Source organism: Cotesia glomerata, linkage group LG3, assembly GCF_020080835.1.
Source record: "Cotesia glomerata isolate CgM1 linkage group LG3, MPM_Cglom_v2.3, whole genome shotgun sequence".
NCBI classification, from domain to species: Eukaryota; Metazoa; Arthropoda; class Insecta; order Hymenoptera; family Braconidae; genus Cotesia; species Cotesia glomerata.
Genome location: NC_058160.1, coordinates 19,716,664 through 19,860,842, shown reverse-complemented (window position 1 = coordinate 19,860,842; position 144,179 = coordinate 19,716,664). Strand labels below are relative to the sequence as shown.

The 144,179-nt window shown below is 29.4% G+C and overlaps 14 protein-coding genes and 3 long non-coding RNA genes across 34 annotated transcripts in view; 12 read left to right on the top strand and 5 right to left on the bottom strand.

Moving 5' to 3' along the window:
* LOC123260703 (transmembrane protein 185A) overlaps nt 1-765 on the bottom strand; it is a 5,303-nt gene extending 4,538 nt beyond the window's left edge. Inside the window, exons 1-3 of one of the 2 annotated variants that reach the window (XM_044721970.1) lie at nt 669-765; nt 430-601; nt 1-53 (exon numbers count right to left, since the gene is read on the bottom strand). The exon at nt 1-53 is cut by the window's left edge and continues 293 nt beyond it. In XM_044721970.1, the coding sequence (XP_044577905.1) occupies nt 1-53; nt 430-467 (91 nt within the window). In that variant the 5' untranslated portion in view covers nt 468-601; nt 669-765. Of the gene's footprint in view, nt 54-429 lie in introns of both variants that reach the window. The other variant, XM_044721971.1, reaches the window with a different exon arrangement.
* A 2,311-nt stretch (nt 766-3,076) lies between these two features.
* LOC123261114 (40S ribosomal protein S3a) lies at nt 3,077-4,961 on the top strand. Its single transcript, XM_044722608.1, has 4 exons — nt 3,077-3,238; nt 3,497-3,600; nt 3,970-4,292; nt 4,589-4,961. Exons 1-4 carry the CDS (start codon nt 3,177-3,179, stop codon nt 4,898-4,900), a joined length of 801 nt encoding a protein of 266 aa, XP_044578543.1. The 5' UTR covers nt 3,077-3,176; the 3' UTR covers nt 4,901-4,961.
* Nucleotides 4,962-5,616: 655 nt separating this feature from the next.
* On the top strand, nt 5,617-9,321 carry LOC123260950 (nuclear pore complex protein Nup58). Of its 2 annotated transcripts, XM_044722347.1 has the most exons (8): nt 5,617-5,808; nt 5,883-6,226; nt 6,301-6,517; nt 6,596-6,969; nt 7,100-7,324; nt 7,408-7,482; nt 7,863-7,894; nt 9,033-9,169. In XM_044722347.1, exons 1-7 carry the CDS (start codon nt 5,735-5,737, stop codon nt 7,868-7,870), a joined length of 1,317 nt encoding a protein of 438 aa, XP_044578282.1. In that variant the 5' UTR covers nt 5,617-5,734; the 3' UTR covers nt 7,871-7,894; nt 9,033-9,169. The 2 variants fall into 2 exon arrangements, with proteins under 2 accessions (XP_044578282.1, XP_044578281.1); XM_044722346.1 differs by lacking the exon at nt 7,863-7,894 and having other exon boundaries at nt 5,618-5,808; nt 9,033-9,321.
* A 258-nt stretch (nt 9,322-9,579) lies between these two features.
* Nucleotides 9,580-13,057, bottom strand: LOC123260948 (protein FAM114A2). The gene is made up of 4 exons (XM_044722345.1): nt 11,162-13,057; nt 10,286-10,875; nt 9,885-10,211; nt 9,580-9,804 (listed from the first exon to the last, which is right to left on the bottom strand). The coding sequence occupies exons 1-4, from the start codon at nt 12,366-12,368 to the stop codon at nt 9,730-9,732; spliced, it is 2,199 nt and encodes a 732-aa protein (XP_044578280.1). The 5' UTR covers nt 12,369-13,057; the 3' UTR covers nt 9,580-9,729.
* Nucleotides 13,058-25,147: 12,090 nt separating this feature from the next.
* LOC123260947 (protein kibra) lies at nt 25,148-59,480 on the top strand. Of its 4 annotated transcripts, none has more exons than XM_044722343.1 (13): nt 25,148-25,636; nt 25,936-26,168; nt 26,831-26,971; nt 30,835-30,944; nt 31,154-31,248; nt 54,319-54,427; nt 54,530-54,689; nt 54,790-56,265; nt 56,357-56,443; nt 56,931-57,120; nt 57,205-57,879; nt 57,959-58,434; nt 58,526-59,480. In XM_044722343.1, exons 3-13 carry the CDS (start codon nt 26,844-26,846, stop codon nt 58,962-58,964), a joined length of 3,945 nt encoding a protein of 1,314 aa, XP_044578278.1. In that variant the 5' UTR covers nt 25,148-25,636; nt 25,936-26,168; nt 26,831-26,843; the 3' UTR covers nt 58,965-59,480. The 4 variants fall into 4 exon arrangements, with proteins under 4 accessions (XP_044578278.1, XP_044578277.1, XP_044578279.1 ...); XM_044722342.1 differs by having other exon boundaries at nt 25,936-26,399; XM_044722344.1 differs by lacking the exons at nt 25,148-25,636; nt 25,936-26,168 and adding an exon at nt 26,425-26,588.
* Nucleotides 33,511-34,575, bottom strand: LOC123260949. The gene is made up of 3 exons (XR_006508578.1): nt 34,208-34,575; nt 33,820-34,139; nt 33,511-33,750 (listed from the first exon to the last, which is right to left on the bottom strand). It is a non-coding gene; the product is annotated as an uncharacterized LOC123260949 (long non-coding RNA).
* A 3,848-nt stretch (nt 59,481-63,328) lies between the features above and the next one.
* On the top strand, nt 63,329-88,884 carry LOC123260940 (probable phospholipid-transporting ATPase IA). 11 transcript variants are annotated; one of them, XM_044722325.1, is made up of 11 exons: nt 63,329-63,433; nt 71,053-71,401; nt 78,279-78,514; nt 78,599-78,697; nt 78,847-81,348; nt 82,113-82,253; nt 82,704-82,822; nt 82,894-83,028; nt 83,190-83,294; nt 85,720-85,817; nt 87,191-88,884. In XM_044722325.1, the coding sequence occupies exons 1-11, from the start codon at nt 63,329-63,331 to the stop codon at nt 87,286-87,288; spliced, it is 3,987 nt and encodes a 1,328-aa protein (XP_044578260.1). In that variant the 3' UTR covers nt 87,289-88,884. The 11 variants fall into 11 exon arrangements, with proteins under 11 accessions (XP_044578260.1, XP_044578262.1, XP_044578261.1 ...); XM_044722327.1 differs by lacking the exon at nt 85,720-85,817 and adding an exon at nt 85,317-85,348; XM_044722326.1 differs by lacking the exon at nt 85,720-85,817 and adding an exon at nt 85,302-85,348.
* Nucleotides 68,845-70,155, top strand: LOC123260944. Its single transcript, XM_044722337.1, has 2 exons — nt 68,845-69,652; nt 70,022-70,155. Exon 1 carries the CDS (start codon nt 68,849-68,851, stop codon nt 69,644-69,646), a length of 798 nt encoding a protein of 265 aa, XP_044578272.1. The 5' UTR covers nt 68,845-68,848; the 3' UTR covers nt 69,647-69,652; nt 70,022-70,155.
* On the bottom strand, nt 83,937-86,085 carry LOC123260946. The gene is made up of 2 exons (XR_006508577.1): nt 86,051-86,085; nt 83,937-86,010 (listed from the first exon to the last, which is right to left on the bottom strand). It is a non-coding gene; the product is annotated as an uncharacterized LOC123260946 (long non-coding RNA).
* A 4,360-nt stretch (nt 88,885-93,244) lies between the features above and the next one.
* LOC123260942 lies at nt 93,245-95,962 on the bottom strand. Of its 2 annotated transcripts, none has more exons than XM_044722334.1 (3): nt 95,663-95,962; nt 95,165-95,210; nt 93,245-94,790 (listed from the first exon to the last, which is right to left on the bottom strand). In XM_044722334.1, the coding sequence occupies exon 3, from the start codon at nt 94,757-94,759 to the stop codon at nt 93,308-93,310; it is 1,452 nt and encodes a 483-aa protein (XP_044578269.1). In that variant the 5' UTR covers nt 94,760-94,790; nt 95,165-95,210; nt 95,663-95,962; the 3' UTR covers nt 93,245-93,307. The 2 variants fall into 2 exon arrangements, with proteins under 2 accessions (XP_044578269.1, XP_044578270.1); XM_044722335.1 differs by lacking the exon at nt 95,663-95,962 and adding an exon at nt 95,304-95,341.
* Nucleotides 95,963-96,025: 63 nt separating this feature from the next.
* Nucleotides 96,026-97,785, top strand: LOC123260943 (dolichyl-phosphate beta-glucosyltransferase). Its single transcript, XM_044722336.1, has 5 exons — nt 96,026-96,475; nt 96,553-96,727; nt 96,801-96,997; nt 97,102-97,210; nt 97,292-97,785. Exons 1-5 carry the CDS (start codon nt 96,416-96,418, stop codon nt 97,732-97,734), a joined length of 984 nt encoding a protein of 327 aa, XP_044578271.1. The 5' UTR covers nt 96,026-96,415; the 3' UTR covers nt 97,735-97,785.
* Nucleotides 97,786-99,183: 1,398 nt separating this feature from the next.
* LOC123260945 (programmed cell death protein 6) lies at nt 99,184-101,480 on the top strand. Of its 2 annotated transcripts, none has more exons than XM_044722338.1 (4): nt 99,184-99,445; nt 99,668-99,774; nt 100,290-100,597; nt 101,284-101,480. In XM_044722338.1, the coding sequence occupies exons 1-4, from the start codon at nt 99,390-99,392 to the stop codon at nt 101,383-101,385; spliced, it is 573 nt and encodes a 190-aa protein (XP_044578273.1). In that variant the 5' UTR covers nt 99,184-99,389; the 3' UTR covers nt 101,386-101,480. The 2 variants fall into 2 exon arrangements, with proteins under 2 accessions (XP_044578273.1, XP_044578275.1); XM_044722340.1 differs by having other exon boundaries at nt 99,186-99,445; nt 100,329-100,597.
* Nucleotides 101,481-102,841: 1,361 nt separating this feature from the next.
* On the top strand, nt 102,842-107,229 carry LOC123261221 (T-box transcription factor TBX10-like). Its single transcript, XM_044722765.1, has 4 exons — nt 102,842-103,776; nt 104,274-104,584; nt 104,667-104,918; nt 106,463-107,229. Exons 1-4 carry the CDS (start codon nt 103,617-103,619, stop codon nt 106,946-106,948), a joined length of 1,209 nt encoding a protein of 402 aa, XP_044578700.1. The 5' UTR covers nt 102,842-103,616; the 3' UTR covers nt 106,949-107,229.
* A 12,923-nt stretch (nt 107,230-120,152) lies between these two features.
* Nucleotides 120,153-136,540, top strand: LOC123260511. Its single transcript, XR_006508469.1, has 3 exons — nt 120,153-120,368; nt 127,897-127,900; nt 136,530-136,540. It is a non-coding gene; the product is annotated as an uncharacterized LOC123260511 (long non-coding RNA).
* On the top strand, nt 121,870-124,136 carry LOC123260510 (splicing factor ESS-2 homolog). Its single transcript, XM_044721635.1, has 2 exons — nt 121,870-123,189; nt 123,279-124,136. The coding sequence occupies exons 1-2, from the start codon at nt 122,033-122,035 to the stop codon at nt 123,571-123,573; spliced, it is 1,452 nt and encodes a 483-aa protein (XP_044577570.1). The 5' UTR covers nt 121,870-122,032; the 3' UTR covers nt 123,574-124,136.
* LOC123260507 (putative uncharacterized protein DDB_G0286901) lies at nt 124,252-126,491 on the top strand. The gene is made up of 4 exons (XM_044721633.1): nt 124,252-124,685; nt 124,761-125,665; nt 125,738-126,044; nt 126,120-126,491. Exons 1-4 carry the CDS (start codon nt 124,306-124,308, stop codon nt 126,340-126,342), a joined length of 1,815 nt encoding a protein of 604 aa, XP_044577568.1. The 5' UTR covers nt 124,252-124,305; the 3' UTR covers nt 126,343-126,491.
* On the top strand, nt 129,374-131,056 carry LOC123260508. The gene is made up of 2 exons (XM_044721634.1): nt 129,374-129,563; nt 129,644-131,056. Exons 1-2 carry the CDS (start codon nt 129,411-129,413, stop codon nt 131,021-131,023), a joined length of 1,533 nt encoding a protein of 510 aa, XP_044577569.1. The 5' UTR covers nt 129,374-129,410; the 3' UTR covers nt 131,024-131,056.
* Nucleotides 136,541-144,179: the final 7,639 nt, after the last annotated feature.

Here is a 144,179-nt window from a genome sequence, read left to right as displayed (position 1 = left end):
TTAATGCAAATAATGCGGTGAATATCATCAAACATGAGTGGACTAAAAATTTACTGAAAAAATAAAACGGATTAAAATCATGTAAAAATAATATGTGTTTATTAAATAAAAATAAACTAATTAAAAAAAAATTATCTTGATTGAAGTTACATCACATTTAAAATTGATAGTTGTTTTCATTATCATTTATACATTGCAATAATAAAAGATGCAAGGTTTAAAAAAAAATTTTTGCATATTATAATTTGCTGATTTATATGATTCATATTAATAGTAACATCTTCATAAAATAATAACAATAATAATAATTTCTACAACTGTAATTAAAAATTAAGTAGCTGAGATTTAATCATATGTAAATTTTTTTATTTTAGAAACTAAATGTCCTTTTTTAATATTCAATTTTTATTATCAAAAAATTTTAATTACCTTGGATTAAAGTCTTGAAAAAGCGTTTGCAGATTCATGATTAATGGGGTCACTTATTATAGCCCAAATGACTTAAGTTTTGGAAGTTTAAAATTTTTTTATCATTAGTTTATTCATGCTATGTTGACACCAGAACAGTCTCGAGTTTATGATGAATTTTAAGCAACAGTCCCTGTGCATTTAAAGCACAAAAAATAATAAGTTATGGCTGTATGCATTACACTAAAAAAAAATTTTACCTTGAATGAATTCATATATACAAACTAATAAGAGAACTGCTTCATGCAGTAACATCGGCCTCGAGTGTTTTAATACTCTATACACAAAACAGAAATAAAAATAATATAAGAACCGAAAAAACCCGAGGCAAACTCTTTTGTTACTGAAACAATATAGATTACCAATACTTTGCGACACTATATACTAGATGGCATTAAGTTGTTGAATCAATTTAAAAATTGACGGTACTTGGGCCTCAGCAGTACTATCAAAAATAAACACATTCATTGAAAGTATATGGAGATCTTATATTTCTCATTCATTTTTCGAGATACATATTAGCAAAAAAATAATAAACTAATTAAATACTGGAATTCATAAATTTACACTTTTGAATACAAATTGATTTAAGTTGCTACCATGACTCGAGATGGCATTTGATGTAATCGAGAAAAAAGCGCCTCTAGTGCGAGAATTGGTTGAATGCACATACACACTACTTTAAAAATGAATATGTTGAATGTATATACAATCGCGTGCATTAATTCGGGTAGGTTTCTATGATTACAGTTTTTTTGCCACTTCGAAATTTGGCCGTTTCTAAATTCTAAAATTTGAAATCTGTAAATTTAGCCGTTTGTAAATTTAGCGAAACGTAAAAAACAATATCACTAAAATGAGAAAAATATAAATAATTTCAAAGATAATTTATGCATATAATAAAATTTGACAAAAGAAAAAACGTCCATATAAAAAAAATAAAATTCCTAAATAAAGCTGTTTGTAAAATCAGCGAGTTAAAAACTTGGAATTATTAAAATAGCGCTAGCTTTAAAATAGCCGAATTAAAAAAAAAAGAATTATTAAAATTCTTTCAAATTAAAATGTAAACAGTTGAAAAAAAGAAATATTTAAAACAATGAAATTAAAAAATTGGAAAATAATAAATTTAGCCGATTGAAAACCTCGCTACGTGAATTTAGCCGATTCTAAACTTGGAAATTAATAAAATTAGCTGATTCTAAACTTGGAAATTAATAAAATTAGCCGTTTGTAAACCTCAGGATTCTAAAAACTAGCCGTTTCTAAACCTTGCGATCATAAAAATTATATCATTTATAAACCTCATAATTTATTAAACAATCTTATTATTATTATTATTATTATTATTATTATTATTATTATTATTATTATTATTATTATTATTATTATTATTATTATTATTATTATTATTATTATTATTATTATGTTATTAAATGCTCAGGGGGGTTGTCCCCGGAGTCCGATTCTCCGAGGGCCCAGCCTGAGCTCCATCCATTACTGCTGGACCACTCCGCACAACAAGGCGGTTAGTGATCACAGCAGGCCAAAGTCATTTTCCTAAGTAGACGGAGGGAACCTAGTATGACAGCCTTCTGCATCCTGACCGCCAAGAATTCAGCTTTTGATGAGCAAGCTGGAACTCTGGCAAGTGAGGATACAAAAGACTGTTTCATCCCTCCGAGGACGCCAACAATCAGGACGACGAGCTTGACACAGTAACCTGGGTAAAGTTTGCCAATTTCAAACAGGAGATCCTGATATATCTGTCTTTTGTGCTCTTCTTTGGCTGAGATGTTGTATTCAGCCGGGGCCGAGAACTCAATGACATAAATGTCACGAGTAGCCTTGTCGAAGAGCACAATATCAGGTTTGTTGTGATCTATCCGCCGAGTTGTTGCAAACGGCATGTTCCAATAAATTTTGCAACTGTCATTCTCAACAACCTGGGGAATATCTCCTGGCAGATAAGGCAGCACCGGTGTCACGTCAATACCGTAGCGGTGACGAAGATAGTAGTACAGTACTCTCAGGGCAGCATTGTGACGCTGGATGTATGCACCTCTCGCCTATTATTATTATTATTATTATTATTATTATTATTATTATTATTATTATTATTATTATTATTATTATTATTATTATTATTGTTTACATTTTAACAACTGTTTACATTTTAATTTGAAAGAATTTTAATAATTCTTTTTTTTAATTCGGCTATTTTAAAGCTAGCGTTATTTTAATAATTCCAAGTTTTTAACTCGCTGATTTTACTAACGGCTTTATTTAGGAATTTTATTTTTTTTACATGGACGTTTTTTCTTTTGTCAAATTTTATCATAGGCATAAATTATCTTTGAAATTATTTATATTTTTCTTATTTTAGTAATATCGTTTTTTACGTTTCGCTAAATTTACAAACGGCTAAATTTACAGATTTCAAAGTTTAGAGTTTAGAAACGGCCAAATTTAGAAGTGGCAAAAAAACTGTAAACATAGAAACCTACCCGAATTAATGCACGCGATTGTATAAGCACCTGAAAAAGTTCCACCATGTTTTTAGATGGCGCTGTTAGTATGTGTGCGCACATTTCACTGTTAGTTAAGTAGTATTAGTTTGTTACGCACGCAGCTTGAGGTTCACGAATATCGAGTCTTCTGCGTTACGACGGTTTCCATATTTGATCTTTTATAACACTGCTCTTGAAATGGCAGTCGGGAAAAATAAGGGTCTGTCCAAAGGAGGCAAAAAAGGAGTTAAAAAGAAGATGTGAGTTATAAATATATTGTTTTAATGATTCGCTATTGTTAAATTTAAATTATCGAGATTTTATTTTACATAAATAATTTGTGATGCTGATATTACTGGTAGATATTTTTTTTGGTTAGTTTCTCTACTACTATACACGTGTTTAGCGGTATACTGCTTCTTTATCAAATTAATTAACAAAAAATATTGTATTTATCACTTTGGAAATTGGAATTGAATATCATTTATTTACAATGCATATTTTTTATTACATTATAGTGTTGACCCGTTCACCCGAAAAGATTGGTACGATGTCAAAGCACCGTCCATGTTCACGACACGCCAGGTTGGAAAAACCTTGGTCAACAGAACTCAGGGCACAAGTAAGTTTTATTTTTTTTTCTCCAAACCAAGTTGCTTGGTAAATTTAATATATATAAATAAGAATAATTTTTCGATCGTAGAACACTCTGATACTTCACATAATGAGTAGGGCAATAATAAATAAAAAAATCTTTAACTTAAACTTAAGATTTATAATATTATTCTAGTATCATTATTGAATATTTTTATTTTGTATATAGTCATTTTATAAAACTGAAACATGTTTGACTTTTGAAACATCATTATAATAAGCTGCCACCTAATTATTGTAATTTGTCATTTCACTTAAATTGATGAATTATTTCAATTCATTGGAATTAATAATGATTATTAATTTATTTATTTTTTTTTTTTTTTTTTTTTTTTAGAAATCGCTTCTGAAGGATTGAAGTCTCGTGTCTTCGAAGTTTCACTTGCAGATTTGCAAAATGATCAAGACGCGGAACGGTCTTTCCGTAAATTCAGATTAATTGCCGAAGATGTTCAAGGAAGAAGTGTTCTCACAAACTTCCACGGCATGGACTTGACAACTGACAAACTCCGATCCATGGTAAAGAAATGGCAAACATTGATTGAAGCCAACGTCGACGTAAAAACAACTGACGGTTACCTCTTAAGAGTATTCTGCATTGGTTTCACCAACAAAGATCAACTCAGCCAGAGAAAAACTTGCTACGCTCAACATGCTCAGGTAAAAAAACAATTAAAATTTTAATTAATTCGCAGTTGAGACTCCATTGACATGAATTTAATTTCAGTGGATAATTTTTAATTGCGTAGATAAATGAACACTCTTACCCCGCCTTTAATAGTTAATTGTATAAGGCGTTAATATTGTGTAGCGACATTCATTATTAAATTCTTATTATTATTATTATGAATTTTTTTTCCGTTTTTAGAATCAAAATTTATTTTTACTCTCTTTCATTGTCATCTTGAGGATTATTCATTATTCAATTTAACAATTAATGTTATAATTTCTTCTAGGTCAGGAACATCAGACGTAAAATGGTATCAACAATCACAGATGACATTACCAAAAGTGATCTGAAGGGTGTTGTTAGCAAATTGCTTCCCGATGCCATTGCTAAGGATATTGAAAAAGCATGCCAGGGAATCTACCCACTCCATGACGTTTATATCCGTAAAGTCAAGGTTTTGAAGAAGCCAAGATTTGAGCTCAGCAAATTACTTGAGTTACACGGTGATGGAGGCAGCAAGACCAGCGAACCTGGCGAAGTTGGATCAAAGGTCGACAGACCCGAAGGCTACGAACCACCAGTTCAAGAATCAGTTTAAAAGATTTTTGTAATATCAATAAACTGTTTCATTGATAAAAAAAAATTAATCAGATTTTAAATAATTTATGTTTCCTTGATCATTAATTTTCAAATATTCTTTTATGTAGGAAATCAATATGTATTTTTTTTTTTTTTTTTATTTTTATTCTATCGAGATAGACATTTTAAAATCAAAATTTTATCTAAAATTGACATTAGATAATTAGAAAACAATTATTTTAATTATTTATTTATTTTGACTAATTTAAAAATTTTCAATAGAGATTAACTTAGTAATTTTATAAAAATTTAAGATTTATAAAACATTTACATCTATAACTTTTTATGGCAATTTAATTTATCTATTCAATAAAATACAAAGAAAAAAAAATGTTGAATAATTTAGTATTATAAAGAATACAAATTCTAATCTAAATATACAAAACACATTAATAGGTTTATTCAAAAAAATTTTAATTAATTTGAGAGTGTTGAACGATTTCTATAAAATCATTAAATAAATTTCAAAGAAATTTTTGTTTGCCATCTAGTGTGACAAAGAACGCCTCACTTTTTGAAGTGTAAGAAAAAGATCGATGTTACTCTTGATAATTAGAACTAAAACCGAAATTAGCCGAAGTAGGTTCTTTTACAGTCTTTACAATACATATATTCCATCCAAAATAACTTGTTGATTGGCCCAAAGTATTTAGTTCCAATGAGGTCGCTACTAAACTATGTAAAGATGTTTTGATACTAACCTATTTGAACTTGATCTGTTCATTTAGAAAATAATACTGAAGTAGTTGATTAAGAGAAAATTATATAAAGATTATTGTAAAAACTTAAAAAAATGGCTAATTTTAGTTTTGGTGTACCAGTTACTACAACAGCTGCCACTGGGTTTGGATCGTTTAGCACTCCAAAGTATTTATATCATTTAAAATACCATGTTTTTTTATAATTATTAAATATTTAAATGTAAACATTTTATTTTATAGACCAGCAACAGGATTCGGATTGCCTGCTCCTTCGTTCGGAGCAACTCCAGTAAGTGGAAGTTTAACATTCGGAACTGCTGCTGCAACTCCAGCAGCAACAAGTGCTCCAACGTCAAACTTTAGTTTTGGAATAACACCTTCCACAGTTACCTCTACTGGAAATCCGCCAAATACTGGGACTACTCCAGCCCCTCCTAGTTTATTTGGTACTCCAGCAACTTCGACAACTTCTTTGACGGGCCTAAATTTTGGAACTCTTGCTACATCAACTACTGCAGGCTTTGGAGCTACTACAAGCGCTCCAGCAATTGGTTTAAGTTTTGGAACAGCTACTACCTCTTCATGTTAGTATATAATAAATTTTTTTTTTTTTTTTTAATTTATTTATGACATTTTTAGTAAAAATGAATTTTTTTAGCATTACTCGGTAGTGCTCCTAGTGGAAATTTATTTGGAACTAAACCATTGGGAACATCAGTTGCTCCAACATCATCAACAACTAGCATTAATAAAGGATTAGGTGGTTTAGATGTTTCCTTAAGCAATAAAGGTTTTTCACTGGGTGGTACTGGTCCAACATTAGCAAAAGAAAACCTTATTCCAAATGAACTTACGCAAACTATTGAGAGCTTCAAGTATGTTACTTTTTTTTCATCTACTTTAATGTCTTGATTTTTTTTTTAATGATTGTTTCTTTGGAATTTTTTTTTTAGAGAATATGTTAAAACTCAAAAAGGGTTCAGTTCTGATATAGCAAGAGGTTCAGCTCGTCCACTTAATCGTTGTGCTGAAGACACGGCATCATTAATGGAAATGCTAACGACTTTAGGTGGATCTGTACAACGAGATCGTGCATTAGCAGATAAACTTAAACAAGACACTGCTAAAGCATTGCAAAATGCTGAAATCGCCCAAAGAACGCATGATACACCAGCTGGGCTTCAATATGAAAATACTGCTCCGTTAATGTTCTTCCTAGAATTAGTCGAAAATTTTGAACAAGATTTGATGTTATTTAGATCACAAATTGAGACCACGGAGAAACATATTCACACAATGATGACTCCTAGAGCATTAACACCACAAGGTATATCAAATAATTTTTTCAGATTAAATTCATGTTTCATTGTTGATGCATTTTAACACCATTAATAATAACGGATTGTCAACTAACTGTAAATGATAAAATTATTCAAGTTTATTTATTTTTATTCTAGAATTAACCATGGCAATGAATAAAATTCACGAATCACTAATAGCAGTTGCTGGCAGACTTCAAAATGTTCATAGTAAAGTACAACAACAAAAAGAACAATATCTTAATTTAAGGAAATATATTCTGAAAGATAGTACAAATGTATTTGAGGAAATCAAAGTTAATGGTAAAAATAATCGCCACAGTGTAGGAAAAATTGCAACAGGTCCTACGCCTTTTGGTCCAGGTGAGAGCAATAAATAATGAAAGCTTTTTTTTCATTGATTTCATATGAACGTTATATAAATATCATTTTAAACAAAATTATAGGAAATAAAAGTTTTTTATCATCTACAACATTAAATGCAAATAGGCAACCAAGTTATGGATCTGCAAATTCTATGGGTAAGCTCATAAATTATAATCTCTAAGATCTTCATATATGATTTTCTTAAGTATTTTCAAGAACTTAAACATAAACGCTGATGTTAATTCAATTGAGTATATATTAATAGTGTAAATTAATATTAGCAGTAATTTATTACTGATGAAATTTGGAAATTTTTTCTTAACTTAATCTATTCTTACTTTCGAATATTAATCAAATTTTTCAGCAAGTAAAATAATATCTCTCAATTTTAAGAGAATATTTCAAGTATAAACTTTATAAAAAATGTATTAATAATCATATTTTTAACTTAAGTTGGCCGACTTTTTAAATTCTTTAATATTAATCTAATAGTTTAAATCATAAGTTGTTTCATACTATAATTTTGCCTTTGCAGGAAATTAAAAAAGGCGTATTGTAGTTATTGAGGTATTGAACTTTTTGCCACTATTTTATTCATTTAATTGTAGCTACACACACAAGCTTAAAATAATAAAAAAAACATATTGAATGTTAATTAGTAAATTATTTTATTTTTTATAATTAGGAGATAATCATTAATATATTAACGTTTTGATTTTTAATAATTTTTTAATTACTACAAAAAAAAAAAAAAAATAGATAATTAAGTTGTAACTTACACAATAATATAAGAATCAAAAAACTTGTTGCACACTTCGAATTTAGAGATTGAAAACTTATCGAACAGGCGAGAAATTGAATTTATAAAAAATAATTACATAGTATAAATATGAATAATTTTAACATTATCATTTGATTAAATTTAATTTCAATTTTAATGTAATATCGACTGATTTGAAGTGTGCAAAATTGGTTTTATCAAATTTTTTTTGGTTGTGGTGATAATTTTTTTTTATTACGGTCTGTATGCTTCCATTCGTCAATAACTTTTAAGCACCACATTTTATTGTTTCATTCACATCTTTAAAAATCATTTATTTTTTAAAAGTACGAATATGCAAAACACTGAGAAGTACATTACTAATTATGAAGTCTGTATTTTGTCTGATGTTAAAAGCTCAAACTGTGGATTTATATTTTATTTTTTAATTTATTTATATAATGTCGATAAGTAACAAGAAAAAAAACCATTGACAGTTGAAATTTAAATTCTAAGGCAATCACTTTTGTTTAATTCTAGATGTAACCAATTAAAGATAAATTCATCATAATATTGCCGAATTTTTACTGTACTAAATTTTAAAAATTCAACATAATCGAAACCTTGAATCTTATCAGTATATTTCGTTGATTTGTTTCACTGATATAATTGTATTTTATATTTTTAACAATGATAGTAATGATTTGCTTTGAGTGCTTTAATACGTCATTGTTATTGGTTTAATTTATAAATAGTAACGCAATATATTCCTTATTCTTATTTTTAAAAATTAAATTGAATGGTTAATCAATTGACTAACGATATATCAATGAATAAAATAAAGCTCAGTTTTTAAAATTCAACATTTTATTGATAAAAAACAATTTCATTTAATACTATTATAAATTGCGACTCATAATTATACTAACAATTTTTATTTTTTAGTTTGGGGATCGACACTACCATCTGCGACGAATATTTCAATAAATAATTCAATGAAACCGCCAACAGCAAGTTTAAATTTCAATCCGCCTTTGAATTTGACTGCACCGTTGTCTACAAATGAATCAACTTCATGCTTTCAATTACAAAAACCACCAATTGGTAATAAACGTGGAAAACACTGATATAAATGAAGGGCATATTGATTGGATGAATTTAAAAATTCTAATCAAAATATGCTTTATTGTGAATGATTATGATGAATTAAACACATGTTTTTAGATAAAAATTTGTTTGAAAATATTTGTTACGACTGCATTCTAATATTTTTAAAGAATAAAAGTAACTAAAAACTAAAATGTTAATGACAATTCATTAAAGTATTTTTTTAAAGTAAATATGACAATATTAATAAGAAAAATTAAAAAAAAAAAAAAAACTATTTCTTTTATAAATGGAAATTAATAATCTTAATTTAAAATCTTGTTTATTTTTTTTTATAATTATCATCATGATATATTTATGAATACTCAAAAATTTTTAAATATGTAGATATAAGTTAGATTGTTTTTTTCTATAATTTATATAAGAAAATTCTTTAGTCTAAAATTTTATAAGAAAAAAAAATTTTAGAACAAATATATTATTTACAAAAATAAAATTTTTTCCTTCTATACCAAGTGATAAAGTTTTCATTTCATCAAATAGCGCCAACTTGGAGAATGGGAATGAAAAGTTGAAATGCCTCTTTTATATATGAAGTAGCATTAGTAGCCTAAATTAAATATAAAATATTAATATTTTATTTATATAATTTAATTAATCTAATCATTTAATATTAACTTGTGAACTTACTTCTAGAAAAATGGTTGTAATGTCAACAGAATCATTTGATTTCTCCGATTTTTGAGCCCGTTCATTAAGACACTTGCAAAATAAATTTGAAATTACTCCGATTTGCTGAGATAAAAGTACTGTTAACTGTACAAGTGCATCAGCTTCATTAACTGTACTGCGCCGATCTTTTATAAGAATAAGTTCAGCAGTTTTATGAAATCTTTCCATGCAGTAGGCGGTAAATTGTGCCAAATTTGAAATGGCATTTTGAAAAATTTCTCGATCAGACACTGTCGATTCTGGCTGTGATATATTTGTTATGTAATTTTGTGTCTCTTTCAGAATCTATAATAATAGCAAATATGAAATTAATTTATGTTAAGTATTTTTATATCAAATGAAAATAAACAATTACATACCTTAAATAATTCATCGAATGAAAGAGTAATATTAAGGTCTGCACAGAGAGCTTTTAATTTTTCCTCCAAATTGTCGTTATCATTTTCTTCATGATCATTCTCGTCTCCCAAATCACAAAGCTCTTTAACTTCATCTAAGGTTTCTTGAATAGAAATAGCTTCTTCCGAATTTAGAGCAATTAATCGTTGTTGAATGTTCATATCACTTTGTTTAGACAGCATCTCCAGTGCTTCTAAATGAATAAGACCTTGGAAATCATCAAACAAGCTTTCAAAATGAACCTTTTTGGCTTGTTCTTTTTCTTCAAAAGTTTTCTGTTCGTTTAGAGCTTTTTCTTTTGCTTCTTTTAACATATGTGACAAGATAGGTTTATTACTTTCATTCATGAAAAATGCTCTTTTCTTTTTTAAACCAGGATCACCTTCTTGAAGCACTTCCATAGTTTTTTTTCCAATTGTTTCTAGAGTACCTAAACCAGTATTTATAACTTTAGTACCTGTATTCTCAACTAATTTTGTTATTGAAGAGACTCCAGATATTAAATTACTGAAGTTCAATGACATTTGCTCCGTTGAATCTTCTGTATTTTCTGTAACATAAAAAAATGCATATATACACATTTTTTTATAGCTAAATTAATAGTCATACATATACTACTGGAAACAATTGAAGGAACAGAAAAATTTCTTTAATTTTTACTGATTTTTTAAAAGCTGTATCTTAATAAAAAATTTAAAAGTATCTTTTGCTTTTCAACCATAAATTTTTAATTGTTAAAATGCATTCAAAAATCTCGTTCATTTTATTACAATGATTTTATATTATTTTTCCAATAGTAAAATTTATTTCTATGATAAAAGTAAAAAATAGTTTACCAACAGATTTTTCATTCAATGTTTGTTTTTGTTCATGGTCCGTTGTACTTGGAGCATTAATACTTTCTTCAAGAACAGAAAGACCGTATGACACCTGACTGGTTAGATTTGAAACTCCTACAGAAGCGGTATTCAGCAACGTCGTAACACCCCAACTACCCCAACTTCCCCAACCTCCACTAGCTACGTTGCTCTTCTCTTTGCTCGTTGTTGTTAATTTATCAAGAACAGGTTTTAAATTTTCAGTATCAAACTCATTTATTATTTTATCTGAATCGCTGAGATCCTCCCAATCACCAGCCCCAAACACTTCTTTAAATTTTTTATTAGATTTCAATTCTGGCGGTACTTCATCTAATTCATCTATCGAAGAAGATTTACCAGTTGATTTATTCCACGAATTTGCTGGAAAATGATTAGAACTTTCACGTTCCAAGATTTTTGTTGCTCCATCATCATCTAGTTCAAAACATTCTTGATTTGAAAAAATTTTTCCTTCCTTTTCAAATTTTTTACTTTCTACATTAGAAAAATCAACTTCTTTAGTTACTCGTTTAGTATTATAAGATCCTATTCTGGATCCTAATTTTTTAACTTCATAGCTTCTAGATTTGGAAGATTCTTTTGATTTTTTCTGGATCTGTGTATTTTCTCTTTTGTCAGAATTTTTATTAACTTTTTTATCTGTATTATCTAGTGTATAAACTTGAGACAAAACATTATTTACTTTGTCTAAAGATGCATCTTTGATGATGGTATCACATTTATTAATTTCAGTCTTGTTTAATTTTTCAACAATATTATCAATATTATCTGTTTCTATATCTTCAGTAACTATTGGCTCTTGATTAGAAATTGATCCCTTTTGTTGATTATCATCTGTCAAAGATTTGGGTAGTGATGGATTTGAAACAGATGATGATTCGATTGAAACAGTTCGTTGTTTTGATTCTTGGCCAGTTTTATTGTGCAGTGTATTGTAAACATTTGACGTGTCATCAGCATCTGTTAGATTGTCATAATTTTTATTATTTATTTTAGAGCTCCATGAATTTTGTTTAACTGACGTTACACAAACATCATCATCAGAGTCAGAACTAATTGTTGAATTAGCTACCCATTCTGGTGAAGATTTTGGAGGCAATACATCACGAAATTCTATTTCTTCATCAGCACTTTCAAAATTATCACTGTCGGAGGTTGCCATCGGAATTATATGTACTTCAAGTCAAAAATGGATATTGATGATAATAATTATATGTTATGCGTAACAATGAATTAATTTCAAATATAATGTTTGCACTACTGTTTTGTTATTAATCAGGATTATTGTTTTTTTTTATTTGGTACATTTTTATGAAATATTTGAACGTATTAAATAAATATGTTGGAGATAAATAGAAAATCACGTGATGAACATCAAGTATGTAAGTATAGAGGTATTTACATACACATATTTACGTATAAGTATGTAAATATATGTATGTATGTATGTACGTATACTAATACGAAAACATTGAGTAATAAACGCTGACGAGGAATAGTATGTTGAGTCAAGTTGACAACTTAATATTTAATCATTTTCAACAATAAAATTTTACCGTCAGTAATTAATCAACTGTAAAAAATAATGAAACAATTTTTAAGAACAAATGAGGCTTGTATCGATATTCAACTATTCTTACAGACAGTAGGAATGAACGGAAATAGGACATATTTTGAGCAAAATTGTCATCCTATCAGAGTCTAACGTCACAATTGTTTGAATTGATTGTCACTGGATGAAAAATTTCAAATTGTATAAGTATGTATGATATAAAATTTATAAGCATGATTGTATTTGCAACAATTTATGCTGAAGTACTCCTGGTCCGAACGAATGTATAGCAACAATGGTCTACAACATATATGTCACACATACCTATAAGTTATTGTAATGTGTATTACATATTGTTATGTCCAGCGAGGTCACTAGATTGCTCGTAACGCCTCTTCTGGACTGAAGTGTGAGTTGTAGTCACGCGGGATCAATTTAAATTTGTTGTTGTTTATTAATTCAGTTTTTGATAATGGGATTTGTTAGATTAAATTAAGAAAAGGGGGAAACTTTAGTTAGGGGGACTGTTTTAAATGATAAATAAATAATTATCAGAGAGCTTGATTTTATTCAGTGGTTTCATCTACAGCAAGTGCTCGGTTACGGCTCTCAGGGAGAAGTGTTATTACAAGAAGTCTCGGTTTTAGGTCCGAGTTTTCCAGTTTCACTTCCTCCCTCTCTGGTTCACACCAATACACTTAACATATACATGTCTTCATCTAACGTTTACAGAACGCATACAATAACATATATTCGAATACACACTAATACTTATAACTTTTATATGTAGGTTTACTGTATACTAACTAGGTACCCACACACAGACATATGTGAGGGGCTGTCATGCTATCCTATATTATTCTTATACTTTAGATTCTTATATTTGTTAGTTACAATAGTTATTACTTTTTGGTGTTTAACTAATTATTTCTACCCTTATTATTTATTATAATATTATTCTTAGTCAGTATTTTACTATTATTATTATAGTATTATAATTGCATGTATTATTGCTTATTAAATATTAACAAAGTTAGATTATAATATTTCTTTATATATTTTTAGTGTTGCGGCTGTGGTCCGACTTGTGCCTTTTGTATCGCATTTGCCCTGTTCCTCACCTTTCTTTAGGCTCTAAAGACAGTGACATGGGAAAACCACAGGAAAAACCCATGTCGATACAAATATATACATCATATTAATATTAATATGAATCTATCATTATTTGGTTATTAATCCATATAAAAACTATCCTTTAGTTAAACTAAAACATTAATATTATTTAATAATTATAAGATATTCTAAAAGTATTTGTTTATTTATCTAACAAATGGTCCTAGTGTTGGTTGTTTTAAGGCTTTATGCTTTCTATTTCGTATTTATTATATCTCATAATTTGTGACCTCTTGAGAATATTTAGCTAAAATGATTTTAGTTAGAAAAACCCTTAATAAAATGTTTAACACGTGTTTTCCTTTTTATGAGTTTTCACAAAGGTCTAGTTGTTAAGTAACACGTGTGCATTTTATTCAAGTACTTTTATAGTTCTGAGAAATGTTGACAAAGTTAGTTGGTTGATTGTTTATTTAAGGAGATTACTATACTTTAACTTATGTGCTACAACAATTTTGTATATAAACAAAATGCATTATTTGTAATATATAATTTATTATAAATTAAGTTAAATAATTCAAATTATAGTGAATTTGCCGCGTAATGCATCAATTCGACATCTACTATATCATCGGATATAACACCTTCCCCGTAAATTAAAATTCGACATACATGTTATGTCGAATTTTCTTCAACTATAACTGTAATTGAAAGCCAAATGAAACTGCTGGGTAATGAATTAGTAATTTAGTATGAAAAGAATAACGAGAGTTTCTCCAAAATTGTTTTCACACATTTAAATTGCTTATACGTTACATCCACTCGGTGCTTCGATTTTAATGTTAAATTTTTATTTGAATATTTTTTTTTTTTTTTTTTTTTTTTTATTATTATTATTATTATTATTATTTTTTTTTTTTTATTATTAGTCAATAGGTATTGTTACAGACAGGACAGAGTGTTTACTTATTTCTAGGTACATGATTGTATATAGACATACACATACAACAATTTTACACATACATCCATGTAAACATATAACTTAAAGATATAATATATTTTAATACATGAAACATTGTACTATTTTATATTTACTAATCATAGATATGCCAGCTTTAATTTGTTAGTGTGAACTACTTTGGTTCGGGAAGGAGTTAATTGGATTGTTACGTTCCCATTGTTGAAAACCTCTGTAATTTTATACGGGCCGGTATAATTGGGGTCTAGTTTATTTGTCTTCGAATCGTTTACTAAAAATGCCCAGTCTCCTTCGGTAAATTCTTTAGGGTTGACTCTACGATCATAATACTCTTTGGATTTTAATTTTGCTCTTTCTAAATTTGCAGCAGCTTTTGATTGTGTTTCTCTTAATTTTATTACTAGATCTCCTAAATAATCGATGTAAGTTTTATCGTTACTCTCGCGAATAAAGCTTGATGGAAATTTGGCAATCCCCCCAAATATTAATTCATGTGGGGTAAATCCTGTACCTTCATGGATGGAGGTATTATAAGAAAACATTGCATACTTTAACCAGGTATCCCAATCCCGATTTTGGTCAATAAAATGTCGAAGATATTCAACCAATACTAAATGACTTCGTTCTAAAGAACCATTTGTTTGTGGATGAAAAGCAGTGGTCTGGAATTTCCTGATTTTAAATAATTTTGCTAAATGTTTCATAACTAGTCCTGTAAAGTTTTTACCTTGATCCGTGAGAATAGATTCAGGGCAACCGAATATGCAAATGAAGTTTTCAGCAAAGACTTTAGCAATATTTTCAGCGGTAGCTTCTGCTAAAGGAATGGCTAATGAATATTTAGTTAAATTATCTTGAATGGTTAGTACATATTTATTACCAGAGTTGGTTATCGGTAGTGGCCCCACGATATCGAGAGCAATCTTTTCAAATGCAACTTGTGGTGTGTCAGTTATTATCATGGGTTGCCTTGTCTTAACACGTACTAATTTATTTCTTTGACACAAAATACATTGTCTAATAAAATTTTGAACCTCAGTCTTCATGTTTTCCCAATAATATTGTTGCCTTATACGACCGTAGGTTTTTATGACACCCTTATGACCCCCTACTGCTGATTCATGTGTTTCTCGTATAATTTCTGGTCTGCGCTCGACCGGAGGAACTTCGATTTGGTTTAAACAAAGTGTTATGTAGTACCCTTCTGGAAATGTTTTAGTTAAATGTGATTTTATGTTACCCCATGGTAATTTATCTAATCCATCCCCCGTTCTTGCTATTCTAACTGTTTTTACATCAAAATAGTCCATTGCTTCTTTTAATTTAGTTATACCCGTAAGAACGTCATTTAACTGGGTCCTATCTTCTATTTTTAATTTAACTATTACCGTAAAAATGTGAAGGTTTCTCTTTTTAGAAATTATTACTTGACCTATTTCTACCTGGTCAGGAAATTCCGCTACGTTAATAAAATTTTTATTTATAAGTTCTTGAGTTATTTGGGTTTTTGATTTAAAATCGGCTGACCAAAAATGAGCAATATTATCTTTTTTCATAAATATACCATCTCTAGTTTCGGAGAACACGTCGGGTAATGTTACCCTTTTAAACGCTTTGGAGGTTGGGTGGCGTTTTCGGGGATTTTATCAATTTCTTCGTCAGAGGAGTAAAGATCATCATCAGAAACGGGTTCGGGAAAAGAATCGTCACTGTCGGAATCATCTGTCTCACTAGCTGCAGCAGGATACAAAGAAACCTGACGCTCACAACTATCTACACTTGTTGTTTCTTTAACTTCAACTCCATTTGACTCTATCTCACTTCTTTTAGATGACTCAAATGTTAGTACTTCAGCATGCACATTCAATATTTCTCTTACATCAGACATATCGAGGGAGGACGTCCTCACTGGCATCTCTTGCATGGGGAGCTCACAACCCCATGCTAACTTTGAGCTTGGTATAACTATTGCGGGTGCGTTATGCATCCATGCCAGGGCTCTTTGCGACCTTTCTGAAGGGTATGCTCGTTTTGGATCCAACAACCGGTCTCCCTGAGCCCAGAGTACTGGCTCCGTTCGGGGCAACAACTTCGTCTTTGACGTCAGGTCGACAGGTCGTCGGGAAAGCATCACTCTCCTTCTGAATTTTTCTGGCTTTAACTTTAACTTTGATGCCTTAAACAATCTTTGGGGTAAATCATTCTTCTCAACAGTCTTTAAATCATTTGACTGCTTAAACTTGCTGAGCTCATCTTCAAGAAGTGGTTCATTAAATTTTGTACTTTTAGTCAATAAAATATTAACTAAATTTATATTAGCAGGATTTCTAGAGAGAGCATCAGCATTCGCATTTAATCGGCCTGGCTTATAAATGATATCGTACTGATACTCTCGTAATTTCAATAGCCAGTGTAGAAGTCGTGAGGTAGGGTCCTTAATTCTATGAGCCCAAACTAAAGGTCTATGATCAGTGACTAAATAGAACTTTTTACCATACAAGTAAGGTCGATAGTGTTTTACCGCAAAAACAATTGCAAATAACTCTTTTTCGATAACGGAATAGTTTAACTCTGCTCCTTTTAGGAGTTTTGAGGCATAGGCAACAGGAAGATTTTTGCCGATCTCACCTTGACTTAGAACAGCACCGAGAGCATAGAAAGATGCGTCGGTAGTTACAATAAAAGGTTTTGTGAAATCGGGAAACTTTAGAATGGGTTCTTGACATAACAAATCTCGGAGATTTTCAAAGGCCTTTTGTCTTTCGTCAGACCAACGAAAAGGTTGCCCTTTCTTCAATAGTTGAGTAAAGGGGCGAGATATTGATGCAAAATTAGGTATGAACCGGCGATAATAGCCTGTTAAGCCCAAAAACTCTCTTATTTTCTTTGCATTAGTAGGGACAGGGAAGTTTTTGACTGAACTTATTTTGCCAGGATCGGGACTCAACCCATCCTGACTAATTATGTGACCTAGGTAAGTGACGCTTGTTTGAAGAAACCGACATTTATCCGTTTGTAACAATAGCTTAGCCGTCTGTAGCCTTCCCAACAACTTAATTACTTTTCTTTCATGCTCTTCTAATGAACTAGCGTAAACAACGATATCATCAAGGTAAACAAATAGTTCAATACCTTGTAACCCTGACAATATATTGTCCATTAATCGTTGGAATGTACTAGGGGAGTTCTTCAGCCCAAAAGGCATTCTTTTGAAATGATAATGACCGTTGGGGGTAGAGAAAGCAGTTTTAATTTTGTCTGCTTCATCCATGAGGATCTGATGAATTCTGGAGGCTAAGTCAAATACTGAGAAATATTTAGCACCACCAAGTTGATCTAAAATCTCTACAATATTTGGCAGGGGATACGCATCTCCGACGGTTTTTCATTAAGGTGACGAAAATCAATGACAACTCGCCATCTTTTTTCGCCAGATGAACTTGGTTTTTTGCTGACTATCCATACTGGTGAATTATACGGAGAGTTACTTGTTTCTATTATCCCTCCTTCTAACATTTCTTTTACCTGCCTTTGAATTTCCTCTTTATGCACTTGTGGATACCTGTACTGTCTTGTATTAATTGGTATATCGTCAGTTGTTATAATTTTATGTTTCACGTCATTAGTTCCTATTAATTTATCCCCAGGCAAATAAAATTGATATGGAAATTTGACAACTATTCTTACTATGCTGTTTCTTTCTTCTGTATTTAGTTCGTCAAGATGTAGTGTTTGTATTAGTTTTTGGACTCTTTCCCGTGTCAAGTCATCTCGAGTTTTATCACTTATATTTTCTTCCCTTTTTCTATTCTTGTTTAGACCTTCAGTTTCAATTTCCTCCAGCGTCACAGATGGTAGTTCTATCTTCCTTTCCTCTTCATTACAATTTACTACAAAAATCCAGGCGATCCTGTTTCTATTTCTAACTAAGGCACTTCCAGCATATATATTTTGCTCCAAATTAAGTTTTTGTATTACTCCTTCTTGTACCTCTCGGTTTGTTATTCTAACTGCAACCTGCATCCTACATCTTGCTGGGATTTTGACATAATGTTTCTTCCAACGGTATACTGATATGTTTACGATTTATTTTCAAAGCATTGTCCTCGAAACAGATGGTGGCCTTGAAAGTTTGAAGAAAATCTAAGCCCAAAATTCCGTCTTGTTTTAGGGGTATATCCGGTCCAATAACTTGAAATTTACAACAAATAGAATTAAAATTAATAGAAACTTGCTCGAGGGTGATGGCTGATCCAGACGTTATTCCTGAAAGTTTATATTTAACACTTTTGTCGATTTTTAAGCTCGGTGATAAACAAGATATTTTTATCAAATTAACGTCTGCGCCTGAGTCTATTAGTAGTCAGTACTTTTGCATTTTTAATAGTTCATCACTGGTAATAGTGATGCAGGGGTGGCGTAACATGGTTTGATTCGGCAAGTTGTATAGACGCTTCAATTTGGGATGTTGACCGTTCCGTTTCGACTTTATTACTTTGATTTGTACCGTTATTTTGATCGCTGCCATCAGTAATAGCGGCTTGGTTTGGGTTAGAATTATTTGTTACACCCATAGTATGTTTTCGTCTACAAACAGAAGCTACGTGATTCCTTCTACCGCAAGCTGTACAAAACAAATTTGAAGCTCTACATTCCGACTTAATGTGTCCTTGACCTCCACATCGGTAGCAAATCTTAGATTTCCGGTTAAATTTATGAAAATTTTCGTCATTGTATGTCTGAGCCACGTGTACGGCAGCAACTGCAGGATGATTTTTAAAACTTGAGCCTTGACCTGGCTTGTGATGATTATTATTTCTCTTTCTCCTTGGTAACCGCCCGTGAAATTAATGTAACCTGATGTATCATTAGTTCCCATATTATGAGCCCGAGTATTGAAAAGTGAATCCCTCTGTTCCAGTTCCTTTTCTAATTCTAAAGCTAAATCGATCGCTTGTAATAAAGTTAAAGGTTTTTGACTCGCTACCCAAAGCCCTTAACTGTCCTCTTAAACCGCGTACAAAACTGTCCCGCGCTCCTTCTCGTGTGCTCGCTAATAACCCGGTTCTTATTTCTCCCGAATGTTTGTCAATAATTACTTCAGAAGTACCTTGGACGATTTCTTTGATTCTAGTTGCAAAATCTACAATAGATTCGCCTTCATTTTGATGGATATTAGAAAGAAGTGATTGCCACTGAGACAATGTGCGCCTTGGCGCTAAAAGCAATTTTGAGGGTTGTTCAGAACTTCTTCAAAAGTTAATTCTGGATTCACTCGAAACATATCTACTAGCTTTTGCCTTGAATGCGGGACTTTATTAATTGAGTCAAATACAATTTACCAGATGGATGTATCAAATTTACCGTTTGTTTGCAAAGTTCAATGAAACTATTTACCGGCATATTTTCTCCATTGAAAATAGGAATTAAACTCACTGCATCTTTGATATTCATATAAGCGAGGGTGAAAAAGATCGTTTGATCTTTGAAGATTATTTGTAGCATAACTGTGTTCATTATTTTTACTAGGTAAAACAGGTGTATTGAGCAGTGTAAGATTATTGAAAGTATTAGTAATTGGGATAGAATTATCAAAAGTTGCCGAGGAAAGGCCAGACGTACTTTCAGTATTATTGTTACTAATAGGAATACTTTCGACTACTTCTTCTGGTACTGTGAGAGGGGTTTCTTCTATAGCAATGATTTTTGTGGAAGGGGTTGAAGTTGACATTTGGTGCCGTTCATTGAGATGTAAAACCTAAATATTTCTTACTAAATTATTTAAGTTAACTAGAAATTTTATAAATTGAAATAAAATATGGATCCAATTATCCTCGGATAAAATGATAATAATTCAAATTTGTCGTTAAATGATATTGAGATTGACAGGTGTTTTGACAGCTTTTAGTATAATTTATCTTTTATAAAATTTTAATAAAATTTAAGAGCAATTTTACTTATGCAGTAACAAAACTATGATCGCAAATTTTTAAAATAATTTTCAGTATCAACAGTTAGTCAATTTTATCAAATAGTCCCGAAATTTATCAAGCTTCTGTCGATCTCGATGTCATAATAATTGCTACTTTACCAAAATCTTTAACTGACGTTATATAAGATTATTATTTTAAAATCAATAGATTTCATCGCTAGCATATCATATGACTTACAATTATAACTTACAGTTTGCAGATGTGATACAGGCAGAATACTTATAACTATTAAAATTCACTGTCACTCACAAATTGCCCTTTTTAAACACTAATTTTTGCACTACCGCTAAATTCACTACACAGATGGCTGTATCTCAGGTAGCAGTTCCTTAGTAGATGACCCTCGATGGTTGGATTGGCTCGTTCAATTTCCACTTGGTTTCCTGGATCGTTGACCTCGTAGATTATTTCAGTGGTCCTTGATTCTCGATTTCCTCGATGATTTCGATGACCCCTGATTTTTGGTTTCGTAGATGTGTCCAATGGAAATCGAATTTGTCACCGAAATTTTGCGTTTTAAATTTGAATGGGGTGAATTAATTAATTCACCTGAATCCCGACTACTGTGACTATCCCACCGCTGTCACCAGTTGTTATGTCCAGCGAGGTCACTAGATTGCTCGTAACGCCTCTTCTGGACTGAAGTGTGAGTTGTAGTCACGCGGGATCAATTTAAATTTGTTGTTGTTTATTAATTCAGTTTTTGATAATGGGATTTGTTAGATTAAATTAAGAAAAGGGGGAAACTTTAGTTAGGGGGACTGTTTTAAATGATAAATAAATAATTATCAGAGAGCTTGATTTTATTCAGTGGTTTCATCTACAGCAAGTGCTCGGTTACGGCTCTCAGGGAGAAGTGTTATTACAAGAAGTCTCGGTTTTAGGTCCGAGTTTTCCAGTTTCACTTCCTCCCTCTCTGGTTCACACCAATACACTTAACATATACATGTCTTCATCTAACGTTTACAGAACGCATACAATAACATATATTCGAATACACACTAATACTTATAACTTTTATATGTAGGTTTACTGTATACTAACTAGGTACCCACACACAGACATATGTGAGGGCTGTCATGCTATCCTATATTATTCTTATACTTTAGATTCTTATATTTGTTAGTTACAATAGTTATTACTTTTGGTGTTTAACTAATTATTTCTACCCTTATTATTTATTATAATATTATTCTTAGTCAGTATTTTACTATTATTATTATAGTATTATAATTGCATGTATTATTGCTTATTAAATATTAACAAAGTTAGATTATAATATTTCTTTATATATATTTTAGTGTTGCGGCTGTGGTCCGACTTGTGCCTTTTGTATCGCATTTGCCCTGTTCCTCACCTTTCTTTAGGCTCTAAAGACAGTGACATGGGGAAACCACAGGAAAACCCATGTCGATACAAATATATACATCATATTAATATTAATATGAATCTATCATTATTTGGTTATTAATCCATATAAAAACTATCCTTTAGTTAAACTAAAACATTAATATTATTTAATAATTATAAGATATTCTAAAAGTATTTGTTTATTTATCTAACAAATGGTCCTAGTGTTGGTTGTTTTAAGGCTTTATGCTTTCTATTTCGTATTTATTATATCTCATAATTTGTGACCTCTTGAGAATATTTAGCTAAAATGATTTTAGTTAGAAAAACCCTTAATAAAATGTTTAACACGTGTTTTCCTTTTTATGAGTTTTCACAAAGGTCTAGTTGTTAAGTAACACGTGTGCATTTTATTCAAGTACTTTTATAGTTCTGAGAAATGTTGACAAAGTTAGTTGGTTGATTGTTTATTTAAGGAGATTACTATACTTTAACTTATGTGCTACAACAATTTTGTATATAAACAAAATGCATTATTTGTAATATATAATTTATTATAAATTAAGTTAAATAATTCAAATTATAGTGAATTTGCCGCGTAATGCATCAATTCGACATCTACTATATCATCGGATATAACAATATATTACATAGAGAATTTTTTACTTATGTAACTATCGTCGGTCACTTCGAAATTCTTATAAAATTAAGTTACCATTTAATCAAAACGACGAATACATGTATTGGCTCAATGCGTATAATTCTACCTTGAAAGTAAGTGTGTTTGTGTGTATGTATAGTGTCCTTATAGCGTCCAAAAACGCCGATCACCCTTCTTGGCGGCGCTGTCAGTATGCATGAATACATTGCACGCTTAATGAAATTGTATTGGTATGTTTGTGCACGGAGCGAATAGAATACTTAAATGATGAAATTATTCCTAATAGAAATTTAGATTTCTTTGATTATAATTTAAGATAATTATCAATTAAATCATGAGCAGCGAATCATTTATATGGCTTCATTTAACAATAGCCTCTGGAATATTTAATTTTTGAACGAAAATTTTCCTTCATATTTATTAATAATAATAATAATAATTTAAAAAAAAAAAAAAACCATTATTTCTAGTGTAAGTTACACATAATTCTAACAATTTAATTTCATTTAAAAATCATATTCAACGTATTCAAAAATAAAGTGATAAATATAACGAATATATTTTAGTAGAACAAAATTACAAAAAATTTAGTTTTCACATTTTTTTTTAATAATTAAAATCATAAGTGGATGAAAGTATTACGTCACATTTCTTCGAGTTTTAATTTTTTTGCATATTTATGTATTAACTTTTATAATAAATAATTTTACACTGCAATACTTTTAATATTAATTAAATAATTAGGAAATACAAAATTTTTATACGTAACATCTTTAAGAAAAATAATTTCAGATTGTTCTCGATTATTTGCAACATATAGAAGGTGTTATATTTCATACTACATACTTGATTTATTTACTGTAATTCGTCTGTGTAGTGAATAAAGGTGTTAAGTCAAGTACACATTTTCAATTAAAAAAACATAGAAGAAAGTCTCTTGATGCGATTTTCTTAAACATGTATCATTATAGGACTGCAGTACCAAGACGATAGTTAAATAACTTTTTTTTTTAATTCATTATTCATTACATATCAGTTTGTGCAACTAATAATACTTTCTAGAAATTTTAATTTTGTTGCATGACATTTTTCTTGATTTTTTCAACTAATTAATTTTTTTTAATAATGGCGATAAAATAAGTAAAATAATCATTAGTAACAATAACATATAACGTTTATTGAAATCCCGTTTATTTTTCTATATTTTTATTGGATTTATTAAACAGTCGTCACATAAACCGAAAAAAAACGGGGTAATTGTACAAAACTGTAACTCTACCTATTTCTGAGTGTAAAAAAAATCGACAAATTACCAGTTTTAACGTTACTTAGCGATTTGTAAAATTGACATTTAAATCTTGATATTTTTTTCCGAACTTTAAATTAAAAAATGGAATAAATGTGCTTTTATGTTTTTTTGTCAAAATTGAATTCAACAAATCTGTCTGATATAAATTAATTTTTTTCTTAATTCTCTTTTTTTATTTTCTTTAAGATAAAAAAAATGACGTTAACAAAATTTTTCTGAAAAATTTCCCAAATCGTTAACTTTTAAACTTTTAAGTTAAAAAAATAAAAATTAGTATTTTTTAATTCGTATTATAAATCTGTCGTAGAGTAAAAGAATTAAAAAAAAAATATTGCATTCATGAAAAAATGTTTCGATTTTTATTTAGATTCAAAAATAGGTAAAGCTCCAATTCTAAATACTCACTAAAAAAATATATTCAGTACGTATAACATTCCTTTATTCCCACCATATAATTAAAGACGGCCTTCTGGTGATGATTTGTCATTTCCTTGGATTTTAACCATTTCAACAGAATGTGCGTGGCTCAAGGGCAGCTGGAGATTTAAGAAAAAAAAAATAAATAAATAAATTGACACGCGCCGCATGCCAGGTGAGATTCATAGAATAGTATGAAAGATGTCGTTATTATCGTTATTCGTTATCCCAATTTTGACAGTTAATTTCTTCTTTCTGTTTCTCTTTGGTACATACACTGCTAAAAGTTTCCTTTTGATGTTTGATGTATGTACATTGAAATACATTACTTGAGCTGGTTGAGGTGCATGTACTGGTGCGACTTGGATTCGACTGTAAATAAGCCTATAAAATATTAAATTGAATGGACGGTGGCGCTACTATTTTTAGGTTGTAGAAAATATGCGAAACTCTGGGCAAGTTAGAGAAAGGACATGAAGCTGATTGTTCGTATAATGTCGTGTATTCCCGCGGATGTTCGTGCACAGCGGTCAGAGACACAAGAGTACGAGAGACAAGAAAAACAGTGGGGTTGAGCGTAAATACCTAGAGTAAGTGAGATAATATGACACAAATGTTTCAGCTAAAGAGAGAAAAGTTAATAGGACTGGAATAAAGTAGAATAGAGTAAGTGAGAAGGGAGTAGAGAGAAAAGTGGTGGAAAAGAGAGAGATACTTAGTTGGTACGGCATTGAACGTTCAGGCATGTCTCGAACTCCTGCCATGTCCGTTGGTGCTGACTGATAGGAATATTGTGTAGTATGTTCTGTTCTCAGTTTTATCATCTTCTCAACTTGTCTGCAGGTGTCAATAAGTTTATTTATTTATAATCTAATATTATTGTTTGCAATGCTCCAAGAGTTTATTGTCAGTGTTATTTGTTCTTGTAAGTGCTTTTTATTTAGTATCTAAATGGTTCACATTTGACAGTGAAAGAGTCTCCTTGAGAGACACTTGTGGAAACAAGATTACTCGAACGAGTTTTTCAAGTGACAGTGCGTGGATTTTGTAAAAAGTGTACGTATGTATATACTACATGTATATTTATCTTGTTATTTATTTTTTTAATACTCTAAAATATGATAAATTTAAATGATCTAGAATAGAGGTTAGTGATGTGAAGCTTTGGATATTATATACCAAGTGCAACGCTTCCATTTGAAATTGTTAAATAATAAAAATAAAATTAATTTAATAATAATTAACTATCAATGACAAAGATGTGTGGTGGTGTCATAATTTATTTATTAGTTTTAAATAAAAAAAATTAATATGGTTTTTATTTGTCATTAACTAAAATTACTCGTATGTTGCAGGTTGATAAAAACAAATGGAGGAGATATTCAGAATGAGTATAAAAGAAGAATTAACAATAATATAATTGATGGGAAATAATATAATAGGAGAATGCAGTGCATAAGTGTGGTGAAGTGAGTGGAATCTTGAATAAATTCACCGGGAAGTGATAAAGTGCACGATATAAAAATAATAAAAATAAAAATAAATAAAAGTGCAACACGGGAACCGAAAGTGCAGGAAGACTGAGCAAGTAAGACAAGTGTCCTCCGGGGTTTTTGCATCGGTGTGTTGGATCGTTTTGTGAGAGATCCGCACACGCTCTTTTATCTTTCTCTCTCTTTAATTCTTTCCCTTTCTAACTCATTCGCATTCTTTATATATTATCTACTCTGTGTATATCCCGGCAATGTTAATGGTGGAATTCCGCTCTAGAAGAATCTGAAGGCGGGGACTCTGACGTCACTCCGCTCATGATAATGAGGTATTCATGATGGCGGAGTAGTAAGAGTGTGTAGAGAGTATCCCTCTCAGTGATGTGTTGCTTCCTCCTCCTCATCTGGTCCTTGTCCTTTTCTTTCTCGACATATCTCTTATTTATCTATCCGTCTTCCGTGCCTTTTGCCTTTGCCTTTGCCTTTATAAAACTTAGTACAACCCGTCGTAAGAAAGAGTATGTAATGTTATGTTATGTGATTGTGTATGTGAATGTTAATAAGACCGCGTGTACACGTGTTGTGTACACCAATGTATGGTTACAAATGTGCAAGTTAATCTCCCACCACCTTTACCTTTCTCTCTGTCTCACTCGTTAAATTCCGTATGTTTGTTGGAAAACCGGTTGATGATAGTGTTATTTTTTAGATTTATTTATTTATAAATATATATGTATATATATTTTTTTAATGGATTTAGAGTGCAGTAAAATATGCCAAGGAGACGAAATGGGGAAATACCGCTTCCGGAAGGGTGGGACGTTGCTCAAGATTTTGATGGAAAAGTATACTTCATTGATCATAATACCAGAAAAACTACTTGGATCGATCCCAGAGATAGGTAAATTTAATTATATTTATTTCATTATATTACATATGCCTATTTTTTCATTTCAGAATTATATTCACTAACATCACATAATAGTAATATCAATTAAATAATGCCAGTAGATATTTTTAATTTTCGGAACCGGCATTCGAAACTTGTGCAAGTAGATGTCAAATGAGTATCAAGATGATTCGACTGTATAATGTATATATCGTCTTCATTCCTTTGCTTACTATATTGTGTGTATGTAAGTGGCAATGTATCGTTGATTGCTATTGCACGCACACATGCTGCCAAGCGATTGTACGCCGCGCCCGCATTCCAAGCGCCAGGGCCGGTGTTTCGATTTCTCTGTGCCTATGGCATTAAAAATTGTTCATTTATATTATTTTTATCTATGTCTATCAACGTAAAAAATTTCATATGAGTAAGGATAAACTATTAAACTCACTAATTAAGAGTTTAATTGCTCACGAAACTTATATGTATTCTTGGACATATGTTTCTGAACTTGTCAAGCTCGAAAATACTGCTTGAAAATTGTTTCTATAAATCCACTAATCGTTCAAGTTTTACCAGATAAAATTATAATTATCTCATTTTTTTTTGCACAATATTTCTAACAAATAAGTTTTTCAACAGCTACAAAAAAAAATTGAATCAATTTTCTAAAAAATTGATTGAATAAATTTTCTTCACGCACATCAAAACTGTCAAAAAATCAGAATCGTGATTTTGTTTTTAAAAATACATAGTTGTATATCTTAAAACTATAGTATTCATTTTATTTCAAAATTTTGTTAAGTTAAAACCTTAGACTTTTCTGATTGCTGCAATGTATTTGGGTCATTCTGATGAATATTTTTTTAAACCGTGACTGGTATGGAATTAAAAAAAAAAAATGTATCCAAAATTTAAGCTCTTAATATTATCACTTCAAAATAATCATTTTTATTACTGACAGTATTACATTGTTAAAGAAATTCGACTCTACAAGAAAAAAAAAATTTTGTATTTTCGTTACCTAAGTAAATAAAAGTTATGTCTTCAGTACTTACACCCACAAGGGTTTTGTTTTTCGCACAATATTTTTCAAAATACGGCCGATATATGACATCCATTCATGCAAGTGAAAAAAATTGTGTACATTATTTGTTGAATAGGAACTAATGTGAATCTAGCTAAATGTAACTATTATATTGTTGTTTTTAATAAATTATGTATTGTAGATGATATTGACTTTCCGAAAAAGTAGTCATCATTTATAAATAAAGGGATATGAATTATTTTTTTTCACAGTCAGAGTGCGCACATCCGTGGAAATAATCTTTTTAATACTTTAAAGCTTATCAAAAATTAACCAATCGGTATATTTTCATATAACATGGATGAAATAGAATCAATTTTCCAATATTTTGTTAAAAAAGTATTATTTGATTGTAGAGAACTCTTTGATGCTTCGCATTATGAATCATAAAAAAAAAAATTCCGAAAACGGTTGACTCTAGAGGCCATCCCTAGAACTTCTCGCTATATTGGAGCTTAAAGTGTTCGAAAAATGTTGTATTGTTCTTCAAGCTCAATAATATAACTTTTATAAATTTAAGACTCTTCAAGCTCCAAAATTTACGAGTTATATACGAAAAAAACTTTTTTAAGAACAATCTGACGCAAAATTTCAGAATCATGTAAAGCACTTTTGAATTTTTTCGACAGTTAGGAAAAAAATAGGGAATGTTAAAAAAGTCTGAAAAATCCAAAATCGCATTTCTTTAGCGCCTATATGATAGTAAAAAAAATATTGGTAAATCCAATTGTGCATGCTTTAAGTGCCCATGTTTTACGTAAGTTGGTCAAAGTAAAGTTTAAATACATCCCAGTTTTCGCTAATAACCTCAATACTATTTTCAATTTTTTAAAATTTTATATCAAACATCGATAGAAAAAAAAATAATTATCTACTGTATACTACAAGAATAAATTGAAAAAATAATTTTAATAATAAGTCAATTTCAAATAAATAACAAAAAATTAATTTATTCAGAATTAAATTTTTAAGCTCGTTTAAATTTTCCCGCGGATAGTATTTTTTTCAACTATTTATGTGGCAAGAATTTTTTATTATTCATGCTAGACTCATGAATAATATCTAAATATCCTATCCAAAAAAGTACACCGAAAACAACTGATTGCGGTAGATTTTAAAGTTAAATTACTTTTCTTGTACGAAAAATACTGCAATTCCGTTCATCTTTTTTTTTTAAATCTTATTTAGCAATCCTGAGAGTAGATAAATACGCTTCATTACTCCTTTGAACCGATTTCATAAAAAAAAAAAAAAAACATTAATAACTATTTTCTAGAAAAGGATTTTGACAATATTCGTATATAAATGCTTTCATAAGTATATCACGCAAGAAAACTGGTGATTCTATTTGTCCTTTTTATTAGCTAAACCAATCATTAGTGCAGTTATTTACATTCCTTGAGGAACAGTAGAGCTTACTGTGATTAGTAAAAATACATGAATACAGACTTCTGTATATAGTAACATTTTTCTCATCAAAATTTTTACTTCTTGCCTCTACTATAAACCTAGAGTATAAGTAGGAAGATAATAACGACAAAAATAAGAGATTTTTCAATTTCAAAATAATTCAATAAATCTATTTCACTATGAAAAAATTCTGTTTTTAAATACAATTTTCTATGAAATAAGAAAGCATTGAAAAAACAGTTTTCTAGAATTTTGACATTTTACAAAGAGAGTGTTTATATGAGTTGAAATATTTTTTCCTCAAAAATATTCTTTAACTAAGATAATTTTCTTAAACCATAGAAGTTTTTCTTTAATATAATTTTCGAAATCACTTAGAAAACTTAAGTTTTCCGAAAAATTTTCTTGGTTTACGTAAACCTTTTATTCTGTCTATGATTAAAAAAAAAAAAAATTGCATTAAAATTTTTTATTGGCTCAAAGTTTTTACTGCAGACAATCAATTAATTCTAAAAGTATAAGGATTATTTTTATTGCAATTGACTGATTTTGTTTTTAATTTTACTCCAGAGCTTTTCTTATATAAGGTAAAAGCCCCAGCACCTGCTCATGTACCAGTACCTGCTCACTCCATGTATTTGTATACCTATATTCGTAAATATAGATATACAAATAGATGGAGTGAGCAGGTACTAGTACATGAGCGAGCAGCTACTGAGGCTCTTACTTTAAGCAGTATCAAGTTCTTGCATTTTAGTTTATATGTAGACATTATAAAAATGAAAGAAATATTAATTTTTAACTAAACTCTTCATTTCATAGATTTTTTTTTTCTGTAAAACTAAGAGTACTAGCCATTAGTTATTTGAAACTAAGATTTATCTGTTCTATATCTATAATACTTTTTCCCTATCGAATTTTTCGTATTTTGGAGTTGAAATTTTGCCATATTGCCAAGCCGTAATATAAAGTTAACTATAGGTAATCTTTTTCTTAAGTCTTAATACCTATCAATAATTTATTAACCTTTATGTTATGTTAATTAATGTGACAAAAATCTATGACTATTATTAAAAAGTTTCTACACATTGATTTAAATTTTAATTTTTGAATTACGATAAACCGCAAGAACTGTTCATCTGACGAATAAAATTTTTTATTGATTCGAACTGAAATTTTGAACTCGAAATGTTATTTTTGAATTATTTAGGAAAAAATTGGATTTTGTGCATTTTTTATAACGATATATATATAATGCTTACACTTAGATATAATTTAGTTTCTTAATTTAAAGTACAATGAATTCAAAAAATTATATTGAATATATTATTGGATTAAATAAGTGTTTAATTCAAAACCAATTCGGTTTCTATTGCAGATTTACGAAGCCTCAAACTTTTGCGGACTGCATAGGAAATGAATTACCCCTTGGATGGGAAGAAGCTTGCGACAAACATGTCGGTGCCTATTATATTAATCATGTCAATCGTAAGTATTCTTGTCTTATTATTACAACTATTTAAATTATTATCTTTACTTGCCTATTTTGTAGTTTACGTATACGATTTTTCTACGGTTATCAAAGTCCAATTCCATGCTAACTTATATTAAAAGTATCACAGATTAGCCAAGATGTTTATTTTTATACTTTCTTTTGTTTGAAACAATTTAGTTATTTTATTTTCTATACTTTGCAGAAACAACCCAGCTTGAAGATCCAAGACAAGAATGGAGAGCTATCCAAGAAGCTATGCTTCGAGAATATTTGCAAACTGCGCAAGATGTACTTGAGGTTAGTATTTCATTTTTTATTCCAGATTACTCCTTATCCGTAAATAAATCTAAACGTAAACTGTTCTGACAATATTAGGAACTCAGAAAAAAGTGATTAAAAATTAGCTACTTTCAAATATTATCTAACGTTTAGATATGACCATAATTCTAAAAAAAAAATGTAATTACTTAACACTGTAATATACCTTGCCAATTTTATGTTATGATGACGTTCTAAATCTTTGTAAAAAAACCGCACATGTTGAGTAATATCCAATCTAACATTTTTTTTTTATCACGCGCTCATCAAATATCAGCTTAGAAAATCTGAAAAATGGTTGACTCTACAGACCATCCCTGAAACTTTCCGCTAAATACAAGCTCAAAATGCTTATAAAATTTCTAACTACAAAGCTTTAAGCCCTTCGAGCTCAAAAATAGAGCAATAGCTCTATTACATATTCCGAGCTCATAAATCTAGTAGTTTTCCTGATAGAGCACAATTTTTGATACTTTCAACTGCGATAGCTCTACGACGAATCAAATAATTTCAATGTGGTTTGCGGCATTAAATGCTGTTTTTTTTACTTAATAAGATCTTGAAAAAAAGAGAATTATTGGAATTCTTAACAATTTAGTCCATACTATTCACAACTATCTATATACTAAGAGAAGGTTTACTTGAACCAAGAAAATTTTCAAAGGAGAAAGAAATAATTTTAGTCAAAATAAACATTTTCTAGAAAAAATTTTTAGAAAACTTATCCTCCAGGTAAGAAATTTTTTTTCTATATATGGGGTATTCCATGCCAAATCGACCACTTTTGAACTCGACCCCTTTAAATTTTGCTGAAACATTTCCATTCTTTTCTACCCTTTGAAAAACACTTTTGAGAATTTTTTCAAATTTTTAGCCAACCCAAAAAGTTATGAATTTTTCAAAAAAACGGCTTTTTTATTTTCAAATAGCCATAACTTTTTTAGGCATCGACTTTTGGGTACCTTTTTTTTTTTAAAAATTTTTGTTTTTAAATGAACTTTTTGAAAAAATATATCAGAAAATTAAATATCATCAATTCTTCAAAATAATCGGCTTTTTTTGACCAAAACCGTTATTTTTTGGAAGTTCGACAGTTTTTTTTTTTTTTTTCTCAAAAACTTCAATTAATATGACAACTTTTCCCGTCCATCTCGGAGTGGCTCGGATTTTTTAAATTTTTTATTCAATTGAAAAAAAATTGTCAAATTTTGAAAAATGGAAAAAAATTTTTTTTTTCTAAATTATTTCTATAATAAAATAAATGTAATTTAAATGTTTTGTGGTATAATATCCTTAATTTATAAGCTTATAAAACGATAGTAAATACTAAGCTTATTAATTAATATTGTTAATTTTTAATGATTTTACAAAAACAATATAATAATTTAATCATTAATGTTCTCTCTGGCGTTTCAATATTTTACAAATTCTATGTTCATTAGAGTTTGAGAATTTTTTTACATACAAACAACCATTTTTGTCGGGGATTACACAATGTAGTTGTTGAGTTCCTACAATTGGTTTCTGTTTTGTAAATCTGTCATTCAAGTCGTTCAATGCTGTATTATAGTCTTCTTCTGGAGAAAACTTGACTATGATATTTGGCAAGTTATCCGGATCAGAAGTCCATTCGTAAAGTCCTATAGGTGTTGTTATTTGTTTATCTACCGCAAGCTGGAGACTTGCTCTTGCTGCAAGTCGTTTGAGGATACCACCAATTCCATCACACGGACCTTTGCCATGGGCAGTTGCAACAAAATGCCATTCAGCAGAAATATCAAAAATCATCTTCATGGTAGTACAAATTAACAAAATTTTTAAAGTTTTTAAACTGTTGAGGAGCCCCATCAGAAAAGTAATAAATCTTGTTACAGCGTTCAGGAAGACTTTTCACATAATCAGTTATTATTTTGATGAAAACATGAACAGCAACAGCATCGTGATTATTACAGTCTGAAATAATCACTAAACTTCTGTGTTCAAGTTTGTCATTTACTTTATAATAAATAACTACCGGAAAAACTGTCGCCTGATCATTATTCCAGTGAAAACCAGATGCTGCATTTTGTACTACGAACGCATAATTCTCTGCAAAATCACAAATAATGACATATTCATTTGGTTTTAGTGTTTCCTTTAATGTTTTTAAAAACTTAGCTTGTTCTTTTGCAATGAATGAGTGAGCTAGAAGAACTTTCAATTCACTACAAAGGTTTTCAATAAATTCTTCTGGCAGGCTGTATAAAAGTTTCTAAACTGCACCTTGGTTTTGATACCCAACGCTTGTACGTGACATTCTCGATTTCCTGATTCTCAAAACATGTCAGTAAAATGTTACTCAACTCATCTACCCCTGGACACTTGTTACATCCACCCAAATAACATTTTCTGTTGGAGTCTCACATATTATCATGTCCAAGCAATCATTATAGTGTTTCAACGACTTTTCTGTATTCCTCGTTAAAGAATGAACATTTGCACCTGAAATAAAAGTGATTGAGTAAACTGAAAATCTAGGCACGTATGATTATTAATAAATTGGATAATTACCAAGCATCATCAACTTAAAGTTTTGATGGATAGTACATACACAGATAGTATGCGTTCCACTTGCTCCTGCTAACACACAATGTTTCGGCCGTAACGAAGCAAATTTCGAAAATCCAACTTTCTCTGCAGGGTTTATTTCACGGAAACATTGGTAAAGTTCTTTAAATTAGACAGAACAAGCCGTTTTTGGACGTGTACCCGATTACCATCATCATTTCGAACTGAAACAAAGTCTTTCATGCCGGGCATCAAAGCACTATACTCATCATCGTTGTAAAAATTCGCAATTTTCAATAATATTTGATCAGTAATTGTCGTCCCTATAAAAAAATGTTAAGTGAATCAATCTTCAGATGTATTAGAGCCATTGATTTTACGCTATACCTACCTAATTTTGTTTCAGGTGTTGAAAGTATACCTTTTTCTTCAACCAACTTTTTTGCTACTCTTGATAAATGTCTTGATGTATTCATAGTTTTACAAATACGTCTTTCACCCCATTTTTCAGGTAACAAGGTTAAGATTTGTATCTTTAAAGACTTTTCTGTTTCTTTATCATTGAATTTATCGTGCAGCTTTTCAATTAATGAACGAAAATTTTCACCATCCTCATCAATTGATCCTTCGTCAGCAGTTGAGAGCAAAATTTTTTTCAAGCTGTCAGACGTCTGATTTATTTTATTACTCAAAAATTGATAATCATTCAATTTTTTTGAAGGAATTGGCGATTGATTTAATAGTCGCAATGCATCGTTTATACTGGCAATTGAGTTGCAGCACCAACTTGGGATGCCGAGCTTGATTATGAATCTTTGGGTTCACTATTAAACGACAAGGAACCTTAAAAAACAATGAATCGTATAGCTGCTAAAAATGCATTCAAGTAATGTATAAATAATTTAAAAAACCTTACGGAATGATGAGGACAACGGGAGATCTGTGGCAGTTGTGTTACTATCACTGTCAGCAATTCATCACTGTTCTCATTGTTATCACTAGAATCATCTTCATGATCACTTGCATCAACGGTAGTATCATTACTAGTATTTGTTTGTTCCTTTACCAATTTTAAAGCTTTGTTTCGACACGAACTGCATAATAAATAATTATCACTTAATCCCAACGTGACTTTCATGATGTCAGTCGCTGGACGTAAACTTTTTTAAAATGTGATTCTAAATCAAATGGATTACAACAACGATCGAAAAATATTTTTGATGCCATTATGTCTCGATGAAATTATTCCAATCACTGTAGATGAGTAGAAGTAAGATAATTATCTTTTTCAAACAAGGTCAAATCAACTATAACAATAATTCTCTTATTTAAAAATGGAATGACAAATCTCTCACTACATCACACAAAAAGTTAACAGGTTATGTTTGGATATGAGCGTGACAGCCTTACTTATGAATCGAAACATACTAGCGTATAGTTTTTAGTATACTGACTATAGATAAGTCCATAATTGTCATACCCTAGATTATCGATATTACTGATATGTTCAAATTTGAATCTTAGTATTTACTATCGTTTTATAAGCTTATAAATTAAGGATATTATACCACAAAACATTTAAATTACATTTATTTTATTATAGAAATAACTTAGAAAAAAAAAATTTTTTTCCATTTTTCAAAATTTGACAATTTTTTTTCAATTGAATAAAAAAAATTAAAAAAAAATCCGAGCCACTCCGAGATGGACGGGAAAAGTTGTCATATTAATTGAAGTTTTTTTTGAGAAAAAAAAAAAAAAAAAAAAACCGTCGACCTTCCAAAAAAAAACGGTTTTGGTCAAAAAGCCGATTATTTTGAAGAATTGATGATATTTAATTTTCTGATATATTTTTTCAAAAAGTTCATTTAAAAACAAAAATTTTTTTAAAAAAAAAGGTCCCCAAAAGTAGATGCCTAAAAAAGTTATGGCTATTTGAAAATAAAAAAGCCGTTTTTTTGAAAAATTCATAACTTTTTTTGGGTTGGCCAAAAAAATTTGAAAAAATTCTGAAAAGTGTTTTTCAAAGGGTAGAAAAGAATGGAAATGTTTCAGCAAAATTTAAAGGGGTCGAGTTCAAAAGTGGTCGATTTGGCATGGAATACCCCATATGTATAACGAGAATATGTTCATTAGGGTACTTCATTTGAAACGACTATTTTTTCTACCCATACTGAGAAATATTGTTCTAACCATCGAAAAAATAGTACTTTCCAAATTTGAGTTCTTAATTTTTATGCCAAGTACTTCTTCTTTTAAATTTAATTTGTTCGATATAAAAAGCATGTATTTCAAGTCACATTGTTTTTTCGAATTTTTTCTTTTGAAAATATTAAGAGAACAGTTCATCTCATAAAAAAAATGAAAATAAACAATTAGTATATATTCAATTTTCAACGAAATTGGTTTCATATTCATATCGCTTAAATGATCAGTTTCAAAGATATAAGCTATTGAATAATCTCAAATAATAAAAAAAATCGTAACTTATCGAGCTAAATGTATTATAACTTCATCTAGACGCCTGTTAAACGATTTATTATATTATCATATTAAATTCACACATATTATTAGTATGCTATTCGATAAGAGACATTTTGAAAAGTATAAGGAAGAGAAAGAAAGGCAAAATGAAATACTTCAAAAATTCGTAAATCAAAATGAAAATTTTATTTCCCTGAAACCTTCTGGAATGTTGGAAAAAAGATTTTTACAACCGTATAACTTGAGATACATACTTTTTAAATGGAAAAAATAAAAATATGATAAAACAAATACTAAGCATTAAAATTGAGGGCTCATATTTTAGAGTAATTATTTTTTCGGTGTTCAAACGAAGCGGCCTAATCTACATATATACATATATAGTTCATTTTACAACACATTTAGTTAGTCTGTGTTTAAATAGTGAACAAGCATGATGATTGAGCAAAGGCGAACAAGCTTGCCCTAGAGATTGGAATTGAACTGAAATAAACGGAAATTGTACCTACTACAGTTTACATAGAAGTAGTAAGCATTTGTAAATTTTTTTCACTATAGATAGAACTAGGTTCCGTCCAACATGGAAACCAGTTAAATCTCGTTTTTTCCGTGTATGAAGGAATTTTACGATATCTCACCCCCACAGGGGGTTGCAGGGGTGGCTATTAACAATGAAAATTTTTCATTTTGAAGCCACACCTCCTACCGACTTCAAATTTGGTACGAATCTTCTGTAAGTGATGTCAAAATAATTTATGAACGAATTTTACGATATTTCACACCCACAGGGGGTTGCGGGGGTGGGTGTTAACAATAAAAATTTAAAATTTCTGAGCTGTAGCTCTTATAAGCTCCAAATTTGGTAAGAATCTTCTGTATGTGATGTGAAAATGATCCAAGAGCGGATTTTATGACAACCTACTCCCAATATGGATTGCGGAGGTGAGTGTTATTGATGAAAATTTTAAATTTCCAAGCTATAGCTTCTATAAGCTCCAAATTTGGTAAGAATCTTCTGTATGTGATGTGAAAATGATCTAAGAGCGGATTTTATGACGACCTACTCCCAATATGGATTGCGGAGGTGAGTGTTATCGATGAAAATTTTAAATTTCCAAGCTATAGCTCCTATAAGTTCCAAATTTAGTAAGAATCTGCAATATGTGAGGTAGAAATCATCTAAGAGCGGATTTTATGACAACCTAATCCCAATGTGGATTGTGGGGGTGGGTGTTAACAATGAAAGTTTTAAATTTCCAAGCTATAGGTCCTACATGCTCCAAATTTGGTAGCCGTCTTCTATATGTGATTTAGAAATAATCAAAAATGATCTTATGATATGTAAAAAGTATAAAATAAAGTTAGTAAATTTCTAATACAAGCAACGTCAATATTTACAAAGTAAAATGGTAAATTTTAAACGCAACGCTAAAAATCTAACTGTAATTATTGACTTGCTTGGACTGGTAAAATGTACACGGAAAGAACAATAACCTACTGTACATCCTCGTATAGTATACTCCGTGGTATTTGTAGTGAAAAAAAATTTCAAACTATAGTCAATATCCTTCAAAGTATACTAAATTATTTTTGGACTGTACTCAGTGGTCTCCGATTTAATCGATTAATTTTTCTGGTTATATCGCGTAAAACTTCACGGGATATAATCTGAAAAATTATTTCGTGTAAATTAAATTATACTTGGTTGAAATTTGGATTATGCCCACGGTGACTCCGCCATTGTTTTTTCTAGGGCCTGCGCGTAAAGTGCTGTTTATAATTTGTGAGTTATAGTCAATCAGCATATTGGTTATTAATTAAAATATAATTAGTGAATTATATGAGTGTGTGACTATTTATATATTTTGATATGTAAAAATATTTTTTTCTTAGCCTAACATTTTTAAGTTCGAAAAGTCTAAGAAATGAAAAAACAATTTTTTAACCCTAATTTATCGGAAGAATTGTGCTTTAATGCTCCTTAAATGTTTTTAATATATGTAATAATTATTTAAAACAATATTTGACTAACCTAATATTTAAAATACATAATAGATATGATAATGCTAAGTGCGCAGGCGCTAGAAAAAAAATTGGCGGAGTCACCGTGGGCATAATCCAAATTTCAATAGAGTATACTTTAATTTACACGAAATAATTTTTCAGATTATATCTCGTGAAGTTTTACGCGATATAAACAGAAAAATTAATCGATTAAATCGGACACCACTGAGTACAGTCCAAAAATAATTTAGTATACTTTGAAGGATATTGACTATAGTCTGAAATTTTTTTTTCACTACAAATACCACGGAGTATACTATACGAGGATGTACAGTGGGTTATTGTTCTTTCCGTGTATATTTTAAAAGTATAATTTTTACTGTTTCAAATGTTAAATTCTCCTAGAGTGAGACCCCCTTCTCTTTTATCTAAGTTCCCCTTCTCCTCATAATATGGACTCTATATTGAAATGACAATTTTTACTGTTTGAAACTGTAATTTTTTAAGGTGAAAGAGTCGTTATTTACTATAGTGACAGCTACCAATCACTTATTTTAGATATTAAATTATAAATTGTGGCTTTTATACTTTCTACATTAAGTTCTGTAATATTTATATTTTTGCCAACCCGATGTCTGCTTTACTGTTTGAAACTATAAAAATTAACCGGAATCCGAGTGAATATTACAGTTTACTTTTTACCGTGTAAAATTTTAATTTCCAAACTGTAACTTCTACAGACTCCAAATTTGGTAGAAATCTTCTATATGTGATGTAGAAATAATCTAAGCAGATTTTACGACGAACCACCCCTCAGAAAGATTGCGGGGGTGGGTTAACAATAAAAAAATTAGAAAAACGGTTGACCCTGAAGGCCATCCCTGCAACTTCCCGCTAATTCCATACTTAGGCGCTTAAAATTGCACCAATAACGTTTTTGAGCTCTTCGAGCTTAAAAAATCAATTTATGGGTTATTTTGAGCTCTCCGAGCTCAAAGAGATTGCTTTCCTATGCTTTTGAGCTCTTCGAGCTCAAAAGTCTGATAGAGATTTGATAAGACACTATTTTTTGAATTTTTAAACCGCAATAACTTTTGAATGAATAAACCGATTTTCACGCGGTTGGCAGCATTCGACGCAGTTTTTCAAGCCTCACAAAGAATCTTAAATTTTGAATTGATCGCGCTAGGAATTTCGGAGTTATTCCGAAAAAACACTTTTTTTCGGTTTTCTTTCGTTCACGATATCTCTCGAACGAATCAACCGATTTTGACCGGACTGGTGGCGATCGACGTGGTTTTTTGAGGTTAAGAGCTGATTAGTTTTTGGAATTGAACCTTTAAGCCGTTTAAAAGTTATTCCAAAAAAACCACATTTGAAAAAAATTTTTTTTTTAGTTTTTTGAAGATTTCTCAAAATCTATTGATCTGAATCGGTCCAAATTATACTCAAAATCTAAGTTTGGTCAAGCCCTTTCGAATGACACCAACCGCGATGAAATCGGTCAAGCCGTTCAAAAGTTATAAGCGGTTCACATACTTTCACACACACACACACACACACACACACACACACACACACACACACACACACACACACACACACACACATACATACATACACACACCGTGACAACCTCGCGGGAGTAGTCAGGGAAGCTTCCTATGACCTTCAAACGTCGAGATCTGATGAAAACTCGATTTTTGCAAAACGGGATGAAAACAATAACTTCCCGATTTTTGAAAATCTTCGATTTTCTTAGCGGGAAGTTGAAAATTAGTAAAACGGTTCACACTAAAGGCCATCCCTGCAACTTCCCGCTAATTCCATACCTGGGCGCTTAAAATTGTACTTATGATGTTTTTGAGATTTTTGAGCTCAAAATATAATTTATATGATATTTTGAGCTCGCTGAGCTCGAAGATATAGTATTTCTATGCATTTGAGCTCTTCGAGCTCAAAAGTCTGATAGAAGTTTCATAGAACACTGTTTTTGGAATTTTCAAACCGCAATAACTTTTGAATGGATCAACCGATTTCCACTCGGTTGGCAGCATTCGACGCAGTTTTATCAGCCTCATAAGAATTTTTAGGTTTTAATTGATCGAACCAAAAATTTCGGAGTAATCCCGGAAAAACACTTTTTTCGGTTATCTTTCGTTCACGATATCTCTCGAACGAATCAGCTGATTTCGATCAGCTAAGTGGCGATCGACGTGGTTTTTTATTGTCTAGAGCTGATTAGTTTTTGGAATCGATCGGTGGAGCCGTTTAAAAGTTATCCAAAAAAAACATTTAAAAAAAATTTTTTTTCTTAGTTGTAAGATTTCTCAAAATCTACTGATCCGAATCGGTCCAAATTATACTCTAAATCTTAGTTTGGCCAAGCCCTTTCAAAATTTAGTAGGAATCTTTGTGGATAATGCCAAGTTCAGCTGAGAATGGATTTTCTCGAATTCTTACCCTGAAAGGGATTGCGGGGGGGTTAACAATGAAAATCTCCCATTTTCAAACAATAGTTTCTATGGACTCGAAGTTTTGTTGGAACTTTTTATTTATAATATAGAAATCATCTCGAATAGGATCGTACGAAATTCTTTCTCAACATAGGAGCGCGGGAGTGATAATTGTCAAAAAATTCATATTCTTCAAATACAGTTCCTACATATATAAAATTTGATAGAATCTTGAGAAACAGGAAATTACAGGGATGGCCTTCAAGGTCAACCGATTTAAATATTTTTTTCTTTATGTCAATCATTATTGATTTTTGGAAGATAGCCACGGGAATGTTATAGTGATTGCACATTGAAAGTTACAATGAATATTAGCCAGAATAATCACATGGATAAAAGGTATAGGCCAATCCGATGGAATTTGGAATCTGTGCAAGTCAAAACAATACTCCAATTAAATTTCAAGTCTACACAGTAAAAAATTTTGCGTCAATGCATCAAAAAAATTTTATGTTTAATATTTAACACTTTTTTGTGCCAATTTAACACTTTTCTGTGTTAATTTAATACAATAAATGTTAAATTTACCCATAAAAGTGTTAAATATTTAACACAAAATTTTTTGACGCAATGACGCAAAATTTTTTTCTGTGTAGATCTAAAAATACAATTCTATTCAATTTTAAATATAATTTTAAGTGCCCAGCGGAGCGGGCGGGTAACAGCTATTCTTATAAAAAATGCTTACCGTAAGATGGACGGTGTGGCTTAATGTATATAGAATAAGCGAAACGAAATTTAGTATAGACCGGATAGCTCAAATGGTAGAGTAGCCGACATGCCTTCGGAAGGTTCTGGGTTCGAATCCCAGTTCGAGCTATCTAATAATTTTTTCTCGCATATTCTATAAACTCACATTAAGATGATCCTCTCCACATTCCTTTCTCAATCCTTTCCTACCAATATCCTGTTACGTGAACGTGGAACGCTTGAAGCATAAACACTAATAATAGCCGAAAACTGTAGAGGTAACATCCCTACTCCGTGCTGTTTACAGGTGAGAAGTGACACCGGTAGACACATGGAGGGGATAACTTACCAAGTGATAATAATTGATGTTATCGAGCGGGATAGAAAATGATAAAATTATGAAAATGACTATTAAAAAGCAAGGGTTGGTGATAAAAAAGTGAAAATTTAGAGTTGTATGTATTTTTTGATGCCACATAATAAAAAAATAAAAAAATAAAATTTTTATCAAAAAAATAAAAAAAAAATTTTTGGGGTGAACATTCCTTATCACTTAGAGGTTAGAAAAATAGATAGCCGATTCTCAGGCTTACTGAATATGCATAAAAAATTTCATGAGAATCGGTCAATCCGTTTCGGAGGAGTATGGGAACGAACATTGTGACACGAGAATTTTATATATATATATATTTACAATAACTAAATACATTTGTTGTCCGTGAATTCATTTAAAATAGACATAAAAACATACAGAGAAAAATAAACAGTATGTGAAGAAGATGTTTCAATGTTAAAGAATGATTAGGATGTATATACTTATTAACAGTATAATACAGTATATAGAAGATCCTGGAGGAAAAAATGTCAAGTGAATGGCTGTAGTACAATGACACCGTGACCTTGTTAGCCTGAGGGTCAATGCACGTGATTGGTTGGCTACGACCTAAACGCTTGCATCGGAAGCCCTTTTTCGTTCTAAATTCCTACAAATAGGTTATTTGTATTCCTTCTTTTATGTGATTCGGTTAAAAATCATTTATCTACAAATGATTATTTCTTCTTACTATTGTTGTATAAATTAAAACTATTTGTTCGAATTGATCTTATGTTAGCTTAAATAATTTTTTTTAATTGATATTACGAGGTTTGTTGTACTTATTATGGGTGAAACAAAACATTTTAACAGGTCTTTCGATTCTAAGACGCATTTTGTTAGATTTTCTGATTTACTAATTGAAATTTTCATTTTTAAATTCTATTCTCTGTTTCTACTGGCCAATAAATTTAAATTGAATATTTTCAAATGCCAATTCATCTGTTAATTAATTCGATTTGCCTTCGAAAATTCGAGTGTTTCTAATCTTTAATATTTACTATCTGAATATACTCTTTAATGATAAGGTAAAAGCTTCAATAGATGATCATGTACCAGTATATGATCATTCCATGTATTTGTATACCTATATTTGTGAATATAGATATACAAATACATGGAGTGATCATATACTGGTACGTGATCATCTACTGGGGCTTTTACCTTATAGAATTCTGCAGTTATGAACACATGGATTAACCGGTTTCAATAAATCACATATGCTATCAGGGTTGTCTTCAATGTCTCTTATAATATAAGCGTCGTTTTGGTTAGCATAGTATAAATATGCATCCATCTATTGTGCAAATTGTAAGTGATTAGGACAACATTAATTTTTTCTTATATTAGAATTTTGTCAAAATCAAGTAGTAGTTGACTAGAAATATAATTTTTGAGCTGTGTGTGTGCGCTTTCATCTAAACTAATAAAGAATCAGGGTCTATTTTTTCCATAATTCAATGAATTTTGATCATTTAAATCCTAAAATAACTTTAATTAAATCATGAGTTTTACGTTTTAGGATTATTTAACAATCTAACCAATCTTTTAAATTCCTCCGAAAAAGTCTTGACAATTATTTAGTATCGTGATTTCACAAATTTCTGACCGTAACACATCGATAAATTTACATATAAAGAAGTTTTTTTTTTAAATAATCTATTTGTCTACGTTTTAAGAAATATCAATTGATACATTCATAAAAATAAAGTCCTAGGGCCAGGACTTTCGCAGTTGTTTAAATGAGCATTCATATGTTTAACCTCAAATTTGAATAAAGAAAAAACGCCAACTTCCTGGCCCTATTAATTTATTAGAGTAAATTAAATTTTTAACTTGGAAATTATAAGAGAAAGATAAAATTTTTGACAACGTTAATTTTTCGATCATTGAAAAAAAAAAGTTTTTTAACGCAATTTTTATAACATAAAAATAACACGTTCTGAATTTAAATCTACATACTCTCTTTAAATTAATCAGATTTCTGTGTCTTGCTTGCTCATATTTCTTAATGCTGTTTGAAGAATTTCCATTGATAATAACAATATTTAGTATTAACAATTAAACAAAATTCTTTTTTTAACGCAAAAGTATTTCCCTCAGATGGAATTCATAAAATATTATTGAATCTTAGTTGGTATAACGGGATTATTCATGTATTCTTGCACATGACCATGCAACGTGCCACATTTTTCACCTTATATTTGCATTTCACAAACGAACAGCGGATCATCGATGCCTAATATTTCTTACCGATTATTGACATATGATTTGTCCAAAAGATACCTACATGTGGCGCACTATCATGGCATTCCGATTTATGCGGACATGGACATGATAAACCCGTCCATTTTAATAATTTTTATTTTATGATCAAATTAATCGATTTGTTAAAAAAGAAAATGCTCTAGATAATAACAAAAAAATCTTCAAAATATGGACTCAATTCTCGGTATCTCATATACCCATACTGAAAAAAAAAATTCACAAACAAAAAATTTTTAAATCAACTAATATTTACTTAAGCCAAGAAAAATTTCTCAGTTCAAAAATTTTTACACTTATTAAATCAAAACAATGAAGTTCTTCAAAATGATTTTTTTGGTTTGAGAATTTTTCTCTCGAATCTAGTTAGTTTCTTAAGTACAATGCGATACGTGAGGATAAATTAAAACAGTTTATAAAAACTGAAATAACTGAAAATGTTTATACTCATGATAGAAGTACTTGATAATAGTATTTTTTTTATCTTTTGAAAATCAAAATTGTCTAATTTTCGAGTCATCTGAAGTTTGCGTGTAGAACATTTTCAAAAAGGTCTTTAAAAGTGGTTCAAAATTGACATTTTTAAGAACAAAAAATTTTTATTAATTTATTTTGAATACAAATAATATACCTACGAATATTCTAGCGAGGCACAATAGAGTAGGGAGTGAGCAAAATAAGGCACCCCAAGAATTTAGTGAAAAAATTTTTATCTTCCAAGAAATTCTTATAATCTTTGAAATACCTAGATTTTTACTATCGTTTTAAATTAAAATTCTTAAAAAAAAAAATTAGTAAAACGGTTCACCCTAAAGGCCATCCCTGCAACTTCCCGCTAATTCCATACCCGGGCGCTTAAAATGTACTTATGATGTTTTTGAGATTTTTGAGCTCAAAATATAATTTATGTGATATTTTGAGCTCGCTGAGCTCAAAGAAATAGTATTGATATGCATTTGAGATCTTCGAGAAGTTTCACAGAACACTACTTTTGGAATTTTCAAACCGCAATAACTTTTGAATGGATCAACCGATTTCCACTCGGTTGGCAGCATTCGACGCAGTTTTATCAGCCTCATAAGAATTTTTAGGTTTTAATTGATCGAACCAAAAATTTCGGAGTAATCCCGGAAAAACACTTTTTTCGGTTATCTTTCGTTCACGATATCTCTCGAACGAGTTAACCGATTTTGACCAGCTTGGTGGCGATCGACGTGGTTTTTCATTGTCTAGAGCTGATTAGTTTTTGGAATCGATCGGTAGAGCCGTTTAAAAGTTATCCAAAAAAAACCATGTTTGAAAAAAATTTTTTTCTTAGTTTTTTTTAAGATTTCTCAAAATCGACTGATCTGAATTGGTCCAAATTATACTCAAAATCTAAGTTTGGCCAAGCCCTTCCAAATGACACTAACCGCGATAAAATCGGATGAGTCGTTCAAAAGTTATAAGCGGTTCACATACTTTCACACACACACACACACACACACACACACACACACACACACACACACACACACACACACACACACACACACACACACACACACACACACACACACACACACACACACACACATACATACATACATACAGACACCGTGACAACCTCGCGGGAGTAGTCAGGGAAGCTTCCTATGACCTTCAAACGTCGAGATCTGATGAAAACTCGATTTTTGCAAAACGGGGTGAAAACAATAACTTCCCGATTTTGGAAAATCTTCGATTTTCTTAGCGGGAAGTTAAAAATATATATTTTATCGAAAAATAAAAGCAATATTTTTGACAACATGTTATTTACATGATTTGATTTAAATTTGAACTTCTTGTACGTAAAAAAATTTCATGCAATCTGAAACACTAATAATTTTCCACCAAAAGAATCTGTAGTTCAAAATAATTATAAAATCTCTGTATATATTCTAGAAAAAAAGTCAATTTCAATTGATGAAGGTAATCTTCAGTAAAGTTATTGTTTCCATACTCAAATTTATCGAGAATCGAGACCAATATTATAGTTTTTTTTTTTTTACATTCGTTAAAAAGGTACGTACGGCTAAAAATTTAGAAAAACATCGATAGGATTCCGTCCATTGTAAGGGTTTTATTTGAAATAAATACTACTGCTGACACGGTAATAAATCAGTATAGAAAAATCTCAATGGGTTCCTAAAAAAAAAAAATTAGGATAGAAAAACATAAAAATAAATTAATTTAGAATGCAAAAAAATTAATTGCGTTAAAATAAAATAATAAAATCACAATAAATCAAAAAAGTGCTACTGAAATCCTTTTTCTTTTTTATCACCTGTTTGTTTTTACCATCATTTGAATCCTTTGAAGGCAAGAAAAAATTCCACGAAATATTTCATTCGCGAAAATAACGCTAGATGTCAGTCTTTTATAGGTATTTTATTAACCTTTCTAATCTTTTCAAAAACAGCAGATGTCGCTGTTCATAAGGATAACGACATGTGACTTTACAAAATTTATTATTTTCTCAACAGGAGCAAAACTATTTTTTGATTTTCCACAAAAAAAACACTGACATCTTCTTTTTTTTTAATTGCAGAATTGGAGTAAAATTTCCTACCAGAAACATCAACTTAATTCTTCTTTCGTTTTTCAAGTCTTTTTCTCATTTCATTATATTAGGAAGGAAAAATTAAAAATCCCGTTTATTTTTTAAACTACATTGTCTATTGAAATACAAAAAATAAATGTATATTGAGTACCGTTCGAAAAAAAATTAAAGTTTATTACAGTGGGTGTAAGATTGAGCAAGTTACATTAATTAAAATTATTCGGATGATAAGCAAACATTCTTTAAATCTAGTGTATCTTTACTGTTCCAAGTGGTAGCATCGTTTACATCCCTACTTCTTGGAATGCTTCACACTAGTATCGCCTGATGTCCGGCGTATATCCGTGGACCGTTGTCCCACCTCTACTCAGTATCTGCGCATTATAAAAAGAATCTCACTTGGCCGAAAGGCCCTCGAGAGCTGTGCGCAGATAAATATGCGGGAGGGGCCGGAATTCCTCACTCGGCTGCATTCCAAGACTTTTTCTCCCGGTTGGAACGGACCTCCTTCCTATTATACGATATCTTTCACATTCTGCTTCTCTTCCTCTTTCTCACTTATAATCTCAAATCGTTCTTGCTCTCTTTCTTTCTTTCCGTTTTTTTCTCTTTGGCTTTATACTTTATCTTTTCCTCGCGTGATATCTTAAATCTTTTAAGCCAAGTCAGTCTGTTTCAAAAGAAATAATCGTATCTATTCTTTTTGTTTTATTTTTAAAAAAACTCACCCTTCAAAAAGATTCGGGTGTCAGGACGATGTAATGTCAATTAATAGATGTCAATATTTAATATTTACATTCACAACAAACGATGGTCTAACAAACTATAGTTGAAATTAAAAGTTTTTTCCATAGATTTATATTTTGGAGTTTTCTTTTACTTATAGAAAAATATTAAAGTTATTACTAATATCACTTTTTAAAATCCATATCAATTTATTCATGTATGAGAAGAAAATTGAAAGAATAAAATTTCCAAAAAGATCTTGAAATAAAACCGTTTACTAGTTTTCAATGTAAATAGTAAAAACTTTTAAAGTTGTAAATTTTGAATGTTAAAACTGCAAATTTGTAAATACAACCAAACTATTCTTTATTAATTGAAATTTATTTTCTTCTTTGGTTGTAATACAGTCAGAATTAAATGTTCTTCAAAATATATGAGAAATTTTTATCTTAACAATAATAGTAATTTTTCCGAAGATGAAAGAAAATCTGAAATTTTAGGATATATCTCACTTTAACCTTGACTAATTTTGGAAACAGTGAATTATCAAAAAAACATGAGGCATATTTCTTTAGTTCGTTCAATTTCCTACAACAATATGCATCATGTTTCTCGATACATTATTTGTAGGATAAGATATAAAATTCCAAAGTTCAAAAAATATTTCGACGTTCTAATTAGCAAATTGTCTAACTCCATTTTAGAGAATCTTCCATTTTTACGAAAAAAACAATTAGTTCAAAATTTATTATCACTTTAAAAAACCATTTAATATCATTAATATCTAATACAGGTATAATATTTTGGTTTAAATCATTCAAATAATTTATAGTTGGATTATTGCTACATCAAAATGTTAAAAAATCACCCTCGAAAAAAATAAGGAGTTAGACCAATTGTTAATTAGACCATCGATTTTTCCCATGTTTAAATTAAAATTATTAATATTAGCAGCCGGTCTCCTCTTTTTCTCGCGTCGTACTCACTGCGAGAAACGGTACTATCCTTGTTGCACTCATGATTACAAAGCCATTGCAGTTTTATGTTTTTCTTTTAAACAAATGAGAATTTCGAAAAAACTCTCTGCTACGAAATAGATAATTAAAAAATCTATTCCGTAGCTGAGCGTTTTTTTCAAAATTCTTTTTTTGTCTAGGTTCTTTGTCTAGTTAAGAACTGAAATTTTAGTAGTCTTTATTTTGCCATTGTCTGACAAAATTTCAAGATCATTAGGAAAAAAAAAATTATCGAATTTTTTTATATGTTGTATAATATAAGATTGAAATATATTAAGTACAAAATATGACTGTTAATTAAATAAAACTTACAACTCTGAGAGAGTTTAATATTGTGTACAACTAAACATCACATTCCAAGTGGTAAATTCTCATCAGCTTGAAAATTTATCACGAATTTACTTTTTCAACAGTTGAAATGAAAGTGCATAGCTATTGAAAAATAGAATTTCAAAAGGAAAAAATGCCTCAAATGGTTCCTGGTCTTTGTCGTGATGATTCTTTGAGTTGGAGTGGCAGAGAGATTGCTCTGGAATTCAGGAGTCGGACGAACAGTCAGGTTGTTCGTGGACCCCGTACGTCGTGCGTGAGAGAGCGCTTCGTGTATAAATAGCTCGGAATCCATAAATTGCTGTCGTTTATACAAGAATACCCAGTGCTCTTAACTCTTCCCACTCTCTCCATAATTTTCTTCTGTTTCTTTTTGTTTTATTCATTATTTTTACCAAGGTAGTCTCGTTTGCTAGATTGAAAGGTGTATGTTACAGAAAGTGAAATAGAGAAAAATATTAAAGACAGAAAAGATGATTTTTCATTAATCATGGGGATTAAAAAAATTTTTTTGAGAATTCATAAATCTGTAACATATATGTATTTGTAGGAGCTTAACATTCCTGACTTATCGAGAATCATTGAAATTTTATTGCTTTTTTGAGTCCTTTATACATATGATGATAATGATGAGAAAATTCAGAATACTTTAAATATAATTTATTTTTAATTATTTTTTATGATCATTAAAGAGTGATTAAAAGTATGATATTATATAATCTTTCTTGCAGTGATAAAAAAATTTACTTGATTAAAAAAAAAAAAATTTTTTTGGAACTCAGCAAAATTTATTTAAGCCAAGAACAATTTGTTAATTCATAAACATTTCAATTTCAAGAATTAATTTTTTAGTATAAAAGAAAGAGAAACAAAAATACTTTGAATACAAAAGTATCGTTTTCCTGCAAACTAAGCAAGCCTGTAATTATAATAAATTTTATACTCAGTTCAAAGATTATTACTGTTTAAAAAAAAAAAAAAAGGCTCATATAAAGGTAAATTAGTTATGGGTTTAAAATAATAAAAAAAATTTTCAGAAACAAAAATAAAAAAAAAACTTTGTTCAATGATGAGAACTAATATAAGTCGAATAAAATTGAAAATACGATTAGAAGGTTAGATTAAGAACTCGTAAATGTAAGGGATAATAGAAAATAAAAAACGAAAACATGCGGACATATTCAGAAATTCCATCGTGGTCGGTGCCATGATGCCCGCAACCTCAAGGTCGATTCTACTACTACACTCTACTACGACGCAAATATCGCTGACCAGGTACAGGGTCGAACCGCGACCTAGTCGGGCCCTATGTCTACTTCATCTTACCCGTACAATAATGCTACTCTTTTTACCCGTCAATCCGCATTCTTTGAGCGTGATGGGTCCTCCAACGCAGCAATAAATATATACTATACATAACTGATCCCCTCTTCTGTTTATTTGAATAAACTTTATTCATTTTTGTACTTAAGTGAACTAATTTTTGTATGAACTATTTTAAAAAAAAATTTTCAATAGTTAACTCCTTTAACTATTTATAAATAAAATGGTATTGACGGATAAAATAATTTTTATTTGGGTGAAATTACTCGGGGTATTTTAAAATAGCAGGGTACGAGCCTGCAAACTTGAGATGAGGTTTGTCTTTTTACATCGAGCAAGGAAAACGCTTGCGCACACGCGCGGCCAGATTGGTTGTGTTAGTTGGAGTGAATACGAATGCGAAATGTTGGAGTAAAAGAGAAGAAACGATATCGTTACTAAAGAGTAAAAGGCAGAAAGGGATTTCAGGAATATAAGGACGAGAGAAGAAACAGAGATCAGTGAGAAGGAGTAAATGGAGAAGGAGTCTGGATCGAGAGAAGGCATTCTCGTTTGTTGTCCATCGGAGGATGTAGCGAGTATGTAAGAAGTGAGGGAAGAAAGAGAAAAAAAGGGGATCCCTTAAAAATTGAAATCCAAAAGTGGGGATTGGAATTTTGGGCCCACAACCGAACAGTCTGGAGGAAACCTTCGCGAAGATGAGGTGATCCGCACTACGTGGATTCACATTGCGAATAACTACTTTAAGTGTACTAATTCAAAAGTCACGTACCGGCATGGACCCACAGTATACATTGTGCGTACTTGTCCCAGCCCAGCAGTACCGTACATATGTCGATAACTACAACTTGGGCTACCCTGTCATTAATAATAAAAAACATCAACGCCAATATCATCAACGACAATATCAGAGGAATTACCATCAGTTACAACAACATCATCATCCACAACATCAACTCCATCAGCATCAAAACCAAAACCAAAAACACATATCTAAACACTATCATCAACATCATAATCATCAAAATCATCAAGAAGAACAGATTTACGAAAATATCGTATCTAATTATCGAATGAGAGTGTGTTATCATAATGATTATGAAAATGATGAGCAAATTCAAAGGTTTTACTGGGAACAATGCTACAGGCAAAATGATAGTGATTCTACAGCCTACTACTATTGCGAATACGTAAGCGGTGTTTTTAGAATATTTTTTTTTATATCATGTATATATTAAGGTATCAAGGGAGAGCTTTCGTATTCAATCAACGTTAATTATATAATTACCATGGATATTATTTTGTTTTTCCTTTGAAAAGGATTACGGACAAAGCAATTGATAAAAAAAAAAAAGTGCAATTTAATATACAAGAATTGATCACTTATAATATAATTATTCTATAAATACAAGAATATCGGAAGTTATCTAATATTAGCCTCAACCGGGAGCTGAGTTTCTTACTTTAATATTTTTAGATAATCACCTGAAAAATTTCATGCTCAATTTATACCTTTGTTTGTGTGATGTTTTTTTATGATCTAATCAATGAAGTTTATAAGAAATCAGCATTTAATTGTTTTTAGTTACTTTAAAGATGATCTTAGTAGTGACAAATAATTGATGCTAGAATAAATTTTTATCATGTTTTATTTGACATATTTTAGTTGTAAATTTTGTGATAACCAGTGTTAAGTTTGGTGATAATCAGTATTTGAATTTATCTGTGCACTGCATTATAATATTCATATAAAAAAAAATCAAAAAGTAAATCTACACAGAAAAAAAATGTTCTTGAATCAAATATATAATTTTAAAGAACTTAATATTCTTGATTTGAGTAGAAAAATTCTTGATTTAAGGAAACTTTTCATGATTTAAGGAAATTTTACTTGATTCAAGAATTTTTCGTCTTGATTCAAGACAATTACCCTCTTCAAAATTATATTCTTGGTTCAAGAATTTTTCTCTTGAATCAAGTTAATTTTTTTTCAGTGTATATAATTTCTGTAGTTGCATCATATTATAATATCTACTTAATACATTTTGAGTCAAATTTTTTTATTAGAAAAAAGTGATTTCATTGAAATTGTGCTAAAACTAGCATTAACGTTCACTACAAAAAAAAAATTCTTAACATTTTTTTATATCTGTTGACAGAATTTAATGAAGTTTTTTTTTAAGTTCAAGAAGTAATTTGATTTTAAAAATCTCAGTTGAAAAATCTGAAAATAATGTTAAGAATAAATTTTTAACTTCCCGCTAAGAAAATTGAAAATTTTCAAAAATCGGGAAGTTATTGGTTTCACCCCGTTTTTCGAAAATCGAGTTTTCAACGGATGTTGACATTTTGAGGTCCTAGGAAGCCTCCCCGAATGTTTCCGCGATGATGTCCGTACGTCTGTATGTATGTATGTATGTATGTGTGTGTGCGTGTGTGTGCGCGCGCGCGTGTGTGTGTGTGTGTGTGTGTGTGCGGCCGTATGTAAACCTCTCATAACTTTTGAACGGCTCATCCGATTTTATCGCGGTTGGCACCATTCGAAAGGGCTTGACTAAACTTAGATTTTGACCATAATTTGGATCGATTCGAACCGGTAGATTTTGAGAAATCTGAAAAAAACTTCAAAAAAAAATTTTTTCAAATGTGGTTTTTTTGGAATCACTTTTAAATGGCTTGACCGATCAATTCCAAAAACTAATCAGCTCTTAATTACTTTGAAATTCTTGAATTACTTTGAATTAAAAAATTACTTTAATCAAATTACTTAAATCAAATTACTTTGAAATTCCTTGTTCGATCAATTTAAACTTAAAAGTTCTTTATAAAGCTTCAAAAACTGCGTTAAATGCCACCAACCACGTAAAAATCAGTTCATTCATTCAAAAGTTATTGCGGTTTAAAAATCGAAAAATAGTGTTTTATTCAACTTCTAACAGATTTTTTAGCTCGAAGAGCTCAAAATGATACGAAAATTATTTTTCTGAGCTTGAAGAGCTCAAAAACGTAATAAATGTAGGTTTGGTTGCTTAAGTACGAAATGAGCGGGAAGTTGCAGGGATGGCCTTTAGGGTCAACCGTTTTCCTAATTTTTTTTTTCTTGTAATTTTTTATTTATGTCTTTCAAACGGATGGATTGATTGAATTCGATCGGATTTGGAGTAACATCTAAATATTTTTTTAATAAAAATCTAAACACAGTTATAAAATATATCGGTTTCATCTTTAAAATCACTTGAATAAAAAGTTAAGATAACTTCACAATTTAGAAAATTCATAACTTTTGTAGTAAATACTTGATACATTTAACTATAACGATGAGATAATTAAATAGTTGTGGATTTAAAACGTATTAAATTGATTCAATGTAATTTAAGAAACTGATTCTCGAAGGCATATGATATTTAGATTCATCAACATAACAAATTAAATAGTTTGAGAGATACATTTCATAACTCAATTTTTCAAATGTCATTTGATTTTTAATACCCAGGTGTTACAGTTATCTTCAAACATAAAAAATGAATCGGTTAAAAAAAAGTCCCACGTGTATTATTGATTATATTATTGTATAGTTTATGTGACTCCTTATCCATTTATGACATAGTTCTTAAATCTTTTGTGTTATTGTGTTACGCACGTATTCAGTAATTATTTACGTCAAGTTCATTGATAAATCCTAGAATAAAAAGACTATATTTGTAGCTATAAAAATGAAAGTACATATTATTCGTATTCTAAACATGGTTGATAACACAATTTAGTAAATTTAACAATATAAATTAAATAAAGTGTTTTTATAGTAAAATTACTATTTCTACATTATCAAGTCAAATGCATGATACGTATAATTGAGATGTGAGGTGATCCAATGTCAAAGTAGATAAGATCATGGAAGACGCCTTTTTTAATTTCACTTTTCTTTAAAAACTGAACTTTTAAATTATGTGTTTACATAATTTAATTCAAGATGTAGTGAGCTAAAGAAGAATACATAAATTATTATTCTTTTACTTGGACATAAGTGTATACTTGGCTCTACCTTTGGCAGCACAATTTGTATCGGCTTATGCTGAAAATACTCTATATCCTGATTCATCACTTCACGAATCATACAATTTTTTTTAATATCTTCATTTGCTCACATCTAATATAATAATTTATCTAAGAAATAAATTTTATGTTTTGTTTCAGGCAAAGAAAGAAATTTATGATGTCAAGCAACAGAGGCTTTGTTTAGCTCAAGATGAGTATGATCACCTTAACAATGCTCTCACTACCCTTGGAGCGTCACGTACAAGTTGTAAGTATTTGAATCCGTTTTTTAGTTAAATTTTTTTGTATGTTTGAAATTATCCGCCAGAATCAACTTATTGAAAAAAAAAAATCAAATTAATTTTTATAGTGTGCTCAAGTTCAAGTTCCCTTAGTACAAAGTATGATCCTGATCTTCTCAAGTCTGACGTAGCTTTGGCAAGGAGTCGAGTATCAAGACTCAAGAGAGAATTAGAACAGATAAGAGCTGAAATGAACTGTACACAACGCGGAGTTGACACATTAGCAAGGTAATAACGTTATTGCATTATGTATTATTTTTTTATCGTACTTGGAAATAATTATTTATCATATATTTTACAATAAAATAACATTAAATATTTTTTTCAGTGTGGAATTAAAACTAAGTGCCCATCAAGGTGGTTGTTACAATATAACGGAAGCTCAAGCTATAATGACCGAGTTAAGAAATATTCAAAAGTCTTTAAGTTCTGGTGAAAAAGAAAAGGCTGAATTAATGCAATCCTTAGCGCAATTGAAAGATGAGCTAACAAGATTACAATTGTGTGAAAGCAGCCCAGATGCTAGCACACTGAGTTTACCACAGGATAAATTAAGTACCGCATCTCAAACAGATTTATCTGGTGAATTAGGATCTATTGGAACGAGATTAGCTGAAATGGCACGTATGAGGTTAGAATATGATGAAGCTCGTAAGCGAGTACAGCATATTCAACAACAGTTGGCTGATTTGGAGGAAAAAGTTACGCCGGGTCAAACGGAAAGTGATAAAGATAAGCTTTTATTGTTTCAAGAAAAAGAACAGCTTCTTCGAGAACTTAAAAGCATTACACCTCGTACAAGAACTCATCAAGATATGAAGAAAATTCAGTGTGAAATTCGTAAATTAGAGCAGGACCTTACTAACGCTTTAGAACTATCTAATAAAACTATAACTGATCGTGTGCGTCTTCATGAAGAAAGACAATTGTTACTACAACAGCTACGTGATGCCCTTAGATCAATGACCATGTTAGAAAGTCAATTAAAAACACTGAGTGCAAGCACCTTGTCTGTAAGTAGTAGTTCAAGCTTAGGAAGTCTCAGCACGACAAGCAGCAAAGGAAGCCTAAGCTCAGGTCTTAGCTTCACAGATATATATGGAAGTCCACAGTGTCTTGGTTCAACTCAACAAGAACGTCCCGTAGACATGGTAGACCTTCATAGACGCGTTGAGAGACTTTTACGTGGATCTGAACAAAATCTAGGCAGCACAGGAACTCCATCATCCGGTCGGTCACAACCAAGTCTTTCACCAAGATCTAGTTTGTCCAGTGTTAGTCCTCCAGTTTCTCCTTTGTATGAAAATGCTCCTGTAGGACCGCCACCAGCTTATGAACAAGTAGAGATGCAAAGAAGACAACAACAAAGGCTTTTTGGAACTACTACTTCTCATATTGATCGTTTTCAATTGGAGGATAAATTAACTGAACTTCGAATTAGTCAGCAAGCTATACAAGAACAGAAAATTGAACGCCTTAAAGCAAGTCCACAGCCACCTCTTGATATGCAATCTGGAAATATGTCTCAAGGTAGTGGACTAGGAAGGCCCGCTCATTCATTACCACAAGAACCACTTTCACCTATTAGTGAAACACCACCACCTATGGGCAGTAGATCCAGAGCAAGCAGTTCGGGAACTAATACTAGGTCTGTATCTGCTGCTGTTTCGGATGAAAGTGTTGCTGGAGATTCTGGAGTTTTTGAAGCTTCCAATAGAAAGAAGCCTTCAGGGTTACTAAATGTTAATACTCTTGCCTTTGGAGATATGAATCTAGAAACTGCACAAGTGCAAATTAAATTAAGGTAAATAAATTTTATTTTCATACAAAATTACGTTGAATTAATCTTTTTAGCATAATACGTATGTATTAAAATTTTTTATCATTACCTTTAGATATTCCGTAAGTGATGGACTTCTCCACATTGGAATTGAAAGAGCGAGAAATTTAGCAGCACTATTCATACCTGAAAATAGTAAAGTGTAAGTATTAATATTTTCAGCAGTAAAAAAAGAAGTAGACTAAAATTGCGTAAAAAATATTTAAGAATTATTTTTTTTTAAATTATCATTTTATCTCATTCTTATGCTATTACATTTTAGTAATTTTGTTATCCTTTTTTTATTTTTGACGCTCAAATTTTTTAATATTATGTCAAAAATACGTTTCCTCAAATAAATAGGTTTGTCTCTTAGTATAATTCTTTCCTACTACATCTTATATACATGATAGATTATAAATACAAGTTTATTTTAATACAAATTAAAAATTCATAATTATAAATTGCAAGTTTAACATTATATAAAAATTCATCATCAAAGATATCATAAAGTAAAAAGCTTTTAGTTCTACAGATCAATCTCAAAACTTTTCGCAATTTTAAAGTTCACAAACTTTAAACACGTTATTAATTTAATTTTAGTAATAAATAATAAATAATTAATTTATGTAATCTATTTTCTTCATTAGGTACATCAAAGCAGCTCTATTGCCAATGCAACCACCAATCAACCACATGTGTTGTACAAAACCCATCGTGGATCTTCGTAAGCCAACATTCGGTGAGAGCTTTCCTATTGCTGTGCCACTTAATAAACTTTACACGAAAACATTGCAAGTTAATATATGGTGTATAAGCGATGAGTCTGAGGAGTGCTTGGTAATTTCTTGATTTTAATTAATCACTCAAATTCAATTGTGATAATTTAAAATAACTATCTTATAATTTTGATTATTTGTTTAGGGATCAGCCCAAGTCTCACTTGCAGACTTTAGTCCTGAATCACCAAGCGTAAAGTGGTATAATATTTTATCTTTCCGTTTCATGCAACTGTCAGCATCTGATAGTTCAAGCACGAATACGAGCTCGATATCATCTAAACTCCCTAAACACGACAAACAAGAGTCAGATATTTCTGTTGATCGAAGTGGTGTTTCTTTACAAAATACGAAAGAAGAAAGTAGTGATGAAAGTACAATAATAAGTTCACAGACATCAACTCTTACAAGAAATCAAGGCTGCGATGAATTACAAACAGTTGTTTCTTTACGATTAGAAGAACTTGCTAATTGTTTAGGTAGTCCTGAAGAAGAAGATGAAGAGAGAGACAGTGACAGTGGAAGCGAAGATAGTGATGGAGAAGGTATACTGGTTGAATTTATGATGGATGATAACGTACTGGAAGATGTTCTTGAACATGAAGAAGAGGAAGGACTGATAGATGAATCTAATCAAACTCAGGATAAAGAAACTAATACTGAGTGTATTTTCATCCCAGAACAAGGAAAACAAAGAAAATTGTCAGCTGCTGGAATTGTTCTTGGCGCGGTACATGATGACAAGAACTCTATCGTTATTAAACGAAGTCAAACGTTTTCTCCAAGTGCTGCTGTTAGTAGGAATCATTATATTTGTCGGGTAAGTCAGTTAAAGTGTATGATAAATGGGTAACATAGATAGTAATTAATAATTTTTCATAAATTTTTAAAATTTACAGTTGAATCGCAGTGATAGTGACAGTAGCATGCCACTTTACCGTAGAGGAGGTCCTTTTCAACGTAATTCTGTAGAAAGGCGATCTCTTCGTTGGAGACGCCCATCTTCTGCTTTAAGTTGTAAAACAGCTTCAAAGAAAACTACACAATTACCTACCGCGAGAACATCTCTCGATCTTGAGCTTGATCTTCAAGCTCAACATGCTAAGCTCAATAACCTTCACGACGAATTAAATAGGTTACGTGAATTGAAACAAAGATTAGAACAGGCACGTGAAAAGGGTGATGCGGATCTTGCTTCTTGGGTACTCGAGGATCAGAAATTTCAAGCACTCATAGCACAAGCTGAAATCACTAAAAATGGTAAAAGTTTGGAAGATAAAAAAGTCGAAAAAATGTTGAAGAAAACTTCTAAAGAAATATATAAACTCAGAAAAACCAAAGTAGGAAAAGGCAAGCCAGATATTATTTCCTTCAAGTAAGTACTTTTATAATCCATTTACATACATACGTATACAAAAAAAAAAAAAAAAAAAAAAAAAGATTAACTTTTTTTATTTAATTTTCAGAGAAAAAATGGCTTTCTTTACTCGTGTTAATTTAAGCGTTCCGGTACTACCACCTGATGATTCAAACTCTGAATTATCTACAATACAATACAGAAGACATACTTCAGACTTAACAAATAGTGGTGACTTTTCATCACAATCTCAAATTGGAGCTAACGAAATTTTAAAAGAAAATGCTGCTATCAACACAGCATTAATTAATGCACGAACAAATAGTAGTATAATGAAGTCTAATAATAAAATTTTAATATCTTCATCAAATGGTATGTATGAAGAAAAACCAGTTGATACACATCCCGCCGTGAATTCGACAAAAGTAATCGAAAAATCCGATAAGTTAATAGAAGGAGCCGAAAGTGATAAGACTTCAGAAAATACAAATACTAACTCGCAAAGGTACGAGTATGTCGTTGATCGAATATTAGGTGTTGAAGTTTGAAAAAGGAAAAAAGATTTAATCCGATCATTTTCAAATAGTTATAATAAATAAAAACGTAGAAATAATTAATATTATTTTTTACATTGTAAATTTTAAAACAAATATTTTTTAGACACAATTTTTTACAATGTACGTATAGAATATAACAATTATTTATTATAAAATTTGCATTTGTACAATTTTCAAAATGATCAAAAACTTCATGATTGCGATGATCTTAAATTTTATATATTAAGTATAAAAAAATGTAAATATCAATACATAAATTATTTAATTCCGTCAATAATGTCAGTAAAACTATTTAAATGTTATGAATGATCCCATTAGTTTTATTATTACAATTTTTTTTTTTTTTTGGTAATAATTTTAAGATAGATGTAAAGGTATCTTATAAGCGTATGATCTACTGATGAGCTGATGTACGTACATCAAATTCTGAGTGCACTGGTTAACTCTAATCTATGCTTTGTTCATGATTTTTAATTAAATTGCGAATTTAATATTTCAATTGAGTTGAAAAAAAAACAGTCCTATGCAAATAAACAAAAGTTTATATTGAAGTTAAATTGTTAAACTTGGATAATCAGTAAGGGGTCAATTGTGATGAAAACAATACACAATTGTACATTTTTCAGATTTAATTTCTACAATAATAATTAAATTTTTTATGTAGATAAAATTTCTTAACTTTTTTTTTTTTTTTTAATTGATACTTCTCAATTTTTTTCAATCGCCGACAACAACATTTAAAACAAAAATAATTTATTATGGAGTTTTCTCTAATATCTTTTCTTTAATGAATCAAATTGACTTAAAATTCATTCTGTAGCAATCACAAAAACTACAATAGTTTATTATAAAAATATCATCTAAAATTAAGAGCATGCTATAGAGAGAATATCGAACTCGACCGCATAGAATTATTTGATTTTATTTTAGCATGTCTTAAATGCGAGCGCGTGGAGGCCATGCTCTACTAGTGCCTCAAAAACTAAATTTCTTTTGCTTAAAAATTTAATCGCTGTGAAGAACATTCTAATTAGTTGATTCGTGAATGAAATATTGTTAAAAGTTAAAATATTTATTGTTTGAATACAAATTTATTTTTTGTTACCTATAACATCTAACGTTTCTATTTATTGAAAAATTCATATCATTAAAATGCAATAAGCAAGGTCTCAGATTGAATCACGATCGTAACTTTTTCTTATTATAATGTTCTTATTTTGATCATAAATATCATATATACTACGAATCAGAAAAGTAACAAAAGACGTTATCGGTTTCCTGTAGAATTCGTCTCGGACTGTTTTGTGTCGCCCGATAACTTGTAGGAGTTTCATCAGATTATTCCGAAGCTCACTCATATCGTACCTAAATTACTTGTTCTGCAACTCAGCATAAACTCGGAACTATTGTTGAAAAAATAACTTCAAAATATTTTCAGATCTAAATAAGTTTAGGAATTAACAACGTTTCATAATTACGTAGGACATTATATGCAAAATAAATCACTTCAAAGTTTTATTTTTTGATTCTTTTCAGAGATTGTTTTCAATTAAGGTAAAAGCCCTAATAGATGCTCATATACCAGTATATGATCACTCCATGTATTTGTATATGTATATTCACAAATATAGATATATAAATACATGGAGTAATCATATACTGGTATATGAGGATCTATTGGGGCTTTTACCTTATAACTTTTTTTTTTTTTCGCCAGATGAAATTTTCAACAAAAAATTACTTAAAGTTATTTTTACTTTCTTTTTTTAGTTTTTTTATAAAAGCCGAAAATTTATAGATGATTCCTATTAAAAATTTTTTTTATAAGCAATTTGGATTTTTTCTTTGTACATTTATTTGTAACTGACGGTTTTAGAAATAACTACTTTAGCATCAACTATTTTATTCCGGTTATTTCAATATCGATAGAAAAATCATATGGAACCAATGTAAGTATAGTACCATAAGAATTAATTAAATGTTGGATTTAATTCCATGACTTTTTTAATATACTTATTTGCAAGGCTTTTGTTAAAACGTTTCCTTCTATTAATTTGAAAGCTTTTCTGTTCTGAAGAATTCTAAAAATTTTGTTGCATGGAGCAGAAAAAACTTTTAGGTCAGTGCCAACCGAGTGTATATGAAAACATCAAAAAATCTAAGAATTTATAAAGCTATTTCACAAATATTATAGATAATAAAACATATCACTGTAAATTATTATAAGTGGCTGAATTTATCTAGATAGTTATCTAGATAGAAAACACTGCATTTACAGCTTTTTTATTCAACCAATATGGATTCAGTTTCAATCCGGGCTAAAATTTTATCCAAGATATAATTATTTTTGTCAGTATACCTATGTATCTAAAATATGTAGATATATTTAATTATTGAATAAAATTTTATCGTGGTTTGAAAAACTGGCCTTTAACATCAGTTAAATAGAAAATTAGTAAGAGAAGTTAGCGTCTACATACACACAAAAGTCGTTCATAAGTACTTCTTCGAGTTTTTAATGTTGCTATAATTATTTTTTATGTGCAAAAAGTGTTTTATTTGCTTTTTTACTTGGAAAAATAAATTCAAGATGACCAATTCAATCAAAGTCAACAAAACAAATTACTCGAAATTAAATAAATAAGAAATCTTTTTTCTTCAACCTACTTAACTTCAACACATGTACTAGTCTCGAGAATCCATAATAAGGTTTGACATTAATTGGTATGGTAAATTTTAAGAAATCTCAAAAATAAAATTTGAATGTGTTACATTACGTCTAAAATAGCGCGTTGGATGGAATTGAAATCGTTCCAATCGGGAAGCTTCGGATTTCGTCGGCTCCTTTTAACTTGGCACTCTCTTTTCAAAGCATTTTACTGAGGATTTTCTTGTACCCTACATCCATAAAGTGTTCTTTATATTTAAAAATTCTAAATAGACTTACCTCTACATATGTCATTGATTTCTTCAATTTCAAAAAAGTATAATAACCTGAACGTGATGATAAATTTTTATAAAAATCAGATTCGTAAAATCAATTTTTTTTAAAGGATTATGATATGATATAAGTTTACTTGAAAATAAAAATGAGTTATTGAAATTAATCGAATAAAAGCAAAACATCAATAATATTATTGTGGTTATGTTATGGTGTCTTCGTGAATACATTTAATCTTTGTAAGGTCAAAAATTGTATCAAAAATTAAAACAAAAAAAATTTCTTTTTCACTTATGAAAAATGGGAAGATTACGATACATTCGGCGCCAATAGGCCGATTGGCGTCGTATTGCGCCCTTTTAACATGGTTAGAATGTGTTTTTATGTGGTTTTTTTTTCGATTTTTAAGTATTGATATCTCGCAAACTAAGCGAGATATCGAAAAATTTTATTCTTTCTTTTCGTTTTTTTTTTTTTTTTCGTCGAGATCTATAAGAATTCGCTTTCAAATCGTGGCGCCTTACGAATCGTAATCTCCCCTGAAAAATTAACTTGATTGAAGATAAATAATAATCTTGAGCTGAGAAGATTAATGATTCTGAAATTGACAGACATCTCATAATTTTTAGGATTGTTTTAGCAAATAAATTATTATCATGAAAATTCTAAAAAAAAAAAAAAAATTAAAAAAAAAACTATCAATATAATTTTTCAAAAAATCAAAAAATGGTCAGACATCGGCTAATTTTATTATCATGAAAATTATTTTGAAAAAAAGAAAATGAGTTTTCTTAGTTCAAGAATTTATTCTCTAGATTTGTACATTGTTGAATTAAAATTTTTGTATCTGTTTTGAAAACGATTTTTTGTTTTTGCTTTTGAAGAATTTCTTACTTTTCTGCAGAGAGTTTTAATTTATTGGTTCATAAATTAATTTCTCGAATGAAGAAAACTGAATATTTTGAAATAAAAGAGACATTTTGACGAAAATATTCTTCTAAATCAAATAATTTTTTTTACATTGTGTGCAGCAATAATGTCAAAAACATAATTTAATTCATATAAATACCTCGTATGTATGATACATATATCTGTACAGAGTTTTCTTTAATACATAACATGATCAGTAGTGTAGTGTACAATTGGTTGGCTACGTACGCTCTACTTCTCACTCAACTCATTCTATATAATAATAATACTAGTTCAAATAAGAGCCGAAAATGCGAGCGGCAGATTCGAGCTCGGGCATCCGCCCTTTATTTACTATCAACATGTATCAGTGTATGTTACGTACGCGTTATATATCATTTTATGTAGTATAGTTTAAAGCATCGTTCCTTCTCTGTCAATTGCTATACTATGCGTTGACATTATATACCTACAGCATTCATTCGCTTTCATTTCCAACACAGAAATGTTAGCAAGTTATTTTTACGAGTGCAGCCAGAATAATAACAAAAATACTCCAAAAAATTTGACTCATTACACTAAAAAACTTAATCAGTTAATAAATTTTTATGTGAGTATGTATAGCAAACCTTGTTTTATCATGATGTTAAATAAATGTTTAAATATATGATCTATAAAATGAAAAAGTTATTTACTTGAGGTTATGTTGTTATTAAGTTCACGATGCGACGACGCGATGATTATTGCAATTGCAACCCCCGCGCGAAAAATGAGGTCGAGTTTGATTTATTGAAAGTATGTAAAGTATTTTATATAGTTTGGTTATGTGACTTAAAAATAATATTGGCTAAAGTGATAATTAACATGTTTTTTTTATTTTATTATGGTTCCGATCATATTTTATATTTATAAAAAAAGAAATTTTTAAATAGTGACTATTCTAATCACATTAAACTTTAAAAAACGCGGCAAAAACAGTTTACGATGTTATGATATGTAAAAATTTTCTTCGCATGTTTTTTCAAATTGAATAAGTAGTAAGTATATTATTATTCATTTATTTATTTATTTCTGTTAGTTGTTTAAGTTATTATTATTATTATTGATGTTGTATTGTTATTACTATTTTAATGATTGTTTTATTATAAGTTAATTATCGATAACATCCGAAGATATTAATGTTTTGTAAATCTATAATAATGAAAGTATATAATTTTTTTGTCCATACATAAATCTAATTTAAAATTTATGATATTATTCAATTTCAACCTAGAATTAGTTTAAATGACAATTTTCCCGGGAAGCGTATTCGATTAAATATATTTTTCTAAAGTTAAAATATATTACAAACATCAAAAAATATTTATTAAAAAATATAAAACACCCAAAAGTAATTTTTTTTTAAATAATAATTGATAGCACATCTAGATATAAACATGAATAGTTTACGCTAGATGTTTTAGTGTTTTTGTCGTGTACTACAAAAAGTAAAATTTTCATCGATGTAGAGGCTCGTTTCACTCACATAATTATAACATATCAACAGATTTAGCTATTAATAAAAAAAAAAATAGTAAACTTCTAAAATAAAAAGTTTAGGACCAAATCCTTCCAATACGGCATAATTTGTCTTGGTTTTGTTGAAGTATTAAAATCTAAGCTAAAAGATTATGAAAGCAATCTTACCTTTTAATATTTCTTAGTATACATAAAATACATTGGTAGAATATATGTATACCCAGCTTCTAGTCTAGTTAAATATAGCACATGTGCCGTGCTTACGTTTGTTTCATGATCTATATACGTTTATTCTAATTATTTACGAATTTACGGCGTATATGTATAGTAATTTTCTGTTTATGTGGTATATAAAATGCTTAGAGAATTTTTATTGCATTTTTCACTGATTACGAATCATTATGCAAAGCATTCGAGAGTAGTCTACGATCGAAAATTTTCTTTTTAAATGTCACCTACTAACCATTTGTCTGCAGTTATAATTATACAGCATGTATTAGCATGAATATCACATTTACAAGTTTGATTTTTAAAAAAGTAAACGAAAAAAAATTACTTCATTGATTTTTTACCAATATAATTAACCTTTAGGATATTTATTTAACTAATATTAGATGAAAATATCGCAAAAAATGAAAAAAGAATGCTGGATTAGCTAATTCCAATTCTAGCCACCGCTAGTTTATATTATTGTAATCTAGCGTCCGGAGCTTTAGGTATAACTGATTTTTTAAAATTATTTCCAATATGACGACTATTTTTTCATATGTGCTTTGTGGTATAAAAAAACTTCTTAACTTCCCGGTAAGAAAGTTTTCCAAAATTCAGTACTTGAAAAAATTAACATAAATATCTCTTGAAAATTTTACAAAAATATTCTGTAGTGGTTTTTTTGTTCGAAAGATATCTTGAACAAAAAATTTTCAAAAAACTTTCTTAAAAACTATTTATAAATCTTAGAATCAATCAATTTTTTGAATTACATGCAATCAAAACACTTTCAAAATTGGCTTACAGTGCTCCTTCCCTAAGTTATAGCAGCTTATCTTTTTTTTCTCTTGTTAGTAACTAATGGAAAAATTGAGATACAGCTAAAGTATATTAGGGAAGGAGCACTGTACTGATTTTGATAACTTGTATAATACTTGATCCATTAACTTATGAGATTGAAAACTTGACAAACTGTGTTGAAACATGAAAAACTGAGCAAAGCAAAGTCGATTAAAATCGGTTGATGTGTTCAAGATTTTCCAAAAATTTGTTTAAAACTTTACCAGCCATTAAAAAAAAATCATCTACTAAAACAAGTTCAAAAAATTTATTGATCACGTAAAAAAACAAGTAAAACTAAATATTGACGAATCATAAAATCCTGCCAATCACTAAATTGTTAAGGCGTGGGCTATTGCTCTCTTTTAAAAGTAAGGAGAAAAAAAAACATGTTTAACACACAAAATATATCTAGCAATTTTTTTTTTATTTCGTATCACGTGAGGTTGATATTAAATTGAATTATTGATTTTTCATTCATTTTTTTTTTAAACCATTTATATAAGGGTTTAACAAGTGGGCCAGGCATTGGTTGTAGCCTAGAAGATGCTGTACGGTTCCTGACTAATTCTAACATTTTTAAAAACTGGGCATCACGACGCCTAGTTTTAAATGGCTTAAATTAAAAAAAGTCGAGCTTTTAACAACAAACGACAAAATTTTAAGCTCAAAGTTTACAATAAAACGCTTACTCATGAAATTAGTTATTAAAATTAACTAGTTATTGTGTGATAAATTATTATAATTAACTATAAATTTTTTTGCAAATTACAAAATTTAACCATAAAATTGATCTAAATATTAATAATATAAACATTATTTCACGCAGTTATAGATAGTAATAAGTGTCTCTTCAAATTTAAAACTAGAAAAATTGCAATTTGAAATAACATTTTTAAAATTCAAACTTTGAATGTTAATTTTCATAACTCTAAGTGTAATATTTACATTTTACAATGTGATTCTTAAAAAATCTGTAAAAATTACAATCTGAAGCTGTAATTTTTCCAGTTTTTTAAATGAAGTGCCGCGTTACATTATATAAGTAATTGTTCCCTTTTTCTTTTTGCCGTGTATTTAAATAATCATTAACTTGGATCAATTGTTCTGTTCGCATTATAATTGATGATTATTAAAATGATATAAATTATACAAAAAAAATTATAAAAAAATAAGATAAATATTCTTTATTAACAAAAGAATGATAAAAAATGTTTATACCCGGTCTTATTTTCTTTACAAGCTTGTTTCATTTTTTAAATATTTATTTATTATTATTTTTGATATTCGATAAAAGTTCACGCAGATTTTACCTGAGATAGAGGTAGAATAATGGAAGAAGAGATACTATGTATGAAGTCAGGAAAATGTGCGCGTATGTCAACGACTAAAAAGTTAAAAGAGGGGGTAAAGAGAGAGTAAGAGGCGTCAAACTGAACGCAGAGAGGTACGTCTGATCATCAAACACAAACCAACTTTTTCCACAGTAGTAGCGTTAGTTGAATAATGGTTATCTCTCGTCTTATTAAGTATTTTATGTTTAGCAGTCATCAAAATACACTGACGTTATCAGCAAAATTAAAAAATCTAATATTTCCTAGTAAATTTTTAAAATATTTAACGAATGATATAATTTCTATAAGTAAATACTTCTTTCTTAATTATTATTATCTTATCTTTGATATTTTTTATAACCATTATTATCAATAAGACAGTCAGTGTTAAAATTAGTTGAAAAAAAAAACGTCATTCATACAGGATAAAAAAACGTTGCCGAGTGTTTTAAACAAGTACCGTATCTGGAAATTAATTTTATAAACAACCGTTATAACTTTGAAATAGTTTGTTGTTGATATTTAAACTGTGTACATGCCTTATTGAAGTGTCTTCCTGGAGTGCTTTAAAACTTATTGCACCCGTTATATTTTGACATAAGATAATTTTACACTTTATGTGTAATTTAATTTTCAATATCATTTATATTGACACTTAAAAATTTATGTACTATAAAATAGAAACTTCAACCAAAATGCACGAAGTTATAAAATTATCATTAATTATAGTGATCGTGTAAAAATGAAAAAATTTTGTAAAAATAAACATTTAAAATTGAAACTACTTAACCAATGGTTAAAAATAATTCTGTTCGACCAGTTCGAATGACCGTTGTAAGTATTAGATTAATATTTATGATTAAAAAGTACTTGGTAGTATTTATCGCTTTTAAAATAGTTATTTCACGTCACAATAGAGTATACTAATACCGATATTGTGTTGGAATATACATTTACATTCATATGTATGTATTTTTATTTATTTTTAACATAGCTAGTGAGATAATAAAAAATTCCGATAGCATTAGAGATATTTGTTTTGACACACCTTACATTATGTGCACAATTATTTCCAAGTTTAAGGGGGTATTCTAGTGTAGAATTTCAAAAAAATCGATTTTTTTTTTTTTTTATATTTTCAAAGTTTAACTATTTAAGAATATGTCTACGAGAGGATTTTTGAAAATTTAAATTATTTTCGGAGCTATAGACATTTTAATGACCCGGCCTCCAAACTGGTTCGGTTGGGTCTAGTCGAACAAAAGACATTAGGGATTCTCCGTCTACCTGAATCTATATTTCTCAGTTAAACCTTTTGTCCTTTATATATATGTATATAAAGGATTTATATAATATATATGTGTGTGTATGTATTTAGTGTAATATAATAACCCAAGGTGACGTGTCTTTTATATTATTCAGTGTTCACTAACATCCAGCTGCTGGCAGTCAAATCCCAACCTCGAAAACACGTGGACGTATGTGCAGTGATCGAAGGATATTTTGCGAGTAATAATTTTGATTCTTATAAATTAAATGGATAAAAAATCCACAACGAAAAAATATAAGCGTGCAGATCGACCAACAAAACGGAAGTTTCACGGCAATCGGCACACTGTAGAAACAGACACCAGTTTTACTAGCTCATCAGCAGCAAAGTTGAGAAAATCAAACGATGCAGAGGTTACAACAGAAAATAATTATGGCTACTGTGTTTTAGAGTTTTTTACTGTGTTTTCGGCACTTTCTTCTCTAGTTTTGTGTGCAAATTGCTATAAAGAAATTAAATTTTCACGAACGACTTACCGTGGAGTAGGTTTTAAAATTACATTACAATGTAGTTGCGAAAATGACCAATATATACCATCATGCCCATTTATTGAAAAATGTTTTGAAGTGAACCGAAAAATAATATTTGCTATGCGGGTTTTGGGAGTTGGCAGGGAAGGAATCAACATCTTCTGTAGTCTGATGGATATTTGTCAAGGAATATCAATCGGGGCTTACTACGCTTGTGTCGAAAATATCCATTTAGCTACATCTGCAGTTTATAATCTTGTCATTTCCAAAGCTGTCAACGAAGAAAAAGATTTAATTTCAGCTTAGATCCAAATGCAAATCCAATGGAGTTTACAGTTTCTGGTGATGGGACTTGGAAAAAAAGAGGTTTTAATTCTCTATTTGGAGTAACTACACTAGTAGCAAAAAATTGCAAGAAAGTTGTTGATACTGTTGTCAAATCCAGTTTCTGTCAAGGTTGTAATATTTGGAAAAATAAAAAAAATTCAGATATTTCAGCGTATCATGATTGGTATGAGGATCATCAAGAAGTTTGTACCATAAATCATAAAGGAAGTGCCGGCAAAATGGAAGTAGATGCTGTTGTGGAGATGTTCTGTAGATCAGTTGAAAAACACGGAGTGAAATACGTAAAATATATTGGCGATGGTGATACAAAGACATTCAAAGGCATACTCGATATGGATCTGTGTGATAAAGTTTTAGAAATTATAAAACCAATTTATGACAGTTTATCATCAGAGGAATTATTAACTCGATGTTTAGGTTCTGAAGCTCAAAACAATAATGAGTCTCTAAACTCGTTGATTTGGACTTTCGCGCCGAAACATATTCATTCTGGACCTAAGATAATTGAAATAGCAACATTTCTCGCTCTTTGCATTTTTAATGAAGGTTTCATTCCAATTTTAAAAATGATGACCCTTATGGGAATGAAAATTGGGCCGGAAGCTCATTCATTTGCTGTGAGACGAGACAACGCCCGGATTGAACGCTCCGAAATACGTACATCCAACGCTTCAAAGGAGGCCAGAACTGCTCGATTGGAAGAGAGAAACGCAGAAAATAGTTTTTTTGAAGTAGAAGAAGGTCTGATGTATGAAGCAGGAATGGCAGATTGAATAAAAGTAAGTATAATATATCATTTCATGACTTTGACAGCGAAAAACTTTACGCGAAACTTTAAATGCGTTTTTCTCAGAACAGACTTTTTTAATATATTTGTCACGATTTCTCGAGTTCTACTGGACCGATTCACTTGAAATTTTCAGAGAATCTTCTTTATAGACCTCTCAAGAATTGGAACTAGCCTCATCCCCAAATTTCAATTTTGACTATTTTTAAAAAATTCGAGAAACTCAAAAAAATGGTAAAAAAAATCGTCTTTTTTTCAAACAGTCGCCATTTTGTCAAAAAATTTTTTTTTCACTCATCGCTAGTTCTGATTCTTGCGACATCATTGCAGATTAATAATCTTTTTTATTTTTTCATTTCAGATGACTAGGAGGGTTGAAATCATGTCAAAACTCATCTGCCAATTTTTTGACGCCCCCCACTTCATCGGCTGCCAGTTTTTTAAATTTTTGACTTTTTTTTTTTTTATTTTTTTCTGTACTCTTGAAACATTAATAAATAACTGATAAAAAAATTAATAGTAAAAATATTGATTGCTTTTTTTTTACGACACTTTAAAAATTACCTAAAATTCGTGTCTCTACACTAGAATACCCCCTTAAGATGTATGTACAAGGCTTGAACTATAAAAGTATGCATAATGTAACTAAACACATATAGTTATAATGGTTTTAATTAAGTCTCTATTACGTTTCAGCTAATGTAAAGTTATACCATACTATTGTCATTATTCATTATGATACAGAAGCGACATTTCTTCTCATTTTCTTTTAATTCTTATCATTTGAACCAAAGTTTTACTTATACCTACTCATCATTATCATTACTACAAAAGAGAAGCAAGCTTCTACATTGATAAAAATTTTACTTTTTATGGTTCACTATACAAATAAACTACAAAACATATATAAACATGAACTTTAATACAATTATTCATCTTCACGTCTAGATGTGTTATCAATTATTATTTTCGAAAAAAATAATCTGCATACATGTAAATAAAAATGGCAAACTTTATTTTCGATGCATACATGGACATTGATAAAAAAAATTAACTTGATTTAAAAAAAAAACTTGAACCAAAGAGATTATTCTGAAGAATCAAAATGAAAAATTTTTCAATCAAGTAAAATTTAACATTTTTACTTGATTCAATAGAGTCAAATTTTTCAAAATGATCTTCTTGGTACAGAATTTATTTATTTGAATTAAGTTAACTGTTATGTGTGTGCGTGCGCACGCGTGTGTGTGTGTGTGTGTGGGTCTTATATTTTTGAATATGAAAAATGTATTTTATAGAATACGCTTTGCTAGTAATTACAAAATTGAGCTTTTAACTGATTGTTATTTATTTATTTATTTATTAATTTACTAAAATTACCAACTATTTCAGCTCCCGGTCCATTCGATGCAGCAAACACCACGGAGTGATGTCCGTGTGCCAAGTTTGGACTCATCACATCCATTTACACCGTCAGATTTATCTTCAATACCTCATATGGATGAAAGCCCAACTCCAACGTCAAATCAAACAAACAATCAGAATTCAACAGCTGCAGACAATACCACTGATGTTACATTAAACTCCGGTCCCTACATCGTAGGTAGTCCAATTGACCTCGGAAATATCGACAATGTCGATAATATTGGTCTTCAAGTTGGTTCTATTCGTCGGGGAAGAGGACGAACTCGAGAACATATTGAACTTCAAGAAACTGGTTCCCCGGAATCAGAACTCTCAGGTTCGTTTATGCTCTTATCATGAAATATTAATTAATTCTAAATTTCAATAAGCAATACATTAACATAAACCTTTAATTACGTGAAACGAATTATTTGTCCCTTATTATGTTCGTCTTTGTATATTTTCAAGGTTCGATTTAAAAAATCAATCTACGATAAGTTATTCATTGTATCAGGTTATTATCAAGTCTTATGTAACATATAAAGTATAATGACTGTATCGAAACTTTGATCTATTGATGAGAAATGAATAAGGTAGTTATTGTAGTGAGTGCGTCAGCAGGATCACGCAATAGATGAAATTTACTGATTAAACTTGGTATTTTAAAAATAAAAAAAATAAAGCTATTACTTTATGGATCAATATTCCGCTATAAATGATAATGAGAATTATTTTGACATTAATATTATATTTCATGAATAAAGAATTTTTTAAACCAATCATTTTTATATCGGGTTGTTAAATTTAATTAGCAATGAATTCGATAACGCTTGTAATCGATCGAGCATCTATAGTTATGTTTAGTTAGATACGAGTTATAAGTCTTTTTTGTATACGTTGTACGGTAATAAAAACAATGTAATCATCAGAACTATGTTATATTCTGTCGCTGTTTTAGTATAAGTGTTAGCCTTGTAACACATAATGTCCTTGGCCTCGGATAAAAATTGCCTTTACTGCTATCACATGCCAATCTTCATGAACATGTTATAAACATTCATCTTTGTAAAAATATATATATGGGGAATCCCATGTCAAATCTCACCACTTTCTGACTCGGTTCTAAGTAATGATTATCAAAATTTTATAGATATATACCATATATATGTATAGTAGTTAAATACATTCTTCTAAAAATTATTTGTATAATTTTTTTTTAATTTTTTACGCAATTTGACAGAAAAGGGTTTATACATAATTGTGTCGCAGCAATTTAGCAAGTTATCTGATCAGACTTTTTTTATTATTGATTAAAACGTTCTTTTTGTATTTTAGTACTGAAGATACCTATCTTTGGTATAATTTGTTGGTTTTTTCAGACAATAATAATAATTTTTCAAAAGCACACTGATAGAAGGATTTAGTACGGAGTACTAAACTGATTTAGTAAAAAAATTTTTATTCATTTATTTGAGAGAAACAAATATTTTGTACCTATCAATAATATTTGTTACAGTTTAATAAATGATTTCTTTATATGAACAAAGCCTTATTACATGGAATTAAATATTTAGTTCCACCAAATAATATTTAGTAACAGGTACTAAATATTTCTTTGGCAAGTATTGTCGGTAGATGGCTATGCTTTAATTCCAATGTTTATGTGATACATAACCTATTCACTAACTTAGATTATTTTATTCAGCTCGATTTTGGGAGATTTATTAAACCTTTAAAAACACACATACTCCCAATAAATGTCTTATATTAATGTCTTTTCTCAGTGGAGTTTAGTTTACATTTTTTAATTTGTTTATTATTGATACGTTAAAAATTTTTTTAATTTTAAATTTTATAAATGTCTCAAACAAAAAAATATAATTTAATGAGATTCTTTTGTTTATAATACCTTATATTTTTACTTAAAATTATTTATTCTAATTATTTTTATTTATTTTAAGTTAAAAAGTTAGGCTACACGCTAAAATTAGCTAAAAAATTAATTTCTTTGATGCCAACAAACGATTTATTGAGTACTAATAAATCATTTGTTAAATACTACTAAATATTTATTTGGTGGAACTAAATGGGCTTGAATAATTGATTTAATACCTATTACTAAATATTTGGTAATGAAAGGTTTGTTACTAAATCATTTAGTATCTGTTACTAAATTTTATTAAGGAAGTCCTTTCGCTCCAGTTGAGTCATAACAACTGTAGTAGTAAATTTTCAATAAATTAAAATACAAAACCCATAAAAATTCCTAAAATTAAAAAATAAATAGTATATCTGGCATTAATCGTTGAAATTTTGAAAATTAAAAAAAAAATAGTTAAATATAAAAATTAATTTGACTGTTGTAAATCAGCTGTTAGTAACCTGTCCGTGATTTGGCAACGCTTTATTTCGGTTGTTTACATTTTTATTTGCACAATATAACCTTAACCGTGTTTAACTTTTTGCAGTCAGTGTAAATAAATAAATTAATTAAAAATGTTTAGTCACAAAACCATAACATTCTAATGTCTCATGGCAGGAAGTTTTTAATTATTGTTTTATTTTTCAATTATGAATTATGAAAATTTGTTAACAATAAATTAACTAATAAGTATGCATGAAAAACATAAGCGCGTTAAAGTTTAGTTTGAATTTATTGAATGGTCTGAAGCTCGCGCGCTACGCAACGTTGCCAAATCTTTTGACTCCATTTTATTGTAGGTAACTTGAGAATTTTTTGTGATTTTTAAATATTAATTTCTCAATAAATATCTCGGTAACTGATATATTTTATTGCAAAAAAAGAAACCTGAATATTTCGAAAATCTGATTTTTATTTTTTTTTTACTTCATCTAATCCATGACTAGTCCATGATAGTATAATTCGAGAAATACTGCAAACGTCTGATTTTCTCGTAAGACTCTAAACAAATACTAACATTTAAAAATTTTATTTTTTCAAAAATTTGTCCGGTAAAGTATAATTTAAACCTCACTATAAGATAAATAAGGACCTTAACTATTAGAAAAAAATTAAATTTACTCATAATCTAATATTTTTTATTTTACATTGGCGGCAAAAGGACCTCCTTAAATAGAACTAAATCCTTCTATCAGTGTATGTCATCTGTTTTAATTTTTATTTTATATGAAACTTTTTATTTTATATTTTATTTTACCCTATTCATAAAAACAAACCTAATAAAAAAAAATTTAGTTAATAGTTTTATGGTTTTTTTATATCACTCAAAGATCCCAAACGTAAAATTTTTTGATATAATGTTGTTTATTTCTTTGGCGTGCTGAACGGTTCGATGGGTTTAAACCATTTCACATTTAAACGTATAAAGTGTCATTAAGTAAATTTTAATTGTCTAGTGTGACAGATAAAAAATTATATTTATTTAAAATCGTTTGATCATCATATTTTAATGTCTTCTCTGTGGATAGTTAGTTTCTTTTTTAATAATTATAATTGTGTTTTATTTTTTTTTCTTTTTTTGACGTAAAGTACCTAATTAACCTGCGGTAAATTTATATCCGTTTTTTCTGTATCATTTTATGATTTTTTGAGCTATTATTTAATTCTGCACTAATTTTTTTCCGAACATAATGATCCGATCAACTAACGATTACCATTTTTAAACAAGTCAATTTTATAATTTTTTATGTTTTTTAAAAAAAAAAATTTTTATTTCTTATTTTAAATGATTTTATTTAAAAAAATTCAATAACAATGATGATTAGGAATGGTGTCGTCCTCGTTTCCAAACAATTATCTTTGTTTTACACAATTTGAAGTTTTCACGATAAAAAATTTGATTAAAATCAATTCTTAAACGCACAAATCGCCATAGTGAAATTCAATAATTTTTTCAAAACAAATTTTCAACAATTACAAATTTAATAACGCTCGAAAATCTGTCTAATATAAAGTTTTAATCTCTTCGAGCTCACAAATCCAAGTAAAAACATTTTTCTGCAAGCTTTTCGTTTACGATATCTTTCGAGCGGATTAACTGATTTCGACGCAATTTGCGGCAATCGACATCTTTTTTAAGTAAAAGAACTTATTAGATTTTAAAATCAATCGATACAATACTTCAAAAGTTATTTCAAAATTTGATATAACGATTTTTTAAAATCTGTCTGACCGAATAAGTTAATTTTTTTGGGAATTCTAAAGACGACAAACCTCTTATAGATGCCGCAAACCTTGTTTCGATCAATCAAGCTGTATAAAAGTTATGAAATGTTTACACACGCCGTCAAAAAATTAGTTAGGATAGCTGTCTATGACCTTCAAAGTCGAAATCTGATAAAAACTGGATTTTTAAAAATCGGGTTGAAAACAATAACTTCTCGGTTTCACAGTGGGAAGTAAATGTCCTGTATATTGTCAGTAGGGGTATTAAAGACTGTAAATTTTATTTATCGACAATTTCTTAAGAATTATCCTAAAAGCTCAACAGAGCTCAGCATATTACATATTTGCTGTCAACTTGTTGCCGATGCGCATGCGAACAATAGTAAATCCATTTCAACTGCATACTCAATCTTTACTAAAAATATTGCACGTGCGCAGAGCATCACTCCAATGTTGTTTTTATAATACCGTTGCTTGTCTTTTTCTCTATTACACAATCGCTCATACTATTTACTCTCTCAGACTTTACTGTTATATGAAAAAGTAAGATGGCAGACCCAATGAGACGGTTTGGCTATTACAATAGTGTTTGACAGATGTAATTAAAATTTAATTTATTAAAATTTATTGATCCTATTAATTGATTTGATAACAATTATTCAATGTCGTTAAAGTATTTCATTTTCATAGCAGCTAAAGAGCTGTAGTAATTTTTTATCCGTTTGTTCAATTCATAAAATATTTTTTCAATACTGGAAAAATATTTGTTACAATAAAATAAATTTTAACTTTGTGATTGGTTTAATTAAGTTTGAAACTTCAAATATAACTACGCTGAATTTCATAAATGAAAAAGTTTATAGATTTCGATTGCAATTATTCATATTTTTATAGATAAAAAGAAAATTAAGTGGACACTAACGATATTTTGTGCTCAGATTGTATCAATATTATTTATTATATACACGTGCTGAAGTTTTACGACGTCATTAGTCAGTTTGGAGCAAATAAAATGAGAAAAGGTGTGGCGTTAATGTACGGCAGTGACAGCGAGAACATCCTGATATAAAGTAGAATGACATTTTTTAAGATCACAGTGATGACGAGGATAGCTAATTGTGTTTGTTACAATCGTTATCAAAACAGTTTGATTGACATAATAGTGTGAAGTTTAAATGCACACCAACCGGTTGACTTTATTTATGTAATTTCACACAAATATTTGAAACATTTTTTATAAAAACTATTAATTCACTGACAATTATTGATTAGATCTCAATCACAACCGATCAGTTTTAAACTGTAATAACGTTTGATCAATCAATTTCCAAACTGGGATAAAATGATTTCCTATACTAAAATATATCTATAAATTTTATAAATATAAAATATAAATATACTGACAATAATAATTATATCCTGGATAAAATTTCCTCTTGGATTGAAAAACTGACTCTTAAATTTAAACAATAAAGTTTTGTGTTTTTTTTTGTTTTTTGACATCAAATTCGTCAATTCAGTTTTTTTGTTATTGTCTTTATCAAAGTCTTTCCGTTTTATTACTTGCTTAGTGAAATAACATTTTGTGAACTCGTTTCCAATTAAATTTTCAAAAGTCTAATTTTTTTTAGAACTAAAAAATACCTACATTGTATTTTATAAACATTTAACATGTATTATTGGCTGCGTTCAGGTTTACTAAGTTCTGAGCAGGGCTAACTTTATCTACCAAAAAATTAATTTTAGACACACTTAAATAAATATACCTTGCATTTGTTTTATTATAGATTTAAAAAAAAAATAATATAGTTGCTTTAAGTTGTTGCTAGAAGATATGCTAAGATCTGCCAAGAACTTAGTAAACTTGAACGCAGCCATTAAGTACAACTAAAGCTTATCAACACATTCATGATTTATTGAAAAAATTATCTAAGCGAATTATGTCGTTTTTACTCGCATGAAAAATATAATTATATCAATATATAGTAAACAAGTAAATGTTGGTTATCAATTAACTTGAAGTAAGGCTATGTGAATTTTCTTTATGCTTAGAGTTAGTTAAAATTATATACAAATTTAAATTCGTACATTTGTTAAACGCTAATAATTTCTTAAATATTTTTTATAATTTAAATGAATTTCGGATAATTTTTGTTATATCTAAACAAATATTTACTAACACATAGTATGCAAATACATTGATGTAATTGTAAAGGTATATAAAAGATTATCTTTTATAAAATTAATATATATATATATATATATATATATATACATTAACAAGCCTGTTATCGTTAGTCTATCAAGTACATATGCGCCGATACTAGAATTACTCGTATAACTTACGGAAAACATTGGTCATGTTCAGGATACAGATAAATAATTTGTCTGTGAATATTTTAAAAATAGTTCAAGAATAAAAACTTTGAACACAAATAATAATTATAACAACTAAATAAATGTTTTGAACATGGATTTATTGAGAATACGATTTAATCGTTGGTTCAATGATATAAGATCACGATGCAGTCTCTACTTGGATGGACAAAATTGTAAGTTATTTTAAAATTCATGTTATTCAATATTTTGTATTAAATTTATTCCTTTATATTTTAATTTTTTTATCCCATATAGTAATAAGAGATGTAATGGTAATATTCGTAGTGATGACTGCGTAGTATTTAAATCAATTATGATATTTTAAAATATTTGATAACTTTACTTACGCACCTATGCGTTATTCACGACAATATCATTTGTAACTCAATTACACTACAAATTTTGATTAATTATTTACTAATAAAAAGTTTTAAAATATCTAATATATCAATGATATAATTTTTCATTTTTCATGATGTGTAATCCATTTTAAAGTGGAACAGAATTTTATGTTTGATAAACATAAAAATGTTTAATGATCCAATAAAATAAATCGATGCAATCATTCCATTTTATTTATCACAGTAGAAAAATTATTTAATCGTAGTTTTTATCAAACCGAGATGATATTGTACAATAATCATTTTTTTCATCACACATTACTGATGAATATTTTTTTATTTTGCAGTAGAAGGAAATAGAGCGGAAAATGGGACTTCCTTAGATGAAGATCGACAGCCAGTAGCGCCAGAGGACCATGATGAAAGGGTAGTATTCGTAAATGCTCCTCATCAACCTGCAAAATATAATAATAATCACATAACCACAGCGAAATATTCGCTGCTCTCTTTTATACCTTCCTTTCTCTTCGAACAGTTTCGTCGATATAGTAATTGCTTCTTCCTATTTATTGCTCTTATGCAGGTAAATAATCATTTTTCATTAATATTATAAATAAAAAATTATATTGTCTTTAATCAATTTCATCCATAAAATTATTACTTTCAGCAAATACCTGATGTTTCCCCTACCGGTCGATATACAACACTTGTGCCATTAATTTTTATCTTGAGTGTATCTGCTTTAAAAGAAATTGTCGAAGATTTCGTAAGTTTTGGCGTAATTGATAAATCATTAAAAAAAAAAATTCTTTTAGTGTCTTTTAAGAACATTTAAAAATTTTTGTGATTATACTATGTATTCTACAACACTTAATCACATTATTAATGTTTTTTTTTTTTTTTTTTTTTTTATAGAAAAGACATCGAGCTGACGATGAAATAAATATGAGAGAAGTTGAAGTTTTCAGAGATGGAAGATGGCAGTGGATACAGTGGCGAAATGTTGCTGTAGGTGATGTAGTAAAAGTGCACAATAACAATTTCTTCCCAGCCGATTTGATTCTATTGTCATCATCAGAGCCTCAAGGAATGTCGTTTATAGAAACTGCAAATTTAGATGGCGAAACAAATTTAAAAATTCGTCAAGCACATTTAGAAACAGCTAATTTAATTGATACTGCAGAATTAATGAACTTTCACTCTAATATTCAATGTGAACCACCAAATAGACATTTGTATGAATTTAATGGCGTACTTCGAGAAATAAATAAGCAAAGTGTACCATTGGGACCTGATCAACTGCTATTGCGCGGTGCAATATTACGAAATACTAAATGGATATTTGGTGCAGTAATTTATACCGGACATGACACAAAATTAATGCAAAATAATACAACAACAGCACCATTAAAGCGTTCAACATTAGATCGTTTAACAAATACCCAAGTGCTTATGCTTTTTTTCATACTTCTACTGTTATGCCTTTTTTCTGCCTTATTTAATGTTTTATGGACAGAGACCAATGAAGAAGGTCTTTGGTACTTGGGTTTAAAATTTAAACATGAAGCGATAGTAAAAAAATTTGCATTCAATCTTCTTACTTTTATTATTTTATTCAACAACTTGATACCAATATCTCTTCAAGTAACTCTCGAAGTTGTTCGATATGTTCAAGCTACTTTTATAAATATGGATATTGAAATGTACCATGCGGAAACTGATACTCCTGCTATGGCAAGAACAAGTAATCTAAACGAAGAACTAGGTATGGTTAACTATATCTTTACAGATAAAACAGGTACTCTCACTAAAAATGTTATGGAATTTAAACGTTGTTCGATAGCTGGTACAATTTATGATTTACCAAATCCCACATCACCTGGTTGTAGCACCTATGACTGTGATTTAGTTAAAAATATTACTGAATGGCGAATTAAAACAGATAATACCAGTGTAAATAATACTAAAAATTACATCACATCAGCAATATTACATGAATTCATGATAATGCTGTCAGTTTGTCATACCGTTATTCCAGAGAGGACTAATGATGAAATAATTTATCACGCTGCATCGCCTGATGAACGAGCTCTTGTTGATGGAGCAAGAAGATTTGGTTATGTTTTTGACACACGAACTCCTGCATATGTTGAGATAGTTGCGTTAGGTGAACGACTGCGTTACGAAATTTTAAATGTTATAGAATTTACATCTGCACGAAAACGTATGTCAGTGATAGTAAGAACTCCTGACGGAAAAATAAAAATATTTTGCAAAGGTGCTGATTCTGTTATTTATGAAAGACTAAAATCAAGGCCCAATGAAACGAGTGACGTAGAATTTGAAGTAGGCGATGATTTTCGTCAAGCTACCCTAGACCATTTAGAAGCATTTGCCACTGAAGGTTTAAGAACTCTTTGTTTTGCTGTAGCAGATATACCAGATAATCGTTACGAATGGTGGAGTGAAATTTACCATAAAGCAGAAGTATCTATGGCAACACGTGATTCTAAATTAGAAGAAGCGGCAAATCTTATTGAGACAAAATTAACATTACTCGGTGCGACTGCCATCGAGGATCAATTGCAGGATCAAGTACCAGAAACACTACAAGCGCTTACACAAGCAGATATTAATGTTTGGGTATTAACTGGTGATAAACAAGAAACTGCAATAAATATCGGATATTCTTGTCGTTTAATAACACAATCAATGCCATTAATTATCGTTAATGAAAATTCTTTAGATAAAACGAGAGATGTAATTACTCAGCATTGTGCTGATTTTGGACAAGACTTACGTTGTCAAAATGACGTTGGTCTTGTCATAGACGGTAATAGCTTGAAGTACGCATTATCGTGTGATTTAAGAAGAGATTTTTTAGATTTATGTACTTCGTGTAAAGTCGTTATATGTTGTCGTGTATCACCAATGCAGAAAGCTGAAGTTGTCGACTTGGTTACAAGTAACACAAAAGCTGTTACTTTAGCAATTGGAGATGGAGCTAATGATGTTGCTATGATACAAAAAGCTCACATTGGTGTTGGTATTTCTGGCGTTGAAGGCTTACAAGCCGCATGTGCTTCTGATTATTCTATAGCACAATTTCGTTTTCTTAAACGATTACTATTTGTTCATGGATCGTGGAACTACAATCGAATGTGTAAATTAATTTTATATTCTTTTTACAAAAATATTTGTCTTTATGTAATAGAGTTGTGGTTTGCCATTTATTCGGGATGGTCTGGTCAAATTTTATTTGAAAGATGGTCTATTGGTCTTTACAATGTTGTATTTACTGCGGCGCCACCGCTGGCTATGGGTCTTTTCGACAAAGTTTGTTCTGCTGAAACTCATCTCGCGCATCCGAGACTATATGCTGCCAAAAACACTACTGAATCGACATTTAATATTAAGGTATTAAATTGATTTTTTTTTGCATTTATGACTATCATTTAATTTATCGATACCCATGTTATATGTTGTACCCCGCTTTTAGAAAATTTTACATTCAACATTGATTAAATGGGATTCAATGGATGAAAATATTTATTTAAAAATAGTTATTAAACAATTTGACCTTTAAATTTTTAATATCATATTATTATTATGAATCTATTTTTTCAAAAAAGTTGTCAAATTTTGTGGATTGCATCTTAGAACAACGTGGGTATCGTTATATATTAGTATATTACACACCTAGGGAAGTAAAGTAAGAAATGTCTCAGATCACATGTTTGTTGACCTCGGCTTCACCTCGGCCAACAATTACATGTGATCTGAGGCTTTCTTATTTACTTCCCGTGGAGTGTATACTATTTTTTTGTCCGACGAAGGCGGAAAGCGGCAACTTAGTTTAGCGCAGCGGGACGAAAGTTGCCACTTTCCGCCCGAAGGGCAAAAAAATTATCTTACATGGTTTTAAGTATTTTGTATTATCCAATAATTAAAGTAGATATTAAAACATAAAAAAGACTCTTGTCTTTATTATTCTACATAAATTTTTTTCGTTAATGGTATCAACTTTTTTTTTTTTTTTTTTTTTTTTTTTTTTTTATTTTGATATTTATAACAAGAAGTTTAAATTTGATATAAAAAATGCTTGGATCTACTTATGTTAGGTAATTTTGAGTAAATGTTCTGAGCATATTTTTAAAAATAATTTCTTATATACTCTATAGGTTTTCTGGGTTTGGATAATAAACGCTTTAATCCATTCATCATTATTGTATTGGTTATCACTTTTGGCATTAGAAAAAGATGTTATATGGGCCAATGGAAGAGATGGTGGTTACATTGTTTTAGGAAACTTTGTATACACGGTAAGATTTTAATTCTTAAAATTAACATTTTTTTGCTTGTTATAAAAAAAGGCAAGTTAAAGTATTACGGCGGTTAGAATGAACTAATCAATGGCTTCTTGTTTCCACATTATTTTAGTTTCTTAAAATTATATTGTTCATTTCCGTGTTTCTCGTCATATGTTTATTATAATAAAAATGTGACACATTACAATTAAGTAATCAAACTCGATAATTATATTATGTCAGTTGAATATATTATTTTCGCCCATGGAACATAATAATCTTTTTTCTTTCAAAGATTGAGTCACTCCTTAATTTAATTTTTTACAAATGATAAAATCGTTTTCTTCATGATTCATAAGACATTTTAAAATAAAGAATTTACAATAAAATTATTACCTGCAGTATTACTTTAATTTGGCTTACTGAAAAAGTTGTGTATCTATAAATGTATGTATGTTTTTTTAGTATGTAGTAGTTACTGTTTGCGGAAAAGCAGGCCTTGTTACAAATTCATGGACATGGGTAACTCATTTAGCAACATGGGGATCAATTATTCTATGGTTTTTGTTTATATTAATATACAGGTAAATTATACAATTTTGATAAAACATAAAATCTTTTATTAATTTATTTTAATACCTTTTTATATTTCCAGTAACTTCTGGCCAGTATTAAATGTTGGTGCTGTTATGTTAGGAAACGATAGAATGCTATTTTCTTCGCCAGTTTTCTGGCTTGGACTTATTCTTATACCTACTGCAGTTCTACTTCTCGATGTGACTGCCAAAACGTATGTTTTTATTTTTTTATGTTAATTTTTCATTATTATGCAATTATTAGCAGTATCAATCAATATTTTACGACATTGACTTGACTTGATTTGATTATAATACCTTTGCATAATTTAATTATAATTTTCAAATGTTATTATTGATTTTGTTGATATTTTAGTGTGGCAAATACAATTTTCAAATCTCTCACTGAAGCAGCGAGAGAACAAGAAATTAAAAAATCCGATCCGGGCGATTTATTTACTAATCAAGATTACAAAAGCTCGTAAGTTGACTTGTTTTTTTTTTCCTTTATTTAATTTTTTTACTAAGTAAATAATAAAAAAAGATTGTAGTTCAGCAAGCTTGATTTTTATTTTATAAATACAAAAGATATTTATTTTTTTAATGCATGGCAGTAATAATATTTATAGAGTATGATATAAAAACAGTATTTACTTGTATTAAATACATACGTAATTTATGGAAGAGATAACAATATCACAGCAGGAAAAAAAGAACGATGGTGCGATATATGAATCGGTGTTTATGTTTACTTCGATCAACTAGAAAAAAACGAACGAAGATTTTTCCGTTTACAATTGTCACATCACCTCGTTCATGGTTTCAACGTCCATTCAAGTCACAAACACATTCTTTGAGAAATTGTACTTGTTATACTAGGAACACTTTTTATTCTACCCGTTCACGTGATATTAATTACAAGATTGTCACCTGTGCATGTCAATCACACTTCATAATAGGAATTGATTAATTGATTACTTGGAAATTTAATGATTACTTTTGCATTAACTTGGAATTATTTTTGTTACAAAAATAATATTTTTTCGAATCATTGGCTAATATAAACTAAAACTTTTTTGTGTTGTATTGGAAAAAAATTTGTTACAAAATTATGATTTTTTTATTTGGTACATAATTATAATATTAGACTTGTCAATTATATAATAAGATAAATTTGAGTAAAATGAGGTATTTTTAGTCTTCATTACTACTCATTTATTTACCAAATATAAATTAAAATAAAACATGTAATATATAATATGATTTCAATTTACAATTGACAATAATATTGAATATATTTATTATTTTTCCAAATTTACATTGTATTATAATTTTATTAATAGTTTAGTTGGCACTTTAATTTTTTATTATGCACTTTACTGAAAATTTATAACTATTTGGTTAATAATAAGCAATAACGTTTTAATCACCATTTAAAACAAAATTTAATTGGCAGTATTGAAAAATTTGTTCAGTAAAAGTTAGTTTAATACGTTATTGCTTAGTACAGTCTATTTATTTTTTATTTAATTAATTTATTCTTTTCTTTAAGGACATAGTCTAGTTCGTCGGCCATAAAAATAGGCTATTTTTGGGGATTTCTCGTGATCTTGCTGTGAAAAATATGTTTATAAAAGTTATTAGAGATGGTAAATGCAGTCTTAAATTACAAAAAGAAAATTTTTTTTCAATTTTTTCTACACAAAATTCGTACTCAAAAGGAAGGTCATAATTTGGAGGCAAGTCGGCTCCTACACGATATCTCGGCGACGACTTATCCTAAACAAAAAAAAACGAAGTTTTTTAGATTCGGTATAAAAATGGCTACAAAATAGACTATCTATATTAATTTTGAACAATTGTTGTTAATTTTAAGTAACAAAAACCAAAAAAAATGAACAAATTGTTTTTTTTTTTCGCTGTTATTTGTAAAACAAAATAGTAAAAATCAATATTTTAATATGATAATCTATTTTGTGAGTATTTATGTGTAAAATATGTGGCTAAAATTTCGAAAGAATCGGCCCAAGTGTTCCGGAGAAATCGTGTTGGCCGTCCGTGAAAACGTAGTTTTGAGTTTTTTTAAATAAAAAATCTTATCAAAATTTGGTCTGCGAGCCGTTGCCCAAAACCGTTAACATATCTCCGGGAATCCTCAGATACAAATACATTCAAAAAATGTAAAAAAAATCGAATTTTCGAAAGTGACTAGCTAGACTATACCCTTAATGATATTTTGCTTTCTATGATTCAGTTTTTTTTCTGTTTATTTATGTCCAGTCAATTGAATTAATATCGCAAGCTCAATCATTTTAATCTAAAAATTTGTTTACTAATCATAATATTTTTGAAACAAAATTTTAAATATTTAATTAACAAGAAAAAATCAAATTGAAAAAATTTGAGAATCATAGATAGTTGAAATATTTTAGGTTGATTAGTAACAACATTTTTTTAATCATTTTTTATTCTTTGGTACTCTGAAAAGTGGTTATACGTACAGGCCTGTGCATGCGATTGCTGATCTCGCGAGGTGTAAGTACTTGTTAAAGTAGATGTAAAATTAACTTTAATTACACCTTTTATTAGTTCAAATAAATGTTCAAGTAGATTATATTCATAATTGATGACTACTCTAGATTACGATGCATGACCTGTATTTTTAACTTTTTTTGTATGACCACAACGAAATGTATTTTTGCATGTCTATGCTCAATGAATCATAATTAGATAACTGCACGTTCTTGTTGACATTGCGCTGATAATTTTGCAAATGTATAGAATTATTTTAATCTATATTTATTTGATGAATATTGGATCAACAATGAAGATGACATCATTTATTATTTACAAATGATTATTTATGCACAAAATTTTTCAATCGTATCACAATGCACGGCTTCCAGATTGACGGAGACTGCGAGGCTATTAAAAAATGTTAAAAGTGTTTTCACTCGACGTGCAAATGCCGCTACCCGAGTCAATGTTGAAGTGGAATTATCACGTAAGTTGTTGAATGCACTTTATTTATTCACTCTCCAATGAATATTGCCAAAAAATTATATTCAAGAAGAGAATGGAATTCTTAAAACTGATGATATTGAAATTGCATTCTCTATTGAAACCGTTTTGACAATAACTCTGACAAATGTTAACCAGTTGCAGTAGTCATTTAAAAAAAAAAAATTGTTAAATACCTTATTAAACTTTCGTTTAATATGAAATGATTAATAAGACATTATTTTAAATAATTAAAATTTTCTAACCCTTTAAATCATTTTTAATACTATCCCCCATGAACATTTAACATATGAAATAATTTTTAACCATTTGGTTTAATAAGGGATAATTCATTAAAATTTTTTTATTTTTTAAGGGCTTAATGGTGGGAAAAAAATTTCTTTAATCTTAGGTATAAAAGTATTAAAATGATTGAAGATCAATTTTTTATAACTTATAAGAATTAAATTTGAAAAAGAAGACAAAACAAGAAGAAAGCTAAAATTGATATTAAATTTAGATTTTTTTTTTTTTAATTTAGGTTAGCATTTAATTTCTTCGGTTTTCTGAGAAAAATGATTAGTAAAATCTATTTAAGATATTAAACTTGCAATAAATGTTGATGAGGATAACACAAAAAAGCAGACTATTTTTTTTATTTTATATAAAAGTGTGTTAGTTTATTATGTTTTAAAAGTTTTACCCAAAGATCAGCTCGATAAAAAATTTTTTTTTAAACTTTCAAATTAAAAATATTTTGTAGCAACTACTGATTATAAACTTTTTCGAATTTTCAATTTTCTTCTATCAAGAATGAAAAGAAATAAGTCAGAAAACACAATAATTACTTCTAGAAATAATAATTTCAAATTTAAATTTTTCGAATGAGGCGTTTTAAACTACGATAAAATATCGTATTTTTGTTAGAGACTTAAAAATGAAAGATAAGAAAATAATAGTTTTCTTTTTCGTTACCTTTATGTTTATTGAGTAAAAAAAAATTGTTTAAATATTTGATAACATTGAATAATCTACCTACTGGTCTCTGTTAATCTATTTGCTTGTTTCATGCAATGTTTTTCTTTAAATAGTGCACCTAAAAATACAAAGATATTACCAATTGATAAAATTACTTCACAATCTATATTTAAAATTTTTAAAATAGTGAAATGTTTCTATCAACAGTTTTCAATAGATTTTTCACGTTTTATATTATATAGATGTTCTTTTCTTTATAAAAACTTTGATATAATTATATATTATTATGTTATATTCGATATATTTAATAAACTTTTACGTTGCATGTATAGTCTTCGATAGTATAATATCAATATGTTTAGTGTGAAATAAAATGAATTAATTTTGTTAAATAAATAGATGGATTCGCATTTTCTCAAGAAGAAGGTGGTTCAGTCACTCAAACAGATGTAATAAGAGCATATGATACGAACCTTCCGAAACCTGGAGGCTTGTGATTTTAAAATCATTTCTTACAAAACAAACAAGATATATAAATAACAATTCGACATCTATTTGGTTGGAAACAACATAAAAATATATGTAATTTACACTGCATATAATTTAAACTCTACTGAGTTACTCTCAGCCATAAAGCGAGCCAGTAATAATCTACATGTAGTAACATATATTCGGTTCAACAAGAGTTATATTTTATAAAAAAAAATACCTAAACGTTATGATTATTCAAGTTTAATCTTCATATTAATCTAAATCGAGTTGATTTATTATTGCATTTTTTAATATGATGGATAAAGAACATACAATAATGATTATTCTAAAGAAATACTTGAAGTTTCTAAAAAATATGTGAACTCTACATAAAAAAATGAAAGTAAAAGATCTAATGATCAAGGATTCTTCGAGAGTTGTTATGAAATAACAGAAATAACACCGATAAAGTGACAATGATAATGACCTTAGCTTGATAAAATATAAAATAAAAAATAAATTCGTAAAATTATTAAATTATTTTTCTATTTCCATGAAAGGTCGCATTAAATTATCTAAATAAATTATATAGGCTATACTTTTTAACTTATTAAATAAATTAAACAATAAAAACGTTTTTTATTCTCCTATATACTTGTATTATTGTCTGAATATACAAAACTATATAATATTAGTTTCATTTAATTTGTTTCATGAAAATGAAACATGATGATAAATGATAATATAATTATATAAATGTATAATATGAAAATACTACGAAGCAATTTCAATTAAAACCACTCATTTACAAAATCAGTAAATAGTTTTATTAGTATATTTTTTAATAAATTATAATAATTGATCAAATTACAACAAAAAATATGATCGTAAGTTATTAATTCAAATGTGAAAATAAAACACAACACAATAGACTGGTTTAAAGAGATAACTTTATAAATATGTTAATAATTGTATGTACATTTTTACACTTCTAGTCCAATGCATTATTTTTTATGCATCATCAATCATCTGGCAAATTATTATTTGCTGTTACATCGTCTAAACATCAATGCATATGAACGTTCCACGGCAAAAATGTGTTTTTTTTTTTGTTGTAAATGTTTTACTAACAATAAACAGCAAGTTTAAATCATTTTGAAAAAAAAATGATCGATATTATTTCTGTATGTGAAAATTAATTTTGTTTATTGTTCTGATTATTACAATGGATAAAAAATTTTCTCATTTACATGACACTTTTAATAAAATTCTTCGTAAAAGTATTTTTAAATTTATTTGTCCAAAAGTTTACTAAAAAGCTATTTTCATACAAGAATTCAATCTTTATTTTTTAATTGAAATATTATATCCTTAAGAACGAGTCCCATCTTTTTCTCTCTTTGCAATCGTCGATAGAAACCGTTCTATCTTAAACGCACTCGCAACAGCAAAGCTATTGCAAATTGATCATTTTCTCTTAAACAAATAAAAATTTCGAAGAAAAATACTCTGCTAAAAAATAAATAATTGCATAATCTATCGAGTAGCAGAGCGTTTTTTCCAAAATTTTTCTTTGTTTCGGAGAAATTCATGAACTTATATTAGCTAGGGCCGCCTCTTAAAGTATATATTCCAGCGCAGATATTATGAAATATCAAGATCCTTGGAATTAAGTCACAATTCAGCCCAAGTAAATCTCATTCATTTAAATGACATAAATAAATAATTAAACACTCTATTTTATTTTTAATTTAACATAGTATGGATTCTACAAAAAATAAAAATTTTAAAAATTGAACAAGAATAATTAATAATTATTAAATAATAACTTTTTTAAAATTGATGTATATTTTTTAAATTGGCAGTAATTTTAATGATAAAATATTATTCTATTAACTTGCGTTTCTTCATATTATTTTATGGATTTAAAGGAACTGAACCTTTAACTCAACTAATGTTCCGTGTACCAAATTTCACTTTTGTACATTATAATTATCCGTATAGAGTTTCGGCATTGCTCGCAATAGATAATTAATGATGTAATCCTGACATAATTCGACTAAGAGCAGTTTACGTTGCAGGATTATTTGCAAAATCCAAAATTGTAGATATTATAATAATTTCAATAATAGTGGAATTTTTTTCTTGGTTTATTTCATCTAACTGAGTTGAAATTTTACTAAAATCGACATATGCTAATAACATATGAATCAGAAAACTTTGATTATTTTGAATCCCTTTGAGGTTTTAAGTTTTAAGTAATAAGAGTTTTCAAATTTACTTGTCTATATTTTTTTTAAGACTAGGCCGTAATGACTCTATTTTAAAAAATTGTAGTTTTTTAATTTTCTTTAAATGAAGTTTTAATTCAAGTTTTTAAATATATTTTTTCTCGGAAGCTTTAAATTTTCTGATTTCCAACTTTAATTAAGGAGAAACTAGAAAACTGAAAATTCTGGAAATACATTGAAAGTGCATTTACTATACTGTCCACTCTCAAGTTCCTAAGTTTACTGTGTATAAATGAACGGAATATAATCTAAAAATTTTTTTCATGTATTTTGTACTCAACTAGGAAAAGTTATGAATTAAATATAATAAATAAAGAATATTATTTAATTTTTAAGTCTTTGTAAGCGACTTTGCAATGAGAAAAATAAGATAGAATTATTAAAATAAGTATATACTTATCTAAGTAAGATATCTTATAGTAAAAAGGTAACAATGGAGACGAAACCTTCTCAAGTGAATTTACTATGTTTTGAAAACTTGAATCATAATCACATAGTTAAAAAAATATTATATTTTAAACTTTAAATTTCTAGTTTGGAAATATTTTAGCAAAAAAATAAAAATTAATAATAACAGCGTTGACTTAATTAAAAGAAACGGTATAAAAAGAAAATTTGCTGAATTTTTAAAATCACATTCAAAATGAATGGTTTGAAAAATTGTTTTTGAATAGCTTCTAAACTACTCAATCTTTTTATTTTGAAACCTACTGAAATTGATTAATTTATTTACGAGCTATAGTCCCGGAAAAATAAAAATGAATAACTTGTGAAGGATGGGCGAAATGCTGCCTAAAAAATAAAATGACAGATATATTAAAAAAAAACTGAGAACCACAGTATACCGGAGATCTGATGTGTGGCGCCGATGCGGTGAACTGAAAAGAATAGCGGTAAATACGAAATTATTGTGGGACATATTAGTGGCTACAAAATATAATAGATGGCTGTTGGAGTCCTTTAAGACTGAATTTTTCAGTTTTTTCTTAATATCTGTCATTTTATTTTTTAGGCAGCATTTCGCCCATCCTTGTGAAACATACAAAAAATTTGATTACATACATTTTATTCTATGAAATTTTATTTAAAAATTTTTACTGTCAGCCCTGATAGCCACCTTACCTATAACTTACTGTCAATCTACGTCCGCAATTTGAAGCAAACTTGACGGAAAGAGTTGGCAAAACGAGCGATTTCCTATTAGTTACCTATAACCAGGAAAGGGCACGTAAAATACTTAACGTATTATACTTAGTTTTAGACATGTATAATACACGTAAATTACCGGTTGGGTTTCTTACGTGACGTATGTTACGTTAGGTATTTCAACACCATCTACCGAACTTTTGATGAACTTAAATTAGTAAATAAATAAATATAAACTAAAAATTTATCATTATTAACCTAATATTTAATTAAATTGAAGTTTTTACATTAATAATTCATAGAATTATAATATCATAAAGAAAAAAATATGCAAAGAGGAGGTCGACCGAAGCACAGTTTTTGGGAAGAAGGAGGATTTCAGCGTATTCGTGAAAACGGAAAACAAGTTGCATTATGTGTAAAGTGTAAAAAAATAATGAATAATACCACTGAACAACGATTGAAGAGTCACAGGTAAATTTAATCTTAGTCTCAATTTTTTTCTATTCTCTATGATTTAAAATTATTAAACTATAAATTTATTTTATAGGAAGTCGCGTATTTGGGAAAACTCTGATTCAATTTCTGAATCTGAAGATAACTGTAATATAACATTGTCTAAAAAACGAAGAAATCTTTAAGTAACTTTTTTTATAGTAATAATTTCATTTGATCTAATTCAAGATCTTTATTTTAAAAAATTTTGTAAAATATTACGGCCTGCATATGAAGTCCCTAGTGAAGTTAAGTTATCGACAACTTTACTTGAAAAAGCTCACGATAAATTTACTGATCGTAAACTAAACTTGAAGGAGAAAAAAGGAACATTATTATTTTGTAAAATTTTTAAATGTTGCTCAAACAAGTGGCTTAGAGATTATTGCTATAACAAGAACTGGAAATGATACATTATTTCTAAAGTCTTGGATCTTGGGAGAAGAACGTGATTATATAAGTAATTATTTGCAAATGATTAACGAGTCAAGCTCGATCGCACTTTAAAAGTATTATATATCAGTGTATGCTGTGATATCATTTATAAACATACCAAAAAATAATCGTATTCTTGATTCCACATCAGCATCGCAACTTCCATCGGAATCTATAATTATGTGGTACTTTGATTGTCATTTAGAAACTGTCGATACACTCATGCAGCAATTCACGATGATTCTTTAGAAATCAAAATTAATCGTCTGTTAAACGCTATAAAAAGTACTGATGTTGAAAAAGAATTAGTAGAGGTAGTTATTTCATGAAAATTAGTAAATATAGTAATATAGTTTATGAATTTTTGATTGATGAACTAGATGATACAGGATTGCAGGAATTAGAGTGTTTTAAAAATTCTAAAGATTTATTTGCAAAGTTAATTACTAAAACTACCTGTTCAAAAACTTTTGGAGTATATAGCTTCAGAACAAAATCCAAATCTTAGTATGTTGGCTCAATCATTATTAAAAATACCAGCATGTACGATAAAATTTAATCAGTATGACTTAGGTAAAACTTACCAGAAAAATTAGTACCTAAGTTCACTGATGTTTTTTATAATCTTAAATTTATGAATGCTAATTAACAAAGAATATATTATATAAATTTTCAATCATTAAATATATTATACAGATATAGGAATTATTATTAAACAATTAGATTGTTATATTGAATGTTTGTTTCAACCTATGAAAGACCTGTAATTTTAAATCATAATTAGTATATTTACATCTTATAAACTTGTAAATAGCAATTTAATTATTTATATTTATCTGTGATCAATTAAAACAACTTATCTAAGGATTATATTATATACAAGATATCTTATAAGCAAATTTTAATTGTTACTCAACAGTCATTAAAATTAAATGAATGAAAATCTGTGATCAAAGTAACTTATTATTATAATTATTTTACTGTGGTAAATTAAAAAAGTTATTCTATTTATTAAATTAGCTTATAAGCAAATTTTAATTGTTACTTAAAAAATGAAAATCTGTGATCAAAGTAACTTATTATTATTATTATTTTACTGTGGTAAATTAAAAAAGTTATTCTATTTATTAAATTAGCTTATAATCAAATTTTAATTATTTTTTAAAAATGATCAAAATTTGATAAATAAATAACTGAGATTTGAGTTCTTACTAATTTCTGTGATATTAGATTAATTTATTGATCTCAGTTTATGATCAAATTAAAAACAAATTCTAAACGTTATGTAACAATAATATTAAAACAAATATGTAAGAATAATCAATAAATACCAATTTAAATATGGTAATTATTTACGTATGTATTTGATTTGTTTTTATTATAAAAATTTTCATAGAAAGTAGAAATAAACTTTGTTCTGGATACATGATATTTTACGAATTCATTTCATCCTTTTACTGATAATTTATAATTAAGAAATCATTATTCTGGAAAATTTTTATTAAAAATATATTTGATGTGAATTTCAACTTTACTAATAAACACAACAATAAAATTATTTACAATACAATTTTCAAGTACAAAAATTTTTATTTCTTCAAGTATATAACTAAATTAATTATCATTGTAAATTTTATAATAATACATACACATTACACAATATATATATTTTAAATACTCATTTCGAATTTCCAGAACTCATTTTCAATGTATAATAAATGTCGATTAACTTTTTTGAACGTTCGGGTGTTAAACGATTTCGAAGACAAGAATGAACAAATGACCTGTTTGAAAATAATCTTTCAATTTGTGCTGATGACGATGGAATGTTAATCAATCGTTGAGCTAATTGAGAAATTACTGGGTATGAGTTTTCGGCCATTTGCCAAAATAATTTTGGAGGGACATTTCCTTTTTTCAGTAATGATTCAAAAATTCCAACTTTATTTTCATAAGCTTCCATTTCATGATAAGATTCATTTAATTCATTCCTTATAAATTCAATAGCTTGAGAATAATATTTATCGGTATGACGAAACTGTTTTCCTTGATAACCTGGATGCAATAAATTCGCTGCTAATAAAATTCGAGTCAATACTTTGTCAATGCGTTTTTGGACAATTTCTTGAATTTTTTCATTATCAGTCGGAACGTTTAATTTCATCCACTCTTCAGCTGCATCAGGTAAAGTAAAATTTGACTGTTGACATTCATTAATTAATGAACAAACTGGATCAGATAAAACGATGAAATTTTGTAATTTTGTTATTAAAGAATCATCGAAAATCTGATCATTCAAAGTAATCAATTTTTCTTTCTCTTGTTTTTTTGATTTTGTAAAAGACGGATTGTTTAATTTATTACTGATAATTTTTTTCATTATATCTAAATTTTTTAAGCAACACCGAAACGCATCACGATAACTGCACCAACGAGTTTTGCAAGCCATTTTAATTTTTGTTCCTCCGTTTTCTATTATCTCTCGTCCTAAATTAGAAGCTTTGAATGTACGTAAAATGGTATTTATAGATTCTGCAAATGATTTATCAATATGGTCCTTGGCAAGTAAATTTCCATGATGACTGCTGCATCCTGCATGCCATAAATTTACAGCTTTACCCATTGCTGTCATAACTGGAGCGTTATCAGAAACTACGGCATAAATGGTTTTATTATAATTTGTTTTGGCTATTTCGACAGCTTCTTCAATAACTTTAGTTAATTGTTGTGTATCTTCAGATAACAATGTGAAATCCCAAGAGTTTAAAAAAAAACTTGGTTCATTTGCTGTATGAATAATACATACAACATTTTTAGTATTTGCAACCGAATTTTTCCAACCATCTATCACTATTACTCCTTCTGACTGATTAATTTTTGTGTGTTCACTTGAAATTTTGCTATGTAATTTATTTAACAACGTATTGGAGAGAGTTTTTCTGCATGGCAGATGATAGTTCGGATTTAACGACTTAACAAACTCTTTAAACGGAATTGATTCAACAATACTAAACAGAAGATTGCATCCTACGAAAAATTTCACAAGTTTCATCAATAGTTGATAAATCACTCCTACTATTTGATGAAATGCTTGAAGTCGCTTTAGATTGATTATCAAATGAAATATCATCTGACCTTTCTTCAGAGGATCTACTTAGCACCTATAGAAATGTAAAGAAAAATTTATTCAAAATAAAAAAAAATTTGTTTTTTTGAAAATATTCACTGAGAAAAAAAATACTTTTACTCAATTAACAATTTTTTGGTTCAAGAAATTCGATGAGATCAAATATTCTATTATTTTTAATTACTAATTTCTGAAGAGAAGAGCATCAATATTTATCTTTGGATAATAGATAAACAAGAGAATAGGTTTATTTAAATTAAGTAAAAATTATTTTAATCAATGTAACAAGTTCTTGAGCTAAGAATATATATTCTCGAAAATTTTCAAGAACATAAATTCTTGTATCAAGAAAATTTTCTTAATAAAAGTATTTTTTTTTCTCAGTGTAATTATCGCTTTGCAATATACCTTAGTTTTTCCCGAGGGATCAGTAGTTTTGGCAGCACATCTATTTCTGAAATAAGTGAAGAAAATACAAAATTAATTATCAAAAAAAATTTTTTTTTAATTCAATGAAAATATAAATATTTATTAAATAACTATTTACTGCTTGGGACTGGTGAGGCGTGGGTTCGAATCCCGGTGTGAGCTGAAATTTAATTTTCAGTGAACATCGGTGCTCGTAACTCATGCCGGGCTGTACAGGTTTGGGTTTTTCGATGGTTTCCCCAAGCCCTGTGCTACCGGTGGGGCACAGGCAAATGCGTGCAGTTTCCCCAAAGTCGGCCCATCGCCGCATTACTCTCCAGGCTGAAAAAGTATGTAATACCGCCAAACTTATTCTGCCAAACTTAATGTACCGATCAGCCTGGAGTCCCCTTCCGGTCTCGGCCGGACCCCCATCGAGACAGAAGTCTGAAAAGCGGGGTTAAAATAAAAAAAAAAAAAAAAAAAATAACTATTTACCGATGACTTTGTAATCGAATTTGTGCAGTATTTTTTAACTTATAATTGCACTTTAAACATTGAGCAATATTTTTACCATTTAACTTTTCAATCACAAAATCATTTTCTTTAAAAATGATTGATAAATTTTTTTTTTTAATGCACTCATTTTGAGATAAAATTAAAAGTTTAGATTAGTTATTGCGAAAACTGTTGAAAGACGGTTAGAATTTTAAAAATGTACAATGTCCAATGATAACCACCAGGTGGCATACAAATCGACGTATAATACCGGAATTTAAGTATTTTACATAGTTTACGTAAAATACGTAGGAAACTGCTCGTTACGCGTAACTGCTCACCCCTGCCTATAACTTACTCTGCAAATAGACGTCAAAACTTACTGTACAAGTATTTCCGTCAAATTGTAGTAAAGTTGAAAGGAAATTTAACTACAAGTTTGATTGTTAACTTGTATTCAAGTTGCGGCCGTAGATTTCCGTCAATTTGCTTACAACTGTTGTTGAGTGAAGAATTACCGCCAACTTGATGTATAAATTAACCGTAACTGCTGGAAGTCAACACTTACTGAGAAAGCGCTGGCTATCAGGGTAGGTCTTTCACAAATATGTAAACAGCTGTATCGTACACAAAAGACTGCGCTTATATATCAAATTAAAGATATAAAAATCAAGTGACGTGGAATGTATTTTTTGATATTTTAACGTTGTTTCATTCCATATTTTTTATTATTAATTTATAGCAAATTTTATAATGATTCCCCTTGAAATAATAAGTATTTTAATTTTAACTTTAGTATTTACTTTCTTAGCGGTAAGTAGAAAATGTTTAAGGTTATCTTTTATTATTGACAGTTAATCAGTTTTAAAATTATATTTTTTGATTTTCAGATTTGTTCTTATTTGTATATAAATACATCAAGATTTCCAAAGATTAAACGATATGAAGAAGAAAAATCTTTTTTAAATCAAAAGACTGGCAAAAGAGAACCTTTTCCTTCTCTTCATGATGAATTCAATTTACACCTCAGTGTTATTATACCTGCTTATAATGAAGAAACACGACGTGAGTTTAAAAGTTATCACAATGTTTTATTTTTTATATAATTAATTTAAACAAACAACTTATTTTTTTTCAGTCAAGCCTATGTTGGACGAATGTCTGGAATTTCTCGAAAATCGAACAAAATCAGGATTAACTTATGAAGTTATTGTTGTAAGTGATGGAAGCACAGACAAAACTGTACAAGTAGCCCAAAATTATGCTAAAAAATATGATACTCTGCGAGTACTTGAATTAATTGAAAATAGAGGAAAAGGAGGTGCTGTGAGACTAGTAAGTTAACTTTAAGAATATTATTTGATGATATATCTTCTATACTACTATAAATAATGAATTTGTACAAAGTTAAAGGAATAATTTTTTGTTTTAATGATTAGGGTATGCTCAGTGCTCGTGGTAGTGTACTCTTATTCGCTGACGCTGATGGTGCTACAAAATTTAGCGATCTTGATAAACTTGAAGATAGTATGAAAGAGATTTTGAATTGTAAGTTCCAACCTATAGAATTTTTAATTTTTTTAACAATTGAAATTTTTATGTTAACATTTATCACTTATTCTTCTTCAGGTGACTATAAAATAAATCCTGAGAAAGTTGCTAATGCCCATGCCGTTATTTGTGGATCTCGGGCTCATCTAGAGGAAGCTGAGGCAGCACGAAGATCTTTTTTTCGATTAATTTTGATGCATGGATTCCACTTTCTAGTATGGACACTCTGTGTTCGTCATGTACGTGATACTCAGTGTGGTTTTAAACTCTTTACTCGTGAATCAGCAAAAACTTTATTTGATGCTCTCCATGTTGAGCGCTGGGCGTTTGATGTAGAAATGCTATACATAGCACGAACATTGGATATTCCCATTACAGAAATCGCCGTGAACTGGACTGAAATTGAAGGTTCGAAAATAATTCCTTTTTGGAGTTGGTTAGAAATGGGTCGTGATTTATTAATAATTTGGCTGCGATATAAAATACGAGCCTGGAGAATAATACGACCGAAAAAGTTATAAATTGTTACATATTATTTTTACAATAATACCAAATTTACTAAAAAAAATTCACCTATGATTAATAGTTATTTATATTCCTTACATCTTTTTTTAACTATCAAATGTTATTTTCATATTATTCAAGTTATTTTTATGAAATCTCTAATTTTGAGATGACTACATTTTTAATTTATTTTTGAAATTATATACATATTTCTTCATTTTTTTCATTAAGTTAAATCTTTTTTAAAAAGTGTTCAAGCTAAAAGTTACTGCAAGACTTGAGAAAAATACAATTAATACGTCATATTTAAAATTAAAAAAACTCGTAATGTTTTTAAAGCTCTATGCAAGATGTTTAATTTTAGTTTTAGTATTGTTCTTAAGATTATGCAGAAGCGAATGGATTTTCCGAAATTTTATTTTTTTCTTACTTTTTCGAGAAATTTTTAAATGAATCATTATAAAGCTTCCGCAAGAGTTGGTCATATTTTATTTTTTTCAATCTAATCTATTTTATTTAATTTCTGTATTTATTTGAGACGTGATTAGAAAAATATCTAAAAATACATTGAGTATTAAATTGGAGAAAAAAAAACATGTTTGCTGTCAACATCCATAATAAATAAAATAAGTATTCTTTTTAAAGAAATTTATAAAAGTTTATTAAATAATTTTATTTTAACATAATTATAACAGTGATAAATTATCACTAGTTGTGCTAATGGTATTGCTGCCGGTCTCGCTTGGTGATTTTGCTGGCGATCGCGCTGACGGTCACGCTGGAGATCAATTCTTTTACGCGATCTTGAGCGAAATCGCCAGCTTGTTTACTGTTCTCTTTAAATTAATTTCATTAAACATTTTAGTCACAACACTGTGCTTCAAATTCTCTTCTTTATTTATCTGAGCAGTAAGGTAAAAGCTCCAATATATGATCATGTACCAGTACATGATCACTCCATGTATTTGTATACCTATATTTGTGAATATAGATATACAAATACATGGAGTGATCATATACTGGTACGTGATCATCTATTGGGGCTTTTACCTTACAGACTTGTATTTGTTTACAAGCACCTTTACATCTGAAAACCAACCTGTTTTTTTTTTGACATATTTTTCATATTTTCATGTTGGATTAGCAATCTAATTTTTATTTTTTCTTCAAGCTGCTGTCTTCACTTGATTGCGAAAAACAAAAAACAATTAATTTATTATGACCAATCAGAACGCTTGGCTACACCTATCTTCTGTCTCTCTCTTTTAAAAAAAACAAAATTCTCGGCCCTAGCGATAATATTTATAAAAATTGCCGGTTAAAATTTTTGAATAAGTCTCAAACATTGCTCCACGTGACATTTTTGTAACGATGAAACTTAAGGCTTTCTTTAAAGTGAAAATCACGTGATATATTGCAGTAGCTTTATTGGTCCAAGTCATCTTTAGTCGTGTGTCGCAATGTTATGACGTAGTCTGACGTCTGACGTAGACCTGATGTCATAAAACATCAATGAACTATTTTTCCTGCTATTTCTCACCGAAATAGGCGTAGTATTTCTCATCACATTACGTAGATCATTTGAAAGTTTTTCATATTTTTATTGAATTTTATTCAGTTTAATACCAACTACTATCGAGAAAGTACTGTTATTACATTATTATTTGCAACGATGGCTTTTCAATCACCAATGCCGAGCCGTGAATTTCTTTGGGATGTTTTTCAAAGGTAATATTTATTTAATATAGTCATAAACAATTCAAGTAATATTCAGAATAGTAATAAATTTTAAACAAATTTATCATTTATTCTGCTTTAAATCATGTATTCACAATGTGTAATTTAATTTAAAGATAACCTCAAAATTGTTATGTATGGGTATATACATTAAAGCACTATTTACTTTTTTATTTTTTTTTTAATTCTAACTTTATATTCAATTAATTTTAGAGTTGACAAAGATCATTCTGGAGCAATATCTGCTGAAGAGTTACAACAAGCTCTATCTAATGGAACGTGGACTCCTTTCAACCCGGAAACAGTTCGCTTAATGATCGGTAAATATTTTTAATTCCTATGGTGAAATGAAAATTCAGGTCCTATGAGTATTACTTTATTACAATCAAATATTATATAATATTAAAATCAGGCTATGCCTGCAAATTTTTTTATTTTATTTGAAAAATAAAGTAGTAAGTACGGTGAAAATATTTTTATAAAATTGCATTCATAGTTTTTTTTTTTTATTTTTATTAATGGAATTCAGTTTTTCAATGTTCTTTATAAAAATTTATCTTTTAAAATAATTCTTATATTATTATTTAATTATTTTTAATGCACAGTAGTTATATTTAATCTTAGTAAAGTTTATATCTTTTTTAGCTACAAAAATAACTTTCGACTTTATTATAAAGTAGATCTAGAGGTAGAAAAAATTTATTTCTATCTAAATAAATTTTTTCAATTGTTTGTGTGCACCAAAATTAGACTAGAGCCAGAGAATATGCATGGAAAATATAAAATTAATTAACTAAGAGTTTTCCCTGGTTCTGGTTTTTTTTTGTCCGTGTAGGTATGTTTGATACTGAAAAATCTACTCCCGATCCTTCAGGTATGTTTGACAAAAGTGGAAATGGAACAGTCAGCTTTGACGAATTTGGAGCTCTATGGAAATACGTCACTGATTGGCAAAATTGCTTCCGTTCATTTGATCGTGACAACAGTGGAAATATAGATCGTAATGAATTGAAAACTGCGCTCACTAATTTTGGATATCGATTGTCTGACGGATTAGTTGACATGCTGTTGAGGAAATACGATCGGCTTGGTCGAGGAACTATTTATTTTGACGACTTCATTCAATGTTGCATAGTATTATACGTAAGTAAATATTATAAACTTTCAATAATTTTTTTATTTTATTAGATTAATAAACATTTAAGGAGGTTCAATATCACTACTCATACAACTTTAAAATATCTTTAAATTTTTATTTTTGAAAGATAGATAAATGAAATCTCTACTAAAATTTGATATCGATTTGCGGTACCGTTTTTGAGAAATTAATTTTCAAAATTGCTTTTTTTACTTGTAAAGACACATTAAGAATCGACAAGTTATTATGAAATCTTGTGTAGCACCCGCACGGTAAAATAGAAATCATTTTGAATTACCAATACGAAATATCTAAAGTTTATATTTAGTGTTTTATTTTGATATTACCCTGATAGCCATGCTTACTGAAAGTTGCTATCAATCTACGTCCGGAATCGGCAATCAATTGAACGTAAAGATTTAAAAAAGCAAGAGTTTCCGTAAAGTTTACAGTAGAAGAGTTGAGTACAAACTTGATGTTAATTTGTATTCAAATTCCGGCCGTAGATTTTCATCAAATTGTATACAAATTTGATTTAGAACGACTTTCTGTAAACTTTAAAAAAACCGAACTGCATGTTCTTGCTCAGAAAGTGAGGCTATCTAAGTGAGGGTATATTTGAGTTGAACCTTCTTAGATAAAAACGTGCTTCTGAAATTAAAATATTCAATTTTCTTTCTTCTCATTTCAGACGCTGACATCTGCATTCCGTAAATATGATGCTGACCAAGATGGTGTTATCACTATACATTATGAACAATTTTTAAGCATGGTTTTTAATTTAAAAATCTAACTTAAGACTAAACTCAAAGTCTGCCAAAAAGATGAAATATTAAATATTAATCACAGCTTTATTTCATCACAATATAAATAAATGATATATATATATAAAAAAAATATTTGAAAATTCAGAACTTTTAAATCTTTCAATTTAACATTCCTGTTGTCAATTTTCAACTTTAGTTTAATAATTCAAAACTGAGGCTTCGGAGTATTATTTATATTAAAATTGATAGTTTTAATATAAAATAAATTCATTTAGTTTTCAGATTGAAGTATTAATATCTCTAATAAATAAACGGTCTAACTGCATGTTATATTTATTCGATAAAGATTGTCAATTCCATCCGCTTATCAATGTTTTGCTAAAATCAAAAATAGGTTTTCAATATATTCTTTATATTTTAATTAAAATAATTCTATTTTTTTAAAAGATATAAGGTGTTTGAGATTTTCATATACAACTCTAGTATTTAGTTATACTTTGTAAATTTAAAAAATTCTTGTATACATATAAAATAATAATAAAGAACTTTTTTTTGTTTAAGTATTGGTGAATTAATTTAATGTTCTCCAGGTTTACTGCGAAAAAAAAATCTTAGATTGAGTATAAATATTTTGGATTCAAAAATATATTCACAGTGATCAAATTTTTTTAGAAAAAGCACAATTTTTCTTGAACTAAAAAAACATTTTTCGGATTAAGATAACTTTTATTTACTCAAATCCATTTTAGTTTTCTTGGTTCAAGTGTATTTTTGATTCTGTGTACATAATTTAATTATTGTTTTCGAAAAAATTGATCCTAGTTGTAGGGGATTTCTGTCTACTAGATTAAATTAAGGGTGATGCAAAAATAGAAAAGAGAAACATTCGTTCAGCTAAAGAAGATTAGAGGTTGTAATGTGAGAAACTTTTGTTCGCTATGTACACTAATTTGTTGGGATGGGACACGAAAGTAGAATGACTCCGCCTTCTTGTTGGCTGTCGTGCCAAAAAAAAATTCGTTTTATTTGCATTCAAAACCTATGTTATTGTATTAAAAAAAAAAAAAAACAAAATAAAATAAATAAAGAAAAATTTCATTCTTTTGACTATATTTTTTTTAAATACTATTAAATTTATTTTGGTTAATAATACCATTTAAAATTTGTTAAATTATTTTCTTTAATCTAAAATAATTGTGATATGCTAAGCCAATGACATTTGTTTAACAACTGACAGATAGAAGATATTCGTATTACAATATGTATTTTTATGAGAAAAAATATTAAGTGATAATGTAGTAATGAAAGTACGTCGAACTCACGTGAAAAGAGTTTTTGATACAATAGAGACTCCGCCCTCAATTTGATGCATATCTCGGCATTTTGCCAAAGTTAAGTTTTAAGCATACGTTAATGTAGTCAAGTTTGTTTTTACGCGTGGGTGTAAAATGTAGGAGGTTCTTGAGAAAACCACACCTTAGTTAATCCCTCTCTTAACCAAAATCTGCCACTTAAAGTTTTGGAGTTAACTTCAGAGTAACTTCCGGAGTAGGAGGAAAGGAACAAAAAAGAGCAAGATTAAATTTTTTAGGTGTTGAAATAGGATGTATTTATTAAGAAAGATGAGAATAAGATAAAGATGAAAACAGTGTAATTTCTTGGAGATGGTGAAGATGAGTACAAGTGAGAAATACGAAAAATACAGTGGTTGAGAAAAGAAAAGAGAGAAAATGATGGGCCGTTGATAAGCTAAAGCAGTTATTCTCGTAGAGCACTTCTGTCTGTCGGTACATCTCGGTAACTCTCTTCGCTTCAAGCTATTTATGCTTCTTTCTCTTTTTCATATTTACAAGAAACAGTATATACTCTGTACTGAGATTTCGAACTCTGTCAGCGATCAGGTATCGAGGTGAGGACATTCTCTGTCCACAGTATACGCGACCCTCGATGATGCTTAAACTCATCAAATATTCGGTCAAGTTCTTGCCACCCGCTAAAACTTACAGATGACTACACGATTATATACACGGTTATACGATTACGCGATAGTGTCTAGTCATTTATTGTCTTAATGACATTTCCTTGACAATTATTTGCGAGCTGCTAATAATTAAGTGTCCTTAGTTTAAATAAATAAGTTAGTATGCTTATTTTGTGAATTACTATCATCGAGTTTAATTCAACTATTAATAAATTAAAGATTCTTGTGAGAAGAAGTAATTAAGTGTTACATGATTTGTGAATACTATTTCTAATAATGGAGTTGCATCAGCAACATAATGAAAGACACAATATCACTGCTGATTGTTGCTATCAATGGTCAACCCCTCATACACATCATCATCATCATCATCAACTGCATCATCACCATCAACCACAGCAGCTGGTCCAACCTTCACCAATGCAACAAATAGAAGGTAAACATTACGTTTATTTTTTTTTTACATTACTTTCATAGATTTATAGAAAAATTTTCATTCATTTGGTGATATTGTGCAATTAATAAATTTATTTATTAAAATAATTATAATAAAATAACTAATTGATTAATTAATATAAAAATTTTTTTAGTCGGTGTAACATAGTGTAAAAATTACCGTTTACTAAAGAGATCATCATTCAATGTAGCCAATTTTAAACCATGCCAGTTTAAATGAATCTTCTTTTAGACGACCAAAATACGTTTGTTCCCTTGTTCCATTTGATGTTACTTAAAGCAATTTCATTACATTACAAAACATACAAAAGTGATCCTGATGTTCCGACGCGGGACATAGTAATACATCTATTCAGACACCTTTTTTTACACTCCGTTAATTTATTATCTTATAGCACAACTATTAATTTCATTAATTTTGTTTATTCAATGAGATGCTTACCAATAAAAAGAATATTGAAGCTACTAAAATTATAGCATGCTTAGAAACCGCCGGAAGAGCTAAACGTTCACGATCACCAAAAACTTCTCAAATTACTGCTGAAATATCTTCAACACCTTCACATACGGAACCGTGCAATGATAACAATAATAATCATCGGACCAGCAATGATTCATTGGGATCATCGTCTTCTCCGGAGAACAATAATTCCAAAAGACCTCTTCATCATGCTCTTATCGGCGTTGGCGCAGCACTTGAAGCACGACCTCTTTGGGAAGAATTTCATCAATTAGGCACTGAAATGATTGTAACAAAAGCCGGAAGAAGAATGTTTCCTACTTTTCAGGTAAATTGTATCTTTATATTAATATAATTTAAAATTGACATTAGTACAAATACAAATAATAAATGTATTTTTTACACTTTAGTGTCGACTTTTTGGGCTAGAACCCAACACTGATTACCTCTTAGTAATGGATTTTGTACCTTGTGATGATAAGAGGTATAGATACGCTTTTCACAGTAGTGCATGGGTAGTTGCCGGTCGCGCAGATCCAATTTCGCCTCCAAGGATTCATGTTCATCCTGATAGTCCTGCTAATGGATCACATTGGATGAAACAACCAATAACCTTTGATAAATTGAAACTTACTAATAACCAACTTGACGATAACGGCCATGTGAGTTACTTTCAATTTCTATACACGTGTTTTTTTTTTTTTACGAAGCTTTTAAAATAAAACTTAAAAAATTAATAAATTACAAAATTTTAAAGCTTGTCCAAAGATTTCAAGGGGAATAAGATCGTTAGTTATATTACTTAAAAAGCTAAAACATAATAAAGTATACAGTTAAATCGCACGGCTCCACGTGTTTGTCGTTTTAGACGAGTTCCTCTTAATTGACCTAAGATATGAGCCACTGTCAAGAGTCGAGCATTTGAAGAAATTATAAGACTGCTACGCGTATATTATATCTTTCAAGCGTGTGCCACACTATACTTTACAAGTGTTATTTATCTTCAGATAAAAAACTATAAAATATTTAATTCAAAACTTTATTTTTATTTTACTATTATTTTTTATAAAAAAGAAAGTGTTTATTGTAATAATTTAGATTTTGTTATTTGTGAGCAGAGTTCTTTCCGGTTACTTTAACTCTCGAGTTTCGTTCTGTGTAGTGTGTTTTTTCTCAAGTATATACACCTAATAGTAAGTTTAAAGTAAATATTATGAACTTACAAATATTAAATTGAGATTTCGTATCAAATAATGTTTATTACAAAAAATAAACTGTTGATAATTGATAGAGCTTAAGAAATTGTTTATGATAATGTTTTAGAAAAAATATCACGACCGTAATGAACATGAAATTTACATAATTAGTTTTAACGGTATTGAAGTGGTACAGGTAATGATCCAATCTATAAATTAGAATATTCAAAAATATCAAAAAATTTCAAGTTTTAAAACGAGATAAATCTCTGCACAACCCGTGTCTGTTATTATTATTTTTTTTTTACGCTTCTCTTGAATAAAAAATGGTACACTTATACATACGAACCGACCCGTGAAACGCCAGTAAAAAAAAATGCAGGACAAATTTGGTGTGAGGGTGTGGTGATGGCTCATAGATATTGCTTGAAAAATATATTTTCTTAATAAAAATAATTTTTTTTTATTAATTCTACTTAGTGATTTTATTTATTTTGGTAAAAAAAATAAATTTCACGAGCAAATCAATGCAGTAATATTGATTTTTGAGTAATTTAAAATAATAAAATGGACCACACGCATGGATGCTTGGACAAAGTAGTCTGTACTGTCCTTTATAGTCGAATTCTTTGCGCATTTATCTTTGAATTCACTACTACCACGTGTGCTACAAGCAAATGTAGCACGTGTGTTGTAGCTCAAACGCCTTGAGAGTAAGTAAAGTTAAATAGTGAGATAGAAGAAGGGTGTCAGATTGCCGTTCATTCGACTTGACTGAGCTCAGAGGTTACTTTTTATACTAATTAGTCACTGGGACTCTTCTGCCTGTCAAACAACGCGACCGCCCCCCCGTCGAGCCTTTTCCTTTTCATGTAAATATATAATTCTTCTTCCTCATAAGCTCAAATATCTAGTTTCCATATACTTCCTTTTATCTGTACTTTGATTCTTCATATTTCTATGAAAATTAAAAACCGATTATTTATTATTTTTTTTCTTTTTTATTCCAGATTATATTAAATTCAATGCACAGATATCAACCAAGGTGTCATGTAGTCGTTGCACCTTCACCACCAGGTTCAGGTCCAGATCCTCGAACAGAAAACTTTAAAAGTTTTTGTTTTCCTGAAACGCGTTTCACCGCTGTGACGGCATACCAAAACCATCGTATTACGCAACTTAAAATAGCTAGTAATCCTTTTGCAAAAGGATTTCGAGATTGTGAATCTGATGAATGTGAACCCCCGAATTCTACAATACACAATCCTGCTAAAAGACCAGCTACCACTAATGTAAATATTTCGCCCACCAATTTTTCATCGCTTATTCCAGTGGTGCCTATAACAGCTAGCATGACAAGCCCAGAACATCATCATCAATTCTATACGAGTCCTGCTTCACATTGGACTTATCAAGGACATCATCAAACTAGTCACAGTACTGGGCATTATGTTTCTCATCATTCATCTGGATCTTCACTTTATGGTCCACGGTAGTGAAAATTTAATGTTATATATTTAATGAAATTAAATTAAAAAATATAGAAATAATTATCTCAAGTTCAATTTGATCTACATCTTGTGTACTGATGCCAAATAATAACGATGCCAAAGTAAATTTAGTAGTTATAATTGCATAATCTTTTGCTTTTATTAGTATATGCTTGTTATTATCATCAAATTTTCGTTTGAACTACGTCATTCAGTGATATATTTTTTTTTGTTATAAATATTTTCACTGTTCGCGCGACAAATTGAAAAAAGATATAATTGTACTTATTTCGAATCTTTCATAATATTAATTATTATGTATATATATATATATATATATATATATATATATATTAATGATTATTAAAATCTGTTGATGAATATGATTAGCATAATATGAATTCGCTATAGAAAAAAATTATAATTGTTTATTGACATATTATCATACACTATTTTGCTTCAATTAAAAGTAAAAGATTTAAGAATTTATGGTTACGGTGTTTGCGAGAATAACGAAATGTAAAACAAAGTGCCTTTTGTAGGAGCAAAGTGCGTCTATTTATACGGGGTGTCTTAAATACCAAACGAGCCAAAACTCACTTCGGGCCAAGTAAAGATGAGAACGTAAACGTGCCGTGACAAACCCCTTTAGCAACAGTTAAGTGCCTTAATAAATTATATTTGTAAAATTCTTAAGTTATGTTTACTATAAATCAAAAAACTTATCAAACTTTAAATTATAAGACAATTAATTGATTTTAAAATCGTTATGTTATAAAATGTTTTTTAATAAATTTTATAAAGAAATTATGATTGTATTTCAATATGATTACAATGCTTAAGTATTACACTAATAAAAAATAATTAACTTGATTCAAGAGAAAAAAATCTTGAATCTTGAATATCATTCTGGAGAATTTCATTGTCTCGAATCAAGTAAAAATATTCTTAAATAAAGTAAAATCTACTTAAAACAAAAAAAAATTTTTTAATTCAAGAATTTTTCTGCTTGTTTCGAGATGATCTAATTCTTTAAGATTATTTCTTTGTATTTAAGATTTTATTTCTTAAATCAAATTATTTTTTTATCAGTGTAGCTCATTAACGTCATTGATACTTAATCCTTGATCCTTTTCTATAATTATGAAAGTAGTAAGATAATAAAAACTTTTTTTTACATTTTAAAATATCAGTTTGTCAAAACCATAGTGTATGAGTTTACATTTATTCTAACAGAATATTAAAAATGACAAGAATTACCAACATTTGTTAAAAAAAATTCATGTAGCAATTGAGGAAAAAAAAACTACGAAAATTGCAGGAATCCGTCGGAACTGAGAAGATTCTCATACAACAGACCAGTAAAGTTAAGTCTCAACAAAACATATAATGCAAACAGAGTTGACACCAACTGGCAGTGATTGATGAGAGTGTAAAGAACAAGTTTGTGTAAACATATTATTGTCTGAAATGTCGGTTGCGTATGAGAATACAAAAATTTATCTATTTAAGAATTTATTGTCGCATTAGTTTCTATTACCAATTATTAATATATCTCGTGCACTATTTTTACTTTTTTTACACTCGCTTTAATTTTCGAAAAAAAAAAAAAAAAGTAAATAAAGACTAACTTTTTACAACTTGAGTGTAAATATTTTACTGGTAGTTTTTAAAAATAGTTCATTGACAAAGCAACATGAGTGCCAAAGCAAAAAATAAGTACAGAGATGCTAAGAATCCTTTGGTTGCATGTCTTCACATAGTAATAAAATTTTACAGTTTTATCTGACGTATTGACCTGTCTCTACTGTCACGTAAACGACAACTTGTATTCCCTTGATGAAAAATATTCAAAGCAAAGTAATTAAAATTACGATTATAAAAAATCAAAGGATGCGCAGAGTTCCGGGTAGAGAATCGTTTGCAGTTTATTTACTTTTTTAAGTAAAAAAAAAGTTTAACATCTTAACTTTTACTTTTACATACTTAGACTGATGTTAAAGCGAAGAAAATAAAATAAAAAGGAAGTAGTCATTAAATTTTGGGGTACAAAGTATAATATACTACTTGGGGGGTTTATCTTGCAGTGGTTTTGTTTTCTCGGTACTCATAGAATTTTTTAGCTGCATAATAGTTAAAGTATATCTGTACATACACACTGTTTAGAGTAGACGGCACACACGAACGTTATGTCAAAACTTTTTTCTTTCCCTAACTTGTCGTGGTTTAGCTTGCAGCTCACGTGAAGTGACAGTCAAAAATATATTATATTTTTTTCTGTACTAAGTTTGTCAAGTCAACAACAAATAACGTGTGTGTTGTGTTATATTGATAAATACGACACATTAAGTACAACCATAATAAATTAGGCTTGAAATTAGTCATTTTTTTTTTCTATTAAAAATTTTTTTATTCAATTTTTACACTAAAACTAGTTGTATAGGAAGTGAAGTAGATGTTCTTTTGGTCATTAATCCGTCGTCACCGAAGTTCATATTAATGCTTAATGCAATTAATCTCTAGGATAAACTCGTCTCAAAAGTTTATTTTATGCTTTTTGTACCAAATTTACAGCAAAGTTGCCTGAATATCTATCAAGTACATATATCATGTTTTTGTATGTTTTTCAGAATCATACTCGTAATTTATCGCTAATTCACTCAACAGTTTCATAATTGTATCTAATTATTATCTGTGCTGTATACTAGAGAAAATCCGGTTATTAAATTCAAGTAGAGCTTTTTTTTCTGATTTTTAGTTTACTAAACAATTGAATTTTATATAAAAGACTTTTAGCTTTGAAAAAAAATAAAATTTCGATCGTGTTCAATAAATTAAAGATAATGCATTAATATCTTCAATATTATTGTATTGTTTTCATATTGCGCATTGAGATTAGAAGAATTTTAAAAACGAAAAAAAAAAAAAATTCATCGATGAGTCAATTTTTCGAACTTTTATGATTTTTGGTGACAAAAAATAAGATAAAATTTCAACATCCAACGTCATCTAATGTATTAACCCAAAATAGTAAAAATTCGAAAAATTTACATTTGGATAAGTTTTATTAACAATTTTCTGTAAGTAATTAATTTTTTTTTAATTGTAAAGCTTCAAAAATAATTGAAAAATTTATTTTCAACTATTTTCATAATATTCATATCAAATACTTTTTTTTTTGATTTTTTTATTATCAAATTTATAGTGGTTAGTCCCACTTTCAAACCCTTGTTTTTTTTTTTTTTTTTTTTTAATTTTTCTACTTCTATATAATTACCGATAATAATATTTATTTCTTTTTTAAAGGATTGAACCATAAACAATAGTCTTCTGATAACAATTTTTTTTTCATTATTCATACATAATGAATAAAACTTTTCAAGCAAATAAATTAGTGATTTTTCAATCATCATCTCTAAACATACAGTGTTGTAAGTAATCTACAAATATTTTTTGGAGTTGTCATCGACTTCTCAAGTTGGGACGATTACATATTTGGTTCCGGTCCATAAGATATACAACGATTTCGAGAAACACCGGAATTGTGCATGCACATCACATCACACAACCGCTCTAGTGGGCAACCAAAGTGTGCGTGAAGTAAAGATTCGTAGATTCTGGTACGCGTCGCGACGTTAGTATGAGCTCACTCCATAGATATAGTTGCAATGACAGATTTACAGATTTCAGCTTCCGTTTTCATTTTTATTATTTTTTCTCTTTCTTTTCTTTTGTTTGTTTTTTAATTTTGATTAACCGTTTTATATATCTGCAGAAATATACTTGAATCTTAAATATAGAGGGAGGCAAGTTTAAGGGAAAAGAAAAAGTAAAATAGCCTCTTTGAGGTTCCCTCATTCTTAGGCATCAAATCACACCTCTCGTGTTTATGTTTCACAGTTAAAAGTTTTAAGTCTGGTTTATTCTTGCTATAGAGTTCTTCAGTATTACTCCCGCACTTTTATTTTGAGTTCAAGAGATTCATTTCAAAGGAAGAATGTCCTCTGCAAAATGATCATCAAATTTTATTCTGATTAATTCTAAACATAACGACAGTTAATACCTGAAGAAAAATTTATTATGCGTGTTTAAGTTTCTGTATTTCTTATTGTCAAGTAACAAGTAAGTTTTAAATTAAATACACAGAAAAAAAAATGTTCTTGAATCAAATATATATTTTTGAAGAGCTCAATATTCTTGGTTTGAATAGAACAATTCTTGATTTAAGAACATTTTTCTTGATTTAAGGAAATTTTACTTAATTCAAGAATTTTTCGTCTTGATTCAAGACAATTACCCTCTTCAAAATTATATTCTTGGTTCAAGAATTTTTCTCTTGAATCAAGTTAATTTTTTTTTCTGTGTACTATTCTGATAATTAAAAAAAAATGAAAACCAGTTATATCAAATGAAGAAATGATACATAGACAATGGGTTAATTTAAATAAAAACAAATGCTTATTTATAAGAACATATAATCTTACTACTTTGTTTATTTTTATAGTAGAAAAAAGTAAAAAAAAAAAAATAAAAAGAAAAAGCATTAGTTCTTCCAGTCCCCATATCAAAGACAGACATTGAACATGTAACTTAAAAAAAAAATTTAGGTGGTGTTAATAAACAACTACCCATGATTTCGAGAAATTTAAGATAGTAAGTAATGTGCTAACTCTATAATGTAGATTGAAATGAAAATAAATACTTACAGTTTTAAAACAAATACATTCGAAAGACAGAGAAAAAAGGGGATGGACCCTCGAAAATTTTTCCTTCTTAGTTTATATCAAAAGATTAAGTAAAACGAGAATAACAACATTAGATATACTAATTTTGCCGTTAGTTTACTCAAGAGACTCATTTTGACTCTACATAAATGATTAAGAATTTTTCGAAAAAATGAATTACGACTGTATGCAATAAAAAATTTCAAGAGAAATTTATTTACTAGTTTAAGTTGGAAATACAATTATTAATGATCGCATACAAATTTATAATTCTCTCTAAGCGATATTGTAAGAGATTTGGGTGTGAAAGTGATTTTTGAAAATCTTTTCATCGACTCAGCAAAATAAAACCAATAAAAGAAAAAAATGACAATTCTTTTATAGAGGTAGCCCGTTTTGTCTCGCATATTGAGTTTAAAATTCTCTTATATTTAAGACCTCTTGATGTTTATATAGAAAAATATTTGATTGAACCTATAAATATTGATTGACATCATTGAAAACGAAAATTAAGAACTTCAGTTTTCAAGAAAATATTTATTTATAGATATACTATAAGATTTTTAGGTAGGGAAAATAGAAAGCAACAATATCCCTTTTTTTCACTATCCTAAAAGGGGAAGAGGTTGGGGTAATTTAGGTACTTAATTAAGAAAAACCCAAAGTTAAAAAAAGCTTTAATGTTGAAAATTATTTTCAGGTTGAGTAATAATAAGAGTAATGAGTTATAGCTTAAATTATCATTTCAACGTAACTTGAAATTTCATTAAAAGTACGTCATAGAACCTTTTACGATATAATGAGATTTCTAAAGAAACCTACATCAAAAGTTGAAGAAAATCAAAGACATAAGGAAAAGGTGTTTTTTTCAACTCTGAGTTAAAAATTAAATTTGCTCTTTCGTATAGATAATTTTTCATTAAATTTTTAAAGTCATTAATTGATCGAAAATTTGACTTAAAACTGCAGAAATTATCAGTACACATACCTACTGACGTAAATTCTATCATTTCCAAAAATGATACTGAACAGCATTTAAAATTTTTTTCACATCACTTTTCAAACGGCATTTTTTCACTATGTATTTACTAAATAAATTTGTTTTCAACTTTAAGATAGAAAAAACAAAAATTTTTAACTTCCCGCTAAGAAAATCGAAGATTTTCAAAAATCGGGAAGTTATTGTTTTCACCCCGTTTTGCAAAAATCGAGTTTTCATCAGATCTCGACGTTTAAAGGTCATAGGAAGCTTCCCTGACTACTCCCGCGAGGTTGTCACTGTGTGTGTGTGTGTGTGTGTGTGTGTGTGTGTGTGTGTGTGTGTGTGTGTGTGTGTGAAAGTATGTGAACCGCTTATAACTTTTGAACGGCTCATCCGATTTTATCGCAGTTGGTGCCATTTGAAAGGGCTTAGCCAAACGTAGATTTTGAGTATAATTTGGACTGATTCAGATCAGTAGATTTTGAGAAATCTTGAAAAAACTAAGAAAAAAAATTTTTTCAAATGTGGTTTCTTTTGGATAACTTTTAAACGGCTCGACCGATCGATTCCAAAAACTACTCAGCTCTAGATAATAAAAAACCACGTCGATCACCACCAAGCTGGTCGAAATCGGCTAATTCGTTCGAGAGATATCGTGAACGAAAGAAAACCGAAAAAAGTGTTTTTTCGAAATTACTCCGAAATTTGTGGTTCGATCAATTAAAACCTGAAAATTCTTTATGAGGCTGATAAAACTGCGTCGAATGCCGCCAACCGCGTGAAAATCGGTTGAACCATTCAAAAGTTATTGCGGTTTGAAAATTCCAAAAGTAGTGTTCTATAAAACTTCTATTAGACTTTTGAGCTCGAAGAGCTCAAATGCATATAAATACTATCTCTTTGAGCTCAACGAGCTCAAAATATCACATAAATTGTATTTTGAGCTCAAAAATCTGAAAAACGTCATCAATACAATTTTAAGCGCCCAGGTATGGAATTAGCGGGAAGTTGCAGGGATGGCCTTTAGGGTGAACCGTTTTACTAATTTTTTTAAATTGCTAAGTTGTTATTGTTAGTCCATATCTCGACTTTCCAGTTTTATAAATGTAACAACTTTTCCAAGTGATTGTCAAAAATAATAAGCTTCATCAAAGCTCAAAGAACCGAATCATCTTCACAGTGTACCTGACCAGAAATTAGCACGCATGGCATTACTTTTGTACACTAATAAAAAAAAGTTAACTTGATTCAAGAAAAAAATTTTTGAACCTGAAACGTAATTTCAAAAAATTCGGTCATCTAGAATTAAGCAGGAAAATTTTTGAATCAAGTGAAATTAACTTAACTTTAAACCAAGAACAATTTCTTAGTTAAAATTTTTTTTTGCTTAATTCAAGATTATTGAACTCATCAAAATTATGTTCTTAATTTAAGATTTTTTCTTTTTAATTCAAGTTAATTTACTTTTCACTGTATGCTAGTTTGTTAAAGAAGCAACGGTTGGAAAATTTTTTATATAAAACTATGGCGTAAATAACTACATAACATTATAAATGAGCTTTGGTCATAGATATTTTATAGTTTTATACTGTACGATTCAAAATATATAATCCGAAGCATTAGAAAGTGCTCGACGATCGAAAAATTTTGGTTATTTCAGTTTTTAATTTATAAAATATGAAAATATAGGCGTTTTTGATTATTATCTGTCGCTATTCATATCTGTATATAAGATTACAGATTATATGTTATCATTATATTAAAGTTAATTTTTCAGGCTTTTGGAAGCTAAGAATAAAAAAAAACCCATAAATTATTCTATTTTCCAAGTAATCTTTTTAATTAATCTTGATTCACAAGGAAAAATAATAATTTTATCTCAAGAAATCAAGAAAGTTTTTCTTCAAATTGTTATTGCTCGAAAATAACATCTGTAGCTATAAAAGAAAATTTTAGTGTTTGTAGTAAGTTATATAGGGTTTATACGAATAAGAGTATTTTTATCTATTTATAAAAAAGAAAACTGTATCATTTTTTAGAAATGTATTTTTGTTTTTCCGATTAACTATTTAATATAAAATTATAACAACTTTTTGAAAAATCAGTGAAGTTGTTGTTAGGTTAACATGTAAAGCACTGCATTTGGACGCCGGAGATGTGTATACGACACGTATATCCAATCTTACTGCTAGAATTCTCATTTGTCTGTCAACATTGTAATCCAACGTCTCTTTGTATCTAACAGCACAGATCACTTCAATCTTAGAACTACTCGTTCTTCAACTACCATTAGTTCGCTTGAACTAAAATACTACCTTGAGTCGCGGCATTTAACTTTTTGCTGACGATATTTTTTTATTTACATTTAATAGCTGTAGTGAATTTTATGAATATTATCTTTTATGTTTATTTATATAGTTATTACAATTTAATAAAGAAAAAAATCGAAATCCTATAAGGTCGATGCATAAATAATGATACTGGGGGGTCTTAGGGGGTTAATATTACTCGTTATCAATAACTTATTTGGATTAAGATAGACGATAAATACTTCAATAGGTCTAAATAACATTGACGGAAAATTCATCAGAAATTCACTATGTTTATGATTTTTTGATTTTGAGAAATCTTAATAAAAAAACTGCGAAAAAAAATTTTTTTAAATGTGGTTTTTTTTTTAATAACTTTCAAACGGCTTGACCGATCAATTCCAAAAACTAATCAGCTCTTAACATCGAAAAACCACATCGATCGCTACCAAGCCGGTCATAATCGGTTGATTCGTTCGTGAGTTATCGTTGACGAAAGAAATCGAAAAAAAGTTTTTTTTTTTCGAATTACACCGAAATTTCCGGTCTGATCAATTTGTGTTTAAAAATGTATCATAGAATTTGAAAAACTGCGTCGAATGCTGCTAACCACGTGAAAATCGGTCCATTTATTCAAAAGTTATTGCGGTTTGAAAATTCTAAAAATAGTGTTTTATTAAACTTCTATCAGACTTTTGAGCTCTCCGAGCTACACGAAAATTATATTTTTGAGCTCAAAGAGCTCAAAAACGTAATAAGCAATTTTGAGCGCTTAATTACGAAAGTAGCGGGAAGTTGCAGGGATGGCCTTCAGGGTCAACCGTTTTCCTAATTTTCTTTTAAGTTATTTGAGTTCATACTTTTTATAATTAAAAAATATATTTGGGTTTTCTCACCGAATAAAATCATTTATACGAGACGACCTCCGTTGATGATATTCAAATTTTGTAGAAGTGTTCTTTATATGAAAAAAAAAAAAAAAAAAAATCTCTAAAAGTTCGAGCCCTTCATGTTGGGTCATTCATCTTTGATTATTGGCTCGATTGACCACGTATTTGGAATAATTTATGATTTAAAAAATAACGGGAAAGTTATGAAACAGTAGCACTAAGTAATATTTTAGTGTTGTGCATTTTTAGTGTTGATTAAAGTGAGTTGTCTGATCAGAGATTACAACATTTTAAAAGTAATTAATATTGAATTGATATAAAATTATGAATGAATATAAAAAATTGAATTTATAAAGAATTAACTAACAGATTTAAGAATCATTGAGATAAAGGTAAAAACAAATAAGGAAATTGGAATTATAAAGAAGCTATATCGTGTAAGTTCACAAGAATTTGAATGAATAACAATAAAAACAAGAGAATTCACTAATAGTTTAGGATCATACATCAAGACTAAATAAATAATCAAACATCTTGTTTTTGAAAATATTCAAAGCTAGATGAGTTTATAATAATATCCTCCGGTAATTCTTCCCATAGTCGTATCATTGTAATAACGAAGGAAGATTCATATTGAGTTGTACTGAAGTTCAATAATTTAAAGAGGATATTATTTTTCTTCGCTACTAAGGTAAAAGACCCCATTAGTGGCACCTTTAACCTCTATTAGTGGCAGTTTTTCTTTCAATAAAAAAATTTTCTACTTGGAATAAAAATTAAAAATTTTTTTGATCTAAAAGTCTTAAAGATTAGAAATAATGTATTCATTATTGAAATTGATGATTTCATTAATTGAATAAGTACCAAAATCAAAGAAAGTGTCAGTAATGGGGTCCCCGCCACTAATGGGGTCTTTTACCCTAGTCACTCAGAGTGTCTTACATTAAAGTCTTCTTGGAATAATTCACGCAAATAACAGGGTTTACCAATTTCTAATCTATATATATATAAAAATGAATCCCTATTTCCCTTGATCATGCCATCACGCGTTAACGGCTGGACAGATTTCACTAATTTTGATGAGTTTTTTATTGACAGGAGAAGGTTCTTATAAAAGAAAAAATTAAGAAAATTGCGCGGAAAATTATAAAATTTAAGAATACTCAACCAATGTATAAAATCTATATCTATATTTATAAAAATGAATTGCTGGACCACTTTTGATAATTTTCCTTTGTACGTTATAGTTAAAAGATGATTTATAAAAAAAAAACATTTGAAAAAAAAATCGTAAATATTAAAAAATAGAAAGATTAAAAATTAAAGTGCAGCCAACATGTAATCGGGAAGTTCTGGGTTTTAATCCCAGTCCGAGCTATCTGAATTTTCTCACATCTTTATAAATATATATTTCTTCTGTGCGTGTGTTTGTCACGGAACTCCTCCTAAACGGCTGGACCGATTTTAATGAAATTTTTTGTGTGTCTTCCGGTGAATTCCAGAATGGTTTAGATTTACAATTCAGTCCGCGGGAAAATGTTTATTTAATAGATTTTTTATTTATAAATTGTTGCTAACCTTGAGTACCCACATGCACTTTTCATATATTTTATAAATATCATATATATAAGATATATGAAAAAATTCATGTGGGTACTCAAATGAAAGCTCTCGATGAGTATAAAATCAGAATGGGCTTATATTTACGAAAATGTTAATTATTGAGAAATGCCCATTGTATATTGTTAACTAATGATATTTTTAACTATACAAGCTCATTCCTAAAATTTCTAAATTTAAGACGTGTGTACAGGACAACGTCTGTCGGGTCCGCTAGTAGTTTATAAAAATAGCAAGAATTGTAATAAATACGACGACTCTTTATTGACAGCCATCCCAATTACATAGTTTTGAAACCAATACCAAAACCAAAAAATAGTGAAGTACTCAATCCTGAGGAATATAAATTGATAATAACTGAGTTATATTGGGTATAATTAAGCATTGAGTTACATTGCACATAGCTTCATTAATGAACGTAAAAAAACTATTGATTTTCTTTTATTTGTTGGTGGTTATATCAGCATATATGTAGTTCTTTTTTTAAAAGATATGCAAAGAACGCTTGCTGGAAAGATAGCTTCGGTAACCAAGTACCCATATTACTTTTTATGATCATTAATTGTAGCTTTGGCAAAAATATACACCTGTTGATAGGGTAATATGATCATGTAAAAATCGAAGTAGAAGACTTGTGGATAAAAATAATAAGACATTCTAATTGTGATTCGCAAAAAGTTCTATGGATTTCAAGGATTTGACTTTACACTCAAATGTTGAGAAATTAAATAGTTTTATAATAAGCCATTACATAGGTAATAGATGCAACAAAAAAAGTGAGATTAAAGAATTCAATTTAATGATTTATTACCAATTTAACGCAACCAGAAGACAATTTTACATTTTGAGAAAGTGAAAAGAAATTTCAATTTTAATAATACAATTATTATTTTTATCACAAGACTGTATTTTATACATTAAAAATTATTTCATCAATCATAATTTAAAAAACTTAATTAGAGCGTGTAAGCCTAATTTACTCTTAGAAAGTTATTTTTATAATTCAATCAGTTATTATTAATTTCAACCATAAATTAATGTCAAATTTTATTTTAAAAAATTTTTCATTTACGCGGAAAAGTAAATTGATTTTTTTTACACCTAAAAATCAATTCTATATCTGTTACGTGTATAGTACTTTTGTTCAAGTTACCCAAATAATATGTGTTCGAAATATTGCTACCTTAAATGGTCGAAGAATCATTACCTAAAAAATTCAGACTTAGAAATTTTTTATTCAGAATATTGAAATACAAATAAAAGATAAAAATAAAATTATTGTTACCAGTATCTATATATATATGAAATGTACAGATATATTTTAACATTGGATAAAATTTTATCCCGAGTTCAAAAACTGGCCCCAAGATTGTTTAATTTTTTTCAATATTGTGTCAATTAATCTTTTGATTAATATAATTAAATTCATGATTTTTAAAAGTAGTTCTTAATATTAATAAATAATTTTAAGTGCTCAAGTTAATCAACCGTATACATCATTTAATAATAGCCTGAATATTCAACTAATCTAATTAGTATAGCATACCATTATGCCAATATATATTGACACATATAATATGAATAAGTAATGAATTTGCTGAACCAAATGCAATAAGTTAAGTAAATTAAATAAATATGTACATATGTATTTATTTATTTATTAGCAAAACTATGCAAATTATTTTTAATATATTTCAAAAAAGTAAGAATTGAAACAACAAAGTTACGTTGTTATTTTAACTTACCTATCAACATATGATCTAGCCTAAATTTAATGTTTCGATTATTGGTCCCCATAATTTGGAAATTTATAACTTAAATTTATATAAAAATCGATAGATATAACATTTTAATTTTTTTACATTATTATTTATCGAATAAACTAAATGTGAATAAATGGAAAAAAAAAAAATTAAAAATGTGCTTTCTAAAACCGTGCTTATAAGCATATCTAACCAAAATAGTTAGTGAATTATATGCCCATGACCTGTTGCAATAAATTTCAGTAAGCTTTTTTTTCCAAACTGTAAAGATGGTATAAAAAAGAAAACGGTTGTTATTAATATTATATTTAATTAAATAATGACCCTGAAGTTAGACGACACCCGCCATTTTAAAAATAAAAAAACCTGTAATTTGGAAAAAAAAAATTTTTTTTTTAATTTTGAAAAAATACTCGTCTAGATTTTTGAATTTTCTAAACGAGTATTTTTTTCAAAAGATCAAATAATAAATATTCGATCTATAATTTGAAATTAAATTTTATGATAAAGTGTTTTTCATTTAAAAATTTTTACAAATTTAATTACTTTTTGATTTTTATTTATAATTTTCCGAAATCTAGACGAGTATTTTTTTTATTTTTCACTTTTCCAATTTTTCAGCCTGAAATTCACCGAAAACCGCTATTTTTTTAAAAAATATCATGTAATTTTTAAAAAAACAAAAATTTTCAAATTAAAAAAAAATACTCGTGTAGATTTTTCAGTTTTCTGAACGAGTATTTTTTTTCTCTCATACCTATTCATAATTTTTTTCATTTAAAAAAAAAAAATTTTCGAAAAAAAAAACAATTTTCAAAAAAAATTGAAATTTTTTTTTTTTTAAATTTCTTAAAAAATCAATCTTTTTGACGGAAAAAATAAAGATTTTTGAGAAAAAAAAATTTTTTTATTCCGAAAAAGAATGAAAATCGAAAAATGGTTTATAATGGTGATTTTTGCGAAAACAAAGAATTTGAAGCTTCGGAGCACTATGAAAAAAAAATCGCAGCGCTTTGAATTTTTCAGAGATTTTAGGGGACACTTTAAGGTTGAAAAATTACCGACGATATCCTTCGTTTATCCATTTTATCCAAAGTTATACAAAGTTATCCAAATATCCTTAATTATGCGAATTTTTGTCTTTTTTTCAGTCAAAGTTTTCAATTCAAAAAAAATTTTTTCGTCAAAAGCCGTTCATAGTATCTCATAAAGAATATAGTGTAGTTTCCAAAATCCTCCTTGGATTTCCTATACGATCATTATTTCCAGAGTTATTGACTATGTATCAAAGTCAAAAAGGACTTTTTTGCTTTGATTCGCGATAACTCCGCGGCAAATCATCGTACAGGCTTTTCGATTACGTCAAATTGAATGGCATTACATTTTTCAAAAGATTTTTTCATTAAAAAGATGGAAAAAAATTTTTTGAAGCCCGTAGACTATTTTTTAGACGAGAAAAAATTTGGAAATTTTTTTTTTTGTAGTTTCCTTAGGATTTCTCCGAACCCAAACATGATAAAAAATTTTCATGGTCGTATAGGAAAACTAGACACTTGGAGCTACAATTTGCTTTTTCTTTTTTTGCTGTACGATCATTTTAATCGGAGTAACAGCTCGTCGAAAATCATTCAAAAATGTAGAATCTTTTTGATATCCCCTAATTTTTGTGACTAGTGTATAAATTTATATTATTCAAATGAAAAAAGTTATGAATGTGAAAAAAAAAATACTCGTTCAGAAAACTGAAAAATCTACACGAGTATTTTTTATTAATTTGAAAATTTTTGTTTTTTTTAAATTACAAAATATTTTTTTAAAAAATAGCGGTTTTCGGTGAATTTCAGGCTGAAAAATTGGAAAAGTGAAAAATAAAAAAAGTGCTCGTCTAGATTTCGGAAAATTATAAATAAAAATCAAAAAGTAATTAAATTTGTAAAAATTTTTAAATGAAAAATACTTAATCATAAAATTTAATTTCAAATTATAGCTCGAATATTTATTATTTGATCTTTTGAAAAAAATACTCGTTTAGAAAATTCAAAAATCTAGACGAGTATTTTTTCAAAATTAAAAAAAAAAATTTTTTTCCAAATTACAGGTTTTTTTATTTTTAAAATGGCGGGGTCGGCTAACTTCAGGGTCATAATTAAATAAACCTTTAAGGGCCAGTTTTTCAACCCCGGGTTTAAGTATTTCATCATTGTAAATATATCTATATATAATAGATAGATAGATATATTCACAACGATAAAATACTTAAACCCGGGGTTGAAAAACTGGCCCTTATAACGTTAAAAACTACAATTACATAATTATATGCATAGATGCATTTCGAATCATTACAAAATAGCGCGTAATTTTAACAACTCGGTTGATAAAATTGTTTTTAAAGTTGCATTTAATTATAAAGATAGCGCTAGCTTATGCGTCAAGGAGACAATTCAAGCGAAGTAGGGTATTGGTAATTTCTATAAAAAAATGTTAGAGGGCACTATTTTCTGGGTCATTGAAGGGTTGGTGTGCTTGTAAAGTCTTAAATAATTCGTAAATAAATATTTGTCTATTAAATAACAGTACTTAGCACAAAAATAATAAGTTAAATAAAAGTTAAAAATTTCAAATAAGTTGATTTTGCTTTTTAATTATACATCAGAAGTGTATACATTATTTTTAGTGAAGCAAGGATTATAAATGTAAATAAAAATATTTACAAAAGTGTATGTGAGAAACTTAACCTCAACTATTTTATTCAATAAATAAATAAATTCTATTTTAATTAAAAGGAGTGAAAAAAATACAAAAATGTCTTCACCAATTGTAACACCCGGATCTCAAGCTCTTGAAGCAATTAAAAATATCAAGGATTTGGCTGTATTTAAAAAACCATTAGGTCCTGCAAGACGCAGTAAAAAATTTCGACCTAAAACTTTAGATGAAGACACGTATATTGAAAAAATGGGTGAAATAATACAAAGAGATTTTTTTCCTCATTTAGAAAAATTAAAAGCTCAGAATGATTATCTAGATGCAATTGAACAAAACGATGCTAAAAAAATGAGAGATTTGTATACAAAATACAGTTCTGGACAACCACTTACTGAAAGAATAACTAGTCCAGCAACATTTGAAACTCCCTTGCGTGAAGATACTAATAATCTTACGAAGAATAATAAAGATTCACAACATTGTTCAACAACCGGAGAAAATACCACAGATAATAAAACACAGGTAATGGGTTTGGATGTATATCTAAGCACGCATACAAGTGAAGATAATGCGAGTTTTGAAGAAATGATGGAAGAAGCAGATAAACGTCAGAGGATTAAATATGCCTGGTTATATAAAATGGAAGAAAATTCGCAAGCTCTGAGTCTTAATGCTAATGAAAATACTTTAGCTATCACTGACAATAAAAGTTCAAAACCATTAATGTTAGATACCTGGAATTATAGAAATAAAAACTACATAATGTATATACCTGATGGAGTAGAATTAACGCCAGAAGAAAAAATAGAAATGGCTAAAAGGAAACAAGAAATAGTTCATTCTAATACAAGGTTAAATACAAATCCATTCAATGAAAAACACAATAAAGAGACACTTAATGAATTAGCTAAATCCCAATTAAAAGTCTATGACGGAAAAATTGGTGTTGACGGTAAGGAAGTTATTAGAAATCTTACACCAAAAGTAAATGGTTTCAGTTTTGTTGCTACTCCAAGTCCTAGGCCAGAAGATTGTGAAAGTCCTCTGATGACATGGGGAGAAATTGAAGGTACACCTTTTAGATTGGATGGCGGTGATACACCGTTGTTAAGGTCTAATCAAGGGCCATCATTTCGTATGGCTGAACCACCTAAAAGAGAAAAGCTAGCTCTACAATTAGCAGAAAAAGCGGGTGAACGACACAGAGATAGGAAAAGTAAAGCACTAGAAGCTGCTAGAAAATCATTTGCAACGTAAGCTACTTTTTTTTATATTGTTAATTTGTAATGTATAATCAATTATCAGTAATGAATTACTAACTTAACTTCATTAATACTTTCAGGCCATCACCTAGATGCTTATCAACAATTGATCGTCTCAGCACAATGTCACCAGCAGCAAGAAGATTAGCCACGCAAAAACTCCGGATTGTTGGCACTCCAAGTCCTCGGCGAACACTATTAAGATCACCATCGATTGGCGTAAAAACTCACAGTCTATCACACCGAGCTACACCGAATCAGACTTCATTAAAAGAAGTACATTTAGATAGCACTTCTAAATCTAAAGATACTATACTTACTGATAATCTACTTAATTTACCTCAAAGACAAAGAGCTTCCGACTTTTTCAATTAGTTGGCAGAATATATAAAGTAAATTCAATAATTATGGTTTTTTGTTATCCGTCAGAATTGAAAAATGTTATTTAATAATATAGACGTTAATGCTATAAATATTTTTAAATATATGTCTCTATTGATTCTAATTAGTCTTTGAAATTTTTTTGTATCTATGAAAAATGTTAACTATAATATCTTTTTTAAATTAAAGTGAAAAAATTTTTGTTAGTCAAACGGAAGAGTATGAGATTCTTGATTGCCTATACAATATCATTTCTTTGGTAATTTAATGAGTTAATGAGGAAGAGAATTATGCAAAATTTAGTAAAAGAAAATATTATTTGACAACCAGTTAAATTAAACATTCCGAAACGACCGGAACTTAAAAAATAATAAACGCATTCATAAACATTTGTCTGCATTGAAATTCAATTAACTCGTAATATTTAAGGTAAAACATTTCGCAACTCAGGAATAAAAACAGGAAAAATTTTAAAGAAGTATCTGCGAATAATAAATGCAAAAAATGTATACTAATATTTCTCGACTTATTTGTTTTTAATAAACATCAACAATTTATTTTTTTTACATAAAAACAAAGATTGTATTATTGTCTCCATACTAATTATTGAAGAAATGATGTAACGACGGATTAATATAAATAGCTGCAGTGAATTAATGCTGACCAGAATTGAGTTATCTGTTCATCTGTTAATACTTTACTCAAGTTACAGTATAAGTATTCATCATGAAGACTGTTGTAAATTTACTTTTAATAACATACGCTACAACGATATCGGCTCGTGAGCATCCTGAACTTTGCGGAGGATTACACACTGGTGTAAATCCGTGTAGAGAATGTGATCGTGCCAATATAGCCCTCTTTGGAGCTGATCCGCAATATAAGTCTCCAAGCTATGGATTTCCATCATTTAATAATGGCGCATCTGGTAACAAACAAACAGTCTTGGCTCCATCTCCAACTTCTGGTTATGGACAAGTGACCTGTAGTGGGTCAGGCTGCGGTGGTATTGGACCAATTATTCAGGAAACATCTCAACAAATCTTTAGTAATATCGGCTCTGGAGGGGTGTTGTCAACAGATTCTAATGCTAATGCTGTGCAAATGTATTAAATCTTATATTATTTATTTATTTTATATTTTATACATCATATAATTACATCTATTTTTATATTTTTTAGGCTCCAACCAGTCAATGATCTTTGTTCTCATCGTAAAGGACTTTTAAAAAATAACTTTCTTCATAAACAAAGAAAATTGATTGTTCGGCCTGCTCGACCAAGTAGAATTACATGTAAGATTGACAAGCCCAATTCATCAACTTTTGGGTCAGGAAGTGGAGAATATAATTCTAATATCTTTCAAAATAAAAAAACTACAACCACATTGAACAATTTTATGAATAAAGCCACAAATAAAAAGATCTTTAATGGTAATTCAGTGAAAGAAATGAATAAATTTCCTATCTTCAATGGCGACAACACAGTACTTGGCAATATCATAAATAAAATCAGCTCAAATACTTTAATATCTAGTGGCAGTGTTTCAAACGCTATGAGTCAAGGAAACAATATCTTCAGTACAAATAATTTAAATACTGTAGCAACTAATACTAATACTAATACCAACATTAATTCTGCAAGCCACAGCGTTTTTAGTGGACTGACGACGGTATTATCTAATGGAAAATCAAATAATAAAGAAAATACTGTGAATACTGGTTTAAAGGCTGAGCTATTAATCCCAGTCACACATTCTAACAATAATCCTAATGGTCAAATAAATAATGGACAGCTCAACAATTGCCAATCAACTAATAATCAGCTAATCATCAGTGGTCAATCATCTAATGGTCAATTCACTAACGCTCAATCAACTAATAGTCAATTTTTTAATCTTCAATCTACTGGTCTAGTCAATGGTCAATTTAATAGTGGTCAATTAACTACTGGTCAAGTCAATGGTCAATTTAATAATGGACAATCACAAGATAGTCAGTCAAAAGCTTCAGCGATAGTAAACTTTATAGACCCTTCGAGTGGAAATATTCGTGCCATGACACGAGAAGAATTTTGTGACGATAAAAGTAATCACTTTTATTTCATCTTATTCTTACTCCTTTAATATTATATTCATTTATTTATTAAATAATTTTCAGAATTATCATATGAAGAACAAGAAAAAATGTACAAAGGTGAGAAGCCGACAGGACCTGTTGATGCCGTCTCATGGCAATTATATCTAAATAAATTAATGGCATCATTGATAAAGACACAAACATCTCAACCAATCAAAAAAATAGCTGAAGTAGGATTAGCGTATGATTATAAACAACCACCAGTAAATGAATATAAAAAGCCAGAAAAGGATATCCCTGAAGAAGTACTTCAGACTGATAAAATATCAGTAATTCAATTCAACAATCCCGCGCCAAATGTTAATCCGCAGATACTTATGGATAAACTGTAATTATTTATTATTTAGCATTTTATTCTAATCATTTTATACCTTAATATCAATCTTTCTTTTTTGTGTTTTAGTACAAGCAGCTTTAAAAAATGTGAACCATGTAATAACAAATTCATTCAGCACAGTCCAAGTCAGCATGTTGACGTAGGTGGCCGAGTAAGTCCAGATGATGTGCCTTGTGGAACCATTGGAACAGCTCTTCCTGATTATCGACCCGGTACAATAGAAGAAAGTCAAGTTAACAGCGAATACAGTGAAGGAAATTATGAAGTACAGTCCTGTACATGTCTTTAAAAATTTTATTTATGACTACGCCTCAATTATCAAGCGAAACTTCAAAAAGTACTAGAGAATTGATTTTATGAAATATTTTAAAGTTTTATAAAGTTAAAAAGTATTGTATTGACTATTAACTTAAAATCAAATAAAATTTAACGATATTACATAAATATTCAATACTTATAACATTGTTCCTTTCACCTTATTCGACAAACGAAAGTTAATCTGCTTTTATTTAATGAATTAGTATTTAATTTATCATCTATTTTCTATTATAACATTGTTTAAAAGCAAAAGACAAAGTCGTATGTTGAAAAAAAAAATAAATTATATTTTTAATATTTAAAAAAAAACATGACAAAGTACAAAAGAATGATGATTCATTTATATGATAGAGAATAAGAGAACCAATATCGTTTATAAATATAAAATTCAGAGTTGTAAAGAATCAAGGGAACTGACTTGTTTTAAGGGTTCTGACGCATAACTTGTCGGTTTGATAAATTTATCTATTACTCACTACTCTTTCTGTCTTGATTCTAAAGTATGCCTGTCAACGGCTCATAAAGTTTCTTGTTCAAGCAAGTAGTCTTTAGAAGCAAAAAAGATAAAAAATTTCATGCCATATGGTGTTCCTTCATAATCTTTTTGAGTCGACTATACACTCATTTATTATTACAGACAAATTAGATTATATAGTACTTACATGTCCTTATATGTAACTTGAAAAAATGGGCATAGAGAAAAAATAAAAATAAAAATGGGAAGTAAAATTTCGAAAATTCTACTTTTTAGATCGTTAGTTAAAAATTTACTTAGCGTCAGTACTTTTTTATTTTTATTCATTTTTTTTCAATAATTAATTGAAAATTTGTTCCAGTAATAACATCGTAAGCTCTTTTAGATAATTCAATCTTTGACCGGTTTTTCAGTTCTCTACGATAAATTTTCATTAAAACAAAAAAAGCACCATTCGGCTACACCCGAGATGGATGATAGATATTGTCATAAATATAATATAAATTAATAAACTTATATTCATATGAAGCACATAAATAAATTTTTGAACCAATGGTATTTTTGAAACCTACTCGACTAATTGAGATATATAATAGCAAAATTAGCTAAAAATTCCACCATGAGAACAAATGCAATAGATAGATTTTTACAAAATCTACCTGAAAAGTTATTTATGATTTTAGTAATTAATAATCTGAATAATAATTATACAGAAAACAATATATTTTTTACAAATCTTTGTTACTAGTTTTTGATAAAAAAAAATTCTTCTAAGCTAAAATTTCCATTGAAAAAGAAGTAAAATTCGTATAGTCAGATATGGTTACGTAACACTTCATCCGAAGATAATTCATCCGCGGACGATTGATCCGCACGACAAATGATCGTATACAGTGTATACACACCGATATATACATACGTAATTATAATGATTAACGATAATGATGAAAATAATTAAAGTCAGATATTTACTTGAATTAGACTTGTCTTTAATTATTAATTTTCCTACCTTAAAATATCCCTAAAAATTATCTTTCCATGAAAAGAAAGGAGAGTTTGAAGTTCAATTTGCGATATATCAAAAGTTTTAAACCAAAATTTTCATGGAGTTAAATTCCTGTAAGTATATTTTTTATTTTATGTTTCTTAAAAATTTACTCTAAAAGGGTTTCATAAAATATTTTACTTATACAAATTGAGAGAAAAATAAAAACAAGAATAATATAAAAAAAAAACTCAATACCGGAATGAAGAAGGGCATACCATTCATGATATGATTCACATTTTTTTTTGTTAATATTTCCAGCATACTTTAAAGTTTCATTTATATTTTATTTTATAAAAAAAAGTTTTACCCTTTTAATGGAGAAAGGTTCATTTAATTCTGTCAATTATCTCGTAATTAATTAATTACGAGATAGAATAATATAAATTAATGATTATCGGATCGTTCCGGTGTTTTAGATCTTTTACCTTATTTCCTTTTCTTAACTATTCTAAAAAATACAAAATTTAATAATAAACCCAATAAAATATGAATTCTGTAGATATTTTTGCAACGCAAGGATGAGCTAATAACGGAATTTGAAAACATCATCTTCCAGAGGATTGCTAGTTATTAGAAATAAAAAATGTGTCCTAATTTTTAATACACCAACATTTGGCAGGAATGCTTTTTATATTGTAACATAGACAAATCCGCCAAACCTGATTTCCGTAAAATCATAATCGAAGTACTTGGGTACCAATAATCATTATTTGCCTTAATTCAAGGAGAGAAATTCTTGAGCAAAGAAATCGTTCTAACTTTAACTAAATTTTACTTGGTTCAAGAATTTTTTTAGTTGATTAAAAACCATGACATTTTTTAAAATAATCTTCTTGGTTCAAAATTTCTTGTATCAATTTTTATTATCTTGATTTTTTTTTTCATGTTCAATTTAAACGTAAAAGTTTATTTTAATTTATGATATTTTTAACCGATTTTTTACTATTATAGAATATAGTATGTCAATTGACATTATAGTAAAATTTTTAAGGGATGAAATAGTATAGTGGAATTGTAAAATTTTAGTGTTTGTTCGATAAAATTAGATCGCAGTATCATTAGTTAAATAAATTTTTCTATCTCAAATTTTACCAGATAACATTGAAAAATAAATATGATCAATATGGTAATTATTGATTATCGTTGTTAAATATCTTGCTAGGATTTGTTATTAATCTTTTAAATAAAAAATAAACTTACTCAATATTCCGCTGAGTTTACAAAATAAAACCTCAAAGATAATTTCACTGTTTCCGTAATAAATGTTTACGAAATACGCACATACGGAAGCAAATCAAGAAATAAAAACTTTATAATTTTTACTTGTATGTTATAAACAAAAAACATTACTTACGAATAAACTCTCTTTGCTTGGGATAACCAAATTCATAAACAATCATATTGACAGATTTTTTCACGATTAGCATGTTTATTTTTTTGAAAACATTTCCTGCAGAGGAGTATATATGAGGGCAAGTCATGAGATGTCTCAGCACAGTCTATACAAGCATTCATCATGAATACCGTTCCAAATTTATTAGCAGCAGTTCTTTTGGTGACACTGTTTTGCAATACATTCTCTTATCCTGAAGTGCAGAGAAATGAAAATCAAGACACTCCCGTGGGACTTCATCAAATTGAAGAAGAGACTGTTGATCCAAATTCACAGGTAAACAAATGAAATTGTTTTTTAATTTTTTTTATCAAATTGCCAGTTATTAAAAACAATTATGTTTTGCTATTTTCCAGGTTAATTTGAAACGATCGAGTCGTAAAGTTGAATGTCCTTTCGCTAAACTGAAGAGTGCAAAGTCTTCATCAAGTTATCGAACGCAAAAATGTCCATTTTCTTCAAAGCATTCATCTCCAGAGAAATCGTACAAAATCATAAATACATGTGAAGAAAGCAGTGACATGTCCAGCTTCATCACACTATTTGGTTCCATTGTGGAAGAAATTTTTATACAGGTGAAAGCGTTGATGGATATTATGCCAATCGCACTAGATAACATAAAAAATCAAGCAATTTTAATACCTGGATTGATTGAAGATGTTGAAATAACTTCCAATAGTTGTGCTAAAACTCAAAAAGACCTTTCTGGGTTTTTTGACTTTTTTGGCAATATTTTCAAATTTTCTAAACCAAAATCGGATAACTATGAAACAGAAGATATTGACGTAAGTGGCTGTTTAGAAACAATTAAAGGGCATTTAATGAAATTCCTTGGATTTTTAAAACCATGCATGAAAAGTTCTGGAGGTATATCTGTTGAAAGAATCTCTAAAATTGAAACACTTCTTGAGCATCTTTCACCATCTAAATTTAAAACTTTATCACCAGCATGTGTGTCACCACCGAGAATATTTAAATATCCATCTCTGGTTCATAAGCATTCAGGTTCTAGTTTCGGCACCTGTGACGAAAGTGTATCAGTGACTGATCAAATCTATAGGTTACGAGAGTTATCTACTTTCATGGATCAATTCCCAATAATCATCAACGAAATGATGGAGGCAATAAAAGGTGTATCACAGAATCATGTCCAAATTAAAGAAGTTCATCCAATTTCACCAAGCCATTCACTTTTGGATTGTTCGCATCGTGCTTCCTATCAACCATGTAGTACTAAACCTGGTTCGACGGAAGTGCATACTTTTTATAAACGACCAACCATGGACATTGTTGAACCACCAAGGATTTATCAAATCCCAGCAAGAACTCCGATTTCATCTTGCACAGGACAAAGTATAATTAATGAAATTGCAATGAAAACGGCATCTGATGGTAGGAATTTCAACGTCGATGCATCAAGCATTTTAAACATGGATCTATCAAATACTAAAGTAACCCTTGATAGATCCACTGTTAAATCCATGCTTTATGAGGACAACAATCTTAATGCCGGGGATGTTATAATTATCAATATTACTAATGATATTATGCTTGTCGGAGCACCTTTTGATGACGTTTCTCCTATAATGTTCAATATTGTATATCGAAAAGTTTCCAACAAATCACCCTACAATTATAAAACAACAATATGGAATCTCGCCAGTCAAGATTTTTCCTGTAATCAGCAAATATTCAATGATATACTATCCGATTTAACAGTTTTATCTACTTATTAATTAATAATGAAATAAAACTATGTAATAATATTATTTATTTTTATTTATAAAAAGTATATCTTACCCTAATAAATACATATAAATATTGTATAATATGAAATGAATAAAATTATCTACAAATAATTATGTCTCAATAAGATGCAATCACTTCCTAATTTTTTAAACCATTTAATACTTCTACGACAAAAAACCATTTCTTTTCTTGGAGATCCTGTATTAGCTAACTAATTCGGGTTTAACACCAGGAGTAATTCCACAACGGATTTCACTTTCACGTTTATCATCCCCAAGAAAGTACAACTGAAGAAAAGAAGGATGCTGATGAGGTTCAGCCATAAGGCTACCTATTCTGTGGTACACTTGCCCCTGAATTTTAAATGTTGGCACATAATTTCCCTCCTTCACTTCTTTTGCTCCAAATGACGTCATCTGAAAACATCCGTTATACTTTCGAATCGTGGAAAGGAAATGTTCTGAAAGCGGGTCTTGATGGATAAGGAGACTGTACAGAGGTTCAGGGTAGGGCTCAATTGTAGGAAGCTGGAATTGACCACCACTGCAGCACATCCCTGGAGGTTCATCCATCCATTTTAAAGCACGACAATAAATACACGGTAATCGTTTTCCGATGTTTACAATTTTATCATTTCCATAATCGATGTTCGTTTTATAGTGAAAGCCAGACAAAGTCTTAGATTGCCAAGGTGCTAGTTTAATTTGTAACCTTTTTTGGTTGTATTTAACTACAGCTGCCTGATTAACATGTTGGTTTTGAGAAACGTACCTTTTTACAGCTTCTCTATTTACTTCAGGATGACTTTTAGTATATTTCGCAGCAGCTACTCTATTTACTTCAGCAGCTTGTCTCAATTGTTTATTCCTAATTGCATTTGTAAATCGTTTCCTCCTTTTTTTTTCCTCTATTTGGTTGAAGAGGTATTACATTATCACTAATAGATTCACTTGAACCTGATAAATTAATTTTAGATATTGATTGAGGCTGTAAAACTTCCACTGACACATTTTCTTGAGGTTGAGATACTGAAAATGATACATTTTTATCATTTTGTTGCACATTATCATCACTATTTAAATTCAAATTTGATAAATTAATGTTAGAAACTGATTGAGGCTGTGAAACTGCCACTGACACATTTTCGTTAGTCTGAGACACTAAGAATGAAACATTTTCTTTACTTTTTTGGACATTATTATCACTACTTAGATGAACATTACCACCATGCATTGATTCGACAAAATCAATCAAAGCATCGAAATGACCGTGTGACGGGTGTTTTTCCGCTCATTGGCCCCTTAATTAATTTAATAGAAATAAAACAATACCTAGCAAAAATGATTCTAAATTAACAAGGGTGCCACCAGGATTTTGTATCTCGGTTCCTGGAACCGGAAATCAGAGCTGAGCTTATAATCTACAGGGAGAGAGAGTGGAGGAAGGTGGTCTGAAAGAAATAAATTTTTATTTAACAAAAATGACCGGTATTTATTTAACAACAAAATATGATAACAACTCGTGCCCTTGCACGTACACCGCTCACTTACAACTAATTTACTTACAACTAAATTACTTCACGCTTTCCCCCGGAAAGTCGCTACTACAACTTATATCTAACGAAGGATTTCGGGCTAAAACCGGCGACTCCGACTTATCAACAAGACACCTCGTACAAAGACATCAGTGTACGAGGGCTTATCAACAACGCCTGGCTACAGAAGCAACAGCCTAGTGACTGCAACGTAAGTCAAGAAGCCTCTGCAGCTCACGCACACACTCTACACTATCCTTACGTCGCGCTGTTCACCGGACCCTCACGCTCTATCAAAATTCTTAATCCTGACGGTACCCTCTTATGGAGCGTCTATACCGCAGTTTCTAACTAAGTCGCGCTGTCCACCGGACCCTCACGCTCTATGCCAGCGAAACACCTCGCAAACGGACTGCTCGCTTGCGAAGGAACGCTGGTAGCATTCACACACACATAACCCACGCGTCTCACACACATACTGACTCTACTTTACTTTTATTTTCTGGATTACAAGATTAAACTCCAAAAAAAGTCAACGTTCAATTCTTACTAAAATTATTCAATCATTAGCTCGAGATTAAAATCATAAACAATTTTCACAACTAATAATTTAATTCTCAAAAAAATCTACACTAAAAACCGACGCTTGAATTTATTCCAAATTATCCACGAGTTTAATACTCAGTACATTAAATAAAATTTTAGGAACAATATTGACGTAAAATTTTACTCCAATTTCAACTCGTAATTTTATTTCTTAAATTTTGAATAAATTCTTAAGAATAATTCTTTGTAAAATTCTAACTAAATTTTCTCGGACGTAATCCACACTGATAAATAGTTTTTATAAATAATTCCAATAATAATTTTAGTCTTCCATAGTTCAATATATAAATGACCACGTGGAATTTTTCGATTTATAAATAATTAATAAAGCAATTTGTCTCAATATAAAATAAATTCACGAAAAATTATCCGCGGTTAATTCGATCTCAATTGCGTCGAAACTCAGTAGCCGATTCTCAATACTTAATTTTCCAAATAATAAAATAGTTTCCAAAATTAATACGATATCAATATTTAATTCAAGATAATAAATAGTCTTAATAAAAGATAATTCAATTGTTGTAAATAGTAATAATAATCCAGTTGTTAATTTTACGATTTATTGCGTAATAAAATTCACAAGGAATTTGCGCGCTCAAAATGGATGCCGGCGTTCGTTACCGCGTAGCACGTTTTGACCTCGGGTACCGAATACTATGTCGTGTCGATTGGAACCTTCTCGGTGTTCAGAATTTAATTAATATAAAATATATTTATTTAAACCAATCTCAAGATGTTAATAATTATTAACCAACTGTATTAATAAAATTAATTATTCACGACTTGCAAACCCAAGAGGTCTAGAACATTCCTCGGGTATAAACCCCCAGGAGGTACGCTCCCAGCAATTAACGAATCAATTCAATTAAATAATTAATTATTATTGAGCAAAATTATTAAACAATTGAATTATCCAAACTTGAATAAATAAAATGAGAAGTAGTGTATTTGATGAGCCGGGTATATGGCCCCAAGGCTCATCATTACCAAAGTCCAATACCTGGTGTAAATTTGGTTGAAGAAACTCTATGGTTGATACTCGCTTCCTTCCTTGGACTTCTTGATGTTACTCGTTCCAACACTTTACTACTTCTGCGGATACCACGCATGGCTCGTCTATATAACGACCCCAAAAATACCCCCTCCTGCTCTCTCTCTAGGCCCGAAGATCGATGCGCTCAAATGCTAGTCGAAAAGTTATCGATCTCTGGCGACTTATCGATTAAGGGTAATTTACCCTGTTACAACCGTTATTAAAATTTCCCGTAAATTGTAGTCTTTTTATACCCTGTGTCGCTTCTCCAACGGAAGCCATGAGCCAGCCACCTTGATACACTTGAAATTGATAAGAAAATAATTCTGCAGCTGCCATAATTTCACAAATGGACCCATACGTGTTATGCTTAGACATTTCTGTACAGTAAATACCTTGAGTATCATAAGGGGCGCCAGATGGCATTTGTGTGACGAATTGAAATCTTGTCCAATTTTTTGATACATGTTTAACAATTTCTTTTCGAATTTCGTCAGCCTTCGATACGTTGCCGTATATCAGTAGGGACAGAGTAGAGAATAAACACGCTCCGTCGCCTATAATCTCGACAATTCGAAAAGGGATATAATGCCCACCTATTAAAATATATTCTACGTTCATAATAAAAATTTTTTAAATATTATAAATAAAAATTTTCAATATAATTAAATCTTATCCTGAATTTAAAAAATATAAAAATTTTAATCAAAATAAAGAAAATATCGTTAATACAATATTAATATGAATTTAAAAAAAGCATTAACAAATTAATGGAAATTAAAAATGTCATAAAAACTCACCAACACAACGGGAGTAAATTTAATTTATAAAAAATTAGAGCAATATCAAGAAAACTCACCAATCCCGGGAAAAAATGATCAGGACTGATCAGACCTGTTCATATCTGATCAGGCCTGAAATTAGACCTGAGCAGACCTGTTCATATCTGATCAGGCCTGAAATTAGACCTGAGCAGGCCTGTTCATGTATGATCAGGCCTGAAATTATACCTGATCAGACCTGTTCATGTCTGAAGCATTAAATACGCTCAGACCTGATCAGACCTGTTCATGCCTGCTCATGTCTGTTCATGTCTGTAGCGTTAAATACGTTCAGATCTGATCAGACCTGTTCATGCCTGCTCATGTCTGTTCATGTCTGAAGCCTTAAATACGCTCAGACCTGATCAGACCTGTCCATGTCTGATATCTAGCCAACACTGAGAGACAATTTTATTTAATAGTAATGAAATTTTATTACTATTTAATAAAACGTTTATTTGGCTAATCCCAAATAAAAATTTATTAAATATTAATTAAATTTCCTTAAATACTAATAAAAATTTTATTAAATACTAATAAATGTTTCTTAGTATGTAATGAATATTTATCTACATGTAATATAAAGAAAATTCATTAATCAACTAACTAACAAGTATTGATCAGTAATTAATTGAATAAATAATTAAGTAAAATTGAATTTTGTCGGAACTATATTTTGAAATACAAAGTCTACAACTGTTGTTATCCGAGTGGATGTTAATTTTTATGCACTTAAATTTAAAAATTTCACAAATGAATCGATAAGAGTTAGACATTATTTAATAAAATGAAAACAGAAGCAGAAAACCAGACAATGTAGGGACGCATTTGTTAAAAATAAAGACTATGATTTCATAAATTCAATCGAATATTTATTTATTTTTATTATTTAAAATCTCTACATGTGATTCGTCATGAAGTAAACAAATAGGTTAGGTTAGGATGTCTTGTTAAAAATCTTAATACTATTTATTAAAAGACTTTACTGTGAAAATATATTTGAATATATTATAATTAATTGATGAATATTAATTTTTTTTTTTTTTGAGATTATTTCTTTTAATGACTTAATATTCGTATTAATGACAGCAAACGAAAGCGTCGTTCGTGGTTATTTTAATAAACACATATTAGTATTTAAGAAAATTTTATTAAATACTTATGAAATTTTATTAAATACTAATATAATTTTATTTATATGAAATATAATTTTATTAATATTAACTAAATTTTTTTTCAAGTCCAAATAAACTGTTTTATTACTATTGAATAAAATTCTCTCTCAGTGTAGAACCATATGTTAATGGAGCGAAAAAAAATACATAGCCGTTCCGAATAAATCACTGTAATATATGATTAATTATTAATAATTAATAAATTAGGTATAGAACTCCGTTAACTATAAGGATAAATCATGTATAAAATTTGAATTACTTGAAGTAGCTCGAAAGATACTCTCAAGTTAAGATGAATCGTTTGGTCAAGAGGTAAAGTGTCAGTCTGAAGAGCGCGAGGTGTACGGTTCGAATCCCCGTCGGCACCGATTTTTTTTTTTTATGGACCTGATCGAGTCAGACATGAACAGATCTGATCAGACCTGAACATGCCTGGCCAGGTCTGATCAGACCCGGTCATTTTTCATACCTGATCAGACCTGAAGACTCATGCCTGTTCATGTCTGATCAGATCTGATCATTTTTTCCCGGGATAACACAATTGAATTAAATTAAATTATTTAAAATTATAACTTATGTATTTTTAGATAATTAATTAAAATTTGATATCTTTTTTTATCTATGAAATAATTTTTTTGACAGCTCTGAATTTGTTTATAAATTACATGAATAAATATGTTATTATTCTTTTGTCTAAGCGCCAGCTTCAATAACGTTATTAAGATTGGTAATTCAGATTATTATTTCTTATCTTAGCGCCATTTTTTTATAAAATATGAATTTTAGTGATCAAGATTATGAAATTAATCACATATTAATTGGGAATATAAACAACAATGTTATTATATCAATTTTACTGAAAATTAACATCGATAAGTTAATGAATAAATTTATTTGTGCTTATAAATATAAAAATGAATATTTTTAATCTTTATTATTAAGAAATTCATCACAAATTAAGTGGTATTAAAAATATATTTATTATTATTCATTTTATTAATAATTATCTTAAATCTACCTTTTTTTATAATAATCTAACGATATTGTTGTGAAATTTTAGAGAAGATACATCAAACACAATTTACCATTTTAATTTTAATCATTAAAATCAGTATAATCATTTAACAATATCAACATTAATATTTATGTTATATTTATCTGTTTTATGATATAATGGAGTTCATCCTTCATTATCATTCCAATACATATTAGCTATTTCAGTAATTAATGATTTAGCTATTCTTTCTTAAAAAAGTATGATTATGAATTCCTACTGTCCCAACAATCAATCGATAAAAATCGATGTATTTGCCTAACATTGTATAGAATAATACTGTTGAATAATAATTGTGTAGAATATTAATATTTAGTAACTTTCTACTTTTATTCTAATCATTCCTCTGAATTTAGTTTACAACCGAATTTGTTATTATAATTTATCTATTTTAACAGTTGTTATAGCAACGGTAACCATGGCAACGGTATCCATGGCAACGGTAACCATAGCAACGGTAACCATGGCAACGGTTGATTAGCGTGGGTGGTTGCGGGGGGGGGGTGAATTCTATAATTAATGGGTGCCACTTGATGGTTTCTTAGATTGGCGAATCAAAATGACATTTTCTAAAAAAAAAAAAGAGAGAGAGATATAGGGAAGGGGGAAGAAGGCACGGGAGGAGAGGGAAAGAATGAGAGGGGGGAGGGGGTAGCATACGTGATGGTAGACGAAAAATCCATTTTGGCTAGGAATTGCGTAAAATCCGTTCTTAGTGAGCGTCTACATCACGAATGGAGTAACTATGCTAAATTTCAAGTCAATCGGGCGAATAGTTTCGGAGATCTCGTGATGAGTGAGTGAGTGGTATTTCGCTTATATATATATATATAGATATGTATATATATATATATATCTATATCTATATATATATATATATATATATATATATATATATAGATTAATTAATAATGAAATAAAACTATGTAATAATATTATTTATTTTTATTTATAAAAAGTATATCTTACCCTAATAAATACATATAAATATTGTATAATATGAAATGAATAAAAGTATCTACAAATAATTATGTCTCAATAAGATGCAATCACTTCCTAATTTTTTAAACCATTTAATACTTCTACGACAAAAAACCATTTCTTTTCTTGGAGATCCTATATTAGCTTCCTCTTTTCCAATTATAAATACTCTTTATTATTTTCGAAAGTTATTAATAAAAACTATTTTTTAATATAAGTTTTTTGAGTAGCATACGTTTTTACAACTAAGTTATTATTACATGGAATACTGATGTAATGGTATACTTAAACCATAAAGACACGATTATAAAAAAATTCTAATTTAATTAGTCAGTCGGCAAAAGTTACCCTCGGTGACGAAACGACTAATAAACCACAAACACTCTTCAATGTATAGAATGGCAAAACTTTTTAATGTTAGTTTTTAAACTTGAAACGTAGTTTATGATAAGTGGTCAATTAAAATGTAACTTAAAAAAAAATTAAATTTTTAACTTCCCGCTAAGGAAATCGAAGATTTTCAAAATTCGGGAAGTTATTGGTTTCACCCCGTTTTGCGAAAATTGAGTTTTCATCAGATCTCGACATTTTAAGGTCACAGGAAGCTTTCCTGACTATTCCCGCGATGGTGTTTTTTTTTTTTTTTTTTTTTTTTTTTCTCTCTAGGGGGGGGAATCCTTTTTACGGATTCCAGGCGTAGCTGTTTGGCCTGGATATGTGGCGACTCGACGCAGTGTCATACTAAAACTCGACGCTGACGCCCCTACCCACTAAACCCTAAAACCCCTTTCTCTTCTATCCTCTGATCCCCCATGGTACCACCGTAAGGCATTTCTTCGTAGGGGGGGGGGGAATTAGCTGCCGCTCTTCCTTCTGGTGGCTAAGATGTTATTTCTTCCTTCTAGATTCTGTCTTTCGCTCTTTTCCTCTCTATGGATCGCAACTCGGTAAGCACTTTTGTAGCAAAAGTGCTTGTGGCGTTCCAGGCAGCTTCTGATGACAGCATTGCTGCTACTATTGTCTCTGGTTGGATTTTCCTCTTCAGGATATTCTCCAGCTCATCTCGCTGTGGGTAAAAACGTGGGCACTCAAAGACAACGTGCTCTGCATCTTCATTGACTTCTGAGCAGGACGGGCACTCCGGGGAATCATCATGCTTGAAGCGGTGGAGATACGCCCGGAAACAGCCGTGTCCTGATAACATCTGTGTAAGATAATAGTTGACCTCACCGTGACTCCGGCCCGCGATGGTGTCTGTGCGGCTGTGTGTGTGTGTGTGTGTGTGTGTGTGTGTGTGTGTGTGTGTGTGTGTGTGTGTGTGTGTGAATGTGTGTGTGTGTATGTATGTATGTATGTAAACTTCTTGTAACTTTTGAACGGCTTGACCGTTGGATCAAAATAGGTGGCGATCCAAAGAGTATTATTGCTATTAAATTTCGTAAAAATTTGAATCAATTCGATCGGGTAGATTTTGAGAAATCTCAAAAATAAAATTTTCAAAAAATCGTTTTTTTGGAATAACTTCTAAACGATTGCACCGATCAATTCCAAAAACTATTCCGCTCTTAAGTTTGAAAAACCACGTCGATTGCCACCAGTCCCGTCAAAATCGGTTGATTCGTTCGAGAGTTATCAAAAACGAAAAATTTCAAAAAAAGTGTTTTTTTGGAATTACTTCGAAATTCCTCGTTCGATCGATTTAAACTTAAAAATCCAATATGAGGTTTCAAAAACTGCGGCGAATGCCACCAACCACATAAAAATGGGTTCATTCATTCAAAAAGTTATTGTGGTTTGAAAATTAAAAAAATAGTGTTTTATCAAACTTCTATCAGACTTTTGAGCTCGAAGAGCTCAAAAGCATAAAGAAGCTATCTCTTTGAGCTCGGAGAACTCAAAATCCGAACAAAAACAGTTTCACTGTAAAAAATCGCGCCAAGTCCACGTTCATAAGACTATTAAGAAAAAAAATTTGTTTTTTTCTTTACAAAAATATATAAAATAAAAAAATAAAAAAATCAAAGTAACCGATATGATTGTTTATGATTTTCGGAAATTAAAAAAAATTGTGTTATAAATTTAAAAATTAAGAAAAAAAATTTTGGAACGTATTTAGTGTGCGCGGTTGCAAAATATTTTACTTTTAATGAAATTCGTAAAATCTATTTACTAGGACTTTAAAAAAATTTAAATACACAATGACGCACACCAAGTACGTTCCAAAATTTTTTTCTTAATTTTTAAATTTATAACACAATTTTTTTTAATTTCCGAAAATCATAAACAATCATATCGGTTACTTGGATTTTTTTATTTTTTTATTTTATATATTTTTGTAAAGAAAAAAACAAATTTTTTTTCTTAATAGTCTTTTGAACGTGGACTTGGCGCGATTTTTTACAGTGAAACTGTTTTTGTTCGGATTTTAGTATTTTTTGTAATTATAATAAAAATTTACAATTGGTACCAACTTAAATCTCGCGTTGGCAGCATTTTTTATAGCAAACTATCCCCTTGAAACTACAGTTTATGTAAAAATAATTCTAGCGCACCCTGGCGGGTGTAGATGCAAGCTGTGAAATATCTTTTTTAACTGTAGTTTCCCATCTAATGAAGGATTACTATGAATTCTCGAATTATTTAGTCTGTGGCAGATCACTTTGCCCATTGAAAAAAAGTCAGGATCGAAATTTTTGCGTTGCTATAGTTTGTGCTGATTAAATTTAGTAATTTCAAGTAGATTAATTGTTGTAAGTGAATATAACTAATTAATAACAGTCAAATAAAGTATGAATTACTGTTATAATATACAATTTAGGAAAAAAAAGTACCGTAGAATTAAATAAAATTTTGCAACCTCAAAATACCGTTCTGCTTACAGTAAACATAGTCGGGAGTCTGGCGCTCCGTTTACAGCAGATTTGATGAACGGAACTTGGCGCCAGATTCTACCGAATCTGTGGATAATACAGAAATTGTACTTTTGAGCTCGAAGAGCTCAAAAACAAAATAAGTGAAATGTTGAGCGTTTAGGTATGGAGTTAGCGGGAAGTTGCAGGGATGGCCTTTAGGGTCAACCGTTTTCCTGATTTTTTTATATTAAAACAATCTAAAAAACAGTGTTTTATTATTTATTTCGTTATCTTTAATTATGAAGTAAAAAATAAAACATTATTTAAGTAAGGCGTCGGTGCACGTTTTTTAACTTCCCGCTAAGAAAATTGAAAATTTTAAAAAATCGGGAAGTTATTGTTTTTACCCCGTTTATCGAAAATCGAGTTTTCATCAGATTTCGATGTTTTGAGGTCCTAGGAAGCTTCTCTGACTATTCCCGCGATGGTGTCTGTATGTCTGTATGTATGTATGTATGTATGTATGTATGTATGTATGTATGTAAGTATGTATGTATGTGTGTGTGTGTGTGTGTGTGTGTTTTTTTTTTAACTTAGGGGGGGGGGAATCCCTTTTACGGATTCCAGGCATAGCTGTTCGGCCTGGATAAGTGGCGACTCAACGCAGCATCATACTAAAACTCGACGCTAACGCCCCTACCCACTAAACCCTAAACCCCTTTTCTTCTTTCCTCTAATCCCTCATGGAAACCGCCGTCAGGCATTACTTCGTGAGGGGAGGATCTAGCTACTGCTATTCCTTCTGGTGGCTAAGGTGTTATTTTTCCTTCCTTCTAGTTTCTGTCATTTGCCCTTTTTCTTTCAATGGAGCGCAGCTCTGTAAGCACTTCGGTGGTAAACGTGCTTGTGGCGTTCCAGGCAGCTTCGGATGACAGCATTTCTTCTACTATTGACTCTGGTGTGATTTTCTTGTTCAGGATCTTCTCTAACTCATCACGCTGTGGGTTAAAATGAGGGCACTCAAAGAAAACGTGCTCCGCATTTTCAGCAACTCTTGGGCAAGACGGACACTCTGGGGAATTATCATGCTTAAAGCGATGAAGGTACTCCCGGAAACAGTTGTGTCCTGACAACATCTAGGTCAGATAGTAATTGGCCTCGCCGTGATTCCGGTTAAGCCAAACGTCAATCCTTGGTATAAGTCGATGAGTCCATCTTCCCTTCTCCGCAGCATCCCATAGTTGTTGCCATCTTGCTATACTATGTTGTCGCTCTTCAGTTCTCAGTTCTTCAGCGCTCAGTGTAGATGACCTCTTTCGGTGGTATAGGTTCCGTCTTTCCTCAGCTAGGACTCTAAGAGGCAGAGTTCCAGAAATGACGCACACTGCCTCCTCGGATATTGTGCGGAAGGCGCTTGCAACTCTCAGTGTACTTAATCGGTAGACCGGTCCGGCTTTCCTCCATGATTCTTGGGTCTCCAGCGCGTCTGCCCAAACGGATATTCCATATGTGAGCACTGATGTGACTACTGACGACAGCAATAGTCTCCTGCTCTGCTTCGGGCCTCCAACATTCGGCATCAGTCTTGATAGACTAGTTACCACCGCTGATGCTTTAGCACTTACGTGTTCGACCTGTTGCTTAAAGTTCAGTCGGGCATCCAGCGTCACCCGACATTCAGCTTGATGTTTTCTACGATCTTTCTGCTGGTGATGAGCATAGCTTCAGTTTTGTGCTTGGCTAACTCCAACTTCATCATCTCCATCCATAGGTTAATCCGGCTAAATGTGATATCGAAAGCCAGATTGATCTCTTCCAAGTGTTTCGCGACAATCACTACCGCTACATCATCGGCATATGCAACAAGTTTCACCTCTGATAGTAATGCAACTCTCAGGAGACCATCATACATGATGTTCCACAGCAAAGGACCCAAAACCGAGTCCTGTGGCACTCCTCCGGTTATTTCGTACTCCCTTGGACCGTTTTTCGTGTCATATTTGAGGACTCTGTCTGTAAAGTAGTTTGCTACCATTCTGCGCAGGTATCCTGGCACTTCTTTATCTTTGAGAGCTCGCATGATGCAGTCCCAGTTAGCGGAATTGAAGGCATTTTTGATGTCCAAGGCAGCCACTAAACAATATTTCTTTCTGCCACGTTCCCATCTCTTTCCAGCGATTGCCTCCTTAGCTGTATCGACCACCAGGTTGATCGCATCCAGCGTTGATCGTCCTTTCCGGAAACCATACTGGCCTTCTGCTAGGAGTGGATCGACGGCTGCTTCTATTCGTTGGTGCATTATACGCTCTAATATCTTACCCGCTGTATCCAGCATGCAGAGTGGTCGGTAGGATGATGGCTCGTCCGGTGGCTTCTTCCCTTTAGGGAGAAGTACAAGTCTTTGCTGTTTCCATCTTCTAGGAAAAATCCCTTCTTTGAGGCACGAATCGTAGGTATCTAAATTTTTGTTTCTTTCTGCTAAAATGAAATAATTTATTTATTTATTTATTTATTTAATAATGCCAAGGCTGATGCCAAATGGCAAGGTATACAAAATATTTTTGCAATAGTGGATACAATTTTATAAAAATTTGAATATAATGAATATAATAATAAAAATGCTTATGATAAACTATAATATGATTTAAATTTAATTTTTTATATGATTTAGATGATTTAACTAGGGTAGATGGGTTTATATAATATCTGTAGTTATACAGTCAAAGATAATAACAATATGAATTATAATAACATCGAGAGTGACAATAGGTAACTTAGTTTAAGTCTCTTGCTCCATTAAATAATTAAACAGTTTGGTTTTAAAGACCTCAATACTGGAAGCACCAATAATATCAGGGGGCAATGTTTGCCAGAGACGAATAACAGTGATAACAAATGAATTTTCATAATAATTCGATGTAAAATGCGGGATTTCAAAGTTAACATTATTTGATTTGAGAGCTAATCTTTGTGATCGTCGAGAATCAATATCAATAAATTGTTCACTTAAGTAAGTCGGCTTATCTATTTGTAATAATTTAAAGAAATATGTTGCTATAAAATAAGTCCGTCTCGATTTTATGGAAA

Bases quoted from the DNA above. Each gene is read 5' to 3' on its own strand.
- LOC123261114 (XM_044722608.1), top strand. From the start codon at position 3,177: ATGGCAGTCGGGAAAAATAAGGGTCTGTCCAAAGGAGGCAAAAAAGGA. The intron at 3,239-3,496 runs GTGAGTTATAAA...ATTACATTATAG, and splicing joins AAAGGAGTTAAAAAGAAGAT to TGTTGACCCGTTCACCCGAA. The intron at 3,601-3,969 runs GTAAGTTTTATT...TTTTTTTTTTAG, and splicing joins CAACAGAACTCAGGGCACAA to AAATCGCTTCTGAAGGATTG.
- LOC123260950 (XM_044722346.1), top strand. From the start codon at position 5,735: ATGGCTAATTTTAGTTTTGGTGTACCAGTTACTACAACAGCTGCCACT. The intron at 5,809-5,882 runs GTATTTATATCA...TTTATTTTATAG, and splicing joins GGATCGTTTAGCACTCCAAA to ACCAGCAACAGGATTCGGAT. The intron at 6,518-6,595 runs GTATGTTACTTT...TTTTTTTTTTAG, and splicing joins CAAACTATTGAGAGCTTCAA to AGAATATGTTAAAACTCAAA.
- LOC123260948 (XM_044722345.1), bottom strand. From the start codon at position 12,368: ATGGCAACCTCCGACAGTGATAATTTTGAAAGTGCTGATGAAGAAATA. The intron at 10,212-10,285 runs GTATGTAATTGT...CTATTATTATAG, and splicing joins CATTCGATGAATTATTTAAG to ATTCTGAAAGAGACACAAAA. The intron at 9,805-9,884 runs GTAAGTTCACAA...TATTTAATTTAG, and splicing joins TTACAACCATTTTTCTAGAA to GCTACTAATGCTACTTCATA.
- LOC123260947 (XM_044722341.1), top strand. From the start codon at position 50,901: ATGGACCCACAGTATACATTGTGCGTACTTGTCCCAGCCCAGCAGTAC. The intron at 56,444-56,930 runs GTAAGTATTAAT...TTTCTTCATTAG, and splicing joins ATACCTGAAAATAGTAAAGT to GTACATCAAAGCAGCTCTAT. The intron at 57,121-57,204 runs GTAATTTCTTGA...TTATTTGTTTAG, and splicing joins ATGAGTCTGAGGAGTGCTTG to GGATCAGCCCAAGTCTCACT.
- LOC123260940 (XM_044722322.1), top strand. From the start codon at position 63,329: ATGTTAGCAAGTTATTTTTACGAGTGCAGCCAGAATAATAACAAAAAT. The intron at 71,402-78,278 runs GTTCGTTTATGC...TTTATTTTGCAG, and splicing joins CCCGGAATCAGAACTCTCAG to TAGAAGGAAATAGAGCGGAA. The intron at 78,515-78,598 runs GTAAATAATCAT...TATTACTTTCAG, and splicing joins TATTTATTGCTCTTATGCAG to CAAATACCTGATGTTTCCCC.
- LOC123260944 (XM_044722337.1), top strand. From the start codon at position 68,849: ATGGAGTTTACAGTTTCTGGTGATGGGACTTGGAAAAAAAGAGGTTTT.
- LOC123260942 (XM_044722334.1), bottom strand. From the start codon at position 94,759: ATGATATTTCATTTGATAATCAATCTAAAGCGACTTCAAGCATTTCAT.
- LOC123260943 (XM_044722336.1), top strand. From the start codon at position 96,416: ATGATTCCCCTTGAAATAATAAGTATTTTAATTTTAACTTTAGTATTT. The intron at 96,998-97,101 runs GTAAGTTAACTT...TTTAATGATTAG, and splicing joins AAGGAGGTGCTGTGAGACTA to GGTATGCTCAGTGCTCGTGG. The intron at 97,211-97,291 runs GTAAGTTCCAAC...ATTCTTCTTCAG, and splicing joins TATGAAAGAGATTTTGAATT to GTGACTATAAAATAAATCCT.
- LOC123260945 (XM_044722338.1), top strand. From the start codon at position 99,390: ATGGCTTTTCAATCACCAATGCCGAGCCGTGAATTTCTTTGGGATGTT. The intron at 99,446-99,667 runs GTAATATTTATT...AATTAATTTTAG, and splicing joins CTTTGGGATGTTTTTCAAAG to AGTTGACAAAGATCATTCTG. The intron at 100,598-101,283 runs GTAAGTAAATAT...TTCTCATTTCAG, and splicing joins AATGTTGCATAGTATTATAC to ACGCTGACATCTGCATTCCG.
- LOC123261221 (XM_044722765.1), top strand. From the start codon at position 103,617: ATGGAGTTGCATCAGCAACATAATGAAAGACACAATATCACTGCTGAT. The intron at 103,777-104,273 runs GTAAACATTACG...CTAAAATTATAG, and splicing joins ACCAATGCAACAAATAGAAG to CATGCTTAGAAACCGCCGGA. The intron at 104,919-106,462 runs GTGAGTTACTTT...TTTTTATTCCAG, and splicing joins AACTTGACGATAACGGCCAT to ATTATATTAAATTCAATGCA.
- LOC123260510 (XM_044721635.1), top strand. From the start codon at position 122,033: ATGTCTTCACCAATTGTAACACCCGGATCTCAAGCTCTTGAAGCAATT. The intron at 123,190-123,278 runs GTAAGCTACTTT...TAATACTTTCAG, and splicing joins GCTAGAAAATCATTTGCAAC to GCCATCACCTAGATGCTTAT.
- LOC123260507 (XM_044721633.1), top strand. From the start codon at position 124,306: ATGAAGACTGTTGTAAATTTACTTTTAATAACATACGCTACAACGATA. The intron at 125,666-125,737 runs GTAATCACTTTT...AATAATTTTCAG, and splicing joins AGAATTTTGTGACGATAAAA to AATTATCATATGAAGAACAA. The intron at 126,045-126,119 runs GTAATTATTTAT...TTTGTGTTTTAG, and splicing joins CAGATACTTATGGATAAACT to TACAAGCAGCTTTAAAAAAT.
- LOC123260508 (XM_044721634.1), top strand. From the start codon at position 129,411: ATGAATACCGTTCCAAATTTATTAGCAGCAGTTCTTTTGGTGACACTG. The intron at 129,564-129,643 runs GTAAACAAATGA...GCTATTTTCCAG, and splicing joins CTGTTGATCCAAATTCACAG to GTTAATTTGAAACGATCGAG.